The sequence below is a fragment of the Heterodontus francisci genome, chromosome 15, assembly GCF_036365525.1.
Source record: "Heterodontus francisci isolate sHetFra1 chromosome 15, sHetFra1.hap1, whole genome shotgun sequence".
Lineage (NCBI taxonomy): Eukaryota > Metazoa > Chordata > Chondrichthyes > Heterodontiformes > Heterodontidae > Heterodontus > Heterodontus francisci.
The window spans coordinates 45,101,892-45,244,799 of NC_090385.1; the positions used below are offsets into that span (position 1 = coordinate 45,101,892).

A 142,908-nucleotide genomic window follows, 5' to 3' on the forward strand; every position below is an offset into this window, starting at 1 on the left:
TCAGGGTATATTCAACAAAGATACAGGAACAGGAAGAAGTCTTTACAAGATGTTGGGTAGTATAAAGCGTACTTCAGATAGTTGTGGGAGTTAGTGAGCCTGTAGCAGATGTCAGTGGAAACCCCATTGTCTTGGATAGAGAGAATTCCATAAAGGGAAGTGTCAGAAAGGGGCCATTTGAAGGTGAGGGATGAATGGAAATTGGAAGAATAGTAAATAAAATTCTCAAGATCCGAGTGAGACCAAGAAGCAGTATCTAGTCACCAGTGAAATGAACGAAGAACAAAGAACAGTACAGCACTGGAACAGGCCATTCGGCCCTCCAAGCCTGCGCCGATCTTGATGCCTGCCTAAACCAAAACCTACTGCACATCCGGGGACCGTATCCCTCTATTCCCATCCTATTCATGTATTTGTCAAGATGCCTCTGAAACGTCGCTGTCGTACCTGCTTCCACCACCTCCCCCGGCAGCAAGTTCCGGGCACTCACCACCCTCTGTGTAAAGAACTTGCCTCGCACATCCCCTCTAAACTTTGCCCCTCGCACCTTAAACCTATGTCCCCTAGTAACTGACTCTTCCACCCTGGGATAAAGCTTCTGACTATCCACTCTGTCCATGCCACTCATAACTTTGTAAACCTCTATCATGTCGCCCCTCCACCTCCGTTATTCCAGTGAAAACAATCAGAGTTTTTCCAACCTCTCCTCATAGCTAATGCCCTCCAGACCAGGCAACATCCTGGTAAACCTCTTCTGTACCCTCTCCAAAGCCTCCACGTCCTTCTGGTAGTGTGGCGACCAGAATTGCACGCAATATTCTAAGTGTGGCCTAACTAAATTCTGTACAGCTGCAGCATGACTTGCCTATTTTTATACTCTATGCCCCGACCGATGAAGGCAAGCATGTCGCATGCCTTCTTGACTACCTAATCCACCTGCGTTGCCACTTTCAGTGACCTGTGGACCTGTACGCCCAGATCTCTCTGCCTGTCAATACTGCTAAGGGTTCTGCCATTTACTGTATACTTCCCATTAGACCTTCCAAAATGCATTACCTCACATTTGTCCGGATTAAACTCCATCTGCCATTTCTCCGTTCAAGTCTCCAACCGATCGATATCCTGTTGTACCCTCTGACAATCCTCATCACTATCCGCAACTCCACCAACCATTGTGTCGTCTGCAAATTTAGTAATCAGACCAGCTACATTTTCCTCCAAATCATTTATATATACTACAAACAGCAAAAGTCCCAGCACTGATCCCTGCGGAACACCACTAGTCACAGCCCTCCATTCAGAAAATCACCCTTCCACTGCTACCCTCTGTCTTCTATGACCTAGCCAGTTCTGTATCCATCTTGCCAGCTCACCTCTGATCTGGTGTGACTTCACCTTTTGTACCAGTCTGCCATGAGGGACCTTGTCAAAGGCTTTACTGAAGTGGAAGAAAAATGGAAGAAAAGATCTGAGAGGAGGCCTAAATAGGACTGGAATAATGAGCATTGAACATATCCAACAAAGACAGCCATGGCTGGAACTCATGTGGGTTCCAAGAATGACACTTTTAATGTGTCCATTCAAAATCCATTATCAAATTAATTTCTAGGAAATGAAGGCAAGCATAGCAAACGAGAATGAAAGTTTCTATGTGGTGATATCAACTGACAAGCTCTGGCTTTGTTGAAGTGAACATCATCTTGTAGTTTAAATTATTTTCCTTTGTCCACTATTTTTGTTTTATGTTCTCCTCTCCTCCTTTCCTGAAGGTGCTGAGTCTAGCTGGGGTACAGTTCTTTAGGTGCTGGTCAACTTACCTGTGTGGCCATTCTTCAGTTGGCACTGGCAGGCTACTTGAGTGTGGCAAATATCACAACCATTAACTGATTTCCACACATGCATAGTTTCTAGCCCTGGAACTAAGAACAGCTAAGAACACAGCTTTGGAAATCAGGGAGCTACTACTGTCATTTGAGACCTCAGGGTGATCACCCCAGATCCAAATAAAGGTCCCTTCTTTACATGGTCCATCCCCAACACTTCCGTTCCCTTCCTTGACCTCTGTCTCCATCTCCGGGGATGGGCTGTCTACTAATATTTATTGTAAGCCCGACGCCCACAGCTACATCGACTGCACTTCTTCACACCCTGCCTCCTGTAAGGACTCCATTCCATTCTCCCAGTTTCTCCATCTCCGAATCATCTGCTTGGATGATGCAACCTTCCACAACAATGCTTCTGATATGTCTTCCTTTTTCCGCAACCGAGGATTCCCCCCCCCACCCCCCCCCACTGTGGTTGACAGGGCCCTCAACCATGTCTGGCCCATTTCCCGCACCTCTACCCCCACCCCTTCCTCTCTCTCAGAACCACAACAGAGTTCCCCTTATCCTCACTTTCGACCCCACCAGCCTCCTCATCCAAAGGATCATCCTCCGCCATTTCCACCACGTCTAGCGTGATGCCACTACCAAATGCATCTTCCTCTCCCCTCCCTGTCAGCATTCAGAAGGGATCGTTCCCTCCGTGACACCCTGGTCCACTCCTCCATTACTCCCAACACCTCATCCCCTTCCCACGGCACCTTCGCATGCAATCGCAGGAGGTGTAACACCTGCCCTTTTACCTCCTCTCTCCTCACTATCCAAGGCCCCAATCACTCATTTCAGGTGAAGCAGCGATTTACTTGTACTTCTTTCGATTTAGTATACTGTATTCGCTACTCACAATGTGGGGAGACCAAACGCAGATTGGGTGACCACTTTGCGGAACACCTCCGCTCAGTCCGAAAGCATGACTCCGAGCTTCTGGTTGCTTGCCATTTCAACAACACCCCCTCCCCCACCCCTGCTCTCATGCCCACATATCTGTCCTGAGCTTGCTGCAGTGTTCCAGTGAACATCAACGCAAGCTCGAGGAACAGCATCTCATTTACCGATTAGGCACGCTACAGGCTGCCGGACTAAACATTGAGTTCCATAATTTCAGAGCATGACGGGCCCTCCTTCTTATTTTGAGTTATTTTTTCTTTTTACTTGTTTATTTTATTTTAGTTTGTTTCATCATTCATTTATTACCATGTGCCTGCCCACTTTTTTTCATGTTTTGCTTTGGGCCAGGGCTGTTCATTTTTCTGTCAATTAACACCTTCTCTGCACTAACGCTTTGTCTTTCAGCACACCATTAATATACCGTTTGCCTTTGCTGCATGACCTTCTGGTTACTTATTCTTTGTGACCCTCTGTCCTATCAACACCTTCCCTTTTGTTATCTTTTGCCCCATCCCCACTTTATTTGCTTAAAACCAATTACATTTCTAATGAAGGGTCACTAACCTGAAACATTAACTCTGCTTCTCTCTCCACAGATGCTGCCAGACCTGCTGAGTATTTCCAGCATTTCTTGTTTTTATTCCAAGTAAGGGTCCTATGCTTAGGGTTATGAGCCATGGCCAACAGCGGAACCAGCACATTTTCAGTGGTGACGGCAAGAGAGCTAGAACCTTGAGGGGCAGTACCGACTTACAGGCCGAGGATCCTTCGGGAAGAGGACTTGTGTTTTCTTTAAAGGACACATGAGGAAGGCAATAGGAAACCACCTCATGTACTTTTTCCCTAGTCATATTCCTAATTTCAAATGGAAGTTAAAAAATGGGAGGCTCTTACGAGCAACTGAAGAGGAAAGTGCAGGACTGTGAGGAGCAGAGAAATGAGCAGAGGACCTGCCATTGGTCAGATCACTACTACTACTACTTTAAAATTACACTTTGGTGACTTTTTTAAAAATATATCACATGGTATATTGAAGCTGTACAAATCCAGATTTATAACTGGCCAAGATTGTCATAGGTACAAACATCTGGAAATATGTTGAATTTCCAGCAGTTTAAGATCTAGATGCAACAAATATCACCTTCACTGACATCTCAGCAGGCTAAAAACACCTTTTCAGAAAAGGTGAGGCCAGCTCCACTCCACCAAATCATGAGAATGAGGTAGTATAAGTTCTCAAGACATTGCTAACTACAAGCATATATACTTTAATCTATTCAATCAACTGACTAGACTAGGCACTTAATATTCAGGGGCTCTGTGGGGCACAGAGTGTCTGATCAGGAGGACCGCCCAGCCCGCAAGGAAACGGGCTGATCCTGCAATGCCTCCTTCCTGGACAAGGAAGTTCTGCTGAACACATTTCACAAATACCTCCCCCCTCCTTTCCCTTTACACTAATTATCTACATATTGATTGGGATAATGTTAAAGTCCTAATATCACCACTCCATAGTTCTTGCACATCTCTCTCTCTGATTTCCGTGGAGATTTACTCCTTTGTCTTGATTTCTCACTATTTGGAGGCCTATAGAATAGCCCCAATAGCATCATCATACATTTCTTGCTTGAGCCAACTGCCTGCCGCTGGTAAAATACCATTGGCAGCGGGCGGAGGCCCTTAAGTGGCAGTTAAGGGCCTTGATTGGCTGAGGCAGGCAGGCCATTTTTCACTGCCACTGGTAAAATTGTAGCGGGGGCTTGAAGGCCAGGAATGGCACCCCCCCCACACCAACCCGCTCCTGTGGGGGACCGTAACATTCCGGCCGAGGTGTGTGGCAGTACTGATCGACCGAATCGATTTAGAATTGAAGCAAGAAATGTATGATAATGCTATTGGGGCTATTCTATAGGCCTCCAAATAATGAGAGGAGTAAATCTACACGGAAATCAGAGAGAGATGTGCAAGAACTGGTGGTGATATTGGGACTTTAATTATCTAAATATTGATTGGGATAATGTTAGCGTAAAGGGAAAGGAGGGGGGAGGTATTTGTGAAATGTGTTCAGCAGCACTTCCTTGTCCAGGAAGGGGGCATTGCAGGATCTGGTGCTGGGGAATGAGGCGGGCCAAGTGGAACAAGTGTCTGTGGGGGATCATTTGGGCAAGAGTGGTGATCGTATCATAAGGTTTGGATTAGTAATGGAAAAGTGCAAAGAAAAACAATCTAGGGTAAAATATCTAAAGTGGAAGAGGAATAACTTCCATGGGATGAGAGGGGATCTAGCCAGATTAAATGGAACCAAAGACTGACAGGAAAAACAGCAACAGAATAATGGGTGATCTTAAAAGAAGGTTTCAGGTACAGGCTAAGTACATTCCAACCAGGGCGCAAGGTTGGAGTCCCTCATGCCTCCCACCGAATCTCCTCTCATCCCCACAGCGGAACTCCGGGATTTCCTCGCGGCTTGCGGAGGTTGCCATGATAAAGTTCAGCTGGCCCTCGGCTGTTGGTCGAGTCTGGCGCTGATCATTCAGTCCGTTCGTGCCGCCCTCAAGAAAGCGGGCAAGGGTGCGGGTGTGAAAGTGGTTGAGAGGCGCCGATTTAATGCGTTCCTGTATGGGTTGTTGGGGAGTGGAAGGTCAGGTGCACTTCCGTTCCATCCTCACAGTGAGGTGTTGGTGATGGTCTTTAATTACCTTTGACATGAAGATACCCATAGCCAGCCTCAACATCAACGGCAGCAGGGGGTCTCACCGCAGATCTCACAATCTCTCAGTCATCAGGGAAGGGAGATACGCGGTGAGCTTTCTGCAGGAAATCGACACCGTTCCGGGAGATGAAGCCACCTGGCTCCTGGAGTGGCAGGGTGGGGTCTACATGAGTCACCTCACCCCTATTTCTAGTGGGGTGGCTATCTTGTTGGCCCCGACTTTTCAGCCGGAGATCTTGGGGGTCAAGGAGCTAGTGCTGGGCCGCTTGCTCCACTTTGCCGTTCGCCTGGGTAGCGTGCCGCTCCACTTTGTGAACGTGTATGCGCCCAGACCTGGCGCGTTGCAAGCACGCTTCTTTGAAGAAGTGTCCGCTGTCTTGAGCTCCATCGATAGTGGTGAGTGCATCATCCTCGGGGGAGATTTTAACTGTACCCTCGAGGTGTGGGATTGCTCCGGTCCCCAGCGCGGCCAAGCATCGGTGGAGAAGTTGAGGGAACTGATCAGCTCCTTCAAGTTGGTGGACATCTGGCAGAATCTCCATCCCGACTCCAGCGCCTTCACGTGGAGGTCTGGAGGAGGAGGGTCCCGAATCGACCGCATCTACTTTTCGCAGGCGTACGTATCCCGCATCTCGGCGGCCTCCATGCAGTTGGTGCCATGCTCGGACCACCACCTGGTGTGGGTGGAGTCCGCGTACTGGCACTTTAACAACCGGCTGCTGGAGGACGAGCGACTCCGGGACTCGTTCTGTCGATTCTGGGCCGACTGGAGAAGGAAGCAGGGGAGCTTCCCCTCCTTGAGGCTATGGTGGGATGTGGACAAGACTCACATCCGCGTCTTCTGTCAGGAGTACGCGAAGGGGTCGACCAATAGGTGGCAAGTCGAGATCGGGCGCCGAGAGAGAGAGGTGCTCAAGTTGGAGTCCCACCTCGATCATGCAGTCGCAGACCCAGCACTGTGGCAGGCGTATAAAGAGAAGGGCGCGCTGAGGGACCTGCAGCTCATAGGGTCCCGGGGCGCGTACGTGAGGTCGCGGATCCAGATCCTGGAAGATTTGGACTGCGCCTCACCCTTCTTCTACTCGCTGGAAAAATGGTGGGGGGTCCGTAAGCAGCTCGTCAAGCTGCTGGCCGACGACAGATCCTCCATCACGGATCCGGAGGGAATGGGCCTCCTGGTCCGTACTTATTACAGTGCGTTGTTCTCTCCGGATCCGTCCAGTGAGGACGCGCGCAGAGTTTTGTGGGAGGACCTGCCGCAGGTCAGCTCGGAGGGCGCCGAAGGATTGGAGGCTCCGCTCACATTGGCGGAGCTGACTGGCGCCCTCCACCAGCTCTCGAGGGGCAAATCCCCGGGGCTGGATGGGCTGACCGTGGAGTTCCTCAGGGCGTTCTGGGACGTCCTGGGGGAAAGCCTGGCGATCGGGGAGATGCCCCTCTCGTGGCGCAGGGCGGTCATCGTCCTGCTGAAGAGGGGCGATCTCCACCTGCTTAAAAACTGGCGTCGGGTCTCCCTCCTCAGCACGGATTATAAGATCTTTGCCTGGGCTATGTCTACCCGCCTGGGCTCCGTGCTGGCCCACATGACCCACCCCGACCAGTCCCACATGGTCCTGGGCCGGTCCATCCAGGACAACATCCACCTGGTCCGGGACCTGATCCATCTTTCCCAGAGGACTGGTCAGTCGGTCGCCTTTCTCTCCCTCGATCAGGAGAAGGTGTTTGACAGGGTGGATCATGAATACCTTTTCGGGACTCTGCGCGCTTTCGGACTCAGGCTGCATTTTGTGGCCCGGGTCCGACTTTTATACGTCGCCGCAGAGTGTCTAGTCAAGGTTAACGGGTCCTTGACGGCACCCCTTCGTTTTGCGAGAGGAGTGCGTCAGGGATGCCCCATCTCTGGCCAATTGTACACCATCTGCGTGGAGCCGTTCCTGTGCCTGCTTTGCAGGAGGTTGACGGGATTGGCTCTGCGCGAGCCGGCCATGCGGGTCGTCCTCTCTGCTTATGCCGACGATGTGCTCCTCGCGGTCACAGATCCCGTTGACTTGCGGAGGATGCGCAACTCTCAGCTGACCTTTTCTGCCGTGTCCACCGCGAGGATCAATTGGGAGAAATGTTTTGGTCTCCTGGTGGGTCAGTGGCGGGCGGACTCCATGCCGGAGGAGTCGACACCTTTTGAGTGGAGCACCACGCACCTCCTCTATCTGGGAGTCCACCTTAGCCCCGTTGAGGAAGCCTGGCCGGCAAACTGGCAGGAGTTGGAGGCGAAAGTCACCACTCGGCTGGGGCGCTGGACAGGACTGCTCCGAGTGCTTTCCTACAGGGGCCGAGCGCTGGTCATAAACCAACTGGTGGCCTGCATGCTGTGGTACCGGTCGGTCACTTTGGCCCAGCCCCCTGCCTTCGCCATCAAGACCCAGAAGAAACTTGTCGATTTCTTCTGGGGCAAGAGGAAACACTGGGTCTCTGCCGCGGTCCTGAGTCTCCCGATTGAGGAGGGTGGCCAGTCGCTGGTGTGCTTCCGCACCCAGACTGCGACTCTCCGCCTTCGGACCCTGCAGAGATACCTGTACGTTGAGCGTCCTCGCAGATGGTGTGCGCTGGAGCCGTATTTTTTCCGCCAGTGTTACTGCCTTCAAGAGGACATGCAGCTCCCGGCGGAGTCAGTTAGCTGCACCTCTCTGAGGGAGTTGCCTCTCTTTTACCGGGATCTATTCAGAGTCTGGAACATGGTCACCTCCAGTCAGGGCGCTCCCCTGCCGGTGGAGGAGAGCGCCTTGGCTGTCGGGGCGGCCGAATCCGGGGACGGACTGGCGGACGGAGGAGTAGCTGAAGCCCTCGCGACGCCCCTCACTGCAGGTGGCGAGGGGGCTCGGGAGAGCAGAGTGCTCCCGGCCGAGCTGACCCCCGCTCGACTGGAACTGCTTGTCGGACCCAGGCCCCGAAACCCTCCTTGGGAGCAGGTCCCGCACAACCCGAGCCACCTCTCGGAAATGCCCTCCGTGCCATTCCAATCGGCGTGGAGGGGTTTCCTGTACGGGCTGCTCCTGCACACTCTCCATTTCCTCGCCCTCATCAGACGGCCGGCCACATGCTGGCAGTCCGCGTTGCCATCTGGCGGCGAGGGGAAACCCCGATGGAGGTCTCTCTACGCGGGAGTCCTCCCCCTTTACATCGGGGACCTGGGGTGGAGGGTGTTGCACAAGGCAGTCCCGTGCAATAGACCTTTAAGTAGGTTCACGGACTCCCAGGCCGCCTGTACTTTCTGTGGTCTGGACCAATCAGTGTTTCACATATATATGGAGTGTGCAAGGTTGCAGTATTTGAAGGGGTTGCTCCTCAAGTTCTGGCTGCACTTCAGTTCCACGCTCCTGATCTTTGGGCACCTGGTGCAGAGGGGCCTAGGCTGGGAGGAGGATCTCCTCATCAGTCTGCTCCTGGGCTTGGCCAAGGTGACAATTCACAGGTCCAGGCTGCGGGCTGTCGGGGGGTTCGTCCTCCCTGATTGCCTGCCCCTCTTCCACAGTTACGTTCGCGCCCGGGTGTTCCTGGAGAAGGAGCAGCGGTGTCCGCCGGTACACTTGAGGCCTTCCGCAACCGGTGGGCACCGCAAGGGCTGGAATGCATCGTCGATACAGAGAATGGCATTTTAATTAGAGTTTTTGGTTTATCTGTTTTTAATAGTTATTTAAAAAATATGTATATGAAGGGGGCCTGAGGAATAAAGGCCCCTCGACATGAAATATATAAAAGGGGCCTGGAGTATAAAGGTCACCTTATTAAAAAAAACCAGGAAGGAAAAAAAAGGGTGCAAGGTTGGGGGAACCAAAACCAGGGCTTCTTCGATACAGAGAATTAGAGAATATAACGAAACAAAAAAAGTGTACGATGCATGTCAGATGGATTTTGTAAGTAAGAACCAGGCCAACTACAAAAATTTGAGGGGAAGTGAAGAGGAAAAGACGGACAAAGAAAATGAGAATAGAATGGCAGTTAACCCAAAAATCTTCTGCCGGCATGTAAATAATGAGGTAGTAAGAGGCAGTGTAGGGCCTATTAGAGACCGAGGCAATATATGCTTAGAGGCACTGGGCAAGGCTAAATACCTGGTGAATAGTTTGTTTGGGTGTTTACTAAGGAAGAGGATGTTGATAAAGTATAAGAAGTGGAGATGGTAGAGGTAATGGATAGGGTGGGAAGTGGGGGCGAAGATATTGGAAGGACTTACCATAATCTTCCAATATTCCCTCGGTACGAGGGAGCTGCCAAGGGGTTGCAAAGCAGCAAATATGACACCTTTATTCAAGAAAGAGAGTGCAAAGACATTCCTAATAACTACTGGCAGTTAAACATCAGAGGTAAGGTTTTAGAAACAATTAGGGGGAAAAAAATTCAACAGGCACTTGAAGCGATTTGAGTTAATTGAGAGCCAGAGATTTGTAAAAGGCAAATCATGTTTCACTAATCTAATTGAATTTTTTGATGAAGTAACAGGCAAGGTTGATGAAGGGAGTGCAATGGATGCTGTCTATATGGATTTTAAAGAAGCATTTGAGAAAATACCACATAAAAGGCTGGTTAACAAAATTGAGGCTCATGGAATAGGAGTGTCAGTGTCAACATGGATCAAAATTTGGATTCATGACAGAAAACAGTCGTGGTAAAGGGTTGTTTTTCCAGACTGGAAGATGGAAGACAGTGGTATTCTCCAAGGGCCAGTACTGGGGGCATAGTTTTTATTTGATATACTTAAATGACTTGGCTATTGGATTAGAGTAAAATTTCAAAATTTGCCAATGATACCAAACAGTGAGGATGATACCAATTGATATAGATGGGTTGGCAGAATGGGCAAATGGAACTTTCAGAAAAGTGTGTGATGATGCATTTTGGCAGAAAGGATAGGGAGAGGTAAAGGCCTGTTCGGGTCAGGGAAAAAAAAACCCGACCCGAACCACATCGGACCCGAGCCAGAGCCGACCACTGGCATGTTCACTTTACCTACCTTCTGATTCAGAATCCATTTTTCACTTTTTAAAGTTTGTGCAGATAAGCAACAAAATCTGTAATTGGGACTTGAAAGGTTGTTTAAAAAGATGAAGATTGTAGCCACAAAGTCAGTGATTATTTGGTCACGAGTTAAACCGAAACCCATGGAGTTGTGCCACACTGTACCCGTATCATATTGCTTAAAATACAGCAATTGCCTGAAGGCTCAGAAAATATTATACATTTCCTAGACTCCTGCATTATAGGTTGAAATGCTTGCTGCAAGGTTATCCAGTGAGCAGCTGAGATGCAGAGACCAGGAAGGTCCTGAGTGATTAATTATAAAATATACAGTATTTGTATAATATAAAATGACCATCAGGACTCTAGTGTACACACATACAGTACTGTAAGCAGGGAAGTTGTGCTAAACTTTTAAAGGTCACAAATATAGTATTGTTCCAATTCTGGTTGCCACATTTTAGGAAGGAGGTGACTATCCGAGAGGTTGCAGGGATTTACCAGAATAGTTCCAGGGATGGGGGATTTTAGCTACAATGTTTGTGTCATATATTTTATGTAACCTAACAGCCCAACCAGTCCACAACAGTGTTTATGCTTCACTTGAGCCTCCTCTCATCTTTCCTCATCTAAATTATTGTAACCCTCCATTCCCTTCTCCCCATATGCTTGTCTAGCTTCCCCTTAAATGCATCTATATTCACTTCAACTACTCCCTGTTGTAAGAGAGTTCCACATTCTCAATTCTTTGGGTAAAGAAGTTTGTTCTGAATTTCCTATTGGATTTCTTGGTGACTATCTTATATTGATGGGTGGAGAAGTTGGGTTGTTCTCCTTGGAGCAAAGGAGATTGAGGGGAGATTTGATTGAGGTACACAAGATTATGCCAACCTTTTATGTAAACCTGTCAAAGAAAAACGGTTTCCAATAGCTGATCGCACAAGGACTAGGGGGACAGAGATTTAAGGTTTTGGGCAAGTGAAGGGAGCGAAGAACTTTAAAAATATAATAAATGCAGCAAGTGATCTGGAACTCACTGCCTACGAGGGTGGTGAAAGCAGAGATGATCATTGATTTTAAAAAGGAAATTGGATGGACACTCAAGGGAAGTAAACTTGCAGGACTGTGGCAATACAGCGTGGGAAATGGGACTGACTAGATTGTTCTACAGAGTTGACATGGACTCTATATGCTGAATGGCCCCCATCTGTGCCATAATTACTACAACTCTAATGCTATTAGCTGTCTAAGGAGTCTAATCATAAATTAATCTCAATTTATATGAATCCTGGAAATTGATCTCAATTGTCAATTATACTCAGTTAATGTTGAATTACCATGACAGATCAGAACTGCCTTTGTAACCTCCATTACTAAATAAGTGTGTGCACCATAAGGTTTGACCTTACCTCCAAGATATTCTACTGTAGTTTAACATCCTATTGTTGACTGTTGCTCTGCATTGTTTGCTTGATGTTGAGTCCAAGACACCAAGGTCTCATTCAGATTCTCCAGCGGCTATTTCAACACCATTTTCTTCCATGTGTAGTACTTAACATTTATCTGCATTAAATTCCATTTTTCATTGTCCATATTTGTAAGTGGACAGAACAGAGGGGAGAAAAAAGGGAATCTTAGATGGAAGAGCATGGGCCTCAGTTGGAAGCTTTTAATTAAACTGTAGAATGCAAGGAATAAATAAAGTGGAACTCTGGCTTCTTTAGAACATTACAGCGCAGTACAGGCCCTTCGGCCCTCGATGTTGCGCCGATCATCTGACCTACACTATTCCATTTTCATCCATATGTCTATCCAATGACCACTTAAATGCCCTTAAAGTTGGCGAGTCTACTACTGTTGCAGGCAGGGCGTTCCACGCCCCTACTACTCTCTGCGTAAAGAAACTACCTCTGACATCTGTCCTATATCTTTCACCCCTCAACTTAAAGCTATGTCCCCTCGTGTTTGCCATCATTATCCGAGGAAAAAGACTCTCACTATCCACCCTATCTAACCCTCTGATTATCTTATATGTCTCTATTAAGTCACCTCTCCTCCTCCTTCTCTCTAACGAAAACAACCCCAAGTCCCTCAGCCTTTCCTCGTAAGACCTTCCTTCCATACCAGGCAACATCCTAGTAAATCTCCTCTGCACCCTTTCCAAAGCTTCCACATCCTTCCTATAATGCGGTGACCAGAACTGCACGCAATACTCAAGGTGCGGCCTCACCAGAGTTTTGTACAGCTGCATCATGACCTCGTGGCTCCGAAACTCGATCCCCCTACTAATAAAAGCTAACACACCATATGCCTTCTTAACAGCCCTATTAACCTGGGTAGCAACTTTCAGGGATTTATGTACCTGGACACCAAGATCTCTCTGCTCATCTACACTACCAAGAATCTTCCCATTAGACCAGTACTCTGCATTGCTGTTACTCCTTCCAAAGTGAATCACCTCACACTTCTCCGCATTAAACTCCATTTGCCATCTCTCAGCCCAGCTCTGCAGCCTATCTATGTCCCTCTGTACCCTACAACACCCTTCGACACTATCCACAACTCCACCGACCTTCGTGTCATCCGCAAATTTACTAACCCACCCTTCTACACCCTCATCCAGGTCATTTATAAAAATGACAAACAGCAGTGGCCCCAAAACAGAACCTTGCGGTACACCACTAGTAACTAAACTCCAGGATGAACATTTGCCATCAACCACCACCCTCTGTCTTCTTTCAGCTAGCCAATTTCTGATCCAAAGCTCTAAATCACCTTCAACCCCATACTTCCGTATTTTCTGCAATAGCCTACCGTGGGGAACCTTATCAAACGCCTTATTGAAATCCATATACACCACATCCACGGCTTTACCCTCATCCACCTGTTTGGTCACCTTCTCGAAAAACTCAATAAGGTTTGTGAGGCACGACCTACCTTTCACAAAACCATGCTGACTATCGCAAATGATAGTCAATGTAAAGAGAGCATATTTCTCCACTTAAGTTTATTTCACCCACTGCAGTCATAAATTTTCAGGATCTAGTAGTGACCAATAAAAAAAAACACCTCACCGTAGCCAGACAGATTAGAAGGAATCGCACAGGGTTGTTCGGATTAAATTTGCAAGGCTGCACGGTATGGAAAAAGTCTGAATTTTTGTTCAAGAGAGAGCAATTTTTTAAAAATTTACAGGTCATGAACAAATGCTAAAATTGTGCTTTAAAAAAAATCTGAAATACCGTGATATTGATTTGTATAAAAATCGCTTATTTGTGCAAATATAAGCCAGCCGTCAGAACTCTTCTAAATCACTTCCTCTTTATTATAAACTACAGCAATTTAATAGAATTTAGATAAAAACAGAACTGGAAAAAAAAGACAACTTTCCATTTGAAGATTCAGTCATATGTGGAAAACATTTTTTTTTTTTAAAAAGTGCATCTCCCAAATACTTATGTGCCTTCCCGTGGCAAGCTTACTACATAGAGGGGTAGGGCTAAAATCACAACTGAATTTAAGGAAGTGTTCCAGCTCCTCCTAGCAGCCACACACATTTTGCCTGGTTTTACAAATATTTTCCAGCAGTGCTTGCCTTTCTTTTGCAGACTTAATATCCTTGCTACCTTGTTTCTGCACCAATCACAAACTTCACATTTAAAATGTTTTTAGAAGTCAATTCCTAACTAACAATTATGAAAAGAGAGAGAGGGGTGTAAGTATGGCATTATTTTGTCAATTCAAATCACTTTGCATAACTACAAATTAAAATACTTTTGGCTTAATATTCCAAAAACATCACATCTGAAATAGATCAGAACAATAATTTGACATAACCATAACTCAGATAAAAATAGAAAAAGGATTACTGAAAATCTCATAACAGGTAATTTCAGGATATAGCAAGTCTCTATCTGAAGATTGGTCCTTCCAGATGCTAAATAACCTCACTGTACATTTCTACCATTTTTTTATTTCAGCTGTAACAATTATCATGTTTGGGTAGCAAACAATTACATTAGAATTTGCCTAGACCTCAAATTTTTACATTTACATTGTCTCTTACGTAGAAAGACAATTTATTCAGATGGGGAGTCGAGAAAAGCAGGCTTGCAGTAGAGAAACATATGACAATGAATCAAATTATACCAAGACAGTCTCAATATTGAGTGATACATTTAAGGGTAAAGAAATCAAATACTGCCAATCTCTTTTCCAAAGTGGATAAAACAGAAATGCCATGTCCAAAGTCTATCTATATAATAGTGAAATTCTCCTCTCCTCCCTCCCTAGTTAGCAACTGGTTGCTAACCAGAGTATAAAACCTCTGAAAATTGTTCAACATACCTTGGTTAAGAACTGCAAAATTACAGGCAACATGAAACATGAAATTTTCCAGCTCATGGTCAATTCTGTGATTTTCACAGGAAATGCAACTTCATTTCTAGACATACCTTACTGAATATGCAACTAAGATGGAAGAGGGAAAAAAAAGTATGACAGAAGAAAATAGGGACGCAGACAGAGACGCAGGGTGCATCCCCATGATACCATGAGGGAGTTGAACAGATACTGTACTGCAATCTGCTTCCTGGAATGATTGAGTCACAAACAAAAAAAAAGGTGCATTTTAAGAAGTATTTACAGAAAGAGGCATCACTTGTTCACTCATTCCAGGTCTTCAGGGATTGAGGTATAGCCAGTAAAGAAGCTGGTGTTGCAGCTCAACAAGGTTTTCTTTTTCTTTTTGATGTACGTGCTGTTCAAATCTTCAGTCTCCACTAGTGGTTTGCGAATCAGCTTCAGCTTTGTTTGTCCAAGGTCAGTGATGTCAGTCAGAACCTGAAGAGCCAAAAAGAAATTTGATTCTTAAACTCTCTCGAATCACCTCTATCCAACAATTACTACAAAATTTCAGTATTTGCATTTTTTAAAATCCCAGCAATTAGGGTAGATTTTCTATCCATTGACTACAAATAGGTCGAAAATCTAGCTACGGACTCCATCCCTCAACAGTCCAAACTGCTTGCAAGCTTGGTGTCATAAGCTTATCTCTGGATAAAATATAATCTGCGCAATTACCAAGACTGCCTATTTCCACCTGCAGAACAGTGTCCGATTCTGGCCCTGCTTTAGCTCACCTTCTGAACATGCCTTCGTACATGCCCTTGTTACCTCTAGATTTGACTATTCCAACACACAGCTAGCTGACCTCTCGCATTCTACCCTCAGCAAACTACAGGCCATACAAAACTCTGCTGCCCATATCCTTACTTGCACCAAATCCTGTTCACCCATCACCCATATGCTTACTGACGTTTGTTAGCTCCCAGTTAAGCAACACCTCTATTTTAAAATTCTCATCCTCATTTTCAAATCTCGCCACGGCCTTTGCCCTTCCTATCTGTGGAAGTTCTTCCAAGCCCCACAACCCTCTGGAATGTCTTCACTCCTTTAATTCTAGTCTTGAGCATCTGATTTTAATCACTCTACAGTGCCTTCAGCTGCCTAGACAGCAAGCTCTGGAATTCCCTCCCGAAACCTCTCTGCCTCTTTCCTCCTTTATAATGTTCCTTAAAACTTCCTTTGACCAAACTGTCATGATACCTTATGCGGCTCAGTGTCAGATTTTGCTTTACAATGTTCCTGTGAAGTGCCTTGGTACATTTTAAGTTGTTGTAATACTCACTCCTAGTACATTTACTGTACACATAAAACATGACATTTTCCACTTCTTGATAGCCACCGTTGAGAAAGAAAGATTTGTATCTGAAAATCACAATTTTGTCAAAGTGCCTGACACAATAGATCACTGATGTGCCATGACATGTAGGCAAATGCAGCAGCAATTATGTACACATACAAGAATATGAATGGGCAGTTCGTCCCTTTCTGATGCTAATGCTGGTTAAGGGAGGAATATTAGCCAGACCATTAAGTAAGCCCATATAATGCCATGCAATTTTTAACGTTCTTCGAAGAATAATCAGACCAGGAATATGGAGTCTTGGTTTAACATTTCATCTGGAGGATAGCACGGACAACAGTGTAGCATTACATTGTGTCACTATAGCATAGTCCTTGAACACATGAAAATTCAGACAGGAGGGTGGTAACAAAAAGAGCCTGGTTGACACTAAAAGTTAGAGCAAAAGCAAAATATTGCGGATGCTAGAAATCTGAAATAAAAACAAGAAATGCTGGAACCACTCAGCAGGTCTGGCAGCATCTGTAGAAAGACAAGCAGAGTTAACATTTTGGGTCAGTGACCCTTCTTCGGAACAGTTAGAGGTTCCTCTTAATCATTAGATATTAACACTACTCATTAAAATTGCAGAAACCTTTGCGTGCTGTGCACTTAGATTTCAATATTCAGCGTTATAATTTACCCTGCATCAACCTTTCTATACCTAACTCTAGAAGCATAAACAGGCACAAAAACACAATAAAATTTAGCATCTGAAGGGCAGTTATGTTATTTTCTCTGATTGCAATCTATACAATTCCAGTGAATTTAAGAAATACCCTTACCTTATCAGTCGAATGGATGCTGAGAGGCTCAAAGAAACAAGACTCCGATTCAGTGGGATCAGCCAGTTTAAATGATCCGTCTGATCCATTTTCATTGAACACATCATCTTGAGACTAAAAAAAAAAAGGGGGGGGGGGGTGGGAGAAAAAGAGAAAGAAGGAAAGGAGGCTTAGTTAGAAAGCAGACCAAAAAAAAAAAGAAAGAGACAGGTGAAAGAGGCCTCAAAGGACCAAGACATTTGTGAATTGAAGTTGCTTCTGCTCGTTGGGACTCAATTCTGAATAATAATTGGGTTAAGTCCTGTAAACTGTTTTATATAAAATGAAGTCCAGTATCACCATTTTGGAATTTTATAAAACCTAGTCTTCTCTCTCAATCAATAGTTCCTGTATGCTTACATTGACCCTTGTGACCAAGTAGCTATCATTTATGTTGTCACTACATGTGTCCACCCAAGGGACTAACAAAGGAACAAAGAACAGTACAGCACAGGAACAGGCCATTCGGCCCTCCAAGCCTGCGCCGATCTTGATGCCAGCCTAAACTAAAACCTTCTGCACTTCCGGGGTCCATATCCCTCTATTCCCATCCTATTCATGTATTTGTCAAGATGCCTCTTAAACGTCGCTATCGTACCTGCTTCCACCATCTCCCCCGGCAACAAGTTCCAGGTACTCACCACCCTCTGTGTAAAGAACTTGCCTCGTACATCCCCTCTAAACTTTGCCCCTCACACCTTAAACCTATGTCCCCTAGTAACTGACTCTTCCACCCTGGGAAAAAGCTTCTGACTATCCACTCTGTCCATGCCGCTCATAACTTTGTAAACCTCCATCATGTCGCCCCTCCACCTCCGTTGTTCCAGTGAAAACAATCCGAGTTTATCCAACCTCTCCTCATAGCTAATGCCCTCCAGACCAGGCAACATCCTGGTAAACCTCCTCTGTACCCTCTTCAAAACCTCCACGTCCTTCTGGTAGTGTGGCGACCAGAATTGCACGCAATATTCCAAGTGTGGCCTAACTAAAGTTCTGTACAGCTGCAGCATGACTTGCCTATTTTTATACTCTATGCCCCGACCGATGAAGGCAAGCATGCCGTATGCCTTTTTGACTACCTTATCCACCTGCGCTGCCACTTTCAGTGACCTGTGGACCTGTACGCCCAGATCTCTCTGCCTGTCAATACTGCTAAGGGTTCTGCCATTTACTGTATACTTCCCACTTGCATTAGACCTTCCAAAATGCATTACCTCACATTTGTCCAGATTAAACTCCATCTGCCATTTCTCCGCCCAAGTCTCCAACCGATTTATATCCTGCTGCATCCTCTGACAATCCTCATCTCCACCAACCTTTGTGTCGTCCGCAAACTTACTAATCAGACCAGCTACATTTTCCTCCAAATCATTTATATATACTACAAACAGCAAAGGTCGCAGCACTGATCCCTGCGGAACACCACTAGTCACATCCCTCCATTCAGAAAAGCACCCTTCCACTGATACCCTCTGTCTTCTATGACCTAGCCAGTTCTGTATCCATCTTGCCAGCTCCCCTCTGATCCCATGTGACTTCACCTTTTGTATCAGTCTGACATGAGGGACCTTGTCAAAGGCTTTACTGAAGTCCATACAGATAACATCCACTGCCTTTCCTTCATCAATCATCTTCGTCACTTCCTCAAAAAACTTAAATTAGTGAGACATGACCTCCCCTTCACAAAACCATGCTGCCTCTCGCGAATAAGTCCATTTGTTTCGAAATGGGAGTAAATCCTGTCCCGAAGAATCCTCTCTAATAATTTCCCTACCACTGACGTAAGGCTCACCGGCCTATAATTTGCTGGATTATCCTTGCTACCCTTCTTAAACAAAGGAACAACATTGGCTATTCTCCAGTCCTCTGGGATCTCACCTGTAGCCAATGAGGATGCAAAGATTAATGTCAAGGCCCCAGCAATTTCTTCCCTTGCCTCCCTCAGCATTCTGGGGTAGATCCCATCAGGCCCTGGGGACTTATCTACCTTAATGCTTTGCAAGACACCCAACACCTCCTCCTGTTTGATAATGAGATGACTGAGACTATCTACACTCCCTTCCCTGGGCTCATCATCCACTAAGTCCTTCTCCTTGGTGAATACTGATGCAAAGTACTCATTTAGTACCTCGCCCATTTCCTCTGGCTCCACACATAGATTCCCTTCTGTCCTTGAGTGGGCCAACCCTTTCCCTGGTTACCCTCTTGCTCTTTATATACGTATAAAAAGCCTTGGGATTTTCCTTAATCCTGTTTGCCAATGACTTCTCTTAACCCCTTTTAGCCCTCCTGACTCCTTGCTTAATTTCCTACTTGCAGCAATCTGGATTTAACAAGATCGTGCCTTCACTACCAAAGTCTCTGAGCAAAGATCCCATTAACATAGACATACACATTACTGCAATTCATTTGTTTACTGCTGAAAGGGAGTTACCTGAAGACTGGGTATGAATGAGAGCTGATATGCAGGATTACAGCCTTCCATAATTTGAATGTAAAAAGGCAAGCAGCTGCTGCTGCTGAAACACTGCACCTCTAGCTGGTGCAACCACTAATTAATGGGGAATGATATCCATGCTTAATGATGTTAAATAATTAAATAAAGTTAAAGCAATGATGGCAACGCACTTTGAGTAGTGTGATTTCATATATTCCACTGTCGACACTATTGTGTGAAAATCTCTATTACTTTAGCACCGCAGCCTCACAGCTCCAGCGACCTGGGTTCAATTCTGGGTACTGCCTGTGTGGAGTTTGCAAGTTCTCCCTGTGTCTGTGTGGGTTTCCTCCGGGTGCTCCGGTTTCCTCCCACATGCCAAAGACTTGCAGGTTGATAAGTTAATTGGCCATTATAAATTGCCCCTAGTATAGGTAGGTGGTAGGGAAATATAGGGACAGGTGGGGATGTGGTAGGAATATGGGATTAGTGTAGGATTAGTATAAATGGGTGGTTGATGGTCGGCACAGACTCGGTGGGCCGAAGGGCCTGTTTCAGTGCTGTATCTCTAAACTAAACTATAATACTTTGTTACAAGAGCACATTTACCATTACACTTGGAATGTTTTTGTTTGAAATGGTTAGAAATGTACTTCATTTTTGTCATAGTACATATCAGTGACACAATGCATCTGATGTGATAAGTCACAGCTTTAACAAATGAAAAAGAAAGTTCGAACTGCCACCATCTAGTGACGACTCAAACCCATGTTCAGTTGCCCAACAAACATCTAATAATTAAAAAGGTAATCAGGATCTCTATGGGGTTGAGATGGTTTTAAGATGATATACCTAGTGATGAAGCTAAAAAAACTGGCCAGCCAGCAGGCACAATCTGGTGAACCCAGAAAAGTAGGCCCATCACTGAGGGCTGGAAGTTGTGGCTCTCTCTCAAGTGTGACTCTTCCAACCTGTACCTAAGGAGTTTGTGTGCGTTATTCCTATTAATATTTCTTTACTGTAGTAAAAGGTGGTGAATGTAGGATGAACAATGCTCAGGAGATATTTACATCAGCTGAGCCACATTCACTGCAGCAAAAAGAAAAAAGACAGAATTCAGAATAAGCATACAAAATCAGGGTGAAATTAAACAAAAGTTCTTCGAATATGAACAGTAACCCAAAATTGGTCCACAATTTTAAAGCAATCCCTCCAGAGGGATTTAAAAAAAAGTGATAAGAAATAGCAGACCATATGGTCCGTCCAGCCTGCTCCGCCATTCGACACCATCATGGCTGATCTGTGGCTTCAACTCTACTTTCCCACCTGCTCCCCCACAGCCCTCAATTCCCCGAGAGATCAAAAATCTTTGTCTCAGCCTTCAACGTAGAACATCCACAACCATTTGGGGTAGAGAATTCCAAAGATTCACAACCCTGAGTGAAGACATTTCTCCTGATCTCAGTCCTAAATAATCAGCCCCTTATCTGGAAGATATACTCCCAATTTTCTTTCTTTCGAGGGGGCCTTTATTCCTCAGGCCCCCTTCATATACATATTTTTTAAAATAACTTTATTAAAAACAAATAAATAAACCAAAAACTCAAATTAAAATGCCATTCTCGGCATCGACGATGCACTCCAGTCTCTGCGGTGCCCACCAGTCGCAGAAGTCCTCAAGCGTACCAGCGGACACCGCATGCTCCTTCTCCAGGGACATCCGGGTGCAAATGTAACCACGGAAGAGGGGCAGGCAATCAGGGAGTACGGACCCTCCGACAGACTTGTGAATGGCCACCTTGGCCAGGCCCAGTAGCAGACACACCCCTCCACACCGGGTGCCCAAAGATCAGGAGCGTGGGACCGAACCGCAGCCAAAACTTGAGGAGCAGACCCTTCAAATACTCAAAGAGGGGCCGCAACCTCTCACTCCATATATACGTGGAACACGGACTCGTCCAGGCCACAGAAAGTACAGGCGGCCTGGGAGTCTGTGAACCGACTTAAAAGTCTATTGCACGGGACTGCCCTGTGCAACACCCTCCACCCCAGGTCCCCGATGTAAAGGGGGAGGACTCCCGTGTAGAGAGACCTCCATCGGAGTTTCCCCTCGCTGTCAGATGGCAACGCGGACACGCCAGGGCATGTCCGGCCAGCTGAAGAGGGCGAGGAAGTGGAGAGTGTGCAGAAGCAGCCTATACAGGAAACCCCTCCACACTGATTGGAATGGCACAGAGGGCATTTCCAAGAGGCAGCTTAAGATGCACTCCCATGTTCTAGATTCCCCAGCTAGGGGAAGCAACCTCTGTCTACCCGGTCAATCCCCTCTCAGAATCTTTTTGTTTCAATGAAATCACCTCTCATTCTTCTAAACTCCAGAGAATATAGACCCAATTCACTCACTCATCATAGGACAACTTTCTCATCCCAGGCACCAATCTAGTGAATCTTTGCTGTACTGCCTCCAATGCAAGTATATCCTTCCTTAAATATGGAGACCAAAATAGCACACAGTACTCCAGGTGCGGTCTCACCTAAGCCTTGTACAATTGTAGCAAGATCTTTTTATCCTTGTACTCCAATCCGCTTGTAATAAAAGGCCATCGTGCCATTTACATTCCTAATTGCTTGCTGTACCTGCATGCTAACTTTGTGTTCCTTGTACAGGTACATCCAGGTCCCTCTGAACATTAACAAGTTTCATCTTTTAAGAAAAATTCTGCTTTTCTATTCTTACTACCAAAGTGAATAACCTCACTTCCCTATATTATACACGGTCTGCCACCTTGTTGCTCACTCACTTAACCTGTCTATATTTTGTTGCAGTCTCTGTCCCCTTCACAACTTACATTCCCACCTAACTTTGCATTGACAGCAAACTTAGCTACATTACTCGGACTCATTTAAGTAATTAATATAGATTGTTAATAACCAAGGCCCCAGCACTGATCCTTGCAGAATTCTACTAGTTACAGCCTGCTAACTTGAAAATGCCCTGTTTATTCCTATTCTCTGCTTACTGTCCATTAACTAATCCTCTTATTTTAGGGTGTCAGCTGTCGCTGAGTTGGTAGCACTCTCGCCTGAGGTCACAAGGTTCCAGGTTCAAGTCTCCAGGGCTTGGCTCAGAAATCTAGGCTGACACTCCAGTGCAGTTCTGAAAGAGCACTGCACTGTCAGAGGTGCTGCCTTTCAGATGAGGCATAAAACCAAGGCCCCATCTTCTTGCTTGGGTGGATGTAAAAAATCCTACTATTTTGAACAGCAGGGGAGTGATCCCCAGTGTCCTGACCAATCAACATCACACAAAAAAATTCTGGCCATTGTCACATTGCTGTTTGTGGGAGTTTGCTGTGCACATACTAGCTGCTGCATTTCTTGCATTACAAGAGTGACTGCACTTCAAAAAATACTTCATTGGCTGTAAAGCGCTTTGAGATGCCCAGTGGTTGTGAAAGGTACTTTATAAATGCAATTCTTTCTTTTTCCAAAAATGCTATTACCCACAATTCCACAAACCCTTATCTTGCATAATAACCTTTTGTGTAGCACCTTATCAAACATCTTTTGGAAATCCAAGTATACTACGCCTACTGGTTCTCCTTTATCTATACCGTTGGTTACATCCTCAAAAAAAACTAAATAAATTTGTCAAACACGATTTCCCTTTTGTAAAACCATGCTGACTTTGCACAATCATACTATGATTTCCTAAGTGCATCAAGACTTCCTTAATAGCTTCCAGCAATTTTTAGCCGACTGATGTCAGGCTGACTGGCCTGTAGTTCCTGGTTTTCTCTCCCTTCTTTCTTGAATAGCAGGGTTACATTTGCTAACTTCCAATCTGCTAGGACCATTCTGGAATCGAGGGAATTTTGGAAAATCATAACCAGCACAGCCACCATCTCTGCAGCTACCTCTTTTAGAACCCTAGGATGTAGGTAATCAGGTCCTGGGGATTTGTTTTCTTTTAGTCCCTTAAGGTTTTCCTGTACTGTTTTTTTTCCTGCTGATAACAATTAGCTTAATTTCCTCACTCTTATTAGCTCCTAGGTTACCCTCCATTTCTGGTATGTAAAGTGCATTTTCTACTGTGAGGACAGACACAAACTATTTGTTCATGTCTCTGCCATTTCCATGATAATTTCTCCTTCTCTGCCTCCAAGGGACCAACATTTACTTAACTACTCTCCTTTTTATATACTTGTAAAAGCTCTTACAATCTGTTTACTCTCATTCTATTTTTTCCCTCATGAACCTTTTGATGGCCATTGCTGGTTTCTAAAACACTCCCAATTATCAGGGTTACTACGATTCTTTGCATGATAAACCTCTTCTTTTAATCTAATACGATCCTCAACTTCCTTAACAAGCCATGGATGGATCTTTCTTGCTGAGTTTCTGTTGTTTAATGGAATGTATTTTTATTTCTTTAAATGTTTCCCATGAACATCAGTATTGAAGGATAGAGTGAGAAGAGAATTCGGGAGAAATCAAAGACCAAGATGAAGTCTCTCACCATACTGACACGATTGTGACAATGGTTGGCAACGCATTTGCAGTGGTCTCCACAATCTAATTTATTCTTCCTGCATCTGCACTGTTTGTTGGCACAGCGACCTTTGCAGGAACACTAGAGAACAAAAACACAAGGCAATAGAAATTCACCTAAATTGCTCAGATAAGTGCTGCACAGGGTGGGAGAGATCTTGCAAAATGGGTGGTAATGAGTCAGCAGCCCATTTTACATTTCTCTTGATTTTTACTTCTATTGAAATCACACACATTGGGGTAGGTTTTAACTATCTGGTAGCCTGGTCCATTTTGAGGGCTGGGTCTAATTACCATGCCACCAGCAGGCTGCAGGTTCCAAATATGCACCCTGCTGCAGCTTGCCATTACTGGCCCAGCACAATATCAGGCAACGACGTCAGTCCAGGGCAGAAGGGGGAAAAGAAAAAAAAAAAAGAGAAAAGGAGGGGTGTATGGAGCAGCAGCCCATACTATTCATGGAGCCCGGAGAAGCAATCTTGCTACTACAGACCCCACAAAATAATTTTAAGCTTGCTGTTTTTGGCCCTTGGTGCTATATCATTGGGTAAAACTGGACTGTGTGCTCAGTGCACTCTTCACAGTTGTCTTCCAAAATGGCAGCTGCGGTCACATTTGCAGCATTAGGACTCAGACTTGGTATTAAAAGCACCTATTGCCAGAAGCAGATACCACTGGATTTCTAGAGTGCCTATATCCCTTTCAGGATGGAGTCAGCTAGATCAGGAATGGGAAGGTAAGTTTTTTTTCTTGCAATTTGAGCTGTTAACCATTCCACTTCCTATCCATTAGAGCCAGACTCTCTCTTTGCTGTTCTAAGGACAGTGCTTATGAACATGATATGCAGTGTTGGTTTTGCTGGACCATGGAACCAAAGATACTCAGACGCACACTGGAAATTAAATGAGATTTAAATCCACACAACATACCCCTGAATTTGTTTTCTTATTTTCTTTCATTTTAGTGGGGACCCAATCATCATCCTCCCGAGTATCAGTGTCAGAATCAGTGTCAGATAGCAGTTCTTCCAGACTCACGCGTGGTGTCATCATGTGTGGCTTTGCAGTGGTCTTCCTCCTGTTCTTTGGCTACAAAATGAAGGCATTCATTAATATAACAAAGCAGTAAACAGTTCCATTGATGGCTCAGCTGGAAATAGCCATCCAGTGTTCTTAAAGCAGTGGTAGATGCTTAAGCCATAATTTAACATAATTCTTCTCTAGGAAAGACAATTACAACATGAATGTCTCCTCATTCATATTCAGCCCCCATGAACTAAAACTTGCAACCATTTATGTGCAGTCGAATAGTTAGCCAATTGCCTTTTTCTAAAAAAAAAAACACCAGAGGTTGTTCACCATGCACTCCTAATCTTTCCAACAGTGGAAAAAAAAAACATATCAAGCTAAAACTACACACCACATATATTTAGAAGGTTTAGGGTCACCACAAAAGCAAATGAATTCAGGAAAATCATCAATATGAATGCTTATAAAAAGATTAAGCTAGTCAATGAAAGTTTAAATATATCCTTCAAAACAGACTGCATTAATTGTTATACAGCCCCAATAACCTTCAAGACTTCCTGGTATTAGCATTATATATGGGTCCTTTACAAACAGAACTCAGACACTGCCATTAGATATAACAAACTAAAAGTTATGGCCTAACCCCGGAAGTGAAAACTGAAGTAAATGGACAAGGCCTAGAACAACTGAAAAGGTTCATATACCTTGGGCAGATCACAGACGATGGGAGATCCGAAAGAGAATTGAGATAGCCAAGACCAGCTTTATGAGGAATGAAGGAAGTGTTAACAAAGAAACTGAACCTGAATCTCAGGAAAACAACGCTGACCTGCTACATTTTGTCATCTACGTTATATTCTTTGGAGACATGGACAACAAACAAAGGCTATTGATAAACTGAATGCATTAGAGATATGGACATATGAGGAGATGTTCCACATGTCCTACACAGACAAAGTCTAATGAGGAAGTCCTGGAAATGGCTGGAATAAAAAGAGGAAATTAATACATAACTAAGAAAAAGAAACAATATTTCGGTCACATCATTAGAGCAGAAGTTAGACAGAGACAAGTATTGGAAGGAAAGATTGATGGAAAACGTAGGAGGAGAAAATGGATAACAGATGTAATGGACTGGATGCAGTTGAACTATGCGGAATATGCAAGGGCAGCACAGGACAGACTGCAGTGGAGATCCATGACAATCAACCTTCTGGAAAGAGGACACCAACGAATGAATGAACAAAAGTTATGGCTAATTTCTCCAAGAAGGAGCTGCTAGATAGAGAAATGTGTCAATTACACTGGATCAAAAGATATTATGGTCAGAGATGCTAGCGTCCTTAGGAGTAACTGACATCCATCGTCTGCTTTGCAAGGTACTACTAATGCTTTAAATAGACAACCAGACCTCCCTGAAGCAAAGATCATTCAGTCAGACAATAAACAGAAATAAGCTCACATACTTTGATAATCATCAATGAAAACTACAAACTGGATGTTTATTGTTCTTAAAAGGATCAGTGATGTGAATAATTAGAGTTCAAAAACTGCTGGAGCTTCAGAACATGACTGCATTTGACAGATAAGAAACTTTCCTTGGAAAGATCAGCAGCTGAAGTTAAAATGTGCAGATTTCATAGCAACGAGAAACAAGAGTCATTTTACAGCACCATGAAGCTCTGCTCCATCAAAACAAGGACAATGCTTGTAACTGAATCATAAAAAGTTAGCAACAGGTAAAACAAGCAATTAGGAAAGCAAATGGTATGCTTGCCTTTTTTGCAAGGGGGTTGGCGTACAAGAGTAAGGAAGGAAGTCTGGTTATATTTGTCTAGGACTTTAGTGAGACCACACCTCATGTACTACATAGTTTTGATTTCCTAACTTAAGGAAGGATGATACTTGCCTTTGAGGGGGTGCAACAAAGGTTCACTAGATTCATTCCTAGAATGAGACAATTGTCCCGAGAAGAGGTTGAGTAGAGCGGGCCTATATTCTAGAGTTTAGAAGAATGATAATTTTATACATTTCAATGAGATCACTTAACAGAGGGTTTGACTAGGTAGATGCCGAGAGGCCGTCTCCCCTGGCTGTGGAGTCTAAACCTAAGGGAAACAGTCTCGGAATAAAGGGTCGGTCACTTAGGACTGAGATGAAGTGAAACTTCTGAGGGAAGAAATTTGTGAATCTTTGGGAATTCTGTACTCCAGACATCTGTGGATGCTCAGTCTTCCAGTATACTCAAGACTTAGAATTTTGGGCACTAAGGGAAATCAAGGATAGGAAGATACAGTAGGAAAGTAGAATAGAGGTGGATGATCAGCCCGTTCTTATTGATTGGCAGTCTTATCGATGAACTGTAAGGTTTATTCCTGCTCCTATTTATGTTCTCACAATGCTGTCTGTAGCCAGATACCAACAGATATGCAACTGCGACCAAGCAGAGTTGTTCAATGTTCTCTTGGGATACTTTTAGATAAGAGTTGGGAAGGTAGTTGAATACCTCCTAGTACTATGAACACTTGATTCCAATCAGGAATTTCTTTGGACATAGTAACTGCCAATTCTACCTAACTTTCTGTAATTGTATTAACTCAAACTACCTTCATTCACTATATCTTTTATACAATCAATAGCTCATTGCATAAAAGGAGGAGAACAAAGGCATCCTTACCTTGGGAGGAACATACTCAAAGGGAGAAGCTGAAGGCTCAGTTGGTATGCTCATTAGGTTGCCATCAGCCAGCTTACTGGTTGTATACTGGAGCAGGTTTAGTTTCTGCAATGAGAAAGTATATAGTTGAACTCAGATTTCTCTGCAAGCACCAACATTACTCTTACAATTTCAAACTTGTGACCCTAACCATGTATTATGACCAGACTAAAAACTGCAAATCAATTTTAAATGAGAAAAACAATTTGCCTATCCGACCTCTGGACAATTCTGCCATTCCTTTTCTCCATCATCTTTAAAAGACAGCATACAATGGTCTCAAGTGATCCTGGATTTTTGCCTTCCCAAAAACTTGAATTTCTATTCAATGCTTCAAAATGAAGGCAAATTTAGTACCAGAACCAGGAAGATGGTCAAATGACGTCACCATGCACATGGCCATACGAAAGGGACTTTTTATCATCCACCGCTATCCTATCATCCTAAACACTTTTCACTGCCCTTATTGGCTACTTCATTTTCCTCCATCCAACAGCTGGATAAGATTTTGATTTTCTTGTAGTTTTGTCCACAACAGCTTGCTTCCGGGTTTAGCTCCAATCCCCCTGCAGTGACAAACTTTACAAGCTCTAGTTATCTTCTTGGTCCAAGCAACCTGAATTGGCAAACTGATCTTTCGTTTATAATTTATTTAATATAACTGCCTGTGCCAAATAAAGTTTTGATCGCTCCAATAGCCCACACTCCAATCTACTGCAGGCCTCTCACATGGAAGCATGAATCCATTCCACCTCTTACTGCAAAGTAATGAGCACATGCAGCAAAACAAAAATTTCGAACCAAAAAAACCAGAATGAGAGGCAGCATACAGACAGAAAAGAAAGGCACATCATTGGCAACACGGAGAGCACAGACATCATTGTGTTTTAAATGGGTATAAAGTCAGTGTAGAGGCCCACTTTCAGAGACCAATGTTGTGTCCAAAGAATGCCTGAAAAATACCTGACTAGAAACTGTTTGGGCCATTTTGCCCCACCTAAATCAGGCATTAGGCCTCTTACGCATGCTACTGAGTTTTGTCGAACCTCTCAGGAAATTGGGCTGCTCTGAGCAGCGTATGCCCAGATTTTCTAGACGTGAATGCAGCCCAGCCAGCAGCCATCACCAAAAAGATTAAAGAAAATTAGAATCTGAAGCAGAAGTGTACCCATAGGTAGCTTGCTCCAAAATATTCACTCCCTTGGAAAATAAGGCTCCACCATCCAGAACCTCTTTGTGGATGTGTCTTTCAATATCCTGGCACAAACAAATATATTTCACAAGTGGCAATTCTTTCCACCCAATTGAAGCCTCCCCGATTACCCGACTGCCATTTGTCCTGCTCAAATCCGTTCAGGCAGCAGCTATGCTTTGTCGTTTCCCTCAATTCTCTGGCACCTGGTCCTACTTCGAGGGTTGAACTCCATTCCATCCTTCCCACCTCTCAAAATCTTTGCATGTTACAGCCCTGAGATATTTTCTGCCCTGGTTATCCTTGCTGACTTCCAATCTAGATCTAAACTCCCATTGCTCCCTCTCCTTCAACCTCTCTGCCATCTTATATAGTGCCTGTTGCATAGAAAAAGGTCACGTGGTGTTTCACAGAAGTTTTGTGTTATGATCCTGTAGTTTTTTTTTCCCCAGGAAGAATGCGATGTGTCTTTAAGGCTGGAAAAAGCCATACTGCTTTAAGGCAGCAAGCTCTAACGACTGAGTCAAAGAATGCATTCTCATTGCCTTGGACACAGCCATTCGGAGACTGCGATTCAAAGGGTGCATTTGCATTACCTTGGATACAGCCACTCAGACTGAGCAGAGAGATACATTTGTTACAATTTAATTTTGAACTGGCTTATAGTGCAAACAGCCTGTTCTAACAGAGGACACAGACAGACAACTATATGTTAGCACCTGAAAGAGGAGCTCTCAGCCATTTAGACTGAAGGAAGAGAATTTAGTCTGTTTATTATTCTCTCTCAAAATTCTAAAAAGTCAAGCCAAAACAGAGATCTCTGATAATTTAAACTGAAGGAAGTTAGACTGTGACCATCTTTTATCCCTCAAAAATTCTAAAGCTAGATTGATTCTATTGGAAGTGGTTGCGAGTTGTTGATCTACTGTGGTCATCGCTAGAGAAGGAAAGCATAATTTATTGCTGAAATTAGGCTACGGACTGTTCTACTGTTGAAGAACCTTTTCTCTCCCCATCAGACGGCTGTGAGGACTTCAAGCAACCAATGGACTTTTTCACCTCCGGAAGGAGCGTAAATTTGTAAGGACTCTAATTTTTTCTATTTTAAATGTTGTTTACATCTTTGAGAATTTAGTTTTCTAACTAAACAGTTAATTTGTTGATTTAAATTTTGGTTCGCTTCATTTGGGGGTTAATAGATGGTACAATTTGGCTGGGTCTTCCTTTAATTTGGAAAGGTTAAAATGATATGTTAGGAAATCTGTGGAGGAACAGAATTGAATTAACAGTGTGTTTCTTCCACCACAAACAGAATTGTACATTTTGATTGCTGGCTTTTAGTTCCTTAAGTTTCTGCAATTTTTTTTCCTGCTGATATTACCTTAAGCTTCCTCACTCTTATTAGCCTCATGGTTACCCTCTATTTCTGGTAAGTAACTTGTCTTCTATGAAGCCAGACAAAATATTTGTTCAATGTCTCTACCATTTTCAACTGCTTTATTAATAATCTTCATCATAAGGTTAGAGCTCAGGATGTTTTCTGACGATTGGACAAGATTCAGTTCAATTCAAGGTAATCAGGCAAAGACAACATGGTTTTGTGAAAGGGAAATCATGTTTAACCAATTTACTGGAGTTCTTTGAGGGAGTTACTATGGATAAAGGGGAACCGGTGGATGTATTGTACTTGCATTTCCAGAAGGCATTTGATAAGGTGCCACATCAAAGGTTATTGCAGAAAATAAAAGCTCATGGTGTAGGAGGTAACATATTGGCATGGATACAAGATTAGTTAGCTAACAGGAAACAGAGAAGGCATAAAATGGGTCATTTTCTGGTTGGCAAGCTGTAATGAGTGGTGTGCCACAGGGATCTGTGCTGGGGCCTCAACTTTTTACAATTTATATAAATGACTTAGATGAAGGGCCCGAAGGTATGGTTGCTAAATTTGCTGATGACACAAAGATAGGCAGGAAAGTAACTTGTGAAGAGGACAAAAGGATGCTACAAAGGGATATAGATAGGTTAAGTGAGTGCGCATAGACTTGGCAAATGTGGGAAAGTGTGAAATTGTCCACTTTGGCAGGAAGAATAAAAAAAGCATACTATCTAAATGGTGACAGATTGCAGAGCTCTGAGATGCAGTGTGTCCTAGTGCATGAATTGCAAAAGGTTAGTATGTAGGTACAGCACATAATTAGGAAAGCTAACAGAAGGTTATCGTTTATTGTGAGGGGAACTGAATACAAAAGTAGGGAGATGATGCTTCAGCTATACAGGGCATTGGTGAGACCACATCTGGGAGTAGTGTACAGTACTGGTCTCCTTATTTAAGGAAGGATGTAAATGCTTTGGAGGCAGTACAGAGATGGTTTACAAGACGAATACCTGGAATGGATGGGCTGTCTCGTGAGGAAAGGTTGGACAGGCTAGGCTTGTATCTGCTGGAATTAAGAGTAAGAGGCGACTTGATTGAAACATACAAGATCCTAAAAGGGTCTTGACAGGGTGGATGTGGAAAGAATGTTTCCCCTTGTGGGAGAATCTAGAACTAGGGGTCACTATGTAAAAATAGGGGTCGCCCATTTAAGACAGAGATGAAGGGAAAATATTTCTCTCAGAAGGTCGGGAGTCTTTGGAATTCTCTTCCTCAAAAAGCAGTGGAAGCAGAGTCTTTGAATATTTTTAAGGCAGAGGTAGATAGATTTTTGATAAGCAAGGGGGTGGAAGGTTATTGGGGGTAGGTGGAAATGTGGAGTAATCAGTTCAGCCATGAACTTACTGATTGGCAGAGCAGGCTTGAAGGGCCGAGTGGCCTACTCCTGCTCCTAATTCGTATGTTAGTAGTCCTGTAACTCCACAGCTAATGAAGCAGACAGTGCTCATATGCATCAAGACCTAGACAACATTCCAGATTGGGCCGATAAGTGGCAAACAACATTTGTGCTGCACAAGTGCCAGGCAAAGACCATCCCCAACAACCATTTCCCCATGGCATTTAAGAGCATTACTATCACAGAATCCTCCAGCATCACCATCCGGGGGTTACCATTGACCAAAAACAGAACAAGTCACAAATACTGTGGCTGTAAGAGGTCAGATGCTGGGAATTCTGCAGCAAGTAAGTCAACTCCTGACTCCCCAAAGCCTGTCCACTATCTACAAGGTACAAGTCAGGACCATGATGGAATACTCTCCACTTGCCTGGATGAGTGCAACTCCAACACTGAAGAAGCTCGACACCATCCAGGACAAAGCAGCCTGCTTGATTGGTGCCCCAACCACCACTTTAATCATTCACTCCCTCCACCACTGGCACACAGTGGCAGCAGTATGTACCATCTACAAGATACATTGCAGCAACTCACCAAGGGTCCTTTGATAGCACCTTTCAAACCCACGATCTCTACCACGTAGGACAAGGGCAGCAAGTGCACACGAACACTACCTACAAGTTCTCTTCCAAGTCGCACACCATCCTGACTTGCAGATAAATCCCCTTCCTTCACTGCTGCTGGACAAAAATCCTGGAAATTCCTCCCCAACAGCACGGTGGGTGTACCTGCACCACATGGGCTGCAGCAGCACACCAGCTTTTCAAGGGCAATTATCAAAGGGCAATGAATGGTGGCCTTGCTAGCGAGAGCCACATTCCCTGAATGAATTTTAAAAAGTTTGTAGCAGGGAGAGAGGAAAACAGCTTTGATCTTCCCAAACGTTTAGCTGGAGGAAATTTCTGCTCATTCAACATTGAATGTTGGACAAGCCATCTGATAATTTAACAGTGAAGGAGTCAAGTAGGATGGTGGAGGTAGAGCTGGGTGTCAGCAGCATACGTATAGAACCAAATGTAACGTTCTCAGATGATTGCACCAAGGAGCAGCATGTAAAATGAGAAATAAGAGGGGGTCAAGAATAGATTCTTGGGGGACACCAGTGGTAACAATGGAGCAGCGGGCACAATGCAGGAGCAGGAAAAGAAGCCATTGCAGGTGATACTCTGGCTATGAGTAGATGGAACCAGTCCCACCCAGCTGGATGACAGTGGGAGATATTGGAGGAGGAAGGTATAGTCAGTTTCAAAGGTGCAAGACAGGTCAAGAAAGAGGGAGGATGGATGCTTTGCTTTTATCATACACATAGGTCTGGATTTTACAAGCTCGCTGCTGAGATCGGTGGTGAGCTTCAAAAATGGCAATCTGCCCACATGGACCAGACATTCAGCGCAGCAGCTCATTTAAATGACATGGAGGGGCGGGCTGTCTATCCCCAGCAACGGAGTCAAGTGCCAACACCATTTTTAAAGGGCTTTGAGCCCTACATTACAATTTAAAGTTTTATAGTCATAGTGCATTCAAATTTATTTAAAAAAATTAAATAAATGTTTCTAGCCCCTCTCCCACCCTCCCCCCATAACCATACACTCATTCCTTGCCCTTCCACCCCCCAGCTCCCAAAATACTTACCTTGCGTACTTCGCCTCCGCAAACCCCACCCAAAGTTCAAACTTTTATCAGTACCTCTTCTCACCATCCCCTAAATCAGATCAATTTGACTCTATTCCCCCTCACTGCGCGCCCACCACCCCCCACTAAAATACTTAATCTGCTCCCCCCTCCCCACCAGTGTCCTGCATCAGATCTCTGAACGGGTATCCGAAGGCACGAGACTGCCGACCACTGGCACCAATACCCCTCCCAGAATGGACAGCAGGAATGGGCAAGTCATTAATTCATTTAATTTATTTTAATAAAATTGCCAATGTAAATGTTGGTCTCACCGTCACCAGCGATATCAGGCCAGACCTTCCTAGCATCGAGGCCGGTGGCAGGCCTCTCTCTAGAGGAAGCTTCCTCTAGATTCTACAGCAGTCGCCATTTACATACCTGCTTACACGTGTCATTCTCTTCCATCAGCTGCTGATTTCTTTCACATAGGTCTTTCATCTTCTTGATCTCTGCATCCTGTCAAATTGGATGGAAAAGTTAAAAAAATTGCTCAACTCCTCCACACACAAAAGATTGAGCCTCTCGCCCCACATCTCTGTTTCCTACTCTTCCCCAATTCATCCTTTTTTTTTTTTTAAAATGCATTTCATGGGATGTGGACATCGCTGGCAAGGCCAGCATTTGTTGCCCATCCCTAATTGCCCTTGACAACTGAGTGGGTTGCAAAGCCATTTCAGAGGGCAGTTAAGAGTCAACCACATTGCTATGGGTCTGGAGTCATACGTAGGCTAGACCAAGTAAGGACAGCAGATTTCCTTCCCTACAAGGACATTAGTGAACCAGATAGGTTTTTTACGACAGTCAGTGATAGTTATGGTGTCAAAGAGCGAGAGCAGTACGGAAGTCATATTATATTGACTTGAAGATATAAAGCAAGAGAGTTAGTATAACATCTACATCACAGTGATCCAGACAAGTACATTCCTTTTATTTTACAACACTTACTTGGAACTTAAGTCTCTCCAGAAGTTGGGCCTCTTGATCAGGAACAGACTCCTTTGATAGATTGGAGTTTTGTTGTAACTGGCTAAGCAGATAGAAGACCTAGGAACAAACAAAAAGCAAACAAACAAACATTCAGAATCTGTTTAAAAAAAAAAACACTATAGGCAATTTTAAATTGCCCCAGTCTTATTTTATATATTTATATAATTAATCATCATTTTTTGGACATCTGAATACCTTAATTGAATTCGATTTAAATTTGCGTTTTTTTTTCTTGTAAAGCTCTTATTCTGATGTGGATTTTTCTATTCAATTAACATGAATAGGATCAACAATTGAGATATATAGCTGTATTCAATACCATTCTCGGACATTCCCCCTCCCAATAAAAAAAAAAAATTCTAATGAGAAGATTCAACCTACAAGAAAATTTTAATTTTAAAAGCCAAGTTAGGAATTTATGCCCATTAAAATTAGAAATTGGATTATTTGTATCCAGCAGTAATCAAATAAATTTAAATACATCTATTAGTCACAGTAAGGGGTAATCCAAGCAATTGCACTACAGGTTCAAGTGTTGCGTTTAGAGAGGTGGGGGGGGGGGGGGGTGGGGGGGGAAGATACGAGATGGGTGTTGATTGCAGAATCAATGTGTAGACATTGAAAATATTACTATTTATTGAGTTATGACTAAAAAAAAAAAAAGGTCATGTTACCACAGTGAAATATAAATCACTCCACAGGGGAAGCTTGCAAAATACAAAAACAAGTTTATGTATTTTTTATTCGTTCTTGGGACATGAGTATCGCTGGCATGGCCAGCATTTATTGCCCTTGAGGTGGTGGTGATCTTCTTGAACTGCTGCAGCCCATGTAGTGTATGTACACCCACAATGCTGTTAGGGAGGGATTCCAGGATTTTGATCCACTGACAGTGAAGGAACTACAATATAGTTCCAAGTCAGAAGGCGTGCGACTTGGAGGGGTCTCACAGGTAATTGATTTTCCACATGCCTTCTGCCTTTGTTGTTCTAGGTGGTAGAGCTCACGGGTTTGGAAGGTGCTGCAAAGCCTTGGTGAGTTGCTGCAGTGCACCTTGCAGATGGAAATGAATGTTTAAGGTGGGGTGCCGATCAAGCAGGCTACTTAGTCATGAATGGTGTTGAGCTTCAGTGTTGTTGGAGATGTGCTAATCCAGGCAAGTGGAGAGTATTCTATCACACTCCGACTTGTGCCTTGTAGATGGTGGACAGGTTTTGCCGAGACAAGAGGCAAATTACTTGCTGTGGAATTCCCAGTCTCTGACCTGTTCTTGTAGCCACAGTATTAATATGGATGGTCCAGTTAAGTTTCTGGTCAATGGTAACCCCCAGGATGTAGATAGTGGGGGATTCAGCAATGGTCATGCCATTGAATGTCAAGGAGAGATGGTTATTCTCTCTTGTCGGAGATGGTCATTGCCTAATATTTGTGTGGCATGAATGTTGCTTGCCACTTATCAGCTCAAGCCTGATTGTTGCCCAGGTCTTGCTGCATGCAGGCATTGGCTGCTTCTTATAATCATGGATTAACTCACTCTCTGATTACTCCAACTGTCATTTTTCCCATTCACCGGAATTTCTGCAATGGTCGCTATTTTGGCTGTGGTCGTCAGAGGCCAATTATCTTAGCCCCAGGACATCACTTCAGGAGTTCAGCAGGGCAGCTTCCTAGGCCTAACTATCTTTAGCCGCTTCAATTATATTCCCTCCATCACAAGATTGTTATGATTAGCTCCATTTGCAATTCCTCAGAGTAATGCAGTTTAAGCCCATAAGGGGTGCAGGCTTGCACCGATACATCACAAGTAACACCTGCACCACACAAATGGCAGGGAATTGGAAACTCCAACAAGAGAACACTTAACCAGTTCCCTATGATAGTCAATGGCATATCCATCACAAAGGTCCCCAGTATCAACATCAGGGGAGTCATCACTGTCCAGAAACTCAATGGGACAAGCAACCTAATGGCCATGGCCATTAGAGCAGGTCAGAGGTGGGCATTCTGCAGTGAGGCGCTCCACCAGACTCGCCAAAAGCCTCTCCACCATCTACAAGGCCCAAGTCAGGAGCATAATGGAAAAATCTTCACTTGCCTGGGTGGGTGCAGCTGTAGCAACACAATCCAAAACATAGCAATCCACCTGAAGGGCACCTCCAGCTTAAGCATCCGTATCCTCCATACTGCACCTGCAGTGTGGACAATCAGCAAGATGCACTATTGCAATGTGCCAAGCTTCTTTGGCAGCACTTATCCTTCCATGCTGTGAAAGTTGAGAAGGGCAGGAGGTGCATGGGAACATCACTGCCTCAAGATTTCCTCCAAGGCACAACTTCCTGATATGGATACACCACTGTTCCGTCATTGCTGGGTTCAAATCCTGAACTTCCTACCTGGTACTGTGGGAGTATCTTCATCACACTGACTGCAGTGGTTGAAGAAGGTGGCTCATCACCACTTTCTCAGGGCTACTAGGGTGAGTAATAAATGTATTTAGGTGTTGCTGGCAAGGCTGGCAGAGAGTGAATTGAAACAAACAAAAACAAAAAGAGGAAAACAGATGGACCTGCTCCCAGGGCTAGGTCTGTAACTCAAATTATTCATTGGGATCTGGACGGGAGCAGAGGCTGAACTAACCTTCAACATCCCTACAAACACAAAGAAATATGTTCAATCTCTGATGCAATTGTTTCCTCCCCTTTTGACACCCTGAAGCTCAGCCATGATTCCCACAATGTTTGAGACTTATGAAATAATTCACAGAAGAAATGCAACAAACACCTCTACATCTTGGATAGTCTGCTCAGGAATCTGAATCCTACTACTTCATTAGTATACCAAGCCAGTGCACTAATGTAGTGCTCAATTGGGCTATATAACAAAGCTATGACACAAGAACAAACTAAGCACTCAAGTTGGGAGAAGGGAAACAGTCTAACTACCAGGATGGTATACTGCTCACCTTGTCTTGGTGCTGCTGTTCTCGTTCTAGCAGCTGTTGCTGATGGTCAGTCTCCATCTCAGTTATTCGAGTTTGCTCCTCAACTAAAGTCTTCTGTAGCTCTGCATTGTCAGCTTTTGCCTGATTTAGTTCACTCTCCAGTTTGCTATGTGATACTTTACACGACACCAGCTTCAAAGAAAGAAAACGTTATCCATTTCCTCTATTATGAGCCTCACCAGTTGCACATACACCAAAAATGCAATATTGCAGTATTTTTATACCATTTTAGTTACTTTTACATCAACAAATATAGTGCTTAGGAATGAACTGGCTGAGAAGGGTTACCAAGCTAGACCATGCAAAAGTCAGAACACATGAAAAATCAGGAATAAGCATTTCATCCACCTCCATGGGGTAGAAATTCAGGCATGTCTATTTTTGGATGCATAGCATGCAGGGTAGGATTCCTGCCCTGAACAGTGAGGCCCAAGACATCTCCAATATTGGACCTTGGGTCCCATAATCAAGCCCACACAGTGCAAAGAACCACCTGAAGAGAGTGAAACAGCCCTCAGTGACGACCACCAAGAGACTGGAGGCACAGCAAGTGACAACCAGGGGGTTGGGAAGAATTGCCCTTAAGTAATGAGGTCAGGAGGAGCAACTCTTGCTCCTCTCGACTGCCTCAGGGCAAATTAATCTCAGTGGAAGCATCAAGTGGATGTTAGGGTTATCTGCATATGCATAAGAGCCCGTTTCAAGCATGAACACCGTACAACTTTTTCCCCCATTTCCCAATCTGGTGGGCATTACACTTCCAGCCAGAAATTGCTCACCATACTGGGGCTTAGTATGGCCTGAACAGCAGGCACTGCACGATCAGTTTTATTAGTTCCTCACCTCTCTCATTAACCACTTCAGTCCACATTTAGCCTCTACCATAGTAGCAATTGCTTCCCATCGATGCTTCAGCCTTTCATCATTGTCTGCATCCATCAATTTCTGTTGGAGGTCAGCAATTTGAGCACTCCTAAAATAGCAAGAACAAGTGAATAAAATAGAGTTGGCCTGTACAAGTATTCAAGCCAAGCAGCACAAAACTCCCTTTTATTAAACACTCATGTTCTAACAAGCCAATGATCAAGGTATCCCCATCAGACCCATTCACAGACTACAGCTTAGGAACCAGAAATGAACATCTCAAAGTTTGGCTTCACTTTTAATTTGGACTGTCCAAATTCTTGTCAGAACTCCCTCAAATGGTTTAGCTCCCAAAAATCCAGATGGTGCAATGTTGATTCAGTGCATTCGTAGATATTAAACTAGATCAGGGAAGGAGGGAGATGGAAGAGAAGACAATTGGAAAAAGAAAAAGGCAGAAGGCAAAATTACAGTGCATCTTAATCCCACCTACCAAAACTGCCAGCAAATACTTTTTAGATGTCAAATTGGTACTTAATGGACCATAGAATACAAGCCTCAAGGGCAAGCTGTCAACTAGAGATTGAACAGTTAGATAAAATATTAGACAGCACCAGACATTAACTGAAATTCAGTCCTGATCAGATGCAAAATTAAACACTCTCTGGCTGGAACAAGGTAACCAATTAAACAGTGTTTCCTCTCCAAGTGTCAAAACTTTAAGCGCAAACTTAATGACACTACAGGTCTTAGAAAAGTCCAATGCATTACCTCTGATCACATTGGTGGTGGTGGTGTATAACATTCCTTTACCAAAGATTCAAAGTAGCTAGGTTAAAGACTTGTAATCAATGCACTCTGGTTACAATTTAGATTTAAAACTTAAGGAATTTTTTTTTTGGAAGATTCACTCATACTAGCAAGTGCTTCAGCAAGCTCATCCTTCATTTCAAAGAATATTTTCAACAGTTTAGAAACACAAATGACCTTTTGGTAGATTAAGATGCACCCACTTTCAAAATTGTTCAATTGACGACAAGCCATGAAATATTGTTGCTGTATAAAACTTAATATAGTGATGTGGGTTATAGACCCTCAAGCAAAAAAAATAAAGTGGTACCACATGGAGAAACTTTCACATTGTACTTAATTTGATTGACAAAGACATACTGTCAGAAATAGAATTGGGCAGTGTCCTGATGGAGAAAGCCAGCTGACCTTTCTTTCTCTCCCAACAAAAAGATAGCAAGGACTAGAAGAAAAGCAGCTAGAAGGATTTCAAAGTATTAGCCATCCTAGATTAAAAAGGAACTATAAAAAGGAAAGTAAAGACAAAAGAATAAAATCCATAAAAGGATTGGTAACTCCACTTCTCTCCACCTCCTCTTTTCCCCCAGCAACAAGCCACAAGTTAAGATAATTAACAAGAAGCCTATAATTTGCCACAAACCATTACTGAACACTGTAGAATCTATGAAATATTCAAATTAAATTTATGCTGTATACAAGTAATTAACCCAACTTTTAATACAAAAATACTGTTTAAATATTGCATCTATAAATATGGTTATCAAGTACGGCAGATTTAACAGCAATCAAAACAATGCCATATGCAGTTCCCAGCACAAACTTCTATTCACTCTCAACCAACTACCTGAGTTCTATTTCTGTCTCAACGCTTTCAATCTGCTTGTTTAAAGATGGATCCTGCTCTGTGGTTTTCATTAGCTCAGTCAACGTAAAAGTTCGCCGCTGCAAAAAAAAAAACAAACATACTAAAACCTGTGAATGGCTGAATAGAAATTCAAGCTACAATGGAAAAAAAGTCACCAATTTGGATCAGGACTACCAAACAAATATGGTCCAGAACAAGGAGATGGAGGGAAATAAAAAGACAATCTTAATGAACAGAAAATGCTATAAATACAAATAGATCATACGCACATACGAATTAGGAGCAGGGGTAGGCCACTCTGCCCGAGCCTGCTCTACCATTTCAAGAACATGGCTGATCTGATTGTAACCTCAACTCCACATTCTTGCCTACCCTCAATAACCTTTCACCCCCTTGCTTATCAAGAATCTATTCTACCTCTGCCTTAAAAATATTCAAAGACAGTTTCCACTGCTTTTTAAGGAAAAAAAAGAGTTCCAAAGATTCACGACCCTCAGAAAAAAAATTCTCCTTATTTCGGTCTTAAATAGACAATGCCTTATTTTTAAACAGTGACCCCTAGTTAAGTATCTAACATGTGGATAGGTTCACAAGGCTAATATAGATTTCCAACATCTTTTTATTTGTCAGGATATTTCACAATTCACGCACTTCCCAAAGCATCCAGCTTAACGCTTTATAAGCAGTAGAATACTGCGGACTTATCCCCTACTATAGGATCATTTTATCTCTTGCAGAAAGGAGGGTAGGTTTGATTTGAACACAAGAGACGATATTCCAAAAAACCTGGTCATCTCATCCTTTTGCAATTCTAAAAACATTGAAGGCCCTTTGTCACATCCTTCAAATTTCTGACTAGTTCCAACCTCAAGGAAAATGCCTATATACAAATCAACAGAAGGACAATTTTTCATGCCCCGGTGGCTTAGCAGCCTGTACTTACCCGGAGTTTGGGTGGTGGATGGTGGACCTCTTTCTTCCCCATGAGAAAGGAGAGCTCCTGTGCCAGGACCTTCCTGTCATCCAGTAGGGAGTTCAAGTGACGACGAGCTTCCTCTATACTCACAAGTACCTCTAACTCATTGACCAGCCAACTCTAGGATACAAAGAGGTACAAGAAAACAATTAGCTGTGGAGACATTTTATGTACTCCATCTGTTAAATGGAGTGGTCATCCAGTATGCTGATCAGGAAACGATAAAGGGATAAACTTATAAAGCCATCAGCGTAATAGTTGGCAGCAGTAAAGTCAAAGAGTATAAAATCAATATGTGCATTATTGCACAAGGTACTGATCAGTCCCCATCTGGAGCTCTGGTCATCAAACTGTAGGAAGAATACAAAAGCAACTAACCAAGATAACTCTGGATATCGGGAAAAGTGAAGGAAATTATTTTATGGGGCGGGGAGGATGGGTGGGGAAAAAGAAGTGATCCAATTTAAATATTAATGGAATTGACAAAATTAATCCAGGCAAATCAGTGGATAAGCTTTTAAAAAAGAAAAAATTAGGAATATAAAAAAAAGGAAAATCACCCAAAATGGAACAGGATATATGGAAGGACCACTGAAGATAACATACATTTGGGCAGCACAGTGGCTAGCACCACAGCCTCACAGCCCCAGGGACCCGGGTTCAATTCTGGGTACTGCCTGTGCAGAGTTTGCAAGTTCTCCCTGTGACCGCGTGGGTTTTCGCCAGGTGCTCCGGTTTCCTCCCACAGCCAAAGACTTGCAGGTGATAGGTAAATTGGTCATTGTAAATTGCCCCTAGTGTAGGTAGGTCGTAGGGAATATGGGATTACTGTAGGGTTAGTATAAATGGGTGGTTGTTGGTCGGCACAGACTTAGTGGGCCGAAGGGCCTGTTTCAGCGCTGTATCTCTAAATAAATAAATATCGGTTCGACAAACAATTAGGAGACAGGTCAATTAGCTTAGCCTCTTCTAAAAAGAGACATTCATCCTGACCTTTTCCACATTATATCAATACTTCCTCTCGTCCCCAACTTCAATTGCTTTCCTTCTGTTCTACAAGAAATATTACTTCCAGTATTTAAAACTGCAATCCATTAATAGTCAATTTTACTTACAATGCACAGCACAAAAGCAGGCCATTTGGCCCATGTCTGTGTTTGTGCTCCACACGAGCCTCCTCTTGCTCGACAACATCGAACCCTAGTGGCAGCCCCCTCCCCCCACGGTTCATGTGCTTATTTAGCTTTCCCCTTAAAATGATTATGCTATTTGTCTCAACTGCTTTATGTCGTAGTGAATTCCACATTTTAATTACTCTGAATTCCCAGTTGAGTTTATTAGCGAGTAATATATATGGCCCCTAATTGTGGTCTGTCCCACATGTGGGAACATCTTCTCTACGTCTTCTATTGAGTCACCCCTCAGCCTTCTCGTCTAGGTAAAACGGCCTCTGTTTAATCTTTTCTGATGGTGCAAAAAAGATTTTAAAAGCATGTCTACCTTCTCCAGTGCCTAAGATTTTTATTTTTAAGACCAGAACTACACAGTAGACCAATGTGGTCGGCCAAAAGACAGTTCTATATCCAAAAGGTAAACACAATGTTCATTTTGACAAATTTAGGTTGGGCCAGGGTAACTATTGTGCTGAGTTAAGACTTATTTTTCCCTACAGTTTCCCCCCCCTCCCCCCAACTGAAGATGGTAACTCTTAGCTGAGATGCAGTTCCATTGACAACTGTAAATCTCCAGCAACTCATTCATGTGACTTTTATGTGCAAACTTAGTGAATGTCAGCAAGTTACTTTAAAGTTCCGAAGAAGGGTCACTGACCCGAAACGTTAACTCTGCTTCTCTTTCCACAGATGCTGCCAGACCTGCTGAGTGATTCCAGCATTTCTTGTTTTTGTTTCAGATTTCCAGCATCCGCAGTATTTTGCTTTTATTTTAAGTTACTTTAAAGCCAGGCTACCCAACCCGAACCCGACCAAACCCAATTATGTGTGTCAGGTTTGGGTTGGGTCGGGCTGGACTGTACTGTTTAGTTTTGTATTGCTTTTTTTTATAAATCTACGTTTTGACGTGTTTTTTTCAGTACTAATAACATGTTTGATATTTTCCAGGTCAGGTCGGGCATGAAAAAAATTAAAGCAATCAGGCCTGGTTCGAGTTTTAATTTTATACCCGAGCCAGGCGTTAAGTTACTTGACAATTGGAGGCATTACAGGAAACCCTGACACTGCCCACTTTCCACCAGGACAGTTAGTCTTAACCCAGGAGTACGAATGCAGAATGTCCCATTCCTATTGCCATCCAGCTGTATAGGGAGATCCCAGGTCTTTAGGTGACTTATCTACTCACTGTTTTATCCAGCTGAATTACCAAAGATGTTTGCAGCTCAGGGTTGACTTTGAAAGGAAGTGAAACATAGTATACTCTACTCCCAATCATCTTTCATTACTCCAATGTTGGAACACAAAATAAGACTATAGATTCAAAAGTTAGCTCATATCCAATAAGCAGGAACATTGGAGGGTTTCCCCTCTGGTGAAAGTTTACATTGTGACATCATGCTTATATCCAAAAGAACTCTTACATTTTAAATAGCATACATCTTTCAGAACATTTAAAGGCAGGGATGCCAAAAACGGACTAGAAAGAACACAATTTCTTTAACATGAGCAAAATACTGCCGATGCTGGAAATCTGAAATAAAGACAGGAAATGCTGGAAATACTCAGGAGGTCTGGCAGCATCTGTGGAGACAAACAGGTAACCTGAAACATTAACTGTTTCTCTCTCCACAGGTGCTGCCGGACCTGCTGAATATTTCCAGCAATTTCAATCTTATTACAAGAATTCCGCGTATGGTTTATTTGATGCAATGTTGACTTTAACTTCAGGCCTGAAGGAAGAAAAAGATCACTCTGCAATTGGTGGATTGAGGAAGGAGCCATTATGCACCAATTTGTAATTAGCCTTTACAACTTTCCAGGCCCAGAAAATTTAAAAAAAAAGTGGTGAACTTGAAGTTTCTAAATTTTCAAAATTGGGGTAACAATAGCAAAAACAACAGAAACAAAAGTGGGCACCACAGTGGGGAGTAATAGCCAAGGAGAGCAGCCAGCAGCAAAAATGAAATCATGTAGAAGAGGAGAATACTGCAGATGCTGGAAATAAAAAGAAAAAAAATGCTGGAAATAAATACACGGGTCAAGCAGCATTTTTGTGGAGATAGAAAGAAAGAGTGAGTTAATAGGCTGAATTTTTCCATGGGCATCAGGAAGCCGATGTCTGGAACATTTCTGGACCTTGACCCCGTGTGTTTCAGTATCACTTCCGCTGGCTTATTTTACAGGAGGTGGCCAATTAGTAGGCTGCCTCCACCATCCAATTAGGGACGGCAGGTGGTACATGGACAGGGGAGGGCCAGCCGGCAACCTCACTGAGAATGCCCAAGCAAGGTGCCACAGAATGGAAACATTCACCCAATGGAGGAAAGGGCATCCTATAACGAGCCATCACGGGGAATCAATTGGCAGAGGTAGTACTTTCAAATGACAGCATTTGCCTGCAGATGTGCTGCATAAGACCTTTCCGCTCCTTTTAAACACAAGGCTGGAAACTCAAGATAATGCCCTTCTGACCCCCCCACACACGGTTCTCTCCTCCTGTGAGGAGACGAGCTGTGGCCACAACAGGGGGTCCTGCTCTCTTCTGGCAAACTACTATCACACTATGAAAATACTGATTAATTGGTCCCTCAATGACCTTAAATCAGCATCCTAGTGCTTCCAGGTGGGTTGCCACTGGGATCCTGCCTCTGGGGAAAGCGCAGTCAGGGAGGAACACATCAAGGATGCTGCGTTCAGAATTTCCGCTAGCGCAACCCCATCACCTCACCGCACCCCCCCCTCCCCCACCCTACTTCTAAGGTGGTCTCCTTGGGACAGGGAAAATTCCAGCCAATGCTTCGGGTTGATGAGATGTCAGCCGGAATGTTACCAGAAGGTTGTCTTTCTCTCTCCAAGGATGCTGGCTGGAGTATTTCCAGCATAAAATCAGATAACAGCACCCAACCAATTTTGAAGACAATGATTGGAATTTTGTCTATTGCAGGGGATGGCCCATTTGTGTGAAATTTGTGGCCCAGTCACTTGATGTGGACTAGCATGCGGATCCACTATTCCAAACAAAACAACAACAACAAAAAATCTTGTGTTCAGGTGCTCTTTAGGGTACTTGTGTCTAATTTTTCACGTGTTCAACAGTTAGCTGGAACAATCTTTGGCTTTGAATATAGAACATAGAAACAAGAGAGGTAATTTAGCCCCAAGTTTGTTCTGCCATTCAATGAGATCATGGCCTATCTGCAACCTAACTCCTCATACCAGGCTTTGCAGAGATATTTTTGTGAACCAATCTATCAATTGCTGTTTGCTGAAGAAATTCCAAATCTTTACCACCCCATGCATGAAGCAGTGTTTCCTAGTTTCGCTCCTTCAAAGGTCTGCCTCTAATTTTGTGTCTACGCTCCCTAGTCCTAGACCCCACCCAGAGAACTGGCAGAAAAATAGTTTCTCCTAACTATCTGTTCTCCTTAATATCTTGAAAGTCAATTAAATCACCCCTTAACCTTCTTAACTCCAGGGAATACGAATAATCCTAGCTTGTATACTCTCTCTTCATAGCTGGACTCTAAGGGTTTAAGTTATCATTCTGGTAAATCTATGCTGAACTCCCAAGTACATTACATCTTTCTTGATCTGTAGTGCCCAGAACTGCTCATAATACTCCATGTGTGGTTTGACTAGGGCTTTGTATAACTGATGCATGACTTCTAACTCCTTGTATTCTAGTCCTCTAGATATAAAGGCCAGCATTTCATTAGCCTTTTGGATTATTTTCTGCACTTGGTCATGACACTCTAATGATCTATGCTCCTGGATCCCCAGGTTTCTTTGGACCTCCTCTTTCTAGCTTATCAATTAGAAAGTACCCTCATGTTTGCCTGCATTGAAATCTATTTCCCAGTTTTGCCCATTCACTTAATTTATCAATATTCCTTTGTAATTTTATGTTTCCATCTACACAGCCTTCAATTGCTGCCTATCTTTGTGTCACCAGCAAATTTGGATATGTGGCTATCACATCATCTAACTCCATAATGAATACAGTGAATATTTGAGACCCCAATATAGATCCTTGCAGGACACGAGTCACATCCTGCCAATTAGAGTCCCTGCCCATTATCCCGATTCTCTGTCTCCTGCCACTCAGCCAATTTCCAAACCAGGTTAAAAATTTTCTTCAATTCCATGAGCTTCAACTTTAGCCAACATTCTCTTATGACGAATTTTATATAAACTTTCAGAAGGCATTTAATAAGATCCTTATAGACAGTCCCCTGTCCTTTAGTTATTGTTTAAAAATAAATTCAAGAGTCTTTAGGCATAATGTACCCTTCACAAATCCATGCTGGCTGTCTGATTAGCTAAATATTTAGCGTTCAGTCACCCTATCCTTAATTATAGATTAGCAATATCCCATCAGATGTTAGGCCAACTGGTTTACAATTCTCGTTTCCCTCTGTCACCTTTCTTAAACAGCAGAGAGACTTGTGCAATTTTTCAATCTAAAGGAATGGTTCCTGAGGAGAACTTTGGAAGATTATAGTTAGGGCATCTGCAATATTCTCACCTACTTCCTTTAAAACCCTGGGATGGAAACCATCTAGTCCTGGTGATTTGTCACTTCAGTTTCATTAATTTCTCCATTACTTTTTTTTTTACATCAAGTCCTTGCCTGATTCAGTAATAAGTTTCCTTGGAAATTCTGACATGCTGATTTTACTTTACAGTAAATATTGAAGCAAAGTAATTATTCAGCATGTTTACCATTTCCTTATTTTCATTGACACAGTTATCAGTTTGCAAAAGGTCCACATTGCTTCTGACCAGCCTCTTTTTCCTAATGTATCTGTAAAGGTTTAAGTTGATTTTGATATCCCTTGCAAGTTGCTTCTCATACTCCCTTTTTGTAGCTCTGTTTTGTCAGCCTTTGCTGCTCTTTGAACCTCTTCCATTTGCCAGGATCTGTGCTACTTTTTGTACGTGGTTTTACAGTTTTATGTTGTTCCCTTACCTCCAAGTTGTCTATGGCTGCCTTTTTTGGCAAGTAGAACTCTTGCCCTTTATGGATATAAACTGGTTCTGTAACATAAGCTCTTTAAACACCTCCCATGGATCTTCTGCCTTTTCACCAACAGATTTGCTCAGTGGTCTCGGTCTCAGTCTCATCCCACTGAAGTCATTTTATGTTTTCTCCTTTCAAAAACGTTGAGCACAACCATATTATGATCACTATTTGATAAATGCTCATGCACAGTTAGGCTGTTAACTACATCTGGCTCATTACTAAATCTAATATGGCCTGCCCCCTTGCTCGTTCTAGGACATATTGTTGCAGAAAACAATCCCAGGCACACTCAAGAAATTCACCACCTTTCTGACAATGTGCTAGTCTGCTTATCCCAATCTATGAAAAAGTTAAAATTCCCCCATTAAAACCACTTTGCCTTTGCTACATGCTTGTGTAAGCTCTGCATTTATACAATCTACCACTTCACAGCTGCTACCAGAGGGCTTCTAGTCAACTCCCACTAGAGCCTGAAATCCTTTCCTATTTCATAATTCTACCCATAAATTCTCCATTACCTGCTTACCTCTAGTCATATTCCTCTCATTGAAATGATTTCAACTTTAAAATCATTAAGGCTACTCCACTGCTTCTACCATTTTCCCTATTTTTCCCTATAGAAAAATCCAACTTGACTCGACTTAAGAGTAAAGGCTTAGTGTTCAATGCATTCTAAGCAATAATCACAGCTGCAATGAATGATGTGGTTAAGACACATTTTGCATTGATTTACAGAAAACAATAGCACTAGGCCAGGAGCAACAGAACAAAAGCATGTCAACTGCAAAAATTAACACCGTGTTGAGCTGCAGCACATGCAGAACATCTACAATGGAAAACAAGCACAATGACAGGTTTCAAATGCACACCCAGTATGCTTTACTCATTGCACCTTCACTCTGGCAGCAGTCCCTTCCATTCCTCTATTTGAATCCTTGCGTTTTTCAGTGGCATCCTTCTGCTTCTGTAATGCATCACGCAAGCGCTTGTTAGCGGCAGCAGCCTGGGGAGACAGAGGAAGCCATGGTAACCGATTGGAGAGGAAATAAATGCAAAAATACAGCGTAATCAATGCCTAAGAACCTTTACTTCTAAGCTTTCCTCACACAAAACCCAGAGTTTCTTGAAGTAAAAAAAGGGAGGGCAAGTTGCATTCTCTGGAATTTACTAACAAGTGCCCAGCTCTGTAGACTTGCTGTTGGACCATCGGAGGTAAATCCTTCCAGAAATTTGATCAGAGCCCTCTGAAAAGTGGAACACTTTGGCCCCAATATGGATAGGGTGTGGGGGAGCACAGTAGAAGGGAAAAAAACTTGGCAAGGCTGAGACGTGGGAGTTCCTGAAGTTAACAGGCGGACCTCAATTTCTTCTGGTTCCTGGCAGACAGGAGATCTTCTCACTCCAGGAGCAAACAAACAATCTTTCTCAGTTCAAACTCTTTGTACAAATCAGATCGACAGTAGTACACAGCAGGTTGTGGACAGGTGATCAGCTTTAAAATTTTAAGCACCTCCCCCCAACTCCTGTCTGTTGTGGGGTTTAACAGTGGCCATGTACTTTGAAGACAGAATGGTAACCATCAGAACCTCCATTTCAAGATTTTGTCCACAATTACAGGCCACATTTCTCCTGGCTTGAGATTTTATAGAAAGGCAATGTTATAACCAGGTAAGAAAGGGGTCTAGGGTTCCCCTCAGCCTTCACCTTACCTGGTCTTACCGTAACAGGGTTTAATTTTAAACTCACCGGTTTTTTTTTAGCCCCCCATTCGTGAATCCTTGTTGACTACCTTCCAATTATAAGGCAAAGAAAGTCAAACATGTTCTCACGTTTAAAGAAAAAAGGTTGAACGTTATTAAACTTAAACTCTAATTCGGTTATTGTCTACGGATACGCGACATGCCCACACAAAAATGCATATGCGATACACAGATGCAGATACAGCAAAAAAAAAAAAGAAATAAAGTGGAAAGGTTTAAGGCAATATCTGAAGATGGTTTTGGTTACTGTTCTTCAAACTCACTGTAAAGTCCTTGACTGTAGGTAGGTCTCATTTTGTTGGGGCCCAGTATTATTCTTAAGCCTTGTTCTTTGTAGGAGACTTTTCTCTCGAGGTTCATGTGTCCTCAGTGGGTCCAGAGGCTTGCGAGAAAGAAATAGGAGCAGACGGGAGAGGTCTTCTCACTCCAGGAGAAAACAATCTTTCTCAGTTCAAACTCTTTGTACAAATCAGAAAAAACCCAGGTTGCCAAGCAGGTTAATCATGTGATATAAAAACAAGAAATGCTGGAAATACTCAGCAGGTCTGGCAGCATCTGTGGCGAGAGAAGCAGGGTTAACATTTCAGGTCAGTGACCTTTCATCAGAACTGACCTGAAACGTTAACTCTGCTTCTCTCACCACAGATGCTGCCAGACCTGCCGAGTATTTCCAGCATTTCTTGTTTTTATTTCAGATTTCCAGCATCTGCAGTATTTTGCTTTTATTTTAGGATAGTCATATGACTGGCGGGTCTGACCACGTCAGTTTGCGGATTCTTTTGTCTTAGCCGACCCTGGAATGCCTCTTCTTACAGACAGTATCTGGTGCTCAAAGCCCATTGTAGGTTAAATTGGAGCCATTGTCCCTCCAAGCACTGTTAGTATGCAAATGTTTTTTCCAGCCATGGCTGATCTGTTTAACAAGTCATTTCCTCACTCCAGCAATAGTTTGGCTGCGTTTGCTGACACCACCACTAGGTGGCGTTGTAATGAAACATGCACAAATGCAGCCTGTGCCATGAAAATGTCAAAGTCTGCAATGTCAGGCAGCTGCCAGGATTAAAGATGGCGCTGCTCAAATAATCACACGATGGCAACCAAAACACATGGTAGCACACAATGGCCGGAGGGGAGGGAGCAAGCAGGCCGGGGGTGGGAGGGATTTAGTTAGCCCTAAGTTAGCATTTTTTGGCTCAGGAGAGTCAGTAGTGGGCAGGTCTATCCTGAATGATGTTTCAGAGTTTTGCTGAGTCATGCAAAGGCTTTTGTCTTCAGGGGATGGGTGCTTCTCTTTTTCCTGACTGTGGGGGTGGATTCTTTGCCAATCTCCCCTTCGTCCTCTGGGACACTCCTACCTAGAGGTATTTGTGCAGACTCTATTGCACTCCCCTGTGGCACTTTGACTAGGTGAGCATAACCCTCATGGTTTCTCTAGGGAGTCTTTTGTCTCTGCAGGTTCTGGTAAATGCTGTTAGCAATTCTGGCAGGGTGCTTCTAGTGTCTGCATTTACATAGGAGGATGCGGGGTCTAACTTTTCAAAATTTTCAGAGTTGCCCGATCAGACAGTAGGGGTTTTCATCCAGGATCCCTCCTGGACCTCCATTAACCTGTCCGCTTCATCGCTTTTTCCCCTTCCCTTTCTAATCTTTTGCCAGCCTGTCGCCTTTTGTTCTCTGCAGGGGTTCCTTACAGTTCATCAGCCCTCTGCTAGAGGGTCCTCATAATACCAGTACAGGACTTAGTGGTGCACCTTTCACTGTAGGTTGGGGTATCCCCTCAACCTGGCACATGTGGCAACTCCTGCAGTACTCCACCACATCTTTGTGGAGTTTTGGCCAGTCAAACTGCTGTCTTATGCGGGCTTTGGTCTTTCGTACACCAGCATGTACGGCTACTGTAGTCTCGTGGGCCCTTAATATCTCTCCCTAGTACCTCTGTGGTACCACTAACTGCTGAACTACTGTCCACTCCTTGCCCCCAGGTCTGTGAGAAGAACACCATTTCCTCATCGGTACCTCATTCTTTAAATAGCAGCAGTCAGGGACTCCCTTTGCTTCACTTTCAGATTAGGCCACTTGTGCTAACTCTTGCAACGCCGAGTCAGCTCACTGGATTTTCCCCAGGTGAAGCTCATTTAACTCATTCCCTGGGTCTCCTAATTTCCCAAAGAAAGTCTCGGACAGACAAACCTCATGGTCATTTGCCTGCAGTGTCAATGCAGTCTCCTCTGGGGGAGCTGGTTCGATCATGGCCTGATCCGTTACACATTCAGGACTGCCACTGCCCCGTCTCTCTGACCTCTTGCGTCTTTCTTTCACTACTTGGTGGGGGGGTGGGGGGGGGGGGGCTACCACCTTCAACCCCGCTAGATCATTACCAAGGAGGTCAACCCTGTCCACAGGCAAACTAGGGTCAATCCCATCGGTCACTAGTCCCGAAACTAGGTCGCACTCCAGGTGCACCCGGTGTATGGGTACAGGCAAACCCTGCCCTCCAATACTGTTCACTTCCATTCTGGTGTTCACTGCTCTCTCTGGGGGAAAGGTCAGGCCTTTTCCTAGTAAACAGGACCTGGTGGCCCCTGTGTCTGAGAGAATCACTACGGGCTTGCTTGCCCCACTCGAGGGATATGGGGTTACTCTCCCTTCAACTACAAAACCCTGATAACTTTTCCTGCACTGGCCGTAGTAAGCTTCCTGGGTCTCACTCTTACTGCAGTTAAAGCCACAGCTTGTTCTGTGTTTTCCATCAGGCCCTCATCTTCACTGAGCAGGTGCGCTCTGATTAACCCTGCCGGTTTCCACTTTAGTTTCCAGCAGTCAGCTTTTAAATACCCTGCCTTATTACAATGGAAGCACACAGGTCTCCGGGTCTCACTCTTGCTCACAGCACCTTCCTTTTTGGCTGGAGGAGGACCCCCTGTGTCTCCTGCTTTCCTTTCTCTTCCAGGACTGCCTGGGCTTCTGTTACCTTCCCACCCTTTGTCCTTTTCGGATTTGTAGGGATTAGGAAAGGTTCTCCCCTGGGAAACAGACTTATTAAATTAAAGCAACCTCATCGACCAGGACGGCCACTTGCCGGGCTCTTTATGGAGAGTGGGAGAGAGTGTTTAAATTCCTGTAACGAGAATTACCTCAGATTCTCAAGGCTGAGCTGTACTTTAAGAGCCCTCAGCCACTGGTCAAAAGCCAACTGCTTACTTCTTTCAAACTCCAGATAAGTTTGATTAATGTGCTTCTTGAAAGTTCAAAACTTTTGGCAATAGGCTTTGGGTACTAATTCATATGCCCCGAGGATAGCATTTTTGGTCAGTTCATAATTTGATGAACTCATCTGGCAACAGGAAATAAACCTCATGGGCTTTTCCGGTTAGCTTGTTTTGTAATGAGAGGCTAGGTCTCAGCTGGTTTGGCAGTTTAAGATAAAAACTTCCACATTGAATTTTGGAATTAGTTCAGATAATTTTAACAATTTTGTACCCTGCCCTGAATTAAGCTCCTCCATATTGACCATGCTTTCACTGGAGTTACGTTGTCGCCTCAGAGTTAACTCAAGCCGCCTTAGCTCTTTCTTTGCATTCTTTCTGGAATATTCCCTCGTTCCAATTGTCTCTCGTCTCTCTTCCAATTCAAGTTTCCTCTGTTCCAATTGTAATCTTTGCTAACAACCTGTCTGGGTCTACTTCTAACCCTGTTTCTGCTTCTTCAGATTCAAGGGGAAAAAAAATGGCTGGTCACTAGCCTTAGGAGATCAGACTTCCTCACCAAGGCATGGACAGAGACCCCACGCTGCTCAGCCATTTTCCTCAACTCCTCCATAGACAGTGCTTTTAACTTATCCTAAGTTACTTCACCCTGGCTTGGGAGCTACTAACTTCAGTTGCAGACATGTTAGTATTCAAGCACACATAACCACAAGAAAACCTGCATTAAAATCTTGCTCTTTTTGATTGGGAACAATTTGGCTTCCCATTTCTCTCGTTTGTCTGTAAGCAACATCCAGGATGGTAGCCCCCAAATTTCTGCTACGACCAGGTGAGAAAGGGGTCTAGGGTTCCCTCTCAGCCTTCACCTGGTCTTACTGTAACAGGGTTTAATGTTAAATACTTTTTTTTTAGCTCCCCTTTAGTGAATCCTTGTTCATTAACTACCAATATAGAGAAAAACTAAACCTAAGAAAACCTGTTTGGCTAAAGAAAAAAAAAAACGTTCAACTTTATTAAACTTAAACTCTAATTCGGTTGACGCCTATGGATACGTGACATGCCCATGCTTGCATGCATATGCGATACACACATGCAGATAGAGAGACAGAAAAGAGAAGAAATAGTGGAAAAGTTTGAGGCAATATCTGAAGATAGTTTTGGTTACGAGTTTGAAGAACAGTAAAGTCCTTGCTTGTAGGTAGATCTTGCTTTTCATTGGGGCCCAGTATTCATCTTAAACCTTGTTCGATGTAGGAGACTTTTCTCTTGAAGTTCATGTGTCCTCAGTGGGTCCAAAGGCTTGCAAGAAAGAGATGGGAGCAGACAGGAGAGGTCTTCTCACTCCAGGAGAGAACAGTCTTTCTCAGTTCAAACACTTTGTACAATTAGGGCGGCATAGTGGCGCAGTGGTTAGCACCGCAGCCTCAGCTCCAGGGACCCGGGTTCGATTCCGGGTACTGCCTGTGTGGAGTTTGCAAGTTCTCCCTGTGTCTGCGTGGGTTTTCTCTGGGTGCTCCGGTTTCCTCCCACAAGCCAAAAGACTTGCAGGTTGATAGGTAAATTGGCCATTATAAATTGTCACTAGTATAGGTAGGTGGTAGGGAAATGTAGGGACAGGTGGGGATGTTTGGTAGGAATATGCGATTAGTGTAGGATTAGTATAAATGGGTGGTTGATGTTCGGCACAGGCTCGGTGGGCCGAAGGGCCTGTTTCAGTGCTGTATCTCTAATCTAATCTAATTCAGGAAAAAATCCAGTTTACCAAGCAGGTTAGTCATGTGACTAGCTGGTCTGACCACGTCTGTTTGTGGATTCTCTTGTCTTAGCTGACCCTGGAATGACTCTTCTTACTCAATACCTGGTACTCAAAGTCCATTGTGGGTTAAATTGGATCAGGGAATAGCCCCTTTGTCCCTCCAAGCACTGTTAGTATGCAAATGTTTTTTTCAGCCACAGCTAATTTGTTTAACAAGTAATTCCCTCGCTCCAGCAACAGTTTAAAATCAATGTTCATGACAAAATTAATATGCCTCATTCTTGGCAGGTTGGGGGATCTGCATGACAGTAACTTAAACACCTGGGTTCAAACCTCATTGCCCAAATTTTCTATTTTAAGCTTTAATGGATTTGAAAGCAAACCATCTACTGTGGTTGGAGTCACCAGAGGACAACCATTTTAGGTAGAAAAATTTCATTTTAACCACAGCTTATTCTCAAATCAAGAGAACGCAAGCGTGAGAACACAAGTGCAAGAGAGTGAGTGAGAGAACATAAGCGAAAGAGAATAAAAGAAAACTTGCAGGTTTTCCCATTGTGTCCTCACGGCATCTCAAAATACGTTTTACAGCCAATTATTCACTTTTGACATGTTAGTTGCATGCTCTACAGGTAAATACAGCAGCCAATTTTTATACAGCTAGTGTTATAAATGACTAGCTAAAAAGGTTTTAAAAGCTGCTAGTTGAGGGATAAATGCTGGCCGGAACATCAGGAAACACCCTTTCCTTCTTTATTGGATCTTTTAACGTCCAAACAGGGAAACAAAGCCTCCACTAAACTGAAAGACAATCCAACACTTACTACGTACATAGTCGTAGGGTGAGACCACATCTGCCAACTCAAGAGAATAGAGCATTGCTAACTGACCAAATTAATACTAGATTAGGAGAACTTTAAAAAAAAAGGCTATGACTGCTATCTGTTCCTATACTTAGAGATAATTTGGACCCCTCCTCCCCCACCTTCAGGGGTGAGTGGCCAAAAACCAAAAAGGTCTGAAAATTAGTGGCCATAGGCAAAAAAGCCTGAATTTCTTTTGACGAGGAATCATGTATTTATAGGACTGTTAATGCTGTGTAATGAATGTAAATGCTCCCAGGCCACTTCAAGTGTTCAGTTTTCCCTTTGTTTACCTTCAATTACCGTCAAGACGGCAGACCAATGCATTTGTATAACATCACCAAAGTAACCACAGCATTAATAGTTAGTCTGCACAATTTCAACTGGTTAAACTCCAGCAATACCCCTGCACGTAGTTAAGCAATCCTAAAGGCCTATTTAAGAGGGATATTACTCCACAGAGAGTTCCTTATTAGACAGAAATCATTAGGTACATGCAGATTATGCATTAGTTTGAATGGATAACTCAAACATGGTAATGGCAGATTCCATCCCAAAAAAACATCACAAGTGGTAACCCTAGCTCAGATACACAGGCAATAACCATCAAGCTACAAATGCACAAAAAAAAACTCAATAGAAATCAAAAGGAGACATTGGAATGTTATAGGTAAAGTTGTTTCAAGTTAAGGAAAGCTCCCAAAATTCCAGATTCTAAAGCTTCCCCGCGAAACTGAGAATGCTACTGTAACAATTCACAAGGTGGGCACTAACTAGGAACTGCTGCTTCCAACCTTTGGGGAAGCTTTGCGGTTTTCCAAATATTAATCTATACATGTATGAATATGTACTCAAGTGTGGCACCTCTGATGCATTTGAGTCAAGTGCAACCATTGCATCCCTGTTCATTAGGCAGAATTATGCTTGCCAATCAGCAGTGCAGCACAGTAAGGAGGCATTGGTTGTATTAAGGCCTCAAAATTCAGCTACTTAGAGATGTACATGGTCTTAAATTGGGGCACCTGCTGCTCTTTTTAAAAAAAAAAGCTTGCTGGTCTGACGTAAAGGTTTGTGTGTTCTCCTTTTTCAAAGTCATGCTTTTTACAGGGTGGATTTTTCTGGCATCCACAGTGCTTTGTAATTCATTTGGCTGATGGGACGGAGTGTGTACATTGTCAGCCCTAACAATGGCGGTGAAGTGAGCAGTGGGCTTGTTTCTTCCAAGATGCTTCAAGACTTATCCTGCAGGTTTGTTACACAACTTCCGATGATTTCGTAGTAGCTTTTTTTTTTAAAAAAGTACTCAGCCTCCTTAGCAGCAGTCAATCCTACCATCAGCGTACCTCACTCCCAATCAAGTGCAGTACATCAGTGGCTTTAAAAAAATAGGGGGGGAAAAAAAAAGGATTGTAAATTGGGCAGTACAGAGTTTTGGGGGGTAGAGAAATGATCCAAAAAGGACCATTGTGGTTACTTCCCAGCAGCTGATTTTAGGCATCTAGATGCTGTCAAATAGCTTGAAGACTTGTGCAGCTTCTTGAACTAAATGTCGAAGTTATTTGTGTAGTCAGCAGTACTAGTCAAGCAAGGAGATATCGAGCGAAACAAACAAACAAACATTCACATGCACTGAATCAGAGTTAAGTCTTGATCTACAGAAGTCACCATTAAACCTTTTGTAGCCTTTAAACTGTGAGGAAGTGGACTGTGACAGGCTTCTCAAAACACACTGAGTACGGAAAGCAAGTACATCTTCCAGCTGGGCAGCGAAAACCATGATGCTGCCCCGAAGCTCGGAAGCAGCAGTTCCTACTTGCAGCAAGGGTCAGCTGTGAAACTGACAGTTGCATTTTTTTTTTAAAAAGCTAGTCTGGTCAGATGGGAAGAAGCCAATGAAGGATTTCCAAACCCCCAATGTCAGAAATGTGCCATTTGGTGGCAAATTCTCATCCCTACCCCTTTCCAACTACCAAAGTCTCCAACAAAGTTGCCAAACTCACCTCTTCAGTCTTGCGCCTCAACACATTTGCTTGCTGTTTATAGTTTCGTTCTAGTTTCAGCAGTTCGTACTGTCTTTTTCGGTCCTAAAAGATTTAATAGATTGAACATCCTCAATTTCTCTCATCTCCCAAGCCAACAAGGAAAAAAAAAAAGTACATTTAATATAGATGCAACTGTAAAGAGAACACTAAATGCTGTTAGACTTACCCATGCACTACTCCACCTTTATGAAACAAAAATTAAAACAGACACAGACAATTGAAAGAGCTTTTACAAGTTTGTAAAAGGGAAAAGATTAGTGAAAGTGGCTCCTTCGGAGGTAGAGACAGGAATAATTATAATAGTTAGTAAAGGAAATAGCAGAGATGTTGATCAAATATTTTTGTTCGTCTTCACAGTGTAGGATACAAAAGAACATACCGGAAATTGTGGGGAACCAAGGGTCTAATAAGAGTTAGGAACTTACTAGCGAAATTAATGAGACTAAAACGGACAAATCCCTTGGACTTGATGGCATAGGATTTCTTTTTTTTTTAAATAAAAAATAAATAAATAAAAAGAGGTGCTGGAGGATAGTAGATCCTTTGGTTTTGATCTTCTAGAATGGTCCCCATAGATTGGAAGACAGCAAAATGTAACCTTGCTATTCACGAAAGGAGGGAGAAAGCAAACAGGGACATTAGTAGTAGGAAAAATGCTAGAGTCTGTTATTAAATGGGTACTTGGAAAATTGCAATTAGAAAAAAGGTCATCATGGGTTTAGAAAAAGGAAATTACATTTGACAGATCTGTTGGAATTTCTTTGAGGATGTAACTAGCAGGGTAGGTAACAGGGAACCAGTGGATTAGTATATTTGGTTTTCAGAAAACATTTGATAAAACCTCCTGTGTGGTATCTTGCAAAATTAAAGGCTCATGGGTTTGGGGATAATATATCAGTATGGATTAAAATTGGCTAACTGATCAAAAATAGTAGGAACAAAAATGAGTTATTTTCAGATGGCAGTGTATAACTAGTGGAGTACTGCAAGGATCAGCGCTTAGACGTCAGCTATTTACAATCTATAAATCAATGAGTTAGATGATGGGACCAATTAAATGTATCCACATTTGCTAAGTGGGAGATTAAACTGCGAGGAGGATGCAAAAGGGTCTGCAAAGGGATACAGGCAGAATTATTTTAAGAAGGGGAGGGTCTAATAAATGTTGGTATTCAGAGGGATTTGGAAGTCCACGTACATGAATCACAGTTAATATGCAGATACAGCAAGCAATTAGGAAGGGAAATGGCATGTTAGCCTTTATTGCAAAGGGGTTGGAACACAAGAGTAAGGAAACTTTGCTGCAATTATTTAAGGCTTTGCACCTCAAGTACAGTATACAATTTTGGTTTCCTGACCCAAAGAAGGATATCCTTGCTTTTGAGGTGGTGTCACGAAGATTCACTAGTTTGGTTCCTGGGATGAGAGGATTGGACGATGAGGACACATTGAGTAAAATGGGCCTATATTCTCTGGAGTTTAGAGGAAGGAGAAGTGATCTAATTGAAACAAAAATATTCTTCCAGGGCTCGACAGTGTAAATTTTGGGAAGCTGTATCCCTTGGCTGGAGAGTCTAAAACCAGGGGTCGTGGTCTCAGGATAAAAGGGGCAGACACTCAGAACTGAGATATGAGGAAAATAGTCTTCACTCAGAGGGTTGTGAATTTTTGGAATTTCCTACCCAGAGGTCTGTAGATGCTCAAATCAATAAGTATATTCAAGACTGAGAGCAATAGATTTTTGGGCACTAAGGAGAAAAAAGCCAAGGGATATGGGAATAGGGTGAAAAAGGGGATTCGATGCAAAAATTCAGCTGCCGCTATCTTATTGAATGGGGAAGCTGGTCATGGGGCCAAATAACTTACTTATGGTCTTATCACCCAAATTGTTAATGTCAACTGGGTTCACACCAATGCTGTTAACAGGATCACGTCTACAATACCCACATAGAGAGCACGCAATTTCAACTGGACAGAACATGAAAGCTAAGCACTTATCACACCCCCCAATATTTTGAGGGGAAATTCATTCACATGAATTTTAAGTAAAGCTGCAAGATTTACAGGGCAACTGATTCTTGAAGTAGTAAAATGAGATTACAGAAAAATTGGGAGGTAAAGATATACAATACACACACATGTACAGATTATTACAAGGTGCTGAAGGAGAAACAGACTTCATACAAAGGCAAAACTCTGCAGATGCTGGAAATATGAAATTTAAAAAAAGATGCTGGTGGAAGTACTCAGCAGGTTTGGGAGCATCATGAGGGAGCGAGAGCAAAAAAAGGTTAGCGTTTCAGGTCAATGACCTTTCATCAAATGCAAGGTCATCGAACAGGGATGCAGAACTCACCTGCTTTCCACAGCATACAGGTGCTTAACCCAGCAGGCAAACCCTAAAATGTTCAATTTAGCCAAACCCAAGAAAGACATTATAAATAAAGGCCTCACCTTTTCCTTAAGTTGTAGGACCTCCTTGTCTTTTTCCGCTTTCCATCTTCGAGACTTCTCAGCTTCCTCTTTCATTTGTCGCATCAGCTGAACTCGCTGATACTTCAGGGCCTGCAAGAGAATATTGGTTTAGATTAGAAACTCAGCAAATTGAAATTCAACAAATTGCCACCATTGGCAAATGCACAGAAGTGTGGAAACGAGACACAGACTACAATAGTTGTTCCATCCTTTATTGATCCGGGAGTGTGGGAAAAGTGCGACATACAAGTTACATTAGTATTCCCAGGTTTTGAGGATGGGAAAATATTTTTAAAACCTGCTGACACTGGAATGTTGATTGTGCCTGTGGCACAGTATACAATAAAGCCATTATTTCTTTGGGGTGGGGAGTTCTCCAATGTTTGAATGGATTTGAAAAATTTCTTCACCAGAAAAAGGGAGCGAAGTAGACAAGCACAAAACAGATATGAAAGTTGAGACAGGATTTCCAAAAAAAGTATACAGATTGCTAAGTAAATGATTAAACTGAAAAGCACTGAAATATAATATCTAGCACATACAGAGCAAAATTAGAGATGATTAATTTCCAGTAAAATTACAAAAAAAGCAGAGATTAAAATTTTGTTTTCATTTGAACTTCTTACATTACAAAGAGGGTATGTTGTACCTGAATTTCATCGTTCAATTTATTAACTGTCCCTTCCGTCTTCTCTTTGAATTTAAGCATTTTTGACTGTTCAATCAGCTTCTTTTTAAGATTGGTCAATTCAGCTTCCAACTCCTGGAGACGCTTCCGTCTGCGCTCGCTAACCCTGCAAACATATTACAGAGCTAAATAAATTCAAGTCCTTCATTTATTTCTTTCAGCAACTGGATTCAGAATACCACATGCCAGTACTCCCAAAAAAGCTTATGTGAAGTGTCACTCAAACCAAAATCACAACCTTCTGTTATGAATGCTAGACTTTAACATGTTTATGCTTTCAAAACATTGTGATTTTTAAAAGTTTAAGATAGAGTCTGGAAGATCAGGTGGCCTCACATCCACTCTGCTAAAGGACAAGACAGAAGTGTCGGTTACCAGAACAGAGAACACAGATCAAAGATTTTTTTTTTGAAAAAAATACAAAGAATGCAGGGGTAACACCTGAACAATGGGTTTCACCCTTCCAGACTTTTGGGTCATAAACAAGCAGTCAGTGATTCTGAAGATGCAAATGTATCTGCCGGCTGTTAACACCTGGGAATAATGGAAGGTCCAAATGGCTGTGAGAAACCAGACTTCTGAACTTTGCATCCTGGTAAAGGACAATAAGTGATTGACTTTTGAATCATAGAACCATAGAAAAGCCACAGCACAGAAAGAGGCCATTCAACCCATCGTGTCTGCGCCAGCTGAAAAAACTAGTCGCCTATTCTAATCCCACCTTCCAGCACCTGGTCCATAGCCTTGCAGGTTACAGCACTTCAGGTGCAGGTCCAAGTACCTTTTAAATGAGTTGAGGATTTCTGCCTCCACCACCGATCTGGGCAGAAAATTCCAGACACTCACCCCCTCCTTGGGTGAAAAAGTTTTTCCTCATGCCCCTCTAATCCTTTGACCAATCACCTTAAATCTGTGCCGCCTGGTAATTGACATCTCCACCATTTTTTTTTAAAAATTCATTCATGGGATGTGGGTGTCACTGGCTAGGCCAGCATTTATTGCCCATCCCCAATTGCCCTCGAGAAGGTGGTGGTGGCCTTCCTGAACCGCTGCAGTCCATGTGGGGTAGGTACACCCAGTGCTGTGGGAACGGAATTCCAGGATTTTGACCCAGTGACAGTGAAGGAACGGCGATATAGTTCCTAGTCAGGCTGGTGTGTGGCTTGAAGGGGAACTTGCAGGTGGTGGCGTTCCCATGCAACTGCTGCTCTTGTCCTTCTGGGTGGAAGAGGTCATGGGTTTGGAAGGTGCTTGTCTAAGCAGCCTTGGTGCATTGCATCTTGTAGATGGTACACACTGCTGCCAGTGCGTCTGTGGTGGTAGAGGCAGTGAATGTTTGCAGATGGGGTGCCACTTAAGCGGGCTGCTTTGTCCTGGATGGTGTTGAGCTTCTTGAGTATTGTTGAAGCTGCACCCATCCAGGAAAGTGGAGAGTATTCCATCACACTCCTGACATGTGCCTTGTAGATGGTGGACAAGCTTTGGGGAGTCAGGAGGAGTTACTTGCCACAGGATTCCTAGCCTCTGACCTCTTGTAGCCACAGTATTTACATAGCTACTCCAGTTCAGATTCTGGACAATGGTAATCCTCAGGATGTTGATTGTGGGAGATTCAGCGATCGTAATACCATTGAATGTCAAGGGGAGATGGTTAGATTCTCTGTTGTTGGAGATGTCATTATCTGGCGCTAGTGCGGTGCGAATGTTACTTGCCACTTATTAGCTCAAGCCTGGATATTGTCCAGGTCTCGCTGCATTTCTACACGGACTGCTCTAGTAACTGAGGAGTTGCGAATGGTGCTGAACATTATGCAATCAAACTTGGGGGAAAACAGCACCTTCCTGTCTACTCTATTTGGGCCCCTCATAATTTTGTACATAGAACCATAGAAAAATTACGGCATAGGAGGCAGCCATTCAGCCAGTCGAGTCCATGCTGGCCTAAAAAAGCTTGCCGCTCAATCTAATCCCACCTTCCAACACCTGGTCCATAGCTTTGCCAGTTACAGCACTTCAGGTGCATGTCCAGGTACCTTTTAAATGAGTTGAAGGTTTCTGCCTCCACCACCGTTCCTGGCAGTGAATTCCAGACACCCACCACCCTCTGGGTGAAAAGGTCTTTCATGTCCCCTCGAATCCTTCTACCAATCACCTTAAATCTGTGCCCTCTGGTAATTGACCTCTCTGCTAGGGGAAAACAGGTCCTTCCCGTCTACTCTATCTTGGCCTCTCAATTAAGTCACACCTCAGCCTCCTATGTTCTAAGGAAAACCACCCTAGCCTATCTAACCTTTCCTCACAGCTGCAACTTTCAAGCCCTGGCAACATTCTTGTAAATCTCCTCTGTACCCTCTCCAGAGCAATTATGTCCTTCCTGTAATATGGTCATCAAAACTGTATGCAATACTCCAGTTGTGACCTAATCAGCATTTTATACAGTTCCAACATTACATACCTGCTTTTGTATTCTATACCTCGGCCAATAAAAGGAAAGTATTTCATATGCCTTCTTCACTTTACCTACCTGTCCTTCCACCTTCAGGGACCTGTGGACATGCATTTCAAAGGGGTCTCACTTTCGCAACCCCCCCCAATATTCTCATGTTTATTGTGTATTCCTTTCTTTGTTTGCCCTCGCCAAATGCAAGACCTCACACTTCTCTGGATTGAACTCCATTTGTCACTTTTCTGCCCATTCAACCAAGCCATTGATATAATTCTGGGGTCTACAGCTATCCTCCAACTACATGGCCAATTTTTGTGTCATTTACAAATTTCCCAATCATGTCTCCCACATTTAAGTCAAAATCATTAATATATACCACAAACAGCAAGGGACCCAACACGGAGCCCTGTGGAATGCCAGTGGAAACCACCTTCCATTCGCAAAAACATCCGTCGACTATTACCCTTTTTTTCCCTGTCACTGAGCCAATTTTGGATCCAACTTGCCACATTCCCTTGAATCCCATGGGATTTTTTACTTTTCTGACCAGTCTGCCATGTGGGATCTTGTCAAATATCTTTCTAAAATCCATGTAGACAACATCTACTGCACTACCTTCATCAATCCTCATTGAATTTGTTGAGGCAGTAACAATTAAGTTAGTAAGACACAATCTTCCCTTGACAAATCCATGCTGACTATCCCAGATTAATCTGGGTCTAAGTGACTGTTTATCCTATCCATGAATTGATTCTAATAATTTGCCCACCACTGAGGGCAGGCTGACAGGCCTATAATTATTTGGCCTATCCCTCGTACCCTTTTTAAACAATGGTACAACATTCTCAGACCTCCAATCCTCTGGTACCACGCCTGTATATAGTGAGGATTTGAAAATGATCCTCAGAGCATCCACTATTTCCTCCTTAGCTTCCTTTAACAGCCTGGAATACAAACCATCCGGCTCTGGTGATTTATCCACTTTCAAGGATGTCAGATCCTCCAGTACTTCCTCTCTCATTATGCTCATCTTATCTAATATTTCACACTCCTCTTCTTTAACAATGTCTGCATCATCCCTCTCCTTTGTGAAGACAGAGAAAAAAGTACTCATTAAGAACCGTCCTCACATCTTCTGCATCCATACATAAAAGTTACCTTGTATATCTTTGACAGACCCTACCCTTTCCTTAGTTATCCACTTGCTCTTACATGTACTGATAAAACATTTTTGGGTTTTCCTTGATTTTACCTGGCAATTTTTTTTTTCTGTCTTCTTTGCTTTCCGAATTTTGAGTCCAGATAGATAAATTTAACAGATTTTCTGAAGACTAGCTGCAGGAAGGGAACCCAGCCGTTGCAGTCTCAGAACAGACTGTAAGGAAGACAACCAGCCTCGAGAGGGAGAGAGGAAACACCTACTTTCAGAAGCTGGAGAAAGAAAAAGGCTGCAAAGACTTAAACCTGTTTTGAAAGCTGAAGCTTGCAGCGAAGATGTAGAAGACCAGTAGGATCACCAGGAATCGCCTTATTCATAGACATCCAGGTCAGAAGTGCTGGAAGAAGTGAGCAAAGAGGACACTGATGTTTTGAAAAGGTCTGGGTGATCCAATGCATTGCTACTGGAAGAGTTTGGGACTTTTAACTGCAAAGAATTTTGCCATTACAAAGGGCTGTATAATGTACAAGTCTGGTTTGATGTTTTCAAGTATCTTAATAAGTAAAGAAAATACCCCAAATTACAAAGAAAGGAATCAGCTACTTAAAGTAATAATTAGTTAATGGGGATTTCTTTTAGTTTAGTTGTTTTAAGACTTTTATAACATGAAATCTCGTCATGTAATTCAATGAATTGGCCTGGGGGTTCATCTCGTATTTTTCATGTTAAACTATCTCACTGTGGCAACACTTTTTTAGATTAGAGATACAGCACTGAAACAGGCCCTTCGGCCCACCGAGTCTGTGCCGAACATCAACCACCCATTTATACTAATCCTACATTCCTACCAAAATCCCCACCTGTCCCTATATTTCCCTACCACCTACCTATACTAGTGACAATTTATAATGGCCAATTTACCTATCAACCTGCAAGTCTTTTTGGCTTGTGGGAGGAAACCGGAGCACCCAGAGAAAACCCATGCAGACACAGGGAGAACTTGCAAACTCCACACAGGCAGTACCCGGAATCGAACCCGGGTCCCTGGAGCTGTGAGGCTGCGGTGCTAACCACTGCGCCACTGTGCCGCCCACTTCCTTTGAGGTATGAGCTGTTGCAGCAAGTAATTATTGGCCTCTCTCCACACTTTGTTTCCTGTCTGCCAACCAATTTTCTATCCATCACAATACACTACCCCCAATCCCATGTGCTTTAATTTTACATGCTAACCTCTTATATGGGACTTTGTTGAAAGCCTTCTGAAAGTCTTCTCCATGATAAATTCCCCTGTTTCTGACTGTAAGGGATCTACATTTGTCTTCACCAATCTTTGTCTCTTCGCATACCTATAGAAACTTAGAATCAGTTTTATGTTCCCCGCAAGTTTACTCTCGTACTCCATTTTCCCCTTCTGAATACCTTGGTCCTCCTTTGCTGAATTCTAAACTGCTCCCAATCCTCAGGTCTGTTTTTTCTGGCGAATTTGTATGCCTCTTTCTTGGATCTAATGCTATCTTTAATTTCCCTTGTAAGCCATGGTTTGGCTACCTTTCCGGTTTTACTTTTGCGCCAGACAGGAATAAACAAACCCTCCGAAGAAGGGTCACTGACCCGAAACGTTAACTCTGCTTCTCTTTTCACAGATGCTGCCAGATCTGCTGAGTGGTTCCAGCATTTCTTGTTATTATTTCAGGAATAAACAATTGTTGCAGTTCATCCATGTGCTCTTTGAATGTTTGCCATTGCCAACCCACCGTCATCCCTTTAAGTAATGTTTCCCAATCCATCATAGCCAGCTCCCGCCTCATATCTTCCTTTATTAAGATTCAGGACGCTAGTCTCAGAATCAATTACGTCATTCTCCATCTTGATGAAGAGTTCTATCATATTATGGTCGAACATCCCCAAGGGATCTTGTACAACACGGCACAGTGACGCATTGGTTAGCACCGCAGCCTCACAGCTCCAGGGACCCGGGTTCGATTCTGGGTACTGTCTGTGTAGAGTTTGCAAGTTCTCCGTGTCTGCGTGGGTTTTCTCCGGGTGCTCCGGTTTCCTCCCACATCCAAAGACTTGCAGGTGATAGGTAAATTGGCCGTTATAAATTGCCCCTAGTGTAGGTAGGTGGTAGGGAATATGGGATTACTGTAGGGTTAGTATAAATTGGTCGGCACAGACTCGGTGGGCCGAAGGGCCTGTTTCAGTGCTGTATCTAATAAATAAATTTTTAAAAAAAATAGATTTTCAATTATTCCTCTCTCATTACATAATACCCAGTCTAGGATGGCCTGTTTTCTAGTTGGCTCCTCAACGTATTAGTCCAGAAAACCAGCCCGTATACACTCCAAGAATTTCTCCTCTACGGTATTGTGACTAATTTGATTTACTCAATCTATATGCAGATTAAAGTCACCCATAATTACAGATGTTCCTTTATCGCATGCATCCCTAATTTCCTGTTTAATGCCATTCCCAACATCACCACTACAGTTTGGGGGTCTATATACAACCCCCACTGATGTTTTTTGCCCCTTAGTGTTTCTCAGCTCTACCCATACGGATTCCACATCGTCAAAGCAAATATCCTTCCTCACTATTGCGTTAGTTTCCTCTTTAACCAGCAATGCAACTCCACCGCCTTTTACTTATTGACTGTCCTTCCTAAATACTGAATACCCCTGGATGTTCATTTCCCATCCCTGGTCACCCTGCAGCCATGTCTCCATAATCCTTACTATATCATACCCGTTTACATCTATTTGCGTGATTAATTAATCAACTTTATTGTGAATGCTCCGCACGTTAAGGCGCAAAGCCTTAAGACTTGTCTTTTTAACTTTACTTGGCTCCTTCCCACTATTTTTCACTGTTTGATTCTGGCCCTTGATTTCTCTGCCTATCACTTTTCTTATTCCCCTTACTGTCTTTTGTTTTTGTCTTTGATCCCCCCCTCCTCTGACTGCTTGCAAAAGTTCCCACCCCCCTGCCATTTTAGTTTAAACCCCCCCGCCCCCCACAACCACTCTAGCAAATACTCCCCCTAGGACATCAGTCCCGGTCCTGTCCAGGCATAACTTGTCCAGTTTGTACTGGTCCCACCTCCCCCAGAACCGGTCCCAATGTTCCAGGAATCTAAAACCCTCCCCGCCCCACACCATCTCTTCAGCCATATATTCATCCGAAATATCCTGCTATTTCTACTTTGACTAGCACATGGCACCGGTAGTAGTCCTGAGATCACTACCTTTGGTATTACTTTTCAACTTACTTCCTAACTCCCTATATTCTGCTTTTTAGGACCTCATCCTTTTTTGTTTTTAAACCTACGTGATTGGTACCAATGTGTACCACAACCACTGGCTGTTCACCCTCCCCCTTCAGAATGTCCTGTAACCGCTCAGACATCCTTGACCCCAGCACCAGGGAGGCAACATACCATCCTGGAGTCTCGTTTGCAGCCACAGAAACACTTATCTATTCCCCTTACAATTGAATCCCCTATAACTATTGCATTCCCACACTTCCTAGTGCTAGGCATGGCTAATTCCCACAGACTTCAATTTTGCTAAGGCCCATTGATGCAACATTCTATCAAATGCTGTCTTGATGTCCAAAACAATCATTTTCACCTCTGGAATTCAGCTCTTTGTACATGCTTGGACCATGGTTATAATAAGGGCCTGCAACTGAGTGGCCCTTGCAGAACCCAACTGAGCAGCGTAGATCAGGCTATTAAGTGCCACCTGATAGCATTCTCAATGACACCTTTCATCACTTTGCTTATAAGAAATACACTAATGGGGCAGTAACTGCCTGTATTGATCTGTCCTGCTTTTAATGGACAGGACACAATTGGACAATTTTCCACATTCAGGTAAATGTCTGTGTTGTGGCTGCACTGGAACAGCTTGGCGAGGGAATGCCTAGTTCTGGAGCACAAGTCTTCAGTACTACAGCTGGGATATCGTCAGAACCAATAACCTTTGCTGTATCCAGTGCCTTCAGCAATTTCTTGATATCACGGGTGATGCTGGGATCTCAGGAAGGAGGCCCAGATGGATCTCAGCACTTCTGGCTGAACATTATTGCCAAGTCTTCAGCCTCGTCTGTTACAGAGATGCTGGGCTCCCCCATCATTGAGGATGAGGATGTTTGTGGAATCTCTCCTTTGGAGAGTTAATTGTCCACTACCATCGACGATTGGATGTGGCAGGACTGCAGAGCTTTGATCTGATCTGTTGGTTGTGGGGATCACTTTGCCCCATCACATGCTACTTCTGCTGTTTAGCATGCATGTACTTCTGTGTTGTAGCTCCTGGCATGCTCTCCTACACTCATTGAACCAGGGTTGGTCCTCTAGCTGGATATTAGTAGTAATGAGGGATATGCAGGCCATAAAGTTACAGATTGTGGTTGAATACAATTCTGGCTCAGTGCTTCATGGATGCCCAGTTTTAAGCTGCTAGATTGGTTCTGAATCTATCCCATTTAGCACAGTGTTGTGCCACATGATACAGGGTGCCCTCAGTGTGAAGTCAGGACTTTATCTCCACAAGGACTGGGTAGTGGCCACTCTTATCAATACTGCCATGGACAGATGGATCTGCTACAATTAGACTGATGAGGGAGAGGTCAAGTATTTTTTTTCCTCTTGTTGGTTCACTCACCACCTGCGACAGGCCCAGTCTATCAGATATGTTCTTCAGGACTCAGCCAACTTGGTCAGTAGTGGTGCTATTGAGCCACTCAGTGATAGACATGGAAGTTCCCCACCCAGAGTACATTCTTTTCCTTTACTGCTTTCCTGAGTGCTTCTTCCAAGTGGTGTTCAGCATTGAGGACTGATTCATCAACTGAGGGAGGCATTAGGTAGTAATCAGCAGGAGATTTCCTAGTCAAGACTTTACCTGATGCCATGAGATTTCAAGGAGTTTGGAGTCAAATGTGGAGGACTCCCAGAGCACTTCCTCCCAAATGTACATCTCTGTGCTGCCACCTCTGGTGGGTCAGGACATACCCAGGGATGGTGATGGAGGAGTCTGGGTCATTGAGAGGTATGATCTGGTGAGTATGACTGTCAGGCTGTTACTTCACTAATCTGCGAGACAGCTCTCTAAATTTTGGCACATGTCCCCAGATGTTAGTGAGGAGAGCTTTGAAGAGTCAACTGGGCAGGGCATACCTTTGTCAAGGCCAGGTTGTCAATGTGGTTTTATTCTTTTTGTAACCTCCTCACAGCTTAGATTCCTATCTAGCTTTGTATTGTCAATAAACTTGGATACATTAATATAGATTATGGAGACACAGAGTAATGACAAACAAAAAGAGCTGAGGCCCCAGCACTGATCCTTGCAGCACTCCGCTAATTGCAGCCTGCCAACCTCAAATACTACTCTCTGCTTCCGGTCCTTTAACCATTTTCAACTCCACTTTGCACATTAGCCTTTTGTTTGGCACCTTATCAAAACGCCTTTTGGAAATCCCCTCATCTATTCTACTAGTTACACCCTTAAAAAAATTAGTCAAACATTATTTCCCTTTCTTAAAACGATGTTGACTTTGTCTCATCGTATTAGGATTTCCTAAGTGCATGGTTAAGACTTCCTTAATAACAGATTCTAGCACTTTCTCGATAACTAACTGGTAAGTTCGGTTTTCTTTCTCCTTTTCTTAAAAAGCAGCGTTATATTTGCTAACTTCCAACCCACTGGATCATTCTAGAATCTAGGGCATTTTGGAAAATCATAAGTGCACCTATCTCATCTTAGGATGTCAGCCATCAAGTCCTGGGATTTGTTGATTTTTAGTCCCTTGAGTTTCTCAGTACCTTTTCTTAGCTGATATTACTTCAAGTTTCTCACTCTTATTAGCCACTAGCTTACTTTCTATTTCAGGGATGTAATATGTGAAGACAGACAAAAAATATATTTGTTCAATGCTTGACACTTGCTCATTTCCCATAATTTCTCCTGTCTCTGCCTCCAAGGGAGCAACATTTACTTTAGCTACTCCTTTTTATATATTTGTAAAAGCCCTTACCACCGGATTTCATATTATAGCTAATTTTTCGACTTTTCCCCTCATCTTTTTGGTCACCTTTTGTCTTTTTTTCTAAAGCTCTCCTGCTCCTCTGGCTTTCTATTACACTTCACAAGATTATATGCTTCTTTTAAATCGCTATCCTTAACTTCCCTAGTAAGCCACAAATGGATCTTTCTTGCCAACTTTTTTTAAAATGGAATATACTTTTGTACATTTTCAACTGCTTCTTTAAAATGTTTCTCTATTCAGTTACCACCATACCGTTCGTCTATTAACACAAATCAACCTTAGCCAGCTCCATCCCCATACCTATGTAATTGGCTTTGTTCAAGTTTATTCTTGTTTAGGACTGGAGTATGCTGCTCTCAAATTTAATATGGAATTCAATTACATTATGATCACTTTCCTCCCTCCCCCCACCCCGCGGATTATTTTTAAAATTGAGATTACGAATTAAACCTGCCCCCTTACACAATACTATATATCTTGGTGAGACCGCATCTGGAGTACTGCGTGCAGTTTTGGGCTCCTTATCTGAGGAAGGATGTTCTTGCCATGGTGGGAGTACAAAGATGATTTACTCGGCCGATTCCGGAGATGGCAGGATTGAAGTATGGGGAGAGATTGGGTCGACTAGGCCTATATTCACTAGAGTTTAGATGAATGAGAGGGGATCTCAGAAAGCTATAAAATTCTAACAGGACTAGACTAGCTAGATGCAGAAAGGTTGTTCCCAATGGTTGGGGAGTCCAGAACCAGAGGTCACAGTCTCAGGATACAGAGTATGCCATTTAGAACTGAGATGAGGAGAAATTTCTTCACTCAGAGGGTGGTGAACCTGTGGAATTCTCTACCACAGAAGGCAGCGGAGGCCAAATCATTAAAAATATTCAAGAAGGAGACAGATATATTTCTAAATGCCAAAAGGATCAAGGGATATGGGGAGAAAACGGGAACAGGGTACTGAATTAGTCAGTCAGCCATGATTTTTTTGAATGGTGGAGCAGGCCCAAAGGGCTGAATGGCCTACTCCTGCTCCTATTTTTCTAAATATTTCTATCTAAAATAGCTTTATCCCTAGTTGATTCCACAACACAGTTTCAGGAAAATGGTCATGAAAGCATTCGACAAACTCATCTTCCAGACTACTTTTGCCAATTTGATTTGGCTAGTCCATGTGAAGACAAAAGTCCCCCACGATTATTACATTGCCTTTGTTATAAGCACCAATTATTTCTTGCTTAATGCTCTGACCAATGTTATAACTACTGTTAGGGGGGCCTATAAAACTCCAACCAGCATTTTCTGGCCTTTTTTATTTAATCTCCACCCATACTGATTCTACTTTACCTTCTCAGCCAAGCTCCTTTCTTACCACTGTCCTTGCATCATCTTTTATGGTCAGGGCTATTCCTTCTCCTTCTGTGTCTTTTGAAAATGTTGCATACCCTGGAATATTTATTTCCCAATGATCAGATCTAAACAATTTCTCTTATTTATGCCGCTAGATCATCTATCTTATTAGAAATGCTACATGCATTCAGATCAAGCGCCTTAAATTTTTTAAAACTATTGTTTGCATGGATCTTATTCACTGATGCACTATTGTTAAACACCATGTCCCTGTCGCACCCCAGTCAGCTTTACCCAAATCACTACCTTCTCTATTGACTTGATTTTCCCCTATCGATATCGTAATTTCCCTTCATCTAATCCCTCCCACCATACGATTCGCTAGGATACGGATCCCAACTTGGTTTAAATGGAGCCCATCCCAACAGAACTGTCCAGTAAGTGTGCCAGTGTCATGAATCAAAACCCCTTCTTCGCACATCACTGAGCCAGGAGTTTAATTCGCTAATCTACATGACCTTATGCCAATTGGTACATGGCTCAGGTAACAAACCAGAGATTATCTTTGAGGTTCTGCATTTTATTTTGTACTCCCAATTCCTCAAATGCTCAGAGCATTCCTAGATCTATCTATGTCATTGGTTCCTACAGTGGCCATGGCAACTGAATCCTCCCCCTCCAAGTTCACCTCCAGCTGCAAAATGTCTTGAACCCTGGCATCGGACAGGCACATCACCTTCTGAACTCCTGGTTGCAGCTGCAAAGAACAGTATCTATCCACCTCCCACCCCCATACTATAGTGATTATCACTACCACATTCCTTTTCACTCACCCACTTGAATGGTTTCCTGCACCAGTTTGCCAATCCATCCTACAGATCTCACTTTCATCCATACAGGTAGCAAGTATCTTGTATCTGTTGATCAAAGTCAAGGGCCAAGGTTCCTCTATCACTACATCCTGGATCTATATAGCTGCTTGACTAGCAGTCATGCCCGCCTGTCCCTGAGGACTGACCAATTCCAAAGTTCTACTTAACCTCAAGGGTGTGCCTGACTTCGGAACAATTTATTTTTATATAAAGAGACAGATGAGTTAGCTGCAACAGAAAGAACCAAGGGGCCTTTACTTCTGAAGAAAATTTAGCTGCCTACAAATGAGCAGTGCTTAGAAGTTAGTCCAGTACTTCGGTAGGGAAATGTTGCCATGCTGTTTTGAATCAATCATGTTCTACAACTCACCACAAAACGACTAGTCAATATTGAAGGCAGATTCAGTTTCAAGCTCCTTAAATCTAAACACAACCCTAAATCCCAATTGTTTATTGGGCTGTAATACAAGAGCATGGACTTACTTGGTTGCATTGGTGTCCTTCTTTGCACTGTGTAATGCCAGCACCAGCTCTTCCTTTTCTTTCTGTAGGGCAGCCACCTCATCCTCAAGAGATTTGATGTTCACCTGAACAGGGCCATAAATACCTTTAATGAAGGCTCAGTTGCAAACAAGGAGAAACATTTTCAAATAGGAAGGTTTAATATAAAATAACGATCACATTTTAAAAGAATTTACGTTTTGTAAAGATTTAATTGAAACTATATTTACATCATACTAAATATCAGATGAATTAAACATTTCTTCTTGGTCTAGTTTACCTGATATAGAACGTGTACAGGCTCCATTTCACAGTCACCCTGAGACATTTTCCTGGCCAGTTCCTCCTTAAGCGCTAGCACTTTATTCAATTCCATCAACTCTTTGGACATCTGTGCATGCCTCAGTGCATGACAGGCCGTGAAAGGATCAGAATCCCTCTTTTCCTTTAAGCTGGTGTTCTCCTGTTGAATACAGGAAGACTTTTAAAGTCAACATTGTAGGCTTATTCACCCAAAATTAGTGGTTTCACAGGTTGACAATATATGGCTTATTTGAAGCAGTCTTAGAAAATTTAGAACTCAATACAGAATTACCAGCAGAACTCTGTCTCTACTTGCAAGATGCCTTAGCATGTAGTTTATAACCAGCACACCAAATCACAAATTGCCATAAACTGCTGAAGCTGCAGTGTGTCCATTGACTAACTTTGTATCCTTCATGGGTGAGTTCAGAAGAAAAAGCTGGTTACAATTCCAAAGCAACTACATACCTGCACTTGGCATATTCATAGTGGAAATCAAATGTGAACCTTCAAACACTTCTCCCTCTCAAAACATTGGAGAAAAATATTGGGATTAGAATAGATTAAAACTTGCATATAATACAGAAAAAAAAAAAGTCACTTACATCTGCATTTTCCTCCCCTTGTTGCTCTAGATCAATTCCCTCCAGTTCAGGCAGCATTTTTGTGCATTCATTCTATATAGAAAGAAGATTTAGAAACAAAATATTTAGGCTCATGTTAGAGATGACAAAATCCCATGCCCTATCGATTTTAGTCCAACCATCATTTTCATGGATCCTGCACAAATGTCAATATTCATTGAAGGACATTTCAAAATCAACTTCCAAAGCTTTTTTGTTCACCTGAAAGGCACTTCCTCCCAGACCTCATTTTCTCCTTTCCTAAAAAGGCTCAAAGTCAGGGGACAGTATTTTACTTGCTGACATTCTTACAGTATTTTACCCATGCCAAATACAGTAGTCTGTTGAAATGAAAGGGCAGATAACAACTAAACCTAATCCTATCCTTAGGAAACATTAACACACCCGTATTGCAGCAGATGCCAATGCATAGCCATCATGAGCAGGAAGCCAGATTGATTTTTCCTCTCTAGAGGAGGGGTACAGAAGCCATTTGTAACATGCTATATATTGTGTCTGTAAAGTTTTACTATTTTGCAGCAACATTTTCCCACCTTCCAAGTTAATAGAACATGGTAAGCATGCCATGTATTCTGCAGTAAGCAATTCACAGAAATAATTCATATTATAATACTGAAGAAAAAAAAACAAGTGGCAAAATATTTCCCATCAAACTCTGATTGGAAGCCCTACTGACCCTTTACAGATTTGGGTGATTATGCCAACACTTAAATCATGCACTTTACTCATTTTTTCTTGTGCCTGCATTATTAATTGCAGATTTCCAAATTCAGGGTTAATTGTTTGAGCTGATCCATGCTGCAGGCAGGTGGTTTTGGTTCAGAAGATACTTGGCTTATGGAAACATTTATACTATAATCACAAGAAAACAAAGTGTTTTCAAAACTCCCACACTGCAAGACAGGGGTCAAATCTGGTTTCTTCTGGTCCATATGGACCAGTATCCTGGATGGGACCTTTATCCACTAGATTATGGAAAATGATCAGGGCCAATATAGGGTCCCTTTTTTAATGAAAACAAACAAAAAAGAGCCAACTTGCACAGTCCTTTTGGCATGCCCATATTCAAAACTGGTGACAACAAATAAAGCAGTAGCTTTCTTTTGAAACTAATTAGTCACTGTTGGTTTTAGGATCAAAGCATTAGCCAACCTACTGCCAATTAAGATGCATTACTCTTTTAAAGCAACAGCACATTATGGTGAAAAATAGTACACAATCAAAAGCAACAAATACAATTGCAGTCACTGTGCATCAGTGGTGGGTGTTGACCCTCTTGTTAAATTATAAGTGGACCAAACAAGCCAGTGATACACACAGCCCAAGAATGAATATATTTAAAAACACTGTAAAGCCAATCATCCATTAAGTGCTATGTTATCTTCATCAGTGTAGTTCAGACCATGTGAAGGCATTGCTTGCTTTTTAAAGGAAGTTTAGAGATATTAAAGTAGTTTCAAGAAATCTTCACATTTCCAAGTTTCATCTAACAGATCAAGGCATTTCCCATTCAAACTTCCAAATTAAAATATTCCTTCAATCAATTAGTGTTTGTATATCTCCACTTCTACAGCTATATTCACTCCACACAATGATGCATTAGTCTTACCTCCATGCTAGAAATGATCTGCAGCAGACTGCGTAGGACGTTGATTTGCTCGCTTATCTCTTCATTTGCTGAGATTTCTAATAGTTTGTCTAAGTTCAGCTTGCACCTATTAAAGTTAAATAACCAAGATGAAAAAAAAAATACAAACTATACCTCAATAGGACTATTCCAACTAGTAGTCAGCAAATGCACAGTAGCATCCTGAAATACATCACTCCCTAGTACCCAATTCAAAGCTGGGATTTTGAGTTACGCTTTTCTGCTACACACTGCCATACCAAAATGGAAATCATTCCATTTCCAAACACAACTCTTTCATTTTGATTGGCACGAGTTCTATATAATGGTGGAACTGGTTTCAAAATCTAGACTAGTAAAGAATGAAGGTGTCCCATCTCTGATGCAAGGTTGGGTGGACAAGTTAATTGCAACAATCTCCATTTCCCCAGTATAATGCTTTGTGGCTCCCTCCGATTTTAAAAAAATTTGATTAGTATTCAAGTCCATTTTGTATTTTTCAGTCCCTGATATCTCCAAGCAATAGGTTCCTCCTGTGATGGTCTATTACCATCTCAGTTTTTGTTCTGTTGCTGCACTACATTTGTACATGCCCAATTCCTACACCTTAATTGTAAGCATGAGCTCTTAAATAGTAAAAATCATGTGATTGAAAACAGCCAGTAAGGCTAAACAGCAGAAAACATTGTGAGGACTATTGTTGGTAGTGCTGAAAAAGGAATGGGGCAAGTAAAAAAGGAAGAGATGAACAGAATAAGGCTTCATAAAAGGGGCAATGATGAGCAAGGCCATTATAAATAGTGATTAACAAACAGAGTGGGCTATGGGGAGGTTGGGATTCACCAGGGACATGAAGCAAGTATTAAGGAATCGGAGGGCAATATTTAGTGGGTAGCGGAACTGTTAAGTGGCGAGGAGGCCATCATAATACCAAATAGGAGACTGTTGGATAGTGGTGGTGGGTGGGTTGTTGTTGGGCGGCAGGGACAGCTTGCAGGAAAAAAAAAAAAAGAGGATCTTCTGAACTAGTAGTAGCAGCGAGGGGCCATAAATTTATATAAAAAAACTTTTTAAAAACTGGAGGCATGAAAAAAAGAGTGCCACAGGCAGAGCACACAGGTGCAATAACTGCCTGCATGCATGTGTATGTTTGGGAGAAACTGAACAGGAGGCAGCACAAAATTGCTGGAGCACAGCTACTCATGCCACAGCACCACCACAAGGTAGCTGCCACAAAACCCTGAAAGATAACCATTAATATAGAATTGCCATTATAATGCTAGATTTTGAAAATACATAAAAATTCTCCAGCACCAAACAGAAAATACAGCAGATACATACGCAGCATGTTGCGAGAGTTCACTCAGCTTACATATCAGCTTCTCATTCGTCTGTTCCGTCTGTACAAAAATGAAACGTAATTAGAGAAGCTTGTAATGAATTTCATGTGTTCAAATTAATGACTAATAGACTCAATATTCTTAAGTTACACAGGGACTTCCAGCCTGCTAGCATAATTCTTATATACACCCTTGAACAATTAAATTCAATGCCACATCCTCCCCCACACCACCCCAAAAGAAAAAATCTACACAAATACTTAGTGCTCCAATTCACAAGCATATTTTCTTTGGCAGGGGTGGGAAAGAGAAAAAGAAGAAAAAAAAAGATTGCAACAGCAAACAACAATCCTTCAGCAGTAGCATACAAGAGTTAAATGACAGAAACACAAGTCATTTTCATTCTGAGGAGAAAAATATTTTAGGGGCTAGATGAGAGGGAATTTGAAAGGATACAAATCGCAAAAAAGAAGACTGAATACTTCACATCACTGCATTGGGACAAAAGAAAATACAAATAGCAAAATATTCAAAATGAGAAATATTGGTTGGACATCTTACTACTATGACTCTTTCACACATCTGAGTTGTCTGGCCAATTGCATCACGAAGCTCTTTACTCAGATTTTCTATTTCTTCTTGGTGCAGTCTTGCCGCCTCAATTACAGATTGTTGATTGTCCGATTTATCCACCCTGTTTAACGAAAGGATTTTCCCCCTTAATAGTACGCTAGTGCACACAAACAAACATGCTACAAATCAGACAGGAGCTCTTAAACTCTGCTACTACCAGCTCCCATAACACTCAAGAAACTATTAGATATAGTTAGACTTGAGCATTGCACTGCAGAAATAAAGGTGCATGTGAAATTGGCAGGCATTAACAAGGGAGAAAGACAAAAAAATTGCTTGTGAAAATATCAAAACCTCAATCTGCTTACTTTCAGCAACAAAGCCCGATGTCCCTCTTAAGGGATCATGTTTTGAATTTGGGTTTCAGAAAAAAATATATACTTTTGTGAAAAAAGTGACAGAACTCCAATAATTATACCCAGGCTTATACTGCATATTTCTAGTCCCTAGCAGCTTAGGTCTTAAAATTGGTTTTAATGAGAACACAATTTGGAAAGCATGATATTAAAGGTTAAGTACCAGATGTCTCAGACACTGGGAAAAGAGGTTGTGATACATTAAACTGTTTGTTCTCAAAGAATGGGAGTATGTGAAAGATAGGAAAATTATAGGAGGAAACCCAAAAGACAGTTATACAAATTTCTACTCTACTTAACATGGTGGATAGCACGTTTATAGATGTGGTCAGCCTGCAGCTTAAGAGTATGCAGTGAAAGAGGGAATGGGTGACAGCCTGGCAGCCAAGAAGAAAGAGGCAGGTTGTGCAGGAGTGTATCTCACCGGTGTTTAGTTCTAAATACTGTGGAAAGCGATGGCTCATATAGGGAGTGCAGCCACAGCCAAGCCCAAGGCACCACAGTTGGCACAGATGCACGTTGGAGGTGGGGTGGGGTGGGAGGTAGAGAAAAAGGGATACAAGGAAGACTGGAAGAGCAATAGTGATGAGATTAGATAGTTAGGGGAATACACAGATGTTTCTGTAGCTGCTGTTGCAAATCCAGGATAGCCTGTGCCCCCCGGTGCCAGGGTCAAGGAGGGTCACCAAACAGCTGCAGAGCACCAAGGGTAGAGGGTGAACAGCCTGCAGTCGTGGTCCACATTGGTACCAATGACATAGGCAGAAAGAGGGATGCAGAAAGAGCTTAGGGAGAGAGGAAAGAAATTAGCAAGCAGGACCTCAAAGATTACACTCAGTACCACACGCAAAATTAGAAATAGGAGGATAGAGTGGATGAACGTGTGGCTGGACGGATGGTGCAGAAGGGAGTGCTTTAGATTCCTGGGACACTGGGACCAATAAGAACCAGACAGGTTGCACCTGAACAGAGCTGGAACAAATTTCTTTGCAGCACAATTTGCTAGTGCTATTGGGGAGGGTTCAAACTAACTTGGCAGGCAGGTGGAACAAGATAATACAAGAGAGGAAAACCAAGGTGCACAGAAAATTAGGAGACAAATAACACTAGAGTACAAAATAGTAAAGTAGTAGATGGGGTCAGAGAGAGAGTTTTAAAAAAAATTATTTCACAGGATATGGGCATTGCTAGCTAGACCAGCTTTTACTGCCCATCCCTAATTGCCCTTGAGAAGGTGGTGGTGAGCTGCCTTCTTGAACTGCTGCAGTCCACGTGGTGTAGGTACACCCACAGTGCTGTTCGGAAGAGAGTTCTCGGATTTTGATCCAGCGGCAGTGAGAAGGAACAGTGATGGTGAGACACACTTGGAGGGGAACTTGCAGGTGGTGGTGTTCCGATGCATCTGCTGCCTTTGTCCTTCTAGATGGTAGAGATTGCAGGTTTGGAAGGTGCTGTCCAAGCAGCCTTGGTGAGTTGCTGCAGCGCATCTTGTAGATGGTACATACTGCTGCCACTATGCGTCAGTGGTAGAGGGAGTGAATGTTGAAGGTGATGGATGGTGTGCCAATCAAGTGGGCTGGTTTATCCTGGATGGTGTCCAGCTTTCCATCGCACTCCTGACTTGTGTCAGGTAGATTGTGGACAGGCTTTGGTGAGACAGGAGGAGAGTTCCTCACTGCACAGGCCTAGGTCTCTGACCTGCTCTTATAGCCACAGTAGTTATATGGCTACTCCAGTTCAATCTCTGGTCAATGGTAACCCCCAGGATGTTGATAGTGGGGGATTCAACAATGCTAATGCCATGGAATGTCAAGGGGAGATGGCTGGATTCTCTCTTGTTGGAGATAATTATTGTCTGGCACTTAAGTGGCAAGTTACATTTGTGCCACACATCAGCCCAAGCCTGGATGTTGTCCAGGTCTTGCTGCATATGGACACAGGTTGTGGCTGTTGGAGGTCAATCATCTCAGTCCTAGGACATCACTGCATGTTCAGGGTAGTGTCCTAGGCCTAACCACCTTCAGCTGCTTCATCAACAACCTTCCCTCCATAAAGGTCAGAAGTGGGCTGCTTCGGTATCTGAGGAGTCGCGAATGGTGTTGATCATTGCACAATCAGCAAACATCCCCACTTCTGACCTTATGATGGAGGGCAGCTCATTGAAGCAGCTGAAGACGGTTGGGCCTAGGTTACCACCCTGACAGAAACTCCTGCAGTAATGTCCTGGGGCTGAGATGATTGACCTCCAAAAACCATAACTGTCTGCTAGGTATCACACCAGCTAGTGGAGAATTCTCCCCCACCCCCTGATTCCCACTGACTCCAGTTTTGCTTGGTCTCCTTGATGCCTAGCACAGTGCGACAGTGTAAGATAGAATGGGAGAAGGGAGTAGTTTAATATTAGATGGGAGCGGGCTGAGAAGGACTATGATGAATGCAAAGACAGGATTACAATGCATGCGTGTAATATGCACAAAGTCTGGTGAATAAGGTTGGTGAACTACAAGCACAAATAGCAGTATGGGAATAATGATGCAGTAGCAATAACTGATTGGGAAAAAATGCAGTGCTGGAAAGGGCAGATGTCCTTGAAGGGGCAAGGACAGAATCCATTTGATTAGAGTGGAGGAGCAACAAGGGTTTGATCAGTCACAGGGGTATGACACACAGGCACACAAAGGAGGGGAAGGAATTTCTGAAATGAAGGAAGAACTTCCTTGATCAGTATGTACTCAGCCCAACTGGAAAAGGAGCCATTATTGGAACTGGTACTGGGAAATGAGGTGGGCCATATGTCTATTGGGGAGCACTTGGACAAGGTTTAGACTGGTAATGCAGAAAAACAACAAAATAAAGTAGAATGTTCAGATTGGAAGAGGGCTAATTTCAACACAACGAGAAGGGATCTAGCCAGTGTAAAATGGAACCAAAGACTGGCAGGAAGAGTTGTATTGGAACAATGGGTTATCTTTAAGGAACAGATGCTTCAGGTACAGGCGAGGTACATTCAAACTAGGGTAAAAGGTAAGGGAACCAAAAACAGGGCTCCTTGGAAGACGAGAGAGATGGAGATTATGAAGAAACAAAAAGGGTGCATGAAGATCAGGTGAACTTATCAAGTGAGAAACAGGCCATATACATTAAGTTGAGAGGAGAGGTGAAGAGGAAAATAAGACTGGCAAAGAAAGAATAGAATGGCAATCAACATAAAAGGGAAACCAAAAATCTTCACAGGCATGTAAATAGTAAGTGGGTAGTAAGAGGTGGAGTGGGGCCTATGAGGGACAAAGAGGGTAATATATGCTTAGCGGTGCAGGGCAAGGCTATAACAAGTGAGTACTTTGTATCTGTGTTCACGAAGGAAGAGGAATCTGAAAAAGTATTGGTAGAAGCAGTCAGAGTTGAGGTAATGGATAAGGTACTAAAAAAGGCTGGCTATACTTAGGGTAACCTAAGGTTACTTAGTAACCTGGTCCGGATGGCTTGCAAAGGATGTGGGGATGGAGATAGTGGTAGGGCTCGCCAGAATCTTCCAATCCTCTCTGGATACAGGGGAGGCGCCAGAGGATAAGACTGGCAAATGTAACACCCTTATTCAGCAAAGGATGCACGGTCAGTCCTAGCAACTACAGACCAGTTAGTTTAACACTAGTGGTGGGTAATGTTTTAGAAACAATAAACAGAAAAAAAAAAATCAGACACTCCAAGGTTTGAGTTAAATGAAGGATAGCCAGTATGGATTTGCAAAAGGCAGATCATGCTTGACTAATCTAATTGAATTTTTTGATGAAGTAACAGAGAAGGCTAATGAAGGGAATGAGGTGGATGTTGTCTATATGGATCTTAAGAAAACATTTGATAAGGTATCACAAAAAGGCTGGTTAACAAAATTGAGGCTCATGGAATAGGAGGGTCAATGTCCAACTGAATAAAAAAATTGGCTTAAGGACAGAAAAGAGTGAGTCATAGAAAATGGTTATTTTTAAGACTGGAAGATGGTGAACAATAATGTTCCCCAAGGGTCAGTGCTGGGACCACTGCTTTTTTTTGCTCTATTCCAAGATCCAAGTCATTTTATATACAGAGTAAAATTTCAAAATTTTCTGCTGATACCAAATTTGGAGGTGTGGCAAACAATGAGGATGACATAAAAACAAGAAGTGCTGGAAATACTCAGCAGGTCTGGCAGCATCTGTGGGGAGAGAAGCAGAGTTAACGTTTCAGGTCAGTGACCCTTCTTCAGAACTGAAACGTTAACTCTGCTTCTTTCTCCACAGATGTTGCCAGATCTGCTGAGTATTTCCAGCATTTCTTGTTTTTATTTCAGATTTCCAGCATCTGCAGTATTTTGCTTTTATAATGAGGATGATATAGACAGGCTGCAATAGGAGATAGATAAGCTAGCAGAATGGACAGAGAGAGAGGTGGCAAATGGAATTTAATACAGACAAGTGTGAGGTGATGGATTTTGGCAGTAGGAATAGGGAGAGGCAATATACACTTAATGGCACATAAAAAAAAAAAGAGTGTCTTCAGGAACAGAGGGACTTGGGGGTGCATATGCACAGATCCTTGAAGGTGGCAGGATATGTCAAGAGTGGTTTGTGAAGCATATGGGACCTTGGGCTTCCGAAGTAGAGGCATTGGGTACAAAAGCAGGGAAATTATGCAGAACCTTTATAAACTCTGGATAGGCCCCAGGGGTATTGGGTACTGCGTCCAGTTCTGGTCACTGTACTTCAGGAAGGATGTGAGGATCCCCAAGAGGGCGCAGAGGAGATTTACCAGAATGGTTCCTGGGATGGAGGATTTTAGTTAGAAGGTTAGGTTGGAAAAGGTGAGTTTGTTCTACTTAGAACAAAGGAGATTTAGGAGAGATTATGACAGGCTTAGATAAGTTAACAAGGTAAAACTGTTCCCATTAACTAATGGTACAAGGTTTAGGGGACACAGATTGAAGGTTTTGGGCAAAAGATGCAGGGGGAATATGAGGAAGCACTTTTAAAAAAACGGTGGGTGGTGGAAGCAGAGATGGTCAATGACTTCAAGAGGAAGGTGGATGGCCACTTGAGGGAAATAGACTTACAGGGCTATAAGGATTGAGTGGAGGATTAGAACTGACTGGATAGCTCTGTGGAGAACCAGCATGAACTCTATGGGCACAAATATCCTCCTTCTGTGCTGTAAATGGCTATTTGTGATTCAATAAAAACAGGCACTGATAATTCGACTAGACTTACCTACTGCTCATTTGAACTGTGCCCCCATGTGCTTGTAGCAACAACACTTGAAGTTCTTGCACCTGAACCAAACACAAAGAATTACATCCACAACACACCTACTACTGTTAGAATTAAGAACACAATTCAACATAGATCATTTATCTTTCAAGTAAATAAAATCGCAGACATCGCCCTCTAGAATGCAAGTTTTTTTTAAATAAAAAAGGAAGCTAAAATGTGCATCATTGCCTATTAGAAGTGAAAGACTTAAAAAAAAAAAAAAAATTCTGGTTGGGGCCATTGCAAGTGTAAAGTTGCATTATGGAAAACCCTAAAAATAGTATCGAATAGCCCCATTTGTAAATAAATCCTGAAGCCAAATGCTTAAACCTGCCATTAAAATGCAACACCTGTTCAGCATGACTGTTAAACTTTTATGTAAAAGGTTGTGTATTAAAAGGATTTACATGTTCAGGGTCATCAGTCCAATTTTCACTGTACTGCAACTCCACTTGCAAGTCGCAAGGAGCTTTTAAAAAAAATTCTGCAAATGTACATGCAGTGTTAAGCAAAGAAAATAAAATATTACACTCTTTGGGGGGGGCGGGGGGGAGATGATGATCTCAAAACAATAGCAGTATGCGCCAACAGATTTAGCCTTCTACCTGCTGCTTAAGGCGCTGCAGCTCAGCAGCCTGGGGATCGAAGTTAACCACAGGCTTATTCTTTATCTTCCTTGCTCTGTCAGCATAGCGTAGAGTATTTAGAGTCTCTTCAAGATTAGAATCAGCAGGACTGACACAAGCTATCATCAATGTATGGCTATTTCCACCAAGCGAGTCTGAAAAGAGAAAAACCTTTAAGACAGAAGACAGCAGGAAGTCTGAGACTACAGTTGAAAACATTTACATAGCTAGAAGGAAGGGCAGAATTACTTGCATTCAATAGTGAAACAACACCCACTTTTGGAGCTAGCTCATCAAAAATAAAACCTAGTATGTAATTCTCTACATTTACCCAAATCAATACAGGATCTAAAACGAGTTACATTGGGCTGGGCATGCAGATTCAATTTTAGGGGAAGTCCATAGTTTGCAACATAAGGGGCCTTCCAATGTCACAGCTGGTTAAAACAGCATAGGTTATATGGACCTGGAAGATCCCAAGTTTCATCTCCAACCCATGCTCAGAATGGGGGGTGGGGGTGGTGGGGGGCTGAGAAAGAGAAGCTGAGACACCCTGTGATCCATGGTGTGTGTGTGGATAGGATGTTCCCATGCTCAGAATCTGCTGACACACAAAGAATGACCACTTAGTAAGGCACCCAAAGACCACCAGCATCAGCGAACTCCATCTAGAAAGACATCTTTGGGAAAGAGAGGGGGAGAATTGAAAGACACATATACACCGATCGAATGCTAAATAACAGAGGGCACAAACTTCCTTCTATATGCTAATAAGTGAGGAAGACCAACTTCCAGCCCGTTTCCTCCACATATTTAAAAAGAAAAAGCCAAAAAATACAAATAAAAAATATTGTAAACACTCAGCAGTTCTGGCAGCATCTGTGGAGAGAGAAGCAGTTTTAATGTTTTAGGTCGGTGACCTTTCATCAGAACAGCTCTGGTCACAGACCTGAAACGTTAAATCTGCTTCTCTTTCCACAGATGCTGCCAGACCTGCTGAGTATTTCCAGCACTTGCTTTCTGTTTTTATTTCAGATTTCCAGCATTCCCAGTATTTTGCTTTTATTACAATAAAACATTGACTGGGAACATTGGCACACAAATCTTATAACACAAAATGAAATACTTTACCTTGCAGTAATCTGGTTAGTTTTGAATCTCGATATGGTACAAAGCCCTTTCGGTTATTCTCATCTCCAAGTGCACTGATAACATTACCCAGGGAGAGCAATCCACGATTGATGTTGATTCCTGCAAAAAACTGACCATTAGTCCACTAGCACTCTGCAGAAGACAGCACAGAAGTGCTGTACAAGAGGATATGATAGCTGAAACCACCCAGTGCAGTACTGGTTCCTGGACAGTCAGTCATTCAGCTCCATCTGGCATGGTCAAGTACTAGTTGGACTAATTATTCACCAATCTACCAAGCTGGAATGGTTGAATCAGTCAGCTCAACCCATGAAAGCATATTCTTAGTGTCAATAGACTTTAGCTTATGCGGCAACAGCAGTTCAGACCAAATAGTGAAGCAGCAGCAACAGCAACAACATTAGTTTCTCAATTTAAAAAACTCTTACAGATAAGTAGCACAGTTCAATAACGGAACTTAAACAACAATGAGCACAGTTACTGGGATTTCTACAAAGCTTTAACAGTAGGTGCTTGCAACATTAGACATACAACAGAAAAAAAAACTTTAGAACAATTTGAAGCCAATGATGAAAGACAGGATAAAACAACTGTTTGGAACAAATTAGAGACACCTAAACTTTAAGGAAAGAATATCTGGAACTTTTTTTGCGAACAAAAATCCAGGAACAGCCAAGTATTTCAGGTGAGCACAACATGCAAAAAAAAGTATAGCAGAAGGAAAAAGGATAATGGCCTTTTATCAGACAAAACTCCATCATCAGGATATTTAATAATCTGAGATTAATGTAAAGAAAGTGACCCAAATCTATGATATAATCATAGTTCAAGAATCCTCCTTAGACTGACACAGGCAGTTTGATATTTGTAACGGTGCCATGTTTAACCGTAGAGGATTTGGGGTCAGTTGAATAACCTACTCTTAGCATACTTCAGTGGTCATTTATTAATCACAAAAAAAAAAATAGGATTTTTGATTTACATTTACTAACACCTCAAATGCAGAGCAGACAACAGGTACAACTTCCCAGCTCTTTCAACTTTCAGGCCTTCATCCCCCACTTGGACTCGGAGTCCCTCCAGATGCTTTGCCATCATTTACAACTTGCCAGATTAAAAGGTCTGATCTTTTCAAATAATCTAGGATAATTTTACTGAATACATTTTTTTGAATCCTAGTGAATGGGAATTAAAAAAAATTCAAGACATCCTCCTAGACTTTCCACCCCTTTTAAAAGTATTCTAAGGCAAACTCCTTACAGTGGATCAGATTACCTTCCTTTAGGCGGTCACCTTCTGCTTTGGTTTTCTTTTGGCGCTCAGATCCTGCCAAATCCACCAGGTGCAATTTGGAACGGAAGTAATTGTTTCTGAAGAGAAAAGGTGGGAGGGGAAAATGGTTACCTGGAAACGGACCCCACTCAGGAAGGAAAAGACGACCTGTTAGCACATCCATTCTTCCTGTTTAATATGTACACAGAAATTCACATAAAGGCACAATACCCACAATCAACTTTTTTTTTTTTTTAAGCTGAAGATTAACAGAAAAACCAGAATGCAAATATCATACAACTGATTTTAAAAACACAGGACATAATGCACTAGAGCATGAAAACGATAAGCATTCTCAATTGCTTGGTAGAAGATATAGCATTTGCATATAAAGCTACTTACTTGTCACTTTTCTTCCTCTGCTCAACAGTCACTGTGAAGATGGCATGTGATCGGGATGACTGAGAGTTCATAGCTGTTGCAGCGACTGTCCTCGTAGAATTTCCTTGTTCCAGGCAATCCACCATTTCCATCACAGTAATTACTTGCTTTTCAATTAGACCTACAATCTGAAAGATTGACAGAACAGGATTGCAGTGAGGTATTTATAAAGGCATACCATTTTAGAATCAGGGAAACACAGCACAGCAGAAACAATAATCTAACCCATCCGAAAGGACTAGGATACAAGTTTGCATCTATAATCCCCCAAATGCAGGTTACCAGATCTCTAGTGTACTTCTATGGGATGTCCAAGAAATTAGGTGCCTTCTCACAGTAAAACAGAATGGCAGCACTTATCCATCTCACACTGCACACTTCAGATCAGCACGAGTGGATACACAGGGCTGGATTTTACGATGGGCGGGGAGGGAGTCATCCATCTGCCTCATTTAGGCGGGACTTCCTGCCTCATGGAGCTGCCGACTAAACAGCAGACCGGCAGTTCTTAGTCCCAGCAGTGCCACTGGGAGCAGTGGTCACTGCCGGGGCTGCAAATTAGCTTCAGGATGAAGATGACGGAGAGCACCAGAACTAAGGTAGGGTTTTGGGGCCTCGCCGAAGGCAATTGGTCAGGTCCCGACAAGGCAAGGGGGGCAGCCCCCTGTGGGACACAACGCCCCCCGCCAGAAGGCCCCCTAGTTTTAACAGGTGGCTTTTCTGAGGCCTCAGCCACCCGCCGGACAACCTTAAAATCCCCGTGGCGGCAGGCGGAGGCCCTAAAGTGTCTGTTAATTGGCCACTTAAGAGCCTTGATTGGTCTGGGGCAGGCGTGCCATTTCTCACCGCCGCCCCACATAAATTGGCAGCAAAGGCAGGAGCGGGTCGGAAAGCACCACCCCCCCCCACAACCCCACCAGCTTCCCACTCCATTTTATGCCTCCCCACCCACCAGCAGCTCGCTCTTTTGGGGGCGTAAAATTCCATCCACAGTCAAGTTGGAAAGGCAGCTCAAGAAAATATAAACCAAATCAAACCACTTGATGTGTAAAAAGATTACACAAACTTTTTCCCAAAAAAGTGCATCCTGACAATGAATGCTCATATAAAAAAAAAAGAGACTGCATTTTACTAATTGTAGGGTTACATACCTTTATTCCTTCTTTGGGATCTTCTCTAATGTGGATCTGGGATTTCTCCCGAGATGGATGCAACAGATCCAGAATCTCCTCATTGTAGATCTGCAAAATGACAAACATGTAACTAAAATCGATCTGGAACAATTTCACAAACTGGATCTGAAGAATCCTGAAGGTCCACATTTTAATGGAAGACCGGTCAAGAATTAACTTCAATACTAACTACATAAGCTTCCAAGAAACAATCTGTGCAACCAATGCAGTGTCAATTTAAAAAAAAAAGTCAATTCTCAAGTATGAGACCATTTGCATCTAAAGATTTTTTTTTTTCCCTCTCTATTTTCCCTTAATCCCTCTCCCCCTCCACTCCACCAAAAAGTGACTTCTTTCTGGGATGGAGTTGGTACCTGCTGCTACAAGTCCCAAGTGGTTATTCCTCACACAGGAACCCAGCCTTTTCCTCCTATTCAAGCATGGTAGCTTCACACCACCACCACCGACCCAACCAACATATACACCAACTTAGCAGCATGGGTCACTGGATAGCAAACAGAAGGCAGCTGATTATTTCCTCCACTCATAATAGGAGTGCTCAAGCAAATTGTAGTATATATACCCACTATCCCGATAAACTTAGCACAACTTAGGAATCAAATATGGGGCCTTTGTCATCTACATGGCTCAGTAATTCAAAGCTTTGACTAACAGCCACCCGAGACCGGTTTTATTTTCAAACCAGTAAAATTCAATTAGAACTTTCACTAAATTAAAGCATTGAACAGTTTCTAAGTGTTTTTATTGGTACCACTAAATTTCTGAGATACCTTCCCTTCTTTTCTCCCTCTGCCTCTACACTGAGTGACTCCTCACCCTCAGGTGATTTAAAGCTCCATCTGGATTACCGTCTTAATTATCACCCTCCTGTCCTCCATAGAATTCTATTGCATCATACCCATATTTAATGGCCATCTTTTTTATCCTCACCACTCTTATGATTGCAATCACTGACAAAGCTAACACCAGTCACTCCTACGTAACCCTCATCACCCATATATCCCTGCTCCCTCCACCCCCAGGACAATAACCCGTTAGTTTTTAACACCTCCCCCCCATATCCAGAGGAGCAAAGATAACCCTGTGCTTCCCGCCCGCCTCCACCCCCACTCCACCGATTTACATCCGTGCCCCAACCACCCTTACCTCTAACAAGTGTAAGCAACACATGGGCTTCTTTGTCGACAAGATAGAGACCATTCATTAAGCTGATTTGGCTGTTCTCAGCCCTACAAAGTCATATCACAATACACAAGAATACAAGAAATAGCAGCAGGACTAGACCATATGGCCCATCAAGCCTACTCTGCCATTCAAAATGACTACAGCTGTTCTTAGGATTCAACTCCACTTTCCTGCCTTCTCGCCTTACACCTCGATTCCCTGCAAGACCAAAAATCAGTCTATCCCAGCCTTAAAATGTATTGAACGATGGAGCACCCACAGCCCGCTGGGGTAGAGAATTCCAAAGATTCCCAACCCTTTGAGTGAAGCAATTTCTCATCTCAGTCCTAAATGATCGGCCCCTTACCCCGAGGCTACCCCCGTGTTTTAGATTCCCCGATCAGCGGTAATAATCGCTCAGTGTCTACCCCTTTCGAACCTTTTGTTTCAATGAGATCACCTCTCATTCTTCAAACCACAGAGAGTGTACAGGCCCAATTTACTTAGTGTCATGGACTTGTAATTATTTTTCTCCTCGGATTAAAAACATTGTCTTTAAGACTCTGTTTAAAAAAAACAGTGCAGCTTTAAGGGAAAGTTCTAGATTTTCTAAGACACAGTGTACCAGCAGCTGCATTTTTGTTACCTAAGTGACAGCAGGAGAGACCAAGAGAGCGAGTGTAATGTTTCCACTTAACTGTGTAAAACTGACAAAAACTGTCTGAAACCAGACTCACCAACGAGGCGTACTGCACAGAAAGGAGCCGTTCATTCTCTGAGAAATTCTACAAGGAGCTACAGGCCAAGTTAATTCCCTGAAGGGGAAAAGCTGACTTTTTTCAAGAAACCTTTTGTATTGCTGAAAGAACTGTTGATGCCTACTGCAGTCGAAGAGTTGAATGCCGATTAAGAATCGATGACTGCATCAAATCCATATGAAGACTTCGAGTGGCCTTTGACTATTTCCAAATTAGAATACCTCATCCACCAGGAACGTAATCTACAAAGACTCACATCTTATTTGTTCTTAAGAGACAGCTAATTTTTAAAAACACCACTTAGCAAGATGTTGTGTGTGAGTGAGAGAGAAAATGGGAGAGATAGATTAAAATAAGTTAAGGTTTTTAGACATAAATTTATCTTGTGTTTAAGATTTAGCTTTAATAGTTAATTTGTTGATATCCAAAGATACCTGGTTTGGTCGGTTTCATTCTGGGGTTACTAGAGTGTTTAATTTGGCTGTTTTCTGGTTGGGTGGAAAACAGTAAATAATATGCTGCGACCTGTGGACTGACAGGACTGAATTGACAGTGCGTTGCTTCCATTGTGGTCATAACATTAGTTTATCATAGGACAACTCCCTCATCCCAGGGACAAATCTTGTGAACCTGCGCTGCTCTGCCTCCAATGCAAGTATATTCTTTCTTAAATGTGGAGACCAAAACTGCACACAGTATTCCAGATGTGGTCTCACCTGTACAATTTTATTAAGACTTCCTTATTCCTGTACTCCAATCCCCTTGCAATAAAAGCAAACATGTCATTTACCTTTCCAGTTGTACCTGCATGTTAACTTTCTACATTCCTTGCACAAGCACACCCAGGTCTCTTTGAACATCAACACTTACAAGTTGCACACCTTTTAAAAAATATTCTGCTTTTCTATTTACAATCAAGTGCATAACTTCGCACTTCCCTACATTAAACTCCATCTGCCATCTTGTTGCCCACTCACTTAACCTCTCTATATCTCTTTGCAGCCTCCGTGTCCTCCCCACAGCTTACCTTTCCACCTACCTTTGTATCATCAGCAAACTTAGATACATTACTCTCTGTCTCTTCATCGAAGTCATTAATTTAAATTGTAAATAGCGGAGGCCCCAGCACTGATCAGTGCATCACTCCACTATTTGCTGCCTGCCAACTTAAATGCCCCATTTATGCCCTTTCCAGAGCAAAACCCTGGGGGTCACTGTACTCACATAGAAAGTGTCCTTAACTCATACCATTTCTTCCTTTCGAATTAATTTTAAATCTTCCTTAATTCTATATCCTTTACTCTGCATAGAATCATAGAAAGTTTACTTGGCCCATCATGTCTGCGCCGGCTGAAAAATGAGCAGTCTAATCCCACCTTCCTTGTCCAATAGTTTCATGTGGAACTGTGGTAAAGGTTTTTTGAAACTTCATGTATACCACATCCATTGCATTCCACCCTTCATTCCCCCCATCTCCTCAAAAAGACTGCAAGGTTTGTCCAGAATAGTCTTCCTTTGTGAAGTCTGTATCCACTTCTAAGTTTCTCTTCACCTAGATTAAAGATGAAATTACTGACAAAGACTCCAAAAGTGTCGCCACTGCAGACATACTTTATTTAAGTTAGCTGTTTTGCCTTTTGTAAACAAACATTACATTTGCCACTCGCCAATCCTGATCCACTCAATCGAACTCTGAAATTTAACTTCTAGGGCTGTTGCTATTCCGGCCGCCTTTTCATTCAGGATCACTGGATGTATTCTATCAGGTTGCAGCAGACATTCCTCCTTCAACTTAACTAATTTCACCAATATGTCAGAGAGATGCAGCACTGAAACAGGCCCTTCGGCCCACCAAGTCCATGCCGACCATCAAGCACCCATTTATAATAATCCTACATTAATCCCACCTTCCCTCAATTCTCTTACCACCTATCTACACTAGGGACAATTTACAATGGCCAATTTACTTATCAACCTGCAAGTCTTTGGCTGTGGGAGGAAACCGGAGCACCTGGCGGAAACCCACACGGTCACAGGGAGAACTTGCAAACTCCGCACAGGCAGGACCCAGAACCAAACCCAGGTTACTGGAGCTGTGAGGCTGTGGTGCTAACCACTATGCCACTGTGCCGCCCGAGTTTTCATTTTAATTTTAATTAACTCTGCATTAACGCCTTCCCAATAGCCTTCTATTGTCGTCAACACCAATATGAAGTATCTCCTCCAATTTCTGCTCATCGTCTACTCTCTTCTGAGGTCCCACGTTACATTCAACAATTCTCTATGCACTATGAACAATTGTAGAAAATTTTCACCACTCTTCTATACATTTTGAAAAACTCTTACTACTCATTTGTTTTCCTCATCCTTCTCTTAACTTCATGGGAGTCAGCTTCCACATGTAAACTGATGACACCCAGTTTAACATCTTCATCCCCCAACATCTCCAATACCTCAATGTTGTCAGTGTTTGTCTGAATTCCAGCCTTGGATGATCTGTAACTTCTTCAACTAAATGTTAAGACCAAAGCCACCTTCAGCCCTTCCATAACTTAGTCCCCTCATCTAATCTATCCCCATCTTAGCTAAACCAAACCGTTTGCAACTTCAGCATCCTATTCAAACCAAGCCAAATTTCTAACACTATATCCTCTCCAAAGAGTGCTTACTTCACCTCTAATCTTATCCATCTCCATTCAAACCTCAGGCCAACTTCTTCAGAAAATCTCAAAGGCTTGTCACCTCCAGCCTACCTTCCTCCATAAACTTCAGTTTCTTCAAAACTATAGTGCGTTTAGGCTCTCCTGTGTCATGTGTAATCATCAGCCTATCCTTGCTCAAGAACCCATGCAAGTCACACCACCCACCCTCAGCCTTGTGTTTAAATCCTTTTATAGTTTCTCTTCCTCCCCTGTCTTTAACCTCTTCAAAATCTACACGAGTGAACTCTTGTTCCCGACTCCAGCCTTTTATGCATTCCTCCTTCCCTTCACCCCACCATTGGCAGATATGTCTTCAGTGATCTAAGGCCCCCATCAGTTCCTCATTCTTTTAGACTCTCCACCTAGAAAAACTTTACCAAAAGCTTGGTCACTCTCATTAATCTCTCCTTTGACTCTGCATTTCTGAAGCACCTTGAAATTTTGTGTGTGTTAAATACACTATATAAATGCAAGTTTCTGTCGTCTCAAGTCTATGAGCATACTACATTTAACCTATATGACTCAATAAATACTATAAAGGTTTGTGAAAGATGCTAACCCTTCAACATTATGGCTGTTATCCATTTTTAATGTCCTTAAAATGAATCAAATGTATCCACATACTATTTAAAAAGTTGTTGAAATTTAAGAGCCTAATGCTGCACACAACATTCAGTTAAGACTTGTTTCATCAAGTCTAGCATCCCAACTACTTCACAACAGAACTTGAAAATTTATTCTGTTCAATAGTTTCTGTTGAAAAGTCAACAAAAGAATTGCAGTACATTCTCCTGCTCCCGCTACGTCATTAGAATTTTACCCACTTACACTTAGTCCATCTAAACAGACTATGTCGGAGTTAACAGAAATCTTAACATAGCCAGGTATCATATCAGTCATTAAAACATCAACTAGATCAAGATCTTTCATGAACTTCGATCTTGATGGTTTTTTTTGTTAGACCATAGCTACATATCTTCACACAGTCAAATTGGCTGATACACATGTACAGGAATGAAATCATTCCTACACCTGTGGATTCTCTAATAGGTTTCTTCATGACATAGAAAAGTGCAAGGTAGCAAAACACTGAGGGTCACCAGCCAGGTTTCAAATGCTCAGCTTAAAACTAGCAAACGAGTGGGCCTAAACAAAAAAAAAAATGAAAGCATATTTCAGTATGACTTGACAATGAAAAAACAAAACTGAGTATTCCTAATACTGGAAAATGATCTCCACCCCCCCACTTTACCTCTAGATAGGAAATCTTTAACGTAAAATCATTGTCTGAATTTTCTTCAATCATCCTGAAGAGCATATTTATTACTCTTGGAATGACTCCAACACTAGGATCACCCTCTTGCACAGATGTGTACGTGCCTCCCATTGAATAGGTCTTTCCAGAGCCAGTCTGTCCATATGCTAACACTGTAGCATTGTACCCTTGAACAGAAGAGGAGACAGGAGAGGAAATCAGTGATATCACAATAAAAAAGGTACACAGTGAATGATGATCAAAACACAGCCCTGCAAGCCTGCTCCGCCATTTAATAAGATCATGGCCAATCTGATCTTGGCCTGAACTCCACTTTCCTGCCTGTTCCCCATAATCCTCGACTCCCATATATCTGTCTCTCTTAGCCTTGAATATATTCAATGTGCCAGCCTCCACTGCTCTCTGGGATAGAGAATTCGAGATTCACAACCCTGTGAGAAGAAACTCCTCCTCATCTCCACATCAAAGGGGTAACCCCTTATTCTGAAACTGTGCCAGAGTTCTAGATTTCCCCAAGATGAGAACATCCTCTTCTCAGCATCTACTCTGCCAAGCCCCTTATGAATCTTATATGTTTCAATAAGATAGTCTCTCATTCTTCTAAACGAGAATGAGTACAGGCATAACTTGCTCAACCTCCTCATAAGACAACCACTTCATCCCACGAATCAACTAGTGAACCTTCTCGGAACCGCCTCTAATGCGAGTATATCCCTCCTTAAATAAGGAGGCCAAAACTGTACACAGTACTCTAGGTGTGATCTCACCAATGCCCAGTACAGTTGTAGCAAGACTTCCCTACTTTTATACTTCATCCCCCTTGCAATAAAGGCCAACATTTTATTTCCAGCTGAGTATTTCCAGCATTTCTTGTTTTTATTCCAAGATTCCATTTGCCTTCCTAATCACTTGCTGAACCTGCATGCTAACTTTGTGTTTTATGAAGGTACCTAGATCCCTCTGTAGCACAGCATTCTGTAGTCTCTCCCCATGTAAATATTTTGCTTTTCAATTCTGTGGATAACTTCACATTTTCCCACATGATACTCCATCTGCCAAATTTTTTGCCCCACCCACTTGGCATAGCCATATCCCTTTGCAGCCTGTCCTTCTCACAACATGCTTTTCCACCTATTTGTGCATCAGCAAATTTGGCTACAATATACTCAATCCTTTCATCCAAGTCATTAATATAGATCGTAAAAAGTTACAGTTTGCCAACCTGAAAAAAAAAGTGACCCACTTATCCAGGCTGTTTCCTGTTAGTTAGCTAATCCTCTATCCATGCTAATATATTCCCCCAAACACCATGAGCTCTCCTCTTGTGCAGCAACCTTTTATATGGCACCTTATTGAATGCCTTTTGGAAATCCAAATACACTACATCTACTGGTTCCCTTTTATCCACCCTACTCACTACATCCTCAAAAAACACGAATAAATTTGTCAAATATGATTTCCCATTCACAAAGCCATGCGGACTTTGCTTGATTGTATTATGAATTTCTAAATGTTCTGCAACTACTTCCTTAATGATGAATTCCAGCATTTTCCTCAATGACAGATATTAGGCTAACGGACCTATAGTTTCCCGCTTTCTGTCTCCCTCCTTTCTTGAACAGAGGTTTTACATTTGCAGTTTTCCAATGCATAGGAATTTTCCAAATCTAGAGAAAGATGGAAGATTACAACCAACGCATCAACTATCTCTACAGGCACTTCTCTTAAGACCCTAGGATGCAGGCCATTAGGTCCAGGGGACTTGTTAGCCTTTAGTTCCATTAATTTGCCTAGAATTTTTTTCTCTAGTGATAGCATTTGTTTTAAGTTCCTTCCTTCTCCAGCCCCCAATTTTCTATTACTGGGATGCTTTTAGTGTCTTCTACCATGAAAACAGATACAAAATATTGTTCAAAGTCTCTGCCATTTATTTGCTTCCTATTATTAATTCCTCAGTTTCATCCTCTAAGGGACGAATGTTGTTTACTTAGCGAATCTCTTCCTTTTTATATACTTGGTAGAAGCTCTTATTGACCTCATATTTCTTTCTAGTTTACTCTCAATCTTTTTTTTTAAAAAAAAAGTCATCCTTTGCCAGTTTCTAATCTTCTGACCTACCACTAATCTTCACAACATTGAATGAATGAATACAATCAGATACCATCCTGAACTTCCTCAGTTAGCCATGGATGGTTCATTCTGCTCAGTCTTTCTTTCTCAATACATTATATGCCTACGGATCAAGGTCCATATGCAGGGTAGATTTGCACCTCACAGGGAAAGAAAATGGCAATTGGCAGAATAGCGGTATTCATAAAAAGGTCTGAGAGCAGGCCACTGATTGAAAAAGAGGGGAAGAAAAGAAAAAAAACAAACAATTCAACATTGGGGAGTTTTAGTTACATGCTCCGAATGACTGCCAGGGCAGGGGCGTGGAGGAGAGAAAAGGAAAACCAAAATTTATGATAACTCCAAAATAGACTGCCATTCTCCAGTAAACACTCTTTCAGCAGATCAATTAAAATATATTCTTGTTTTAGAAATATTTTTTGGCATGAAGTGAATGATCAGAGTCTGACAGATAGAATGATCAACAAAAACCATTCGCAAAATCACCACTATTGATAGTCATTCATGATGCAATGAGCAACTGAACCACCCCACAAGCGGGCAACAGTTACCTTTGAATATTCCCCGAATAAGGGGATCAACTGCAATATTGAATACTTCTTCTTGCTCTGCACAGGGATCAAAGACATAATCGTATGAAAAATACTTGTCAATTCCCAAAAGTACCTGAGGAAGAAACCAAAAGAAAAAATTAGTACAGCATATTAAAATCAAAGAACAGGAAGATAGGAATACCTTCGAGTTCTCCTTTGTCCTACTATCTATTCATAAAAATTCTTCAGACGTCTCTACTGAAACCATGACAACGTAAGCACGATATTAAACCATCAACTTATTTAAGTTCTTACCTGTGGCTCTCCTGGAATAAACGTCAAGCACGTTTGACATCCTTCTTCATTCTCTTTTTGTACAAGCGGACGGCAGCGTAGGGCTACTCGTACTGGAATAACCTTCTCTTCTTCTCTTACCATCCTGTCAACAGATAATATGCATTCAGCAATTCTCCTGCATATTATAGACTGAAACACTATGCACTGATGGAGACACTACATTAGAGTCAGTGAAAGTGATCATACACAAGTGATAAATACAAGAAATGCTGGAACCACTCAGCAGGTCTGGCAGCATCTGTGGAAAGAGAAGCAGAGTTAACGTTTCGGGTCAGTGACCCTTCTTCGGAACTGACAAAATATTAGAAAAGTCACAGGTTATAAGCAAGGGAGGTGGGGGTGGGGCAAGAGATAACAAAGGTGGTGTACATTGGACCAGGCCACATAGCTGACCAAAAGGTCATGGAGCAAAGGCAAATAATATATGTTAATGGTGTGTTGAAAGATAAAGCATTAGTACAGATTAGGTGTTAATGCACTGAATATTGAACAGCAGCAAGTGCAAACATGAAAAAAAAAACAGTGGGTAAGCAAACTGAACAAATTAAGATGAAATGAGATAAATGCAAAAAAAATTGTAAAAAATGTAAAAAAAAAAGAAAAAAATAACTAAAAATGAAAGTAAAATGGGGGGCTGTCATGCTCTGAAATTATTGAACTCAATGTTCAGTCCGGCAGGCTGTAGTGTGCCTAATCGGTAGATGAGATGCTGTTCCTCGAGCTTGCGTTGATGTTCACTGGAAGACTGCAGCAATCCCAGGACAGAGATGTGAGCATGAGAGCAGGGGGGAGTGTTGAAATGGCAAGCAACCGGAAGCTCAGGGTCCTGCTTGCGGACTGAGCAGAGATGTTCCGCAAAGCGGTCACCCAGTCTGCGCTCGGTCTCCCCAATGTCGAGGAGACCACACTGTGAGCAGCGAATACAGTATACTACATTGAAAGAAGTACAAGTAAATCGCTGCTTCACCTGAAAGGAGTGTTTGGGGCCTGGGATAGTGAGGAGAGAGGAGGTAAATGGGCAGGTATTACACCTCCTGCGATTGCAGGGGAAGGTGCCATGGGACGGGGACGAGGTGCCTTCGGAATGCTGACAGGGGAAGGGAGGGGAAGATGCGACTGGTAGTGGCGGAAAATGATCCTTTGGATATGGAGGCTGATGGGGTGGAAAGTGAGGACAAGGGGAACCCTGTCACGGTTCTGGGAGGGAGGGGAAGGAGTGAGGGTAGAGGTGCAGGGAATGGGCTGGACACGGCCCTGTCAACCACAGTGGGGGGAAATCCTCGGTTGAGGAAAAAGGAGGTCATATCAGATGCACCGTCATGGAAGGTAGCATCAGAGCAGATGCGTCGGAGACGGAGACACTAGGAGAATGGAATGGAGTCCTTACATGAGGTAGGGTGTGAAGTGTAGTCGAGGTAGCTGTGGGAGTCGGTGGGCTTATAATGGATTAGGCACACTACAGCCTGCCGGATTGAACATTGAGTTCAATAATTTCAGAGTATGACAGCCCCCCATTTTTCTTTCATTTTTAGTTATTTTTACTTCTCTTTTTTTTTTTTTAAAAACATTCTTTTTTTTTTTACAATCTTTTTTTTGCATTTATTTCATTTCATCTTAGTTTGTTCAGTTTGCTTACCCACTGTTTTTTTTTTCAGGTTTGCACTTGCTGCTGTTCAATATTCAGTGCATTAACACCTAATCTGTACTAATGCTTTGTCTTTCAACACACCATTAACATATTGTTTGCCTTTGCTCCATGACCTTTTGGTCAGCTATGTGGCCTTGTCCAATCTACACCTTCTCCTTTGTTATCTCTTGCCCCAACCCCACCTCACTTGCTTATAACCTGTGACTTTTCTAATATTTGTCAGTTCCGAAGAAGGGTCACTGACCCGAAACATTAACTCTGCTTCTCTTTTCACAGATGCTGCCAGACCTGCTGAGTGGTTCCAACATTTCTTGTTTTTATTTCAGATTTCCAGCATCTGCAGTATTTTGCTTTTATATACACAAGTGAAATGGCCATGGGGTTGGGAGTACAGAAATATCAAAGTGCCAATTACTAGATTAGGGTCAATAATGGTGAAGAAAGGTGTAAAAAGTTAGATGGTCTGACAAGTTAGGAAAGCGTGCTAAAACATGACCAAAGTTGTTCAACATTAATAAGTGTCAAGTAAGAAATAGTAACAATTGTTAAGTACATAAAGAACAGAGCGTAGAAATATATCTTAGTACAATACTCAAATGGAGTGGAAAAGGCATATCTAGGAGTCAGAAGTCTAAAAGTATAAAATGCCATTTGAAAAATAGGCTTCTGGGCTTAACACATGTAATAGACAGAATTCCATTTTACATGGTTCAATATAAAAATAAGGAGTGATGAATATGACAGGTTATTTTCATATTGGTTGGCTATATAATCTTGCCATTTAGGTATCAATTTGTACTTAACATAGTAAAATGTTCCAAGGCATTTCACAGGAGCATTATCAAGCAACATTTGACAGCAAGCCAAAAGAAAGAAATATTAGGCAAGGGCAGTGACCAAAAACTTGGTCAAAGAGATGTTTGAAGGAGCATCTTAAAAAAAGGAGGAAAGAAAGAGGCTGAGGGATTTAAGGGAGGGAATTCCAGAGTTTTGGGTCTTGACAGCTGAAGGCACAAATGGAGGTGCGATTTAAAAAAAAATTGGTGATGGTCTTGAGGCCAGAATTGGAGGAGTGCAGAAATGAGGCTGGTCAGGCTGGAGGAGGTTACAGAGATAGGGAGGGGAAAGACATGGAACATTTTGAAAAACAGAATCAGAATCTTTTCAGGAAAAAAAAAGTATACTTAAGCAAGAGCCAACATAGGTCAGCAAGCACAGGAATGATGGGTAAATGGGACTTGGAGAGAGTTCAGACACAAGCAGAGTTCTGGATGACCTCAAGTTTATGGAGGGTAGCCAGGAGTGCATTAGAATAGTCAAGTCTACAGGCAGCAAAAGCATGGATGAGGTTTCCAGCAGATGAACTAAAGCAATGACTGAGTGAGGCAGGTGGAAATATGTGGCTTTAGCAATGGTGTGGATGCGATCAGAAGTTCATCTTGGGGTCAACTACGATAAAGTTGCAAACAGTTGAGAGGGAGAGTGTCGGTGGCAACTGAATACAAAACAGCTTCAGTCTTCCCAATATTTATTTGGAGGAATTTATGCTCATTTGGTACTGGATGTCAGATAAGGAATCAGACAATTTACAGACAGTAGAGGTCGTCAAGAAAGGCAAGGTGTGACGGAAGTCAGACCTGCCAAATGGAAACATTAATTTTGTCATATGGGACACTACTTGAAACTTTACTGGACATTGCAAAGAACCTGCTTAAAAAATAGCAGAGCTAAGCGGCTGAAAACACAGTTATACATTTGCATTGAGAGACAGATGAATAGATTATGATTAGATTAGAGATACAGCACTGATACAGGCCCTTCGGCCCACCGAGTCTGTGCCGAACATCAACCACCCATTTATACTAATCCTACACTAATCCCATATTCCCAACAAACATCCCCACCTGTCCCTATATTTCCCTACCACCTACCTATACTGGTGACAATTTATAATGGCCAATGAATAGAGAACAATGGAAGTGCTCACTGATTTCATTAACAAGATTGGTCTGGACAATAGTGGTGATCCACATCCTTTGTCTGTGTAAGAGCCAGAACTCCCCCCACCCCCGAGTACAACCAGAAAGCTTTGAAGTCCAGCAACCCTCCAAGAAGCTACTGTTTCAAACAGAGATGATCACATGACCTACCTGCTGGCCAGAGACTTTTTTTGAACTGTGCCTTACAGAAAGGAATCAGACTGCAATTTGAACAGAAAGACAGACACAGACAGCCACTGGACTAGCAAAAGGAAGATTTTTCTCTCTCTTCCAGCAAAGTCCCAGGAAAACCACAGTAGCAACTGCCATGCTTCAAGACTACAGAAAAAGCCTCTTTGGCCTTCTGGTACCAGAGAAGCAAGCTTGAAATTATGCACCGAGACCCACTGATTAATTTTAATTGCAAATGAACCAGAGTGCAGTGAACCAGGGCTCACTGAGGGGGCAAGCTAAAATCACTGTTTTAAAAGATAAACCCTGTTACGGCCAAACCAGGAAAGGGGCAAGAGTGGAGCTTGAGACCCCTTCCTCAACTAGTCTTAACACAAGGTAGAGTTGGATTATTTAATTTATTAAAAAGAAATTTGGGGGGGGGGGGGGGGGGGGGGGGGGGATGTGGGCATCACTGGCTAGGCCAGCATTTATTGCCCATTCTTATTTGCCCTAGAGAAGGTGGTGGCAAGTTGCCTTCTTGAACTGCTGCCATCGTTGGGGTGTAGGTACACCCACAGTGCTGCTGGGAAGGGAGTGCCAGCATTTTGACCCAGCAACAGTGAAGGAACAGAGATATAGTTCCAAGTCAGGATGGTGTGCGGCTTGGAGGGAGCTTGCAGGTGGTGGTGTTCCCATGCATCTGCTACCCTTGTCCTTCTAGGTGGTAGAGGGCACAGGTTTGGAAGGTGCTGTAGTGCATCGTGTAGATCGTATACACTGCTGCCATTGTGCATCGGTGGTGAAGGGAGTGAATATGGTGCAAATCAAGCGGGTTGCTTTGTCCTGGATATTGTTGAGCTTCCTGAGTGTTGTTGGAGCTGCACCCATCCAGGCATGTGGAGAGTATTCCATCACACATTTGACTTGTGCCTTGTAGATGGTGGACAGGCATTGGAGAGACAGGAGGCGAGTTACTCGCCGCAGAATTCCCAGCCTCTGACCTGCTCTTAGTAGCCACAGTATTTATATGGCTACTTCGGTTCAGTTTCTGGTCAATGGTAACCCGCAGGATTTGATAGTGGGAGGTGCAGCGATGATAATATCATTGAATGTCAAGGGATGAAGGCTAGATTCTGTCTTGTTGGAGATGGTCACTGCCTGACACATGTGTGGCATGAATGTTACTTGCCACTCGTCAGCCCCAGCCTGGATGTTGTCCAGGTCTTGCTGCATATGGACATGGGCTGCTTCAGTATCGGAGGAGTTGCAAATGGCGCTGAACATTGTGCAATCATCAGTGAACATCCCCACTTTTGACCTGAGGACAGACTGAAGGTCATTGATGAAGCAGCTGAAGATGGTTGGGCCTAGGACACTACCCTGAGGAACTGTTGCAGTGATGTCCTGGGACTGAGATGATTAACCTCCAACAACCACAACCATCTTCCTTTTTGCCAGGTATGACTCCAACCTGTGGAGAGTTTTCCCAGATTCCCATTGACTCCAGTTTTGCCAAGGCTCCTTGATGCCATACTTGGTCAAATGCTGCCTTGATGTCAAGGGCGGTCACTCTCACCTCATCTCAGCAGTTCAGCTCTTTTGTCCATGTTTGAACCAAGTAATGAACAGGAGCCGAGTGGCCCTGGCAGAACCCAAACTGAATGTCAGTGAACAGGTTATTGCTGAGCAAATGCTGCTTGATAGTACTATCGACACCCCTTTCATCACTTTGCTGATGATCGCGAATAGACGGACAGGACAGTAATTGGCCGGGTTGGGTTTGTCCTACTTTTTGTGTACAGGACATACCTGGGCAATTTCCCACATTGCTGGGTTGATGCCAGTGTTTTAGCTGTACTGGAGCCACCTAGCTAGGGACAGAGCTAGTTCTGGAGCACGTCTTCAGTACTGTTGCAGGATTGTTGTCAGGGCCCATAGCCTTTGCAGTATCCAGTGCCTTCAGTCGTTTCTTGATATCACGTGGAGTGAATCAGATTGGCTAAGACTGGCATCTGATGCTGGGGATCTCAGGAGGAGGCAGAGATGGATCATCCGGTCAGCACTTCTGGCTGAAGATGGATGCAAATGCTTCAGCCTGGTCTTTTGTACTGATATGCTGGGCTCCCCAATCATTGAGGATGGGATGTTTGTGGAGCCTCCTCCTCCTGTCATTTGTTTAATTGTCCACCATCATTCACGACAGGATGTAGCAGGACTGCTGAACCCAAATCTGATCCGTTGCTTTTGGGATGGCTTAGCCCTGTCTATCACCTGCTGCTTGGCATGCAAGTAATCCTGTGTTGTAGCTTCACCAGGCTGACACCTCATTTATAGGTATGGTCAGTGCTGCCCCTGGCCCTCCTGCACTCTTCATTGAACCAGGGTTGGTCCCCTGGCTTGATAGTAATGGTAGAGTGGGGGGGGGGGATATGCCGGGCCATGAGATTACAGATTGTGGTTGAATACAATTCTGCTGCTGGTGGTTCACAGCACCTCATGGATGCCCAGTTTTGAGTTGCTAGATCTGTGTGAAATCTATCCCATTTAGCACAGTGGTAGTGCCACACATCACAATAGTGGGTACCCTCAGTGTGAAGATGAGACTTTGTCTCCACAAGGATTGTGCAGTGGTCACTCCCACCAATATTGTCATGAACAGATACATCTGCAACAGGTAGATTGGCGAGGATGAGGTCAAGTAGGTTTTTCTCTCATTGGTTCCCTCACCACCTGCCACAGACCCAGTCTAGGAGCTACGTCCTTTAGGACTCTGTCAGTTCGGTCAATAGTGGTGCTACCGAGCCACTCGGTGATGGACATTGAAGTCCCCCACCTAGAGTACATTTTGTGCCCTTGCCACCCTCAGGTGCTTTTTCCAATTGGTGTTCAACATGCAGAAGCACTGATATCAGCAGCTGAAGACTCTGCAGCCGATGTTAGTTGGGACAAAAGGGTCAGGGAGATGCATAAAAGAGACTAAAGATAAAGTAAGAGAACTCAGGCAGATATAGGACTGAAGATGATAGTTTAGATTTAACGACAAGGCTTGATGACTTTAAATTTGAGGCATTGGGGGAATAGACAGCCAACATAGGTCAGCGAAGATTGGGGTGGTGCAAGCAGGACAAGATGTATGCAAAACACTACTTCAAATTAAACTGTTACAGTCAAAGGGCAAGAAGTTCTAACAGATATGATTTACTCGCTACCTGAAAAGGACAAGGCGAAAGACTGCAGGGAAGATAGCCACAATGTAGACCAATGCACCATGGCTCAGAAGGGTGTCAATAGGTGGGGGAAGGGCAAAATAGAAATGAGAGAGTAGAAGGGGACTCTGTAATTAAGGGGATAGGTAGCATCCTCCGTAGTCAAGCGGAAGAATCCTGAAGGGCGTGTTGCCTACTCGGTGCCTAGGTAAGCGATATCTCCATGGCTGGAGAGGTAATTGGAAAGGGATGGGGGTAAATCCCATTGTCGTGGTCCATGTTGGAACAAATTTAAGTAGGAACAAGGAGGACGCCCTGCTGAGAGAGAATCAGAGATTGGCTCTGAATTAAAACTCAGGACCTTAAGGGTAATAATCTCTGATCACTGCCTGAGCCACGTGCAAATTGGCATAGGAGCTAACTGATCAGGATAATTAATACGTGGCTAAAAAGGGCTGGTGTGGGGAAGAAGAGTTCCTTTTCATGGGACACTGGTACCAGTTCTGGGACAGGAAGGAACTGTACTGATGGGATGGGCCCCTTGTCCTGGCAAAAAGGGTGAATAGGGAGGTCGCAATGGCTTTAAACTTGTACGATGGGGGAGGGGTCTACAAGAAACACAAACAGTCTAAATGTAAACAATAGGGAAGGCGAGCATAGGAAAGAATGAAATAAGGAAATTGATGCAAAGGGAATATATAGTTATGAGAGTCTAAAAAGATGGTTTTAAACAAAGTGAGAAGAAATTCTATAATGAATTAAAATGTCTGTGCAGCAAAGCACAGCATACACAAGACACAGAAGCTGAAGGCAATCATGCGTTGTGAAGAATCAGACATAGTAGAGATTGCTGTGACATGGCTACAGAAAAATCACGACTGGAAAAGCTATAGAGGGGAAAAAAGGGGAAGATCAAGTAGCTGTACTCATTAGGGATAACAATGGCAGTAGAAAAAGGACACGGCTATCAGCAAGACACAAGTAGAATCCACATGGGTAAAGCTAAAAGATAATAAATGATCAATCACACCAATAGGTGTGGTCTACAGATCACTAATAGTAGAAGAAATATACAGACAAATTAGGGCATTGAGTAAAAAAAAATCATCATGGATTTCAACTACCCAGATATTTATTGGACAGAAGCAATAAGTAAGGGGGATAAGGGAATGGATTTCCTACAATGTGTACAGGACTCCTTTCTAACCCAAGATATAAAAAGCCCAACAATGGAAGATTCGCTATTGGATCTATTAATGAGGAATGAACCAGAGCCGATAAGAAGTAAAAGTAGGGACCATTAGGCAATAGTGACCATAATATAATACACTTTATGATAATAGAGAAGGACGCAAGTAGGACAAAAACAAGGTTAATTGATTGGAGAAAAGCTGATTTGAGAGGCTGAGACTTGGGAAAATAATACAAAGTGACTCCTGACAACACAGCGGCCTGCTGACGTCCGAGTGCTCCAAACTGCGCAAACAATCTCCTGAGTGCTGAGATGCTGCGCATGCACAGCCTACGCCTTGCCAGGACTAACTGGCGCAGGTAAACGCTCTCACCCCTTGGCCACTCACTCCCCGCTCCCCCCCTCCACCTCCCGCCATCCCTCCAGACGCTAGCTCTAGGCCGCAGGCCGCTTCCCTCCTCTCGGCCACTCACTCTGCCCGAAGAAGCAAAGCGGGCCGCAAGGGGGGACAGGGTGATGTAGGAGCGAGTGGCTAAGGAGGGAAACAGCCTGCAGCATAGAGATAGCGTCTGGAGGGTGGGGGGGAGCAGCTAGAGAGCAGTGTGGAGGGAAGTGAGCAGCCAGAGAGTGGGATGGTACTGACACCTCACAGAATTACAGGTGGTGTGCAGCACTGTGAGAGGTGCTGTCCTTCAGATGAAACTTTATACAGTGCAATGTTCACCAAGTATCAAACATGCCCATTGTGTGCTGCCGCAGGTTGAAGTTATTTTTCTGTGATAAATGGAGTAGTGCCATCTTTAATCCTGGCAGCTGCCTGAACGTCACAGATAGTGACGTTTCAGTGGAACAGGTTGCATTTGCGCATGTGCTAGTACAGCGCCACTTAGTGCTTGCGTTGTTAGCAAATGCAGCCAAAATAACATTGGCAATATTGTTACACACTGTTGTAGAACAGTGGGAAATATTTAAACCAGCATTCAGAGTGCAGGAAAAATATATTCCACTAAAAGGAAAGAAACTAAATATGAGTGAGACTCCATAGATGAATAAAGAAATAAGGGAACAACCGAGAGTTAGGAAAGAAGCATACATTAAGTACACAAACAGCAGAGGAGTGCATAATAACAGCGTGAAGATACTAAGAGAGAAGTCAAAAAACAATTAGGAAGACAGAGAAGAACTTCAGTTATCAAGAAACATAAAACAAAACAGTAAAATATTTTACACACCCATCAATAACAAAAGGAAAGCTAGAATGGGAATAGGATCATTCAGGGATTATGCACAGGTAACAATAGAGAGATGGCAGAAATGTTAAATAATCATTTTGCTTCAGTATTTACCAGGGAGACTGAACAGGTAGATAGGACATTGAATGAAGAGATGAGCAATGGGCTCAGTGCATTTAAAATAAAAAAGGGGATGTATTGAATAAACTAATCAAACTCAAAAAGGAGGATAAGGACCCTAATCTGAATGGATTGCATTCACACATTTTAAAAAGAACCTAGGGAAGCAGAGACATTACTACACATTTAATAATTCTTTAGAAAAAGATACAGTGCCAGAGGACTGGAGGATAGTTAATGCAATTCCTATATTTAAGAAGGAGGACAGAACATGCCCAGGGAATTACAGACCAGTCAGCTTGACAATAGTGGTAGAAAAATTAATGGAACCCCTTCTAAATTGGATAATAGACAAATGTCTAGAAAAGTAGGGAAAGATAGTCAATACTGAGTAGGGCTGCAACAAATTATAAGACAGCATTAACAAACTTGTAGAATGGACAAATAATTGCAAATGGGTTTAGCACAGACAAAATATGAGGTAATACATTTTGATATGAAAATAGGGAGTTTATTTTAGATGGAGAAATTAAAATGCGACCAGCCTGGTATCAGCATAGCACATTACAACAGCAATAGAGAACAAGGCAATTTCCATCAGAAAATGCAATCCCCAAACACAAATTGTAGAGTGCATTTCACAACCACAGGGCGTCCCAAAGCACTTTAAATCCAACGAACTATTTTTGAAGTGTAGTCACTTTTGGGATGTAGGAAAAACTAGAATTCCCACAATCCGTACTAATCAAGAATAGAACTTGACCAAATCACTGCACGCAATGTATTATATTCCTCATATCATGTACGAGGAATCGCCAGCACCCTAATCTCTCATTTCATAACACAACAGTAGCAGCATCGCGAGCCCAAGTATACGGGATTGAACATAATTGAGCCCATTTCCGTCTCCAATGTAACGATGGAAAGGAAACACAGATCAAGCAGCTCTAACCGTTGCCATTAGGGTTTACCCCAGGGATAATCCTGCAGCCAGTGCACTAAGAAAACTTATTAAAGAGTTCAACATTCAGTTGAGGCCTTGTATTCCGCCACGACCTGCAGCCTGCGCCGACATAAATCCAAGGACATGTCTGCTCCCCATCCCACTTTTTTTCTTCCATTATGCGGGTACAAACTCCCACCTTAAAGTTGCTTTGCTCCCGATGCCTCCTCACACTCGCAGCCTGCACAGGTTTTGAAGTCAGTGATCACTTTTTTTATCCCCCAACGGGTTGTGCTTTTCAGTCTCCCAGCCCCAAAATCCCGCTTCAGTCTTTTTCACACTATAACCGCCCAACACACATTCAAATACTGCATCAACCGCAGCTCAGCCAATCACGGGCCGTAGCAGCGAGACGCAATCACGCCATACGAGCGGCGTTTTCATTACGTCATAGGACGCTTTGCAAAAAAAGAACGAGGGCGGGGCGGATCGCGCGCTTTGGTTGCTATAGAAACGGGCGGTGTTCAATGGGAGCCGAAATAGCGTTTTATGGCTACAGATGTATGTTAATAGCAAAGGACGGCAGAGAGTGGAAGTTTCATACAGTAAATACAGTGAAGCACTGCGATTCTAAGAAAGCGGCGCATCTGAACGCTAATTTGTTTTCCTTCTCAGGGTTTTTCATTCATTCATGAGATGTGGGCGTCGCTGACAAGGCCAGCACTTATTGCCCAACGCTAATTGAAGGTGGCGGTGGTGATGGGCCGCTTTCTTGAATCGCTGCAGCTGGATGGTGAAGGCTGCCGGATCTCCTGAGTGTTTCCGTCATTTTCTGTTTTTATTTTAGGCAAGTAAGTGGTTTGGGCATAGACTATCATCATACGTGACTATTCTATGGCCTATATACAAAGAACAAAGAGAATTACAGCACAGGAACAGGCCCTTCGGCCCTCCAAGCCTGCGCCGATCCAGATCCTCTACCTAAACATGTCGCCAATTTTCTAAGGGTCTGTATCTCTTTGCTTCCTGCCCATTCATGTATCTGTCTGGATACATCTTAAAAGACGCTATCGTCTTCGCATCTACCACCTCCGCTGGCAACGCGTTCCAGGCACCCACCACTCTCTGCGTAAAGAACTTTCCACGCATATCCCCCCTAAACTTTTCCCCTTTCACTTTGAACTCGTGACCCCTAGTATTTGAATCCCCCACTCTGGGAAAAAGCTTCTTGCTATCCACCCTGTCTATACCCCTCATGATTTTGTACACCTCAATCAGGTCCCCCCTCAACCTCCGCCTTTCTAATGAAAATAATCCTAATCTACTCTTCATAGCTAGCGCCCTCCATACCAGGCAACATCCTGGTGAACCTCCTCTGCACCCTCTCCAAAGCATCCACATCCTTTTGGTAATGTGGCGACCAGAACTGCACGCAGTATTCCAAATGTGGCCGAACCAAAGTCCTATACAACTGTAACATGACCTGCCAACTCTTGTACTCAATACCCCGTCCGATGAAGGAAAGCATGCCGTATGCCTTCTTGACCACTCTATTGACCTGCGTTGCCACCTTCAGGGAACAATGGACCTGAACACCCAAATCTCTCTGGACATCAATTTTCCCCAGGACTTTTCCATTTACTGTATAGTTCACTCTTGAATTGGATCTTCCAAAATGCATCACCTCACATTTACCCTGATTGAACTCCATCTGCCATTTCTCTGCCCAACTCTCCAATCTATCTATATTCTGCTGTATTCTCTGACAGTCCCCTTCACTATCTGCTACTCCACCAATCTTAGTGTCATATGTCTTTTATTTGTTTAAATTCTTTAATAATGTCTCATTTTGGCGAATGTGATTAGGGGAGCTGCCAATCAACAGAGGGACTAATGCTGACAGCCCATTTATTTAACAAAGTGACTCCTGACAATGCAGCGGCCCTCACGTCATCAGAGCGCTCCAAGCTGCGCACATGGACAAATGGTCTCCTGTGTTCTGAGATGCTAGGTATGCACAGCCTAAGCCTTGCCAGGACAACTGGTGCAGGTGCAGCGAAACGCTCTCACCCCTCGCCCACTCAGTCCAGGCTGCTCCCTCCTTGCTTCTGCCCCCACCACCCCACCCCCCGTCCCCACTCTCCGGCTGCTCGTACCCCGCTTCCCCCAACTCTCCGGCCAGTCGCTCCCAGCTTTCCCAAAGATGCAAAGCAGGCCGTGAGGGGTAACGGGGCAATGTAGGAGCGAGTGGCCAAGAGGAGGCAAACGGCTCGCGGTGTAGAGCTAGCGTCTGGAAGGGTGGGGGAGCGGCTGGAGAGTGGGGATGGGGATTGAGTGGCTGGAGAGTGGGATGGTACTGGCACCTCACAGAATTACGGAAGGTGTACAGCACTGTCAGAGGTGCTATCCTTCTGATGAGACTTTAAACAGCGCAATGTTCTCCAAGTATCAAACATGTCCATTGTGTGCTGCCATGGTTTGAAGTTGTTTATCTGTGATAAATTGAGCAGCACCATCTTTAATCCTGGCAGCTGCCTGAACGTCGCAGAAAGTGACGTTTCAGTGGAAAAGGCTGCAAATGCGCATGTGCTAATACAGTGCCACTTAGTGGTTGCGTTGTCAGCAAACGCAGCCTTTACATTATTACCTGCAGGACTTGCAGGAAGATGCCGAAAAATATAGCGTTTTAAGGAACCTGACAAAATAAGACTATCTAATAGTACGAAGTACCAAATAGATGGCCTGGAAATTTATGTTCTAGGTGTCACTGTCAACTGGTTCCACATTTACTGCTTGCTCGTGCCAAACTCTCACTATATTATAGCTCTTTTGGTGTCTGTCTGGGCTTAGTAATAGCATTCTCACCTCTAAATTAGAATATTGTGGGTTCTACTCCAGAAACAGGAGTACATAATTGAGATTCCTACATCGTGCAATACTGAGAGCATGCTGCACTGTCAGAGATGCTATCTTTCAGAAGATATTGTTACGACCGAGGTGGGAGGAGTGCACTGTTAATTCAGTCCCACTTCTCCACAGGTCACAGCATATCAATAAATTTTCCCACTTACCTAAGCAGCCAATTAGATACGCTGTTTGTTCCTGGATAAAGCACACCAACCAGGTTTCTTCAATTAAAATTAACTGTTTTATTATAAAACTAAGTCTTAATCAATAATGACAAAAATCTATATACGAATTGAGATATTAAAGCTCCTGATTTTCCCTAGTCCTCATGCACACACATATACATCCAAAAACCGGTTAACCAGGAAAAAAGGGATTTTGGTTTTGTTACGACCGACCGCTCCAGTCAAAGCCCCCAATCAAAATATACAATTCTGATTGTGGTGGGACCAACGCACTGTTAATTCAATCCCGTCGCTCCACAGATCAGCTAACATATCATTTAAAACTTTACAAATTAAAGAAAGACCCAGCCAAATTGTACCATCTATGAACCCCCGAATGAGGCTAACCAAACCAGGTGTCTTTAAATCAACAAATTAACTCTTTAATTAGAAGAACTAAATTCTTAAATACTATGAAGATATTAGTAGTTGGCAGGAAAAAAGACAGAGGCGCAAGGGGAGAGCCAACTGTGCAACAGCCCCAACAAACAAATTTCTCTGCAGCACCTGTGGAAGAGCCTGTCACTCCAGAATTGGCCTTTATAGCCACTCCAGGCGCTGCTTCACAAACCACTGACCACCTCCAGGCGCGTATCCATTGTCTCTCGAGATAAGGAGGCCCAAAAGAAAGATGAAGATATAAACAACATCTAAAGTAGAAAAAATTAGAGTCCTTGCAAATTTACAGTCCAATGTTATTTGAAGTCCTCACAGTCGTCCGATGCGGGAAAAAAGGTTCTTCCACAGTCGAACAGTCCTTAGTCTAACTTCAATAGGTGATGCTTTCCTTCTCCAGCGAAGTCCAACAATTAACGACTTGCAAACACTTTCAATGGAATCAAGCCGACTTTAGAGTTTTTGAGGGATAAAAGATTGTCACTGTCTAGCTTCCCTTTCTTCAATTTAAATTACCAGCGATCTCTGTTTTGGCTTGACGTTTTTTAGAATTTTGAGAGACAATAATTAAACAGACTAAAATCCTCTTCCTTCAGTTTAAATGGTTGAGAGCTCTTTTTGCAGGTGCTGTCATCACAGCTGTGTCTTCTGTCTGTGTGTCTGTTAGAACAAACTGTCTTCAACTAACAGCCAGTTCAAAACTGAATTGTAACAAATGTATCGCATGAGACTCACTCCCAGTGGTTGTATCTGTGGTAACAACACTTTGAATCGCAATCTCCAAATGGCTGTTTCTAAGGCAATGAAAATGCACCTTCCTATAACTCCTGACCCTTGCTGGTTCTTAAAGCAATACTGATCCCTTGCAAGCCTTAAAGGCAAACTGCATATTCCAAAAAAAAACCAACAGGACCATGACAGTTTACATCTGTTTCATGGGAATGCAAGGAATAATAAAAAAAACTTAGTCTGTCATGATCTGGAAGTAAATTCTTCAGTTTGGTAAGTCAAATAGTTGGATACCACTCGAGGTCTTTCCAGGTGAGGTTGATGAACAGTCTGTGATGGGCAGGTTTTCAAAGAATTTCAACAGTAGAAGGCTTCACATAAGGTCTTCAATCAGGTGTGCAGCAACAAGGATCTTTTTAGGTCTTACAGCAGTAAAAGATTTCTTCTAATATTCAGGATTTCTTAAACCTAGGAGGCAACACTACAACTTGATGCAGGGATTCTTCAGAGACAGGAGGCAACAGGAATCTGCCACATTTGAAATACAGGGTTTCCTGTCAAGAGATGCAGGATTCCTTTACAAAGAGGTAATACTTTTTCTGGGTCTTCGTCTGATCTCCAGGCAGGTCAAAATCAAATTTCAAATGCCTGCTTTGTGTCCAAACTCACTGGCTTTTAAAGTTCAAAACTGAAACAAAAACCTTCCATAAACAAGTCACATGCCCAGTCATAAATTGTCTCTTGTCATAGAGGGTAGCTCTGAGGTCAACCCCCTGCTGGCTTCCTTGAAATTACCTGCATTCCAGTCCTTGTTTACCACTTCAGCTTTAGTTGAACTTCCTTTCAAAACATCCATAAAGTTCAACTATTTGCAGGTGTCTCAATGTCCACTGAAATCTTTTTTCAGTGTTTAAAAACACAGAATTCTAAGATTTAATACAAAAAAAAATCCCCATAATAATATGCTAAACTGAGGGCTCCTAGTGCCTTGACTGATATTTATTCATAAATCTTTTATCTCATTGCTATTTGTGGGACCATGCCATGTGCAAATTAGCTGCCACCATTCCGTACATTATAACAGTGACTGCACTTCAACAGTATTTAATTATCTGTGAAGTGCTATGGGAAATTGCAAGGCCATGAAAGGTGCTATATAACTGAAAGTTTTTTTCTTTCAGAGTTATCCAGGAATAAGCCACAGGGATAACAGTAAGGACCAGCATTGGCAGTGTCATCCATATGTTGTAAGTTGGCTGCAGGTCCATGCTACAGTTGGCAGAGCTCCACAGCTGCATTCTCACTAGGTTTTCTGACACTCCAGATTGGCCTGGTGTCTCCAAAAATTGAAGATCAATCTCCAGGACACAGCTGCAAGAAACCATGGAGAAAAGTCATGGAGCCATTAAAAATTATGTGTTTTTCTTTTCCTCCATTAAATATTGGGAAGACTGTTCACTAGCTACCAACTCCATCCCTCTCCCTGGCAACTAGCTGAGGCTGAACCAGACTGTTGGCAAGCTTGTTGTCTTATTTGACCCTGAGGTGAGCTTGCAACCACACATCTGTGCCATCACTAAGTCTGCCTATTTCCACCTCCGTAACATAGCCCTACTCTGCCCCTGCTTCAGCTCATCTGCTGCTGAATCCCTCATTCGTGTCCTTGTTACTTCTAGACTTGACTATTCCAAAGTACTCTTGGCCAGCATCCCATATGCTTCCGCCTGTAAATTTGAGACCATCCAAAACAGCTGCCCTTGTCCGAACTCGCACAAAGTCCTGCTCACCCATCATCCCTGTGCTCAGTGACTGACATTGGCTCCCAGTTAAGCAATGCTTCCATTTTAAAATTCTTATCCTTGTTTTCAAATCCTTCCATGAACTTGCCTCTCCCTATCACTGTAATATCCTCCAGCCCCACAGCCCTCCAAGACATCTGTACTCATCTAATTCTAGCCTCTTGAGTATCCCTGATTTTACTCCACCATTGGTGGCTATGCCTTCAGCTCGCAAGGCCCTAAGCTCTGCAATTCCCTCCCTAAACATCTCCACTTCTCTAGCTCTCTTTCCTCCATTAGGACACTCCTTAAAACATTACTCTTTGACCAAGCTTTCGGCCATCTGCCCTAATATAGCCTTATGTGGCTCAGTGTCAAATTTTGGTTTTTAACACTCCTTGAAGTGCCTTGGAATGTTATATCATGTTAAAAGGTACAATATAAATACAAGTTGTTGTTTCATTTTCTTTGTTAGTTATAATGATATTGGAGATGGAGAAAAGGGCTGTTTGACTGAGAAAAGATTCTTTTCACTTTCCAATTGGCGTGGTAAGGAGTTGTGCTGTGAGGATGGACATGTTGGCGACCAATGGCGGGAGATTGGGGCAGAGCAATTGGAGGCAGGTGATTATGTGATGAAGTCTTCAGCAATACGTTCAACCAGAGGTAGCAACCCGAATCGTCACCGATCCAGAACAATTTGAAGAAGCTGTTTTCTAATATTGATAAGAATATGTGCTAAGGCCCACAAATATAATGCTTTCTTTTATCTTGTACCAATCATAAAATACCAAAGCAATAAAAACAGAAAATGTTGAAAATACTCAGTCAGTCAGGCAGCAGATGTGGAGAGTGAACCTAAAACGTTGGGTGGAGTCATGTCATCTTAGTCTTGTAGGCCTGAGGCCTGTAGCCACTACTTTTTGTACTTTTTAAAAATGTTTTTGCATTTTACTTATGTCTTGCCTTTGCTTTGGACTTAAAAAAAAACCTGTATTAAACCTGTAGTGAATTTTTAAAGGTTACTTTGTAGACATTGATTTAAATCTAAGTACTCTGATTAAGTCAAATAATTAATTATGTAATCAATGTCAATCAATAGTATGAAATTGTTTTTCCCAAGAATTTTTTTCCTTTTATTTTCTTGCTGGTCAGGCCATGCACAGCTGCTGTTTTGTCTAAACTACTGTTTTTTTTTCTTCTTAAAAATAAGGGTTGTCTCCCATTATTTAAACAGAAATCAGTTCTTACGGTATTCGATGACCCTTGAACTCCAAGCCAGGACGATGGATAACCTTGCACATGGGGTGGTCCACTATGGTGTGGTATCAGAAGATGGGGTTTTTTGATGTACTGTATAACATAATTGATGGCAGGTGAGAGACACCTGAACGGCCTCGTAGTGCCTCTGAGAAGAATTTGATAAGGACTCATGGTTGTTGGATCTTTGTTTTGAGAGCATCTGGCTGGAAACCTCGGAAGTCTGGAATGAAGCCAGAAATTGGACTTAAAGGGGCACAGCATCCAACGTTCAGAGCTGCAGCCGGAGTGGACTAGTCATCCACTGAAGACTACGGAGGAAGGGACGCCGACGGAGTGACTGACTGGAGAGTCCACCCCCGTGAAATATTTTCCGGAGACTTGGTAGTGTATGTACCAAGGGGCAACAGTACCATTTTAGGGAGCTGTCTTGAACAGACTAATTTGGTGTTATACCAGTTGTGCTATAAGTTTTTCGCAAACTTGGTGGTAAACTGTACCATTTTAGGGAGCTGTCGTGAACAGACTAATTTGGCACCATAGCCGTTGTGCTATAAGTTTTATTTTTGTCTTTTGAAACTCTTTTCCTTCCTTTCTTTTTAATAAAGTTATCTTTCTTTCCTTTTTTATTAATAATTGTTTAGTAATTACTTAATTACTCAAAATTAGTGTTTTAACACATTATTTGATGTTGAGTCACTCATAACTGTTACGTCTAGAGTATGACCCCAAACCTAAGTGAGACGCCGCAGGGGACTCTCACACCCCACCATTGCTAGCACAACAGCAAGCCCATTTCCGGGAACCCAAAGCCCTGAGTGGCAGGTCTTCCCGTTTCTCTTTCTGGGAGCCAGCCAATTAAGAGCCCGTGTCTGGGATTGCCCTCCAATTAGGGAGAAAAGGTGAAGTGTCAGAGGCATGAATTAAGGAGTTGTATTTGAAGGGACATCGGTAGCACTCACAGTGGAAGCACTGTGTGGCTTAAGAGTGTGCCAGCAGATAGGACAAGAGTTTACAAAAACAGTAAAAAAAACTGAATTAAGGGCTCTGTATCTGAATGCTCACAGAATTCACAATAAGCAGATGGATTAGCTCAAGTAGAAATTCATATGTATGACCTGATAGCCATTACAGAGATGTGGCTACAAGGAAACCAAAGCTGGGACCCGGAGATCCAAGGGTGCGTGACATTCAGGGAGGACAGAAAGGTGGTCGCGTAGCTCTGTTAATTAAAGAGGGCATTAGTACTGTAATGAGGGATGATCTTAAATCTAAAGATCAAGATGGAGAGTCAGTTTGGGTGGAACTAAGAAACAGCACAGGGCAAAAAAAATATAGGCCACCAAATAGCAGTGGCAATGTAAATCACAGTATGAATTACTAAATTAGAGGTGCTTGTAACAAGGGTAATACAGTAATCATGGGGGATTTCAATCTACATATAGACTGGGTAAACCTAATTGGTACTAATGTTGTGGAGGACAAATTCTTGAAATGTATGCGAGATGGTTTTCTGGAACAGTATGTTAGATCTAGTATTGTGCAATGACAAAAAGGGCTAATTAATAATCTTGTAAAGGAGCCTTTAGGAAAGAGTGACCATAATATGATAAAATTTTCCATCAAGTTTGAAAGTGATGTAGTTCAATCAGAAACTACGGTCTTAAATCTAAGCAAAAGAAACTATGAAGGTATGAGGGGCAAGTTGGCTATGGTGGATTGGGAAACTATGTTAAAAGGTATGACGGTAGAGAGGCAATGGCTAACATTTAAAGAACTAATACATTGTTCACAACAAAAATACATTCCTTTAATGCACAAAAACACCAAGCAAGGAAAGTGTTCCAATCGTGGTTAACGAAAGAAATCAAGGATTGTATTCGATCAAAGGAAAAGGCAAATAAAGTTGCCAAAAAAAAGTAAACCCGAGGATTGGGAGCATTTTAGAATTCTGCAAAGGAGGACCAAGAAAAAGATTAAACAAGGTAAAATAGAATGAGTAAATTAGCGAGGAACATAAAAACGGACCGTAAAAGCTTCTATAGGTCTATAAAAAGTATTACGACTGAGGTGGGATGAGTGTGCTGTTAATTCAGTCCCACTTCACAGGTCACAACATATCAATAAAATTTCCCAATACTGATAGAGCCAATTAGATACTCTATTTGCCCCCAGAATAAAGCACACCAACCAGGTTTCTTTAATAAACAACAAAATTATCCGTTATTATGAACCAATGAAGTAAATATATACACAAATTGAGATATTAAAGCCCCGTATTTTTATCCTAGCCCTCACGCACACACACATACATCCATAAACAGGTTAACCGGGAAAAAAGGGATTTTTGTTTACAACTGTTAGCAAGAAATAGAAGGAATAAAAAAAACTTAGACTATAAAGCTATGGAAGGAGGTCCTTTGTATGGGTGAGGTGTCCCAAAGTCAAATAGGTGGCTGCCACTTGGAATCCTTCCAGGCGATGTTGATGAACAGTCTGCCTGGTTAGGCATTCATGAAATGCAACTACAGAAGGGTTCACATAGGTCTTACAGCAGGTGTGCAGCATAACAAGGGTTCAGTTCTAACACATTCGTTGCAAAGTCCTTATTAAAGTTGCAAGGTTTCTGCAAACATTCAGGATGTCTTCAAAGTCCAGGAGGCAAGAGTACAACTTCATACAAGCTTTTGCTTTTCAAGAGCAGAGATTTTTCAAAGAGAAATAACTGTGGCCTGGATGTTCTTCTGATCTCTAACAACTCCTTTAGTTCAAAACAGAAGCTGGCTTTTAACAGTTCAAAGTGAAACCAAAAACAGTTCAGCAACAGTCCTGTGACAGCCATATATCGTGGTCTGTCATTTCCTTGTAAACATCTGTCCCTTCAGGTTAGAACCCCCTGTGATGTTTACTAGAAATCACATGTTTTCCAGTACTTGTTTACTGGTCAACACTTTTGTTCACCTTCCTTTTAAAAAAAACACTCAAAGTTCAGCAATCTCCAGATGATTCAATGTCCATGAAATCCTTTTGAAGTTTTTAAAAAATATAGATTCCCAAGTTTTAACACAAAATGGAAAACTCTTGTAACAAAAGAAAAAAATTAACAAAAACAAATGTGGGTCCATTGCAAGCGGAGTCACGAGAATTTATAGTTGGGAATAAGGAAATGGCAGAAAAACTAAACAAATACTTTGTGTCTGTCTTCACAGAGGAAAATGCTAAAAACCTCCCGGAAATAATGGAGAATCAAGGGAGTAGTGTAAATGAGGAACTGCAAGATATTAATATTAGTAAAAAAAAAGTACTAGAGAAATTAATGGAACTTAAAGTAGATAAATCCCCTGGACCTGATGATCTACATCCCAGAGTATTGAAAGAGGTGGCTGTAGAGATAGTAGATGCATCGGTGGTCATCTTTTAAAATTCTACAGACTCTGGAATGGTTCCTGCAGATTGGAAGCTGGCAATTGTAACCCCACTAGTTAAGAAAGGCAGGAGAGAGAGAAAATGGGGAGCTTCAGACCTGTTAATCTAACATCAATCATAGGGAAAATACTAGAATCTATAATAAAGGATGTGATACAGGGCACTTAGAAAATAATGGTAGGATTGGGCAGAGTCAACATGGATTTACGAAAGGGAAATCATGTTTAACAAACCTGTTGAAGTTTTTTGAGCATGTAACTAGCAGAATAGATAAGGGGGAATCAGTGGATGTGGTATATTTAGATTTTCAGAAAGCTTTGATAAGGTCCCACACAAGAGGTTAGTAAACAAAATTAGAGCACATGGGATTGGGTGAAATATACTGGCATAGATTGAGAACTGGTTAACGGACAGAAAACAGAGTAGGAATAAATGAGTCATTTTCAGGTTGGCAGGCTGTGACTAGTGGGGTACGACAAGGACCAGTGCTTGGGCCCCAGCTATTCACAATCTATATCAATGATTTGGATGTGCGGATTAAATGTAATATTTCCAAGTTTGCAGATGACACAAAACTAGGTGGAAGTGTGAGTTTTGAGGAGGATGCAAAGACGCTTCGAGGGGATTTGGAGAGGCTAAGCGAATGGGCAAAAACTTGACAGATGGAATACAATGTGGAGAAATGTGGGGTTTTCCACCTTGGTAGGAAAAGCAGAAATACAGAGTATTTGTAAAATGGTGAGAGGCTGGGAAGTGTTGAATTTCAAAGGGACTTGGATGTCCTTGTTCATGAGTCACAAAGCTAACATTCAGATACAGCAAGCAATTAAGAAGGCAATGGTATGTTGGCCTTTATTACAAGAGGATTTTAGAATAGGAGTAAAGACGTCTTACTGCACTTATATAGAGCCTTGGTGAGACCACACCTGGGGTATTGTGTGCAGTTTGGTCTCCTTATCAAAGGAAAGATATACTTGCCCATAGAGGGAGTGCAGTGAAGGTTCACCAAGCTACTTCCTGGGATGGAGAGATTGCCCTATGAGGAAGATTATCAGTGAGAATGGTAATTAAAAACCTCTACCTACCCATAGTGCAAATTAAAAAGTGCAAAGAACATCTTAAAACTATGTACAACAGCTCGAATGTCGTTATTTCAGTCCAGTTTCTAATCCATAAATCCACACCATTATTCTCTGGAGTTTAGGAGAATGAGAGGTGATCTCATCTCAGTGCAGCAGCTTTTTCGGGAGCAGCGTGTGAGTGAGTGTGCAGCTGGAAAAGTCAGTTTGAAAGTAAATTTAATTTCCTTTTGTTTTTCGGCGGAGGACAGGGGGCTGCTGGGTAAGTAAAACACTATATATTTGGGCGGTTTAAAATAACTTTCCTTTCAGTGCAGCAGCTTTTTCGGGAGCAGCGTGTGAGCGAGTGTGCAGCTGGAAAAGTCAGTTTGAAAGTAAATTTAATTTCCTTTTGTTTTTCGGCGGAGGACAGGGGGCTGCTGGGTAAGTAAAACACTATATATTTGGGCGGTTTAAAATAACTTTCCTTTCAGTGCAGCAGCTTTTTCGGGAGCAGCGTGTGAGCGAGTGTGCAGCTGGAAAAGTCAGTTTGAAAGTAAATTTAATTTCCTTTTGTTTTTCGGCGGAGGACAGGGGGCTGCTGGGTAAGTAAAACACTATATATTTGGGCGGTTTAAAATAACTTTCCTTTCAGTGCAGCAGCTTTTTCGGGAGCAGCGTGTGAGCGAGTGAGCAGCTGGAAAAGTCAGTTTGAAAGTAAATTTAATTTCCTTTTGTTTTTCAGCGGAGGCCAGGGGGCTGCTGGGTAAGTAAAACACTATATATTTGGGCGGTTTAAAATAACTTTCCTTTCAGTGCAGCAGCTTTTTCGGGAGCAGCGTGTGAGCGAGTGTGCAGCTGGAAAAGTCAGTTTGAAAGTAAATTTAATTTCCTTTTGTTTTTCGGCGGAGGACAGGGGGCTGCTGGGTAAGTAAAACACTATATATTTGGGCGGTTTAAAATAACTTTCCTTTCAGTGCAGCAGCTTTTTCGGGAGCAGCGTGTGAGCGAGTGAGCAGCTGGAAAAGTCAGTTTGAAAGTAAATTTAATTTCCTTTTGTTTTTCAGCGGAGGCCAGGGGGCTGCTGGGTAAGTAAAACACTATATATTTGGGCGGTTTAAAATAACTTTCCTTTCAGTGCAGCAGCTTTTTCGGGAGCAGCGTGTGAGCGAGTGAGCAGCTGGAAAAGTCAGTTTGAAAGTAAATTTAATTTCCTTTTGTTTTTCGGCGGAGGACAGGGGGCTGCTGGGTAAGTAAAACACTATATATTTGGGCGGTTTAAAATAACTTTCCTTTCAGTGCAGCAGCTTTTTCGGGAGCAGCGTGTGAGCGAGTGTGCAGCTGGAAAAGTCAGTTTGAAAGTAAATTTAATTTCCTTTTGTTTTTCGGCGGAGGACAGGGGGCTGCTGGGTAAGTAAAACACTATATATTTGGGCGGTTTAAAATAACTTTCCTTTCAGTGCAGCAGCTTTTTCGGGAGCAGCGTGTGAGCGAGTGAGCAGCTGGAAAAGTCAGTTTGAAAGTAAATTTAATTTCCTTTTGTTTTTCAGCGGAGGCCAGGGGGCTGCTGGGTAAGTAAAACACTATATATTTGGGCGGTTTAAAATAACTTTCCTTTCAGTGCAGCAGCTTTTTCGGGAGCAGCGTGTGAGCGAGTGTGCAGCTGGAAAAGTCAGTTTGAAAGTAAGTTTAATTTCCTTTTGTTTTTCGGCGGAGGACAGGGGGCTGCTGGGTAAGTAAAACACTATATATTTGGGCGGTTTAAAATAACTTTCCTTTCAGTGCAGCAGCTTTTTCGGGAGCAGCGTGTGAGCGAGTGAGCAGCTGGAAAAGTCAGTTTGAAAGTAAATTTAATTTCCTTTTGTTTTTCAGCGGAGGCCAGGGGGCTGCTGGGTAAGTAAAACACTATATATTTGGGCGGTTTAAAATAACTTTCCTTTCAGTGCAGCAGCTTTTTCGGGAGCAGCGTGTGAGCGAGTGAGCAGCTGGAAAAGTCAGTTTGAAAGTAAATTTAATTTCCTTTTGTTTTTCGGCGGAGGCCAGGGGGCTGCTGGGTAAGTAAAACACTATATATTTGGGCGGTTTAAAATAACTTTCCTTTCAGTGCAGCAGCTTTTTCGGGAGCAGCGTGTGAGCGAGTGTGCAGCTGGAAAAGTCAGTTTGAAAGTAAATTTAATTTCCTTTTGTTTTTCGGTGGAGGACAGGGGGCTGCTGGGTAAGTAAAACACTATATATTTGGGCGGTTTAAAATAACTTTCCTTTCAGTGCAGCAGCTTTTTCGGGAGCAGCGTGTGAGCGAGTGAGCAGCTGGAAAAGTCAGTTTGAAAGTAAATTTAATTTCCTTTTGTTTTTCAGCGGAGGCCAGGGGGCTGCTGGGTAAGTAAAACACTATATATTTGGGCGGTTTAAAATAACTTTCCTTTCAGTGCAGCAGCTTTTTCGGGAGCAGCGTGTGAGCGAGTGAGCAGCTGGAAAAGTCAGTTTGAAAGTAAATTTAATTTCCTTTTGTTTTTCGGCGGAGGCCAGGGGGCTGCTGGGTAAGCAAAACACTATATATTTGGGCGGTTTAAAATAACTTTCCTTTCAGTGCAGCAGCTTTTTCGGGAGCAGCGTGTGAGCGAGTGAGCAGCTGGAAAAGTCAGTTTGAAATTAAATTTAATTTCCTTTTGTTTTTCGGCGGAGGCCAGGGGGCTGCTGGGTAAGTAAAACACTATATATTTGGGCGGTTTAAAATAACTTTCCTTTCAGTGCAGCAGCTTTTTCGGGAGCAGCGTGTGATCGAGTGAGCAGCTGGAAAAGTCAGTTTGAAAGTAAATTTAATTTCCTTTTGTTTTTCAGCGGAGGCCAGGGGGCTGCTGGGTAAGTAAAACACTATATATTTGGGCGGTTTAAAATAACTTTCCTTTCAGTGCAGCAGCTTTTTCGGGAGCAGCGTGTTAGCGAGTGAGCAGCTGGAAAAGTCAGTTTGAAAGTAAATTTAATTTCCTTTTGTTTTTCGGCGGAGGACAGGGGGCTGCTGGGTAAGTAAAACACTATATATTTGGGCGGTTTAAAATAACTTTCCTTTCAGTGCAGCAGCTTTTACGGGAGCAGCGTGTGAGCGAGTGAGCAGCTGGAAAAGTCAGTTTGAAAGTAAATTTAATTTCCTTTTGTTTTTCAGCGGAGGCCAGGGGGCTGCTGGGTAAGTAAAACACTATATATTTGGGCGGTTTAAAATAACTTTCCTTTCAGTGCAGCAGCTTTTTCGGGAGCAGCGTGTGAGCGAGTGAGCAGCTGGAAAAGTCAGTTTGAAAGTAAATTTAATTTCCTTTTGTTTTTCGGCGGAGGCCAGGGGGCTGCTGGGTAAGTAAAACACTATATATTTGGGCGGTTTAAAATAACTTTCCTTTCAGTGCAGCAGCTTTTTCGGGAGCAGCGTGTGAGCGAGTGAGCAGCTGGAAAAGTCAGTTTGAAAGTAAATTTAATTTCCTTTTGTTTTTCAGCGGAGGCCAGGGGGCTGCTGGGTAAGTAAAACACTATATATTTGGGCGGTTTAAAATAACCTTCCTTTCAGTGCAGCAGCTTTTTCGGGAGCAGCGTGTGAGCGAGTGAACAGCTGGAAAAGTCAGTTTGAAAGTAAATTTAATTTCCTTTTGTTTTTCGGCGGAGGCCAGGGGGCTGCTGGGTAAGTAAAACACTATATATTTGGGCGGTTTAAAATAACTTTCCTTTCAGTGCAGCAGCTTTTTCGGGAGCAGCGTGTGAGCGAGTGAGCAGCTGGAAAAGTCAGTTTGAAAGTAAATTTAATTTCCTTTTGTTTTTCAGCGGAGGCCAGGGGGCTGCTGGGTAAGTAAAACACTATATATTTGGGCGGTTTAAAATAACTTTCCTTTCAGTGCAGCAGCTTTTTCGGGAGCAGCGTGTGAGCGAGTGTGCAGCTGGAAAAGTCAGTTTGAAAGTAAATTTAATTTCCTTTTGTTTTTCGGCGGAGGACAGGGGGCTGCTGGGTAAGTAAAACACTATATATTTGGGCGGTTTAAAATAACTTTCCTTTCAGTGCAGCAGCTTTTTCGGGAGCAGCGTGTGAGCGAGTGAGCAGCTGGAAAAGTCAGTTTGAAAGTAAATTTAATTTCCTTTTGTTTTTCAGCGGAGGCCAGGGGGCTGCTGGGTAAGTAAAACACTGTATATTTGGGATGTTTAAAATAACTTTCCTTTCAGTGCAGCAGCTTTTTCGGGAGCAGCGTGTGAGCGAGTGAGCAGCTGGAAAAGTCAGTTTGAAAGTAAATTTAATTTCCTTTTGTTTTTCAGCGGAGGCCAGGGGGCTGCTGGGTAAGTAAAACACTGTATATTTGGGCGGTTTAAAATAACTTTCCTTTCAGTGCAGCAGCTTTTTCGGGAGCAGCGTGTGAGCGAGTGAGCAGCTGGAAAAGTCAGTTTGAAAGTAAATTTAATTTCCTTTTGTTTTTCGGCGGAGGCCAGGGGGCTGCTGGGTAAGTAAAACACTATATATTTGGGCGGTTTAAAATAACTTTCCTTTCAGTGCAGCAGCTTTTTCGGGAGCAGCGTGTGAGCGAGTGAGCAGCTGGAAAAGTCAGTTTGAAAGTAAATTTAATTTCCTTTTGTTTTTCAGCGGAGGCCAGGGGGCTGCTGGGTAAGTAAAACACTATATATTTGGGCGGTTTAAAATAACTTTCCTTTCAGTGCAGCAGCTTTTTCGGGAGCAGCGTGTGAGCGAGTGAGCAGCTGGAAAAGTCAGTTTGAAAGTAAATTTAATTTCCTTTTGTTTTTCGGCGGAGGCCAGGGGGCTGCTGGGTAAGTAAAACACTATATATTTGGGCGGTTTAAAATAACTTTCCTTTCAGTGCAGCAGCTTTTTCGGGAGCAGCGTGTGAGCGAGTGAGCAGCTGGAAAAGTCAGTTTGAAAGTAAATTTAATTTCCTTTTGTTTTTCGGCGGAGGCCAGGGGGCTGCTGGGTAAGTAAAACACTATATATTTGGGCGGTTTAAAATAACTTTCCTTTCAGTGCAGCAGCTTTTTCGGGAGCAGCGTGTGAGCGAGTGAGCAGCTGGAAAAGTCAGTTTGAAAGTAAATTTAATTTCCTTTTGTTTTTCAGCGGAGGCCAGGGGGCTGCTGGGTAAGTAAAACACTATATATTTGGGCGGTTTAAAATAACTTTCCTTTCAGTGCAGCAGCTTTTTCGGGAGCAGCGTGTGAGCGAGTGAGCAGCTGGAAAAGTCAGTTTGAAAGTAAATTTAATTTCCTTTTGTTTTTCGGCGGAGGCCAGGGGGCTGCTGGGTAAGTAAAACACTATATATTTGGGCGGTTTAAAATAACTTTCCTTTCAGTGCAGCAGCTTTTTCGGGAGCAGCGTGTGAGCGAGTGAGCAGCTGGAAAAGTCAGTTTGAAAGTAAATTTAATTTCCTTTTGTTTTTCGGCGGAGGCCAGGGGGCTGCTGGGTAAGTAAAACACTATATATTTGGGCGGTTTCTGAACCCGAGACACCACACTTGTAGTGTCTCCCACCCGCCCTCCTCCTCTAACCAAAAAAAAGGACTCGGTGGGGTGTTTATAAGGTAAGGCTTTTTCGATTTCTCTGGTTTTATTGTGATTGGTAAAAACGTTTCGTTCCTTTTTCATTTAACTAAGTTTAAACTTAAGATTAAAAATGGCAGGAGATCTCAGACCCGTATCATGCTCCTCTTGCTCAATGTGGGAGCTCAGGGACATGGCTGATGACCCTGGCTCCTTCACGTGCAGGAAGTGTGTCCAGCTGCAGCTCTTGTTAGACCGCATGACGGCTCTCGAGCTGCGGATGGACTCACTTTGGAGCATGCGCGATGCTGAGGAGGTAGTGGATAGCACGTTTAGTGAATTGGTCACACCGCAGATTAGGATTGCTGAGGGAGAAAGGGAATGGGTGACCAAAAGGCAGAGAAAGAGCAGGAAGGCAGCGCAGGAGTCCCCTGCGGTCATCTCCCTCCAAAACAAGTATACCGTTTTGGATACTGTTGAGGGAGATGGCTCACCAGGGGAAGGCAGCAGTAGCCAGGTCCATGGCACCGTGGCTGGCTCTGCTGTTCCGAAGGGCGGGAAAAAGAGTGGAAGGGCTATAGTCGTAGGGGATTCGATTGTAAGGGGAGTAGATAGGCGGTTCTGTGGTCGTAAACGAGGCTCCCGAATGGTATGTTGCCTCCCAGGTGCACGGGTCAGGGACGTCTCAGATCGGCTGCAGAACATTCTAAAGGGGGAGGGTGAACAGCCAGTTGTCATTGTGCACATAGGCACTAATGATATAGGTAAAAAATGGGATGAGGTCCTACAAGCAGAGTTTAGGGAGTTAGGAGCCAAGTTAAAAAGTAGGACCTCAAAGGTAGTAATCTCAGGATTACTACCAGTGCCACGTGATAGTCAGAGTAAAAATGAAAGAATAGTCAGGATGAATGCGTGGCTTGAGAGATGGTGCAGGAAGGAGGGGTTCAGATTTTTGGGACATTGGGACCGGTTCTGGGGGAGGTGGGACTATTACAAATTGGACGGTCTACACCTGGGCCGGACTGGAACCAATGTCCTTGGAGGTGCTTTTGCTAACGCTGTTGGGGAGGGTTTAAACTAATGTGGCAGGGGGATGGGAACCAATTGAGGTCAGTTGACAGTAAGGAGGTAGTAACAAAAGCCTGTAAGGAACGAGATAATGAAGTCAGTGTGACTAAGGGGAAGAGCAGGCAGGGAGCAGATGATGAATATAAAGGGACTGGTGGTCTGAGGTGCATTTGTTTTAATGCAAGAAGTGTAGTTGGTAAGGCAGATGAACTTAGGGCTTGGATTGGTACCTGGGAGTATGATGTTATTGCTATTACTGAGACTTGGTTGAGGGAAGGGCATGATTGGCAACTAAATATCCCAGGATATCGATGCTTCAGGCGGGATAGAGAGGGAGGTAAAAGGGGTGGAGGAGTTGCATTACTGGTCAAAGAGGATATCACAGCTGTGCTGAAGGAGGGCACTATGGAGGACTCGAGCAGTGAGGCAATATGGACAGAACTCAGAAATAGGAAGGGTGCGGTAACAATGTTGGGGCTGTACTACAGGCCTCCCAACAGCGAGCGTGAGATAGAGGTACAAATATGTAAACAGATTATGGAAAGATGTAGGAGCAACAGGGTGGTGGTGATAGGAGATTTTAATTTTCCCAACATTGACTGGGATTCGCTTAGTGTTAGAGGTCCAGATGGAGCAGAATTTGTAAGGAGCATCCAGGAGGGTTTTCTAGAGCAGTATGTAAATAGTCCAACTCGGGAAGGGGCCATACTGGACCTGGTGTTGGGGAATGAGCCCGGCCAGGTTGTTGAAGTTTCAGTAGGGGACTACTTTGGGAATAGTGATCACAATTCCGTAAGCTTTAAAATACTCATGGACAAAGACGAGAGTGGTCCTAAAGGAAGAGTGCTAAATTGGGGGAAGGCCAACTATACCAAAATTCGGCAGGAGCTGGGAAATGTAGATTGGGAGCAGCTGTTTGAAGGTAAATCCACATGTGATATGTGGGAGGCTTTTAAAGAGAGGTTGATTAGCGTGCAGGAGAGACATGTTCCTGTGAAAATGAGGGATAGAAATGGCAAGATTAGGGAACCATGGATGACAGGTGAAATTGTGAGACTAGCTAAGAGGAAAAAGGAAGCATACATAAGGTCTAGGCGGCTGATGAAAGACGAAGCTTTGAAAGAATATCGGGAATGTAGGACCAATCTGAAACGAGGAATTAAGAGGGCTAAAAGGGGTCATGAAATATCTTTAGCAAACAGGGTTAAGGAAAATCCCAAAGCCATTTATTCATATATAAGGAGAAAGAGGGTAACTAGAGAAAGGATTGGCCCACTAAAGGACAAAGGAGGAATGTTATGCTTGGACTCAGAGAAAATGGGTGAGATTCTAAACGAGTACTTTGCATCGGTATTCACCGAGGAGAGGGACATGACGGATGTTGAGGTTAGGAACAGATGTTTGATTACTCTAGGTCAAGTCGGCATAAGGAGGGAGGAAGTGTTGGGTATTCTAAAGGGCATTAAGGTGGACAAGTCCCCAGGTCCGGATGGGATCTATCCCAGGTTACTGAGGGAAGCGAGAGAGGAAATAGCTGGGGCCTTAACAGATATCTTTGCAGCATCCTTAAACACGGGTGAGGTCCCGGAGGACTGGAGAATTGCTAATGTTGTCCCCTTGTTTAAGAAGGGTAGCAGGGATAATCCAGGTAATTATAGACCGGTGAGCCTGACGTCAGTGGTAGGGAAGCTGCTGGAGAAGATACTGAGGGATAGGATCTATTCCCATTTGGAAGAAAATGGGCTCATCAGTGATAGGCAACATGGTTTTGTGCAGGGAAGGTCATGTCTTACCAACTTAATAGAATTCTTTGAGGAAGTGACAAAGTTGATTGATGAGGGAAGGGCTGTCGATGTCATATACATGGACTTCAGTAAGGCGTTTGATAAGGTTCCCCATGGCAGGCTGATGGAGAAAGTGAAGGCGCTTGGGGTCCAAGGTGTACTAGCTCGATGGATAAAGAACTGGCTGGGCAACAGGAGACAGAGAGTAGCAGTAGAAGGGAGTTTCTCAAAATGGAGACGTGTGACCAGTGGTGTTCCACAGGGATCCGTGCTGGGACCACTGTTGTTTGTGATATACATTAATGATTTGGAGGAAAGTATAGGTGGACTGATTAGCAAATTTGCAGACGACACTAAGATTGGTGGAGTAGCAGATAGTGAAGGGGACTGTCAGAGAATACAGCAGAATATAGATAGATTAGAGAGTTGGGCAGAGAAATGGCAGATGGAGTTCAATCAGGGCAAATGCGAGGTGATGCATTTTGGAAGATCCAATTCAAGAGTGAACTATACAGTAAATGGAAAAGTCCTGGGGAAAATTGATGTCCAGAGAGATTTGGGTGTTCAGGTCCACTGTTCCCTGAAGGTGGCAACGCAGGTAAATAGAGTGGTCAAGAAGGCATACGGCATGCTTTCCTTCATCGGACGGGGCATTGAGTACAAGAGTTGGCAGGTCATGTTACAGTTGTATAGGACTTTGGTTCGGCCACATTTGGAATACTGCGTACAGTTCTGGTCGCCACATTATCAAAAGGATGTGGATGCTTTGGAGAGGGTGCAGAGGAGGTTCACCAGGATGTTGCCTGGTATGGAGGGCGCTAGCTATGAAGAGAGGTTGAGCAGATTAGGATTATTTTCATTAGAAAGACGGAGGTTGAGGGGGGACCTGATTGAGGTGTACAAAATCATGAGAGGTATAGACAGGGTGGATAGCAAGAGGCTTTTTCCCAGAGTGGGGGTTTCAATTACTAGAGGACACGAGTTCAAAGTGAAAGGGGAAAAGTTTAGGGGGGATATGCGTGGAAAGTTCTTTACGCAGAGGGTGGTGGGCACCTGGAACGCATTGCCAGCGGAGGTGGTAGATGCGGGCACGATGGATTCTTTTAAGATGTATCTAGACAGATACATGAATGGGCAGGAAGAAAAGAGATACAGAACCTTAGAAAATAGGCGACATGTTTAGAGAGAGGATCTGGATCGGCGCAGGCTTGGAGGGCCGAAGGGCCTGTTCCTGTGCTGTAATTATCTTTGTTCTTTGTTCTTTGTTCTTTGTTCTCATTCAAACATACAAAATTCTTACAGGGCTCGACAGGGTAGAAACAGGAAGGATGTTTCCCCTGGTTGGGGAGTCTAGAACCAGGGGACACAGTCTCAGAATAAGGGGCAGGCCATTAAGGACTGAGATGAGGAGGAATTTCTTCACTCAGAGGGTGATGAATCTTTGGAATTCACTGCCCCAGTGGGCTGTAGGGCCCCGTCGCTGTGTATGTTCAAGACTGAGATTGCTAGATTTCTACATGTTAAAAACATCAAGGGATACAAGGATAGTGCAGGAAAACAGTATTAAATTTGTTCAGCCATGAACTGATTGAAGGGCAGAGCTGGCTCAAAGGGCTGAATGACGTACTCCTGCTCCTATTTCTTATGTTCTTATGTTCTTAATCTTGGCCTATAAATCTTGTGCTGAGGGAAGCACCTTCTTCTAACTGCTGCCCTGCAGCCACGCCCTCTCTTCCATCAAGCTTCATGTGCCTATGTAGAAGCTGCAGCTGCTCCTTTTGCAGTTACTGCCCCAGCTGCAGTGGCTGCTGAGCTGGAGGACGCTGCACCTCTTCCTCATTGATGCACCCTACTTCAGAATATGTGCCCCAGTGGCTGGGATTTTACAGACCACCCCGGGACAGAATGGGAGGCGGGGTAGGCACAGAGAATTGCTACAGCTGGCGGTGGGATAGGCCCGGGGTTGGCATAGGCCAACAACAGCTTTCCCGCCCAGAGGCCAATTGAGGCCCTTAAGTGGCCTATTAAGAGCCAATTAAGGGACTCTTTCTGCTGCCGCTCAAATCTTACCAGCGGCCGGGGTGGACCTCTGCCTTGCGGGAAGGAAGCCTTGTAAAACGAGGCACCCTTCCTGTGGGCTTGGTGGGGGTGCGGGTGGGAAGTCCCTCCTTCGTGGGCAATTTGTGGTCCTTGGAGGACCCCCACAAGATATCAATTCACCCCCCCGGAACTCCCTGGACTGCAGGACCATGCCCACAACCCCCCCTCGCTGGGGCCTTCCAGACTGGCCCCGGCGACTCTGCCTCACCTACCTCTTCTCTGGGGTTCCAGCGTCAGGCCTGGATCAGAGGCCTCTGCAGTACCAACAGTGGCCAATGCTCCTGGTGGTGCTGCCAATATTGCTGAGCTGCCAGCCCTCTGACTGGCTGGCAGCTCTTGGAGGCAGGATCCCCATCCCTAGTAAGTGTTTCAAGGGACGGGGATCCCATCTGGAGGCGGGGAAAGGCAGAGGCAGGGATGTCTCCGCCTTTTTGAACCAGCGCTGGGAGCCCTGCCTGCAGCACAAAATCCAGCTCCATGTGCCTGTGTAAGATCACAGACAAAAAGGTCAATCGCCCCTTAGAGGTCTCCAAGTCACTTCGTGGAAATGGCACCAAGTTGTTAATAGGAGCAGGAGTAGGCCATTCAGCCCCACAAGCCTGCCCTGCCATTCAATAAGATCATGGCTGATCTGTCCCAGGCCTCAATTCTTCTTTCAGGCCCGCTCCGCATATCCCTCGACTCCTCGAGATTTCAAAAATCTATCTACCTCCTCCTTAAATACATTTAGTGACCCAGCCTCCATAACCCTCTGAGGTAGAGAATTCCAGAGATTCACCACCCTCTGAGAGAAGAAATTCCTTCGTATCTCAGTTTTAATTTTGTGCCCCCTTATTCTGTAACTGTGTGCCCTAGTTCAAGATTCCCCCACCAGTGGAAACATATTCTCAACATCTACCCTGTTGAGCCCCCTTAAAATCTTATATGTTTCAATATTTTACCTCTCATTCTTTAAACTCCAATGAATAAAGGCCTAACCTGTTTAGCCATTTTTGATGAGACAACCCATTCATCCCAGGAATCAGCCTAGTGAACCTTTTCTGAACTGCCAGAGAAAATCACTGAGATTAGCCTCAAGGACCTACTCCTGTCAGCACATGCCTTTGACAGTGGCTGACCTCAGGCTTGCTGGTTTCCCCCTTCATAGTGCTGATATCATGTTAGTTTCAAGTCCCAATGACTTCCCACTATGCACTCAACTTCTCTAACCTGCTAAATTGCCGACACAGCATGTAACTCGTGCACAGTTGGGAAAGAGGCATTGCCAGTCTGAAATGGGTTTTAATTTCCTCAGTTGGTTTCTGTCTGAACCATGGGAGCTGGGAAAGACGGAAGCGGACAGGAACACGTCGGCATCCTGACCCGACGCCAATTACTGCAATTTTCCAGCCCTCCTGCCCCCGACTTTGCCTCCGCCAGCCTGGGAAAATTCCACCTGTTATTTCCGTTTCTCTCTCCTGATTAGTGATCAAATACTATAGGCTAATTTACTATTTGGGAATTCCTGTTTTGGAGCAATGCTTGCAGAGTGATGGAAATTGCCGACCCCGAAAACTTGAACTTTTTTGTCTATTTAGATAAATGGATGTCTGGGAATGAACTCTCACATTTCAGTTACTTTTAAAACAATTTTATCTTAAGGAGTAAAAAATAAAAATTTCAGAAATAGGGAAAAGTGTCTAAAAATAGAATTCTACAGTTAACGATGCAAGTAAAAAGCATGCAAAACCTTTGGCACTTTAATGTTCATTCTTCCATGGAGCTTCCCTTGCTCCCATTCTAAATAGGTACACGAGGAAAAACAATGGGCAGGATTTTAGATCTGGAGTCAGGATCCCAATGTTGGGAGCACTTCCGGGTCCCGACCCCATACTGCGTTGGCTGGAGACATGCAACACCAGTTTGGAAGCAAAGGCCACTAACTGGCCCGACGTTGAGATGGCCGTCCAATTAGGGGCAGTGGGTGTGGGGAGCAGGCGGGAACTCCGCTCAGCAGGCTCGATTTAAAGGGCAAATGGCAGCCATTATTGTGGCTGTTGTTTCATGCAGAGATGGCAGGGAGAGAGAGAGAGAGAGAGGAGAGCATTAGGTCAGGCATTCGTGCCAGGGCAGCCCCATGTTTTCCCGATGCCTCCTTGAGGTTCTATTGGAGGAGGAGAGAGCGAGGAGAAGTGTTCTGTTTCCTGACAGTGGTAGGAAAAGACCAGCCAGCCAGACGAAGTAGGCCTGGCTGGATGTGGTCACACTGTGAGTAGCCACAGTGTTGTGAGGAGGATGTGGGTTCAATGCCATAAACATTTCAATTACTTACTCAGGTTTGGCAAGATGAGTGAAATGTGACATTCAGATGTGAGGCCTCCAGGTCTGTAGTCACCAGAAAACAAGAGCTGAGCAGCCAGAGGACACATGGTGTTCCTGAACATAGGAGAAAAGTCTTCTCAGGAGCATTGCAGAGCCATGAGCCAAGCTCATAATCCTTGCACTATTGTGTCCGAGGCAGCACTGAAGACTGTATCATCTCGTGATGGTACAGCTGGAAGTGGTAAAGAGGGCTGCCTTGTCTTAACTCTCAATCTTGACCTTGCAGGAGAAAAGAGCACACAATGTCAAAGAAAGGGTGCGCTCAGGTGGTAGAATGCCCTAGCTTGCCATTCTTGCTTCCATGGAGGAAGCGGCCCTCAAGATGGCTAGGATGGTATGCATCAAGGAGTGGGCGATGGAGAGATGGGATACCATCCAAAAGAGGGTGAAATGATCTCAAAATCTCCTCAAAAACATAAGAAATAGGAGCAGACGTAGACCATATGACCCATCGAACCTGCATGGCTGATCTTGGACTTCAATTGCACTTTCCTGCCCACTCCCCATATCCCTTGATTCCCTGCAAGACTAAAAATCTAACTATCCCAGCTTTAAATGTATTTAACAATGGAGCATCCACAACCGTCTGGGGTAGAGAATTCCAAACATTCACAACCCTTTGAGTGAAGTAATTTCTCTTTATCTTGTCTTGAATGATAGCCCCCTTATCCTGAGACTGTGCCCCCACATTCTAGATTCCCTGACCAGCGGAAATAATCACTCAGCTTCTACCCTATCAAGTCCTTTCAGAATCTTGTATGTCTCAATCAGATTGCCTCTCATTCTTCTAAACTCCAGAGAATAGAGGCCCAATTTACTCAGCCTCTCATCATAGAACAACCCCCTCATCCCAGGGACCAATTTAGTAAATCTTCGCAGCACTGCCTCCAGTGTTAGTATATCCCTTCTTAAATGTGGAAACCAAAACTGCACACAGTATTCCAGTTGCAGTCTCACCAAAGCCCTGATTTAGTAAGACTTCTTTATTTCTGTAAGACTTCTTTATTTCTGTACACCAATCCCCTTGCAATAAAGGACAACATGCCATTTGCCTTCCTAATTGCCTGCTGCACTTGCATGTTAACTTTGTGTGTTCCTTGTACGAGTATCCCCAAGTTTCTCTAAACATCAAAACTTTCACACCTTTTAAAAAAATTCAGCTTTTCTATTTTTATGACCAAAGTGAACAACTTCACATTTCCCTACATTATACTCCATTTGCCATCTTGTTGCCCATTCACTTAACCTGTTTATATCTTTTTGCAGCCTCTCTATGCCCTCCCTGCAAATTACCCTTCCACCTACCTTTGTATCATCAGCAAACTTAGATACATTACACTCTGTCTCTTCATCGAAGTCATTAATATAGAGTGTAAATAGCTGAGGCCTCAGCACTGATCCTTGTGCCACCTACCCTATTCACTGTCTGCCAACCTGAAAATGCCCCATTTATGCCCACTCTCTGCTTCCTGTCTGTTAACCAATCCTCTATCCACTATTTATGCTAACATATTACCCCCAACACCATGAGGCCTTATCTTGCCTATTAATTCTTCATGTGGCACCTTATCGAATGCCTTTTGGAAATCCAGGTATACTACATCTACTGGTTCCCCTTTATCTACCCTACGAGTTACATCCTCAAAAAACTCTGATAAATTTGTCAAACAGGATTTCCCTTTAGTAAAACCATGCTGATTTGTTCTCATCATACTATGCTTTTCTAAGTGCATTGTTAAGACTTCTCTAATAATAGTTTTCAGTATCTTTCCAATGACTGATGTTAGGCTAACTGGCCTGTAGTTCCCTGATTTCTCTCTACCTCCTTTCTTGAAAAGCGGTGTAACATTTGTCAACTTCCAATCTGACGGTACCATTCCTGAATCTAAGGAATTCTGGAAAATCACAACCAGCACATCCACCGTCTCTGCAGCTGTCTCTTTTAGAATCCTAGGGTGTAGGCCATCTGGTCCCGGGGACTTAGAACAAAGAACAAAGAACAGTACAGCACAGGAACAGGCCATTCAGCCCTCCAAGCCTGCGCCGATCTTGATGCCTGCCTAAACTAAAACCTTCTGCACTTCCGGGGACCATATTCCTCTATTCCCATCCTATTCATGTATTTGTCAAGATGTCTCTTAAACGTCGCTATTGTATCTGCTTCCACCACCTCCCCCGGCAGCAAGTTCCAGGCACTCACCATCCTCTGTGTAAAGAACTTGTCTCGCAGATCCCCTCTAAACTTTGCCCCTCGCACCTTAAACCTATGCCCCCTAGTAACTGACTCTTCCACCCTGGGAAAAAGCTTCTGACTATCCACTCTGTCCATGCCACTCATAACTTTGTAAACCTCTATCATGTCGTCCCTCCACCTCCGTCGTTCTAGTGAAAACAACCTGAGTTTATCCAACCTCTCCTCAAAGCTAATGCCCTCCAGACCAGGCAACATCCTGGTAAACCTCTTCTGTACCCTCTCCAAAGCCTCCACGTCCTTCTGGTAGTGTGGCGACTAGAATTGCACACAATATTCTAAGTGTGGCCTAACTAAAGTTCTGTACAGCTGCAGCATGACTTGCCAATTTTTATACTCTATGCCCCGACCGATGAAGGCAAGCATGCCGTATGCCTTCTTGACTACCTTATCCACCTGCGTTGCCACTTTCAGTGACCTGTGGACCTGTACGCCCAGATCTCTCTGCCTGTCAATACTTCTAAAGGTTCTGCCATTTACTGTATACATCCCACCTGCATTAGACCTTCCAAAATGTATTACCTCACATTTGTCCGGATTAAACTCCATCTGCCATTTCTCTGCCCAAGTCTCCAACCGATCTATATCCTGCTGTATCCTCTGACAATCCTCATCAGTATCCACAACTCCACCAACCTTTGCGTCGTCCGCAAACTTACTAATCATACCAGCTATATTTTCCTCCAAATCATTTATATATACTACAAAGAGCAAAGGTCCCAGCACTGATCCCTGCGGAACACCACTAGTCACATCCCTCCATTCAGAAAAGCACCCTTCCACTGCTACCCTCTGTCTTCTATGACTGAGCCAGTTCTGTATCCATCATTGCAGCTCACCTCTGATCCGGTGTGACTTCACCTTTTGTACCAGTCTGCCATGAGGGACCTTGTCAAAGGCTTTACTGAAGTCCATATAGATAACATCCACTGCCCTTCCTTCATCAATCATCTTTGTCACTTCCTCAAAAAACTCAATTAAATTAGTGAGACACGACCTCCCCTTCACAAAACCATGCTGACTCTCGCTAATAAGTTCATTTGTTTCCAAATGGGAGTTAATCCTGTCCCGAAGAATCCTCTCTAATAATTTCCCTACCACTGACGTAAGGCTCACCGGCCTATAATTTCCTGGATTATCCTTGCTACCCTTCTTAAACAAAGGAATAACATTGGCTATTCTCCAGTCCTCTGGGAACTCACCTGTAGCCAATGAGGATGCAAAGATTTCTGTCAAGGCCCCAGCAATTTCTTCCCTTGCCTCCCTCAGTATTCTGGGTTAGATCCCATTAGGCCCTGGGAACTTATCTACTTTAATGCTTTGCAAGACACCCAACACCTCCTCCTTTTTGATAATGAGATGACTGAGACTATCTACACTCCCTTCCTTCGGCTCATCATCCACCAAGTCCTTCTCTTTGGTAAATACTGATGCAAAGTACTCATTTAGCACCTCGCCCATTTCCTTCTGGCTTCACACATAGATTCCCTTCTCTGTCCTTGAGTGGGCCAACCCTTTCCCGAGTTACCCTCTTGCTCTTTATATACGTATAAAAAGCCTTGGGATTTTCCTTAATCCTGTTTGCCAATGACTTCTCATGACCTCTTTTAGCCCTCCTGACTCCTTGCTTAAGTTCCTTCCTACTGTCTTTATATTCCTCAATGGATTCGTCTGTTCCTAGCCTTCCAGCCCTTATGAATGCATCCTTTTTCTCTTTGACTAGGCTCACAATATCCTGCATTATCCAAGGTAAACCGAAACTTGCCAAACTTATCCTTCTTCCTCACAGGAACCTGCTGGTCCTGCATTCTAATCAACTGACGTTTGAAAGACTCCCACATGTCAGATGTTGATTTACCCTCAAACAGCCGCCCCCAATCTAAATTCTTCATTTCCTGCCTAATATTGTTATAATTAGCCTTCCCCCAATTTAGCACCTTCACCCGAGGACTACTCTTATCCTTATCCACAAGTACCTTAAACCTTATGGAATTATGGTCACTGTTGTAAAACTTGTCAGATTTTAGTCCCTCAAGTTTCTCCAATACTTTTTCTCAGCTGATATCAATTTCCTTAATTTCCTTTTTAGCCCCTAAGTTACTGCCTATTTCAGGAATGGAACTTGTGTCTTCTGTCGTGAAGACAGACACAAAATATTTGTTCAATGCCTCTGCCATTTCTTCATTCCCCATGTTGATTTCTCCTGTCTCTGCCTTTAGGAGACCAATGTCTACTTCAGGTACTCCAGGTGATGGGGATGGAATGTTCTCCTCCCCAGTCAACGCCATGCCAATACATCAATTGTAATGTTATGCTTTAGCTCTGTAGAAGCATCCGCTGCTGGAATTGAGTTCTCACGACTGCCTTCTTATATCTCCCACAGAGGGACGTCATTGGCATCGTCCACAGAGGATGAACCTAGGGCCACGCGATCACATTATTCAAGTGCATCCTCCACTAGCGCAGAGGTACTCACCTTGGTGGGTCCTCAATCCAGCTTAGAATTGGTGGCACTGGTGAATCGCAGTTTATGAGTGAGCAGGCAGAGGTGAGGGAGGCAGAGGGTGCTGTTGGCCGTTCCTGTCGGAGGATGGAGGACAGACACAGCCACGCTCAGCTGGATGGAGATGCAGAGTCTCAGGAGTCACACACAAAAGCAGCTGTATCTGGAGCAGCGGTGTGAGATGTGTGCCGACATGTTGGATGTCCCTGAGGCAGTGCAGAGTCATTCACTGAAAGTGGAGGAGTTTGTTCATCACATGTGCTGCACCATGTCTCAGTTTTTGAGTGCATGAGCTCCTCCATTGAGAGAGTGGCCAGCCTCGTGGAGAGTCATATGCCGCATCACTCTGAGTGGATGCAGGAGCAGCGCACTGACACACGCAGAATGTATGACATCTTCTGTAGCATTGACCAGTCAGTGGTGCTCATGGCGCAAAGAAGCCTGGAGTAGATGGCAGTTGCACCCCAGCTGGTTGATCCCTCTAACATCAAGTGGTCCAAGAAAGGGCTGAGGCATCCGCAGATGATGATATGGGTGCTGTTATCATCATCCACACTCCTCCTTGGACCCTCTGAATGAGAGACCAACTATACAGCAAGACCCTGCTTCGATGCCAGTGCAGCAGCCTGTGAAGGTGCCCCCATTGGCACCTCCATGCTGAAGACAACGGCTGTGGGATCTCAGCTGAATACATACACACAAGTGCCTCCACCTCTTCCCCAGCCACAGCTGGAGCACCCTGTAGCAGCAGCTACAATCAAGGCATTGCATCATTAATTGCACTTTCTGGATCACTCGGGTGTCATTTTTGAGATTGTGTTAAGTACTTGAGAGTTAATAAAATAAATGGACTTGTTGCTTGTACCCAGACTTTCGTGTTTCCATTCCCTGATGGCAATAAGGCCAAAAAGGGAAGAAGTGGGGGAGTGGCACAAAGGTCTGTGCTCAGCAACAGTGTGACCAGTGGAGACGTGTTCCATCCAAGGCTGGTAGCAATTGAAGTATTCAGAATTGTGTGCATTATGGGTGAGTCCTTTCACTCAGAGGAAGATGACTTTCTGAGCCAACTGTCCTAAAAGGTGAGTAGAACTCAGGTGAAATGTGCCTGGATCAGAGTGGCTCTCGCATCCTTGACATCCTGATGACTTCCTTGACTCATGAGGCTGCCCCGACAAACTCCCTGCAAAGCATGGGCACCGTTCTCCACTGAATCTTCCTTCTTCTCCTCCTCTTCACCTTCCTAACCCTCCGAGGAACTGTGTCATTCCAGTGCTTCTCCTTCTTCAAGGTCCACAGCTCTCAGAAGGGCCATGTTATGGAAAGCACAGCAGACCACCACAATGCATAAGACCCTGTAGGGTGCGATCTGACCAGTCAAGGCATTGGAATAGCATCTTTAAAAGTCAGATGGCCTGCTCAATGGTAGTCCTTGTGACCAGATGTCATCGGTTGTAGCGCCTCTCTGCCTCCATTGCAGGATGACACAAAGGTGTCAGAAGCCATTTCTTCAATGGATATCCCTTATCCCTTAGCAGGCGTCCATGGATGCTCGCTGGTGCCATGAAGAGCTGTAGCATCTGCGATTGTCTGAGGATGAAGCCATAATGGCAGCTGCCAAGAGAGTGTGAACGCACCTGTATCATGCGCTTGTTGTGGTCACAGACCAGCTGAATGTTTAGGGAGTGGAAGCTCTTCCTATTGATGAATCTCCCTGGCTGCTCACTGAGTGCCTTGATGGCCATATGGGTGCAATCGATGATTCCCTGCACCTAAGGGAATCCACCAATGGAGGCAAATTCCACTGCCCTCTGTGCCTGCATTTCCCCATCCATTTGAACTCTATGTACCCCCGCCATATTGAAAAGGGCATCCGTGACCTGCCGTATGCAAGGATTTACTGCCACCTGAGAAATGCCATCAACCTCTGCTGCCAATCCTTGGAATGATCCAGAGGCAAATAATTTCAAAGCCACTATGACTTTTATAGTTACTGGAAAGGCATGCCCACAAGACCTGTGAGGCTGGAGATGATCCTGAACAAGGGCACATGTGTCAAAAATCATCTGCCTGGATAGGCAAAGCCTCCTGTGGCACTGACACTCTGACATATTGAGGTAGCTTATTCTTCAGCTGTACACCCTATGCTGAATATATTGTCTTTGTTGCCTTCTTGCCCCTTGTTCCTCATCTCTGTGCTCCTCGTGCCCCGGGGCCTGCATCTCCTGCTGTAGATTCTCCGAGATCGCTATTTTTTCCATGTCCAGGTCTGCCCTCGCTAGCGTAAGCTCAACTGTCTGGGATTCTTGGACCTCCTGCCCCACCCTGCCCATTATGCCCCCGTGATCCTTGCAGGCTCACAACACCGCCCCCCCCCCTCCCCCACGTGCCCCAGTACTTGCTGTCCAAATGCTCAGGGAACTCTGCTCATGCGTTAGCAACTGTGTGGCAATGCATGAGTGCCTCTCTAAGCCCTCCCTCTTTTATGATGCTTTATGTTAATTTCCCACACCACAACTGGCTCCCCGCTGCATTGCCACATCCTCCTCATAGAGGTGCTTGAGACCTTTCATGGTTTCTGTGTCTCCGTTCAATAATTGAAAACAAGCCCTTAATGAGCTGATAAATAGCTCGTTTACATCAGTATTTAGTCATCCGTCATATTTGGACAGGTTTCTGGGTCCCACTTCCCGATGTCGTTACTAAAGTAGCCGTGCTTCTGGAATGTCGTTGCGCCACTCAGCGGCATGAAATTACAGGCCTGCTCGCTTCCGTTCCCGCCCTCACACCTTGAAAATTCTGCCCAATATGTCTGGGTGAATCCCACAGAATGATTGATGGGTGTCATTTGCATCAAATCTGGGGACTTGATGCCCTAAATTACAACAAATTAAACTGAAATCCATGGGAATCCAATGGAGAATGTGGTATTGGATAAAAAGAATTATAAAAAATAGGGATCAGAGAGTATTCGTGAGAAGTAGAAGATATCGTGGAAAGTTCTGAATGGAGTACTACAGAGATCAGTGCTTTGATGCTAATGACCTAGGTGCAGAAATAAATTAGAAGCTGTTAAATTAGGGAAGGTCATGGTGATAGGCTGAATAAGTTAAAATATTGGAGGGACAAGCTTGAAGGGCCAGATGGCTTTTCCTTGTACAATAAAAGCAAAATACTGCAGATGCTGGAAATCTGAAACAAAAAAACAAAAAGTGCTGGAAATACTCACCAGGTCTGGCAGCATCTGTGGAGAGAGAAGCAAAGTTATCGCTTCAGGTCTGTGATCTTTCATCAGAACTGGCAAAGGTTAGAAGAGAATTAAGTTTTAAGCAAGTGAAGGGGACGGGGGTGGGGAGAGAACAAAGGGGATGATGATAGGGCAGGAGAGATTCACTGAGGAAGATGTGGCTGTGAAAACGAGTTTTAGTAGACACTTTATCAAACAACAGCAGGGAAATAGAATGCAATGAAGATGAACAAGGTAAAAGAGACAAACGAAAATCCCGTCGGAGAGAAGAGCAGAACTCCATGTGTTTGACTTTTTTATGCTCTTAACATAATTTGGGATTTTCAGGCCTGCAGCATTCAGCATACCACATGTTGCACTAAATGGGGAAAGCAGTAGGGATGGAGGTAGAAGTTAATATTCTGTAGCAGAATTTAACTTTATTCAACTGAGCAGATAAATAGCAAAATAAATTTGATACTGAATGCAAGTTATTGCTTCTGGGAAACCAGAATGAGCAAAATAAGTATACAATAAAAGGCCGACAATTATTACTGAGACTTTGAAAGGAACCTTGGAATGACTGACTTGTCAGTTTCAATGTCAAGACACCGGGTGGAGAAGCAATTAAGAATGCAAAAGTGTGTTGGAATACATAGCCAGAGTAGTGCAATTTAGCTCAAATTGGAAAGCTTTGTCAGTGCACACAGCCAGTAGGGGTAAGAAAATCAGGTGCCTGACCTGGCATCACAAAGTTGCAGGAAATCTGAGTTTACAAGGGGTGACTTGAATGTATAAAATGAGGCTAAGCTACTACATCACAAGCCTCATTCATAAAAACTGGGTATAACCGAAGTTGGTGAGGCCTGTTTGGTTGCATTTTTATTTTTATTGCATTTTCAGATACATTGGGCTCTATGCATTAGTTAGTTTTGCTGGGTAGGCCTTCATGTTTGGCTATTTCCCCCACTAGTATTTATTTCATTATTCTTGGGCCAGGATTTGATGTGAAGTTGGTGGCTCCACCCACTGGTTGGAAAGTCACGAGGCAAATCTGCCTCCACCATCCCTGGAAGCCATGATGCTATTTTGCGTAGCTCAGGCAGTTAATTGCCTGAGGTCATGGCTTCTGCCCCCTGAGGCAGGATGTCCCGTCTTCAAGAGCTGCTGGCCAATAAAATGGCTGGCAGCTCTTCAGTCCCAGCAGCGCCACTGGATGTGGTGGCCACTGCTGAGATTGCAGCAGTCTCCAGAACAAGCCTGCTGCAGACACATATTGGGCTGGATTTTACGTTAGCCGAACGGGAATTTGCCACTTTCCATCCAGCCCGGGGATCCGTCCTGCATTTTACGGGTCCCCGGGCTTTAATTGTCCTGAGGCAGGCCTTCCACCCGCTTGAGGGAGGATGTCCCGCCTCAGTGAGCTGCTGGCCAATCAGTGGGTCGGCAGCTCTTAGTCCCAGCAGCCCACTTGACCACATGGAACAATGAGCAAAGATAAGTTGGGCATGCCTCACCAGGGGGATCGGTCGTGCCCTGGTGAGGCAAGGGTGCTCGTTTGGTGGGGGGGTGGTGGCGTCTTCAGTCCTGGGGGTGGGTTGGGAGGCGGGGTGGCCCTCAATCCATTGCACCCCCCCGGCTTGCGGAAAGGCAGGCAACTATCGCACGCCCGCTTACCATGGGCAAAATACCCGTGGAGGCGGGCAAGGGCCCTTAAGTGGTCATTTAAGGGCCCTGATTGACTTGGGTGGGTGGGAAGTTCACTCCCCCCTCCCCGCTTGACCGCCGTAAAGTTGGCCAGAGGTGGGAGCGGGCCGGGAAGGCCTCCTGGAGCATTCCGCTCAGTTTTACGTTGCCCACCTTATGACTCGCTGGGACGTAAAATTCAGCCCATTATCTAAATGGTGAGCGGTTGCAGAGCTCTGAGATGCAGAGAGATCTGGGTGTCCTAGTGCATGAATTGCAAAAGGTTAGTATGTAGGTTCAGCAAGTAATTAGGAAAGCTGATAGAATGTTATTGTTTATTGCGAGGGGAATTGAAGACAAAAGTAGGAAGGTTATGCATAAGTTATACAGGGCGTTGGTGAGTAAAGCCTGGCTACCCAACCTGAACCCGACCAAACCCGACTGCATGTGTCGGGTTGGGGTCAGGTCTTTATTCCGTGTCCAGCATTTGGGCTCGGGCTGTGTTGGGTTCGGGTTGACTGTGGTCGGTGTTTTATATTGTTTTCTTTTTAACCTACGTTTTGTCACGATTTTTTTTCTGTATGAGTAACATGTTTGATATTTTCGGGTCGGGCATGAGAAAAAATTGAAGGACTCGGGCCCGGGTCAGGTTTGGGTTGGCTGTGGTCGGGTCAGGCCCGTGTCAGGTTTTAATTTTATACCTGAACCAAGCTTTATTGGTGATACCACATCTGGAGTACTGTATACTGTATTGGTCTCTTTATTAAAAGGATATAAATGCATTGGAAGCAGTTCAGAGAAGGTTTAATACCTGGAATGGGTGGGTTGTCTTATGAGGAAAGGTTGGACAGGCTAGGCTTGTATTCACTGTAGTTTCGAAGAGTAAGAGGCGACTTGATTGAAACATATAAGATCCTGAGGGGTCTTGACAGGGTGGATGTCGAAAGGATGTTTCCGCTTGTGGGAGAATCTAGAACTAGGGGTCACTATTTAAAAATAAGGGGTCTCCCATTTAAGACAGAGGTTAGGAGAATTTTTCTCTCTCAGAGGGTCATGAGTCTTTGGAACTCTCTTCCTCAAAAAGCAGTGGAAGCAGAGTCTTTAAATAATTTTAAGGCAGAGGTAGATAATTCTTGATAAACAAGGGAGTGAAAGATTATCGGGGTTAGGTGGGAGTGCGGAGTCGAGGTTACAATCAGATCAGCCATGATCTTGTTGAATGGCGGAGCAAGCGCGAGGGGCCGAGTGGCCAACTGCTGCCCCTAATTTGTATATGCGTAAGCCAGCGATGGAGGCTGGAGAAGAAGCTGAGTTGGGTGGGCTTACTAGGGCAGATCGAGCAGGTTCTGGTGTGGGGGGATGGGACGTTCGAGAGGCCAGTGGGGCTGGCTCTTGCTGTGGGAGGGTGCCCGTTCAGGATGGACACCCACCCCGAGCATCCAGGGAGGCTGTCAGATTTTACTGGGTAGCCTCCCCTGGTGACGGTGCCCATCTGCCTCTGGTAAAATACCAGTGGTGGCGGAAAGAGGCCCTGAAGTGGCCATTAATTGGTCACTTAAGGGTCTCAATTAGCCTAAGGGTGGGTGGGCTGCCCACCACTTCTGCTGTAAAATACCAGTGCACGTGGGTAGGTGATGGGTGAGCCATCCCACCCGATTTTGTGTCAGTCTGCTCCCAGGGCGGGGGAGGGTGTAAAATTCTGGCCTTGGTTTCTGCTGGCTTTGATATCATACATCACAAGGATGTTATATGAAGGTGGATATTCCTTTGGGGTTCCAAAGGTGCTTCATAATTAAAATTAGGAAATTCATTTCATGGCTAATTAAAGAACAAAGAACAAAGATAATTACAGCACAGGAACAGGCCCTTCGGCCCTCCAAGCCTGCGCCGATCCAGATCCTCTCTCTAAACATGTCGCCTATTTTCTAAGGTTCTGTATCTCTTTTCTTCCTGCCCATTCATGTATCTGTCTAGATACATCTTAAAAGACTCCATCGTGC

General features: G+C 43.4%; 1 protein-coding gene across 2 annotated transcripts; it reads right to left on the reverse strand.

Moving 5' to 3' along the window:
- Positions 1-13,818: 13,818 nt before the first annotated feature.
- kif4 (kinesin family member 4) lies at positions 13,819-106,990 on the reverse strand. 2 transcript variants are annotated; one of them, XM_068047485.1, is made up of 31 exons: positions 106,843-106,990; positions 96,108-96,231; positions 95,811-95,925; positions 93,106-93,296; positions 87,188-87,277; positions 85,998-86,164; positions 85,599-85,693; positions 84,303-84,422; positions 83,151-83,326; positions 82,504-82,565; positions 76,836-76,968; positions 76,276-76,334; positions 74,917-75,022; positions 73,269-73,340; positions 72,641-72,823; positions 72,343-72,446; positions 59,949-60,093; positions 59,279-59,389; positions 56,783-56,866; positions 48,090-48,200; positions 40,970-41,122; positions 40,006-40,103; positions 38,331-38,460; positions 37,449-37,619; positions 34,445-34,543; positions 33,878-33,955; positions 27,761-27,865; positions 24,985-25,143; positions 24,024-24,137; positions 17,029-17,142; positions 13,819-15,339 (listed from the first exon to the last, which is right to left on the reverse strand). In XM_068047485.1, the coding sequence occupies exons 2-31, from the start codon at positions 96,228-96,230 to the stop codon at positions 15,166-15,168; spliced, it is 3,642 nt and encodes a 1,213-aa protein (XP_067903586.1). In that variant the 5' UTR covers position 96,231; positions 106,843-106,990; the 3' UTR covers positions 13,819-15,165. The 2 variants fall into 2 exon arrangements, with proteins under 2 accessions (XP_067903586.1, XP_067903585.1); XM_068047484.1 differs by having other exon boundaries at positions 76,836-77,004.
- Positions 106,991-142,908: the final 35,918 nt, after the last annotated feature.

Excerpts from the sequence above, each read along its gene's own strand:
- kif4 (XM_068047484.1), bottom strand. The coding sequence starts at position 96,230 with ATGGTAAGAGAAGAAGAGAAGGTTATTCCAGTACGAGTAGCCCTACGC. Across the intron at positions 73,341-74,916 it reads AGATCATTTCTAGCATGGAG|AATGAATGCACAAAAATGCT; the intron begins GTAAGACTAATG and ends CTTTCTATATAG. Across the intron at positions 59,390-59,948 it reads AATTGAACGATGAAATTCAG|GCCCTGAAGTATCAGCGAGT; the intron begins GTACAACATACC and ends ATTCTCTTGCAG.